At 32.3% G+C, this 144,179-nt stretch overlaps 7 protein-coding genes across 18 annotated transcripts in view; 3 read left to right on the forward strand and 4 right to left on the reverse strand.

The window, feature by feature from the left end:
* The window catches only part of P58IPK (dnaJ homolog subfamily C member P58IPK), a 2,877-nt gene extending 2,438 nt beyond the window's left edge, over positions 1 to 439 (forward strand). Inside the window, exon 6 of the mRNA XM_085658253.1 lies at positions 1 to 439. This exon is cut by the window's left edge and continues 790 nt beyond it. The gene's annotated coding sequence lies outside the window, so the exon portion shown is untranslated.
* On the reverse strand, positions 417 to 3,284 carry LOC118440499 (uncharacterized). Its single transcript, XM_085658254.1, has 5 exons — positions 3,190 to 3,284; positions 2,280 to 3,023; positions 1,626 to 1,909; positions 947 to 1,194; positions 417 to 875 (listed from the first exon to the last, which is right to left on the reverse strand). Exons 2-5 carry the CDS (start codon positions 2,567 to 2,569, stop codon positions 531 to 533), a joined length of 1,167 nt encoding a protein of 388 aa, XP_085514380.1. The 5' UTR covers positions 2,570 to 3,023; positions 3,190 to 3,284; the 3' UTR covers positions 417 to 530.
* A 1,563-nt stretch (positions 3,285 to 4,847) lies between these two features.
* On the reverse strand, positions 4,848 to 11,761 carry Nt5c (5' nucleotidase C). Of its 3 annotated transcripts, none has more exons than XM_085658250.1 (9): positions 11,636 to 11,761; positions 9,477 to 9,940; positions 7,205 to 7,380; positions 6,867 to 7,094; positions 6,295 to 6,435; positions 6,049 to 6,206; positions 5,742 to 5,928; positions 5,510 to 5,650; positions 4,848 to 5,309 (listed from the first exon to the last, which is right to left on the reverse strand). In XM_085658250.1, the coding sequence occupies exons 2-9, from the start codon at positions 9,688 to 9,690 to the stop codon at positions 4,953 to 4,955; spliced, it is 1,602 nt and encodes a 533-aa protein (XP_085514376.1). In that variant the 5' UTR covers positions 9,691 to 9,940; positions 11,636 to 11,761; the 3' UTR covers positions 4,848 to 4,952. The 3 variants fall into 3 exon arrangements, with proteins under 3 accessions (XP_085514376.1, XP_085514377.1, XP_085514378.1); XM_085658251.1 differs by lacking the exon at positions 11,636 to 11,761 and adding an exon at positions 10,936 to 11,141; XM_085658252.1 differs by lacking the exon at positions 11,636 to 11,761 and adding an exon at positions 8,583 to 8,911 and having other exon boundaries at positions 4,849 to 5,309; positions 9,477 to 9,616.
* dyl (transmembrane protein dusky-like) lies at positions 9,415 to 56,590 on the forward strand. 10 transcript variants are annotated; one of them, XM_085658244.1, is made up of 7 exons: positions 40,759 to 41,207; positions 41,619 to 41,798; positions 42,117 to 42,203; positions 51,785 to 52,566; positions 52,668 to 52,985; positions 53,159 to 53,474; positions 53,715 to 56,590. In XM_085658244.1, the coding sequence occupies exons 3-7, from the start codon at positions 42,135 to 42,137 to the stop codon at positions 54,120 to 54,122; spliced, it is 1,893 nt and encodes a 630-aa protein (XP_085514370.1). In that variant the 5' UTR covers positions 40,759 to 41,207; positions 41,619 to 41,798; positions 42,117 to 42,134; the 3' UTR covers positions 54,123 to 56,590. The 10 variants fall into 10 exon arrangements, 6 of the variants coding, with proteins under 6 accessions (XP_085514374.1, XP_085514373.1, XP_085514370.1 ...); XM_085658248.1 differs by lacking the exons at positions 40,759 to 41,207; positions 41,619 to 41,798 and adding an exon at positions 32,683 to 32,803; XM_085658247.1 differs by lacking the exons at positions 40,759 to 41,207; positions 41,619 to 41,798 and adding an exon at positions 40,683 to 40,743.
* A 975-nt stretch (positions 56,591 to 57,565) lies between these two features.
* Positions 57,566 to 61,487, reverse strand: LOC146872889 (uncharacterized). Its single transcript, XM_085658345.1, has 9 exons — positions 61,475 to 61,487; positions 61,295 to 61,321; positions 59,381 to 59,507; positions 59,017 to 59,128; positions 58,537 to 58,595; positions 58,299 to 58,445; positions 58,062 to 58,217; positions 57,897 to 57,986; positions 57,566 to 57,719 (listed from the first exon to the last, which is right to left on the reverse strand). Exons 1-9 carry the CDS (start codon positions 61,485 to 61,487, stop codon positions 57,566 to 57,568), a joined length of 885 nt encoding a protein of 294 aa, XP_085514471.1.
* Positions 61,488 to 61,644: 157 nt separating this feature from the next.
* Positions 61,645 to 63,682, reverse strand: LOC146872890 (uncharacterized). The gene is made up of 3 exons (XM_085658346.1): positions 63,665 to 63,682; positions 62,708 to 63,365; positions 61,645 to 61,874 (listed from the first exon to the last, which is right to left on the reverse strand). The coding sequence occupies exons 1-3, from the start codon at positions 63,680 to 63,682 to the stop codon at positions 61,645 to 61,647; spliced, it is 906 nt and encodes a 301-aa protein (XP_085514472.1).
* A 23,112-nt stretch (positions 63,683 to 86,794) lies between these two features.
* Positions 86,795 to 144,179, forward strand: part of LOC118440599 (inactive tyrosine-protein kinase Dnt) — a 77,928-nt gene continuing 20,543 nt past the window's right edge. Inside the window, exons 1-3 of the mRNA XM_085658370.1 lie at positions 86,795 to 87,190; positions 119,312 to 119,439; positions 143,203 to 143,470. Of these exons, the coding sequence (XP_085514496.1) occupies positions 87,064 to 87,190; positions 119,312 to 119,439; positions 143,203 to 143,470 (523 nt within the window). The 5' untranslated portion in view covers positions 86,795 to 87,063. The remainder of the gene's footprint in view (positions 87,191 to 119,311; positions 119,440 to 143,202; positions 143,471 to 144,179) is intronic.

Genomic DNA, 144,179 nt, shown 5'->3' on the forward strand with positions numbered 1-144,179 from the left:
ACATCACGATTGTAAACGTGTGTTATAGATATGTTCATTCTCTTGAGTTATGTGTCGATATAACCAACGAAGTCTGTGATTGTATTTCGATTGAATTAAGATCACTTTTGACATTCATAGAAAGAACGACCGTCGGTATTTCACGATATAAGTCCATGATATATATCCAAGTGTCATTTTTCGATGATCCTCTATTGTCGATTGTAGATACTTTTTATCGGATAATCTATGGTTCTTTTTTTTTTTATTTTTTTTTTTTTCAATGGATATTTCTATTCGATGCCATTGATTACCGCCGATACTTAAGGCGGCAACGATACTGTGCGCGTGTGTGTTCGCATGAGTGTGAGTCAGAATATTATGTAAATATTGTATCTCTAATCATTGTTTAAAAGTATATTTGAATAATTTATACAGATAAATACGGACAAACATCGAATTACCTAGTGGTATATATATATATTTTTTTTTTTGTAATCCTTCGAAGCGCCAACATTGAACCTTCGGTTCTTCTTCTTCTTTTTCTATTCTCACTTAATCTTGCCTGTTTTTAATCTAGTATTTTTCAATTTCTTCATTTCTTCCTCTTCCAATTTCTTTCGTTGTGCTTCCAATTTCCTCCTTTTCGCGGCAGCCAATTTTTTCCTTTTACGTAATTGTGCTCGAAGATTTTTATACTCGCCCAATTCGTGTCTCACAAAATATCCCCTTATTGCTGCTTGAATTATTGTAGCGGCACGATGGAGAATCGCTTGATATTTAGCTTCTTCTTCCAATCTCCTTATCTCAGCTAGATTCTCGTCTATAAATGCCTGTCTCTCGTCTTTCATAACACGTAAATCTTGAATTTCAAGTTTTTGTTCTTCAACTTTTTCCTTTACGACGAACGAAAATAAACGATTAGAAAGGAAAAAAATTTTTTATTGAATAAAAGACAAAAAAATACCTTCAAATCGTTTATATCTCGTTGTCTTTGTTCGATTTCGTCGTCATATCGATTGGACCATGCCAACATCTCATTCTCCATATCTTTGATACTCTCTTGATAGTAAGCACATATTTTTTCTGTAACAATTTTCTCTACGATTTGCTTTTTTTTATATTCGTCAATTTCATTCAAAAGATTTTGCTCTTCCGTTGTCAATTGAAACAAATGCTGAGTAAATCTTGCATTTTCCCACTTGTCTACGTAACCTAAGATCACGAACAATTAATTTGAAATATTACAATATTTTTTGGTACAATTCGATCTTTTATAATAACATCCTATATTATTTTATATCAAAATTTGTTATTCTTTGATAAAAAAGAAAAGAAAAAAAAACGAATGATTTGTTTTATAATAATATATTTGTGTCATGTGATTATATCATGAAATTATATTTTATAAATAAAGAATTTCTGTAGCTGTAAAAAGATACTTTTTTAAAAATATTTCTTTAATAAAATAAAATAACAAATAGTATATATAAATTAAAAAGCGTGTTAACAAATATATTATTTTCTTCTTATTGTTTATGATAAAAAGTCGAATTATGCCAATATTCTTCGATCAATATACACTGTATTTAAAATAAAATGAAGGCGAGAGCGGCGCGTGCGCGCGTGGAAAAAATGTCACATACCCATTTTCAATGCCATCTCGTATACAACATCATCGACTTTAGCTTTTGTCATTTGAGCCAATTTCAGCAATTGCCTTTTCTCACGTTCCTGTTTGCTCGTTTCGTCTTTGATCAATTGTCGTAATTGATTAACTTGATTCTCCCAGAACGTACAAGTTTCTTTAAGATTGTACTCGTCCTCCAACATCTTCATAATATCATTTACCTCTTCTTTGAGGATGTCGAATTTTTGGTAACGTTTGATCTCATCGAGAGTCATCTTTAGAATCTTGTACATATAAGTTCTGAAATGTTACAACTAACGAGATAATATATTTAACAAAGAAAATTTAAAAGCATTATCTTGAAAAAGTTTTGATCTCGAATATTATTGATATAATCAATGGAAAATTATTAAAATGATAATATAAAATTTCAATTAAAATAAATATCAATGTGAGAGATAATTAAAATAATAATTTAAAATCTAAATTATATATAAAATAAATATCGATGATTAATAATCAGAATGAAATAATTAAAAAATTTCAATGTTGCACATGTAATAGATGTGATACAATTTTTTGAGTAATTTTTTGGATATTGGATATTGAATAAAAGTACGTTCCTTTTTTAAAAGTTAATAATAAGAAGAGAAACAATTCGGACACGTACCTATCTCTCTGAAGTTTTGCTGGATTCGACAATATCAATGGTGGCAAATTAGTTTCCTCTCTGATTATTATATGGGGTTCTTCCAAGGCACCATATTTCTCCTTAATAGGTTTCACGATATCGTCCCAACGATCATCGATCTCTGCTGGTATGGCATGCCGTAAGACAGCCAGTTGATCTACGCATTCCTCAAGGACAGAGGCTATCACTGTTGCTTCGTACCGTGTTAGGTTTGTTGAAAGATCTTCGTCTACACTCCTTTCTATCATTGATTCTTCCGAGATCAACATTTTTTTATCATCGACGAGCTATATTTATAAATATATCATTCGTCGATCAACTTCAATAGCTTTCAATCGCTTTAACTTTAACAGATTTCTTATAATTTTCTTGATTTTTTTATAGATTTATTTTTTTTCTATCTCACCCGTATAAATAAATGTACGGCATATTACGTATCATCATTTTGAAAGATGATCTGCATACTTTGTATACAGATATATTTATGTGAATGAATACCTTATCACTGGTATCGATCGTTTTCATTTCCATTATGGATACCGGCGATGGGAATATACTAGGCCTAGGATTGAAAAAGCTACCACGCTGTTTGTATATTATTAATTCTTCTCCTTGTAAGTACTTTTTAGATTTCATATCCAAAATAGTAGCCATTTCTTCTATTTTTTCTTCTTCTTTTTCTTCTTCTGTTTTTATCTTCTCCTCCTCTATACCTTTTTGCACCTAAACATTGATCTTTTATTGGATTCTTATAAGAATTCTTTTTACATTTTTCTAATTTTTTATATATACAACATATTATAATATATACATATATATGTATATATGTATATAAGATATACTCGTTTAGTATTGATCTAAGAGTTAACATTTTTTATGTTGTTCTTACCATCATTTTCTTATCGAATTTTGAAATTTTTTTTAAATTCGTAGCCAAAGATAGGGCTCTTTTTTTCATTTCAATATCCATAGCAGTTTTCTCCGTAGATCTCGTATGAACGTCGATCACATGTCTTCGGCTTTGATCTAACACAATCGATGAGATCGTAGCCAGTGTATTCTCTTGCTCGAATTTTTGTATGTTTTTTTTTCTCCTCGTTGTTACTTTCTCTGCCATGTTTCTTATATATATATATATGTGTATGTATATATATATTTTTTTTTTTTTGGAATACTAATTTTAATGCTACACAATATTTAGAAATTAAAGGAGGTTATTTAATGCTATGAAAAATATCGATCCTCTACTGTTTTTGCTTTGCAATGATGGAAGTTGAAAATGAGTGGAAATTGAAAGATTTACACATAGATTCGTTTGAAAGATGCACTTTATTTTAATTTTATTATCATTCGTTTTCGTTCGTCTATTAAATAATGTTCAAGGAACATTTTGATTTTTTTGTCCTTTCGTTTCTTATTCTTTTTTTTTTCTTTCTTTCATTTTTACACAAGATCAATCGTTACGAAGGAAAATACATTTCAAAAAATTTAAAAAGAATACTATATTATTTATAAAATCTTCTAATTAACTTTTAGATATGTTTTCGAACGGTTTTTTTCTCTGATTTGATCTTTACATAAAATGAACAATAAATCTAATTTAAATTATCGTCGTAAACTTGTAAAATTATTATAAATTTTTTTGTACGATATAACGATAATTTAAATATTTATATATATATATATATATATATATATATAGATATATGAATGTATATACATACTATATCTCTTTTTTCTTCAACAATTACTATCAATTAAAATTTTATCTTTAACTACGATATATTTGTACTTGAACAAATTCTACTATTTTTTTTCTATTTCTTTTTTTCTGACTTCTCTCAAAAATCTGAACAACCTTAGTTGCAAGAAGACATTTTGGCATTGTTAGATAAATGCACACATTTATATATATTTCGTTTCATTAATTATAGCGTTACGAATGAGGATTATTCAAGTGCATATAACAGTTTGCTAAAATCCTATTAAGTTTATATATATATATATATATATATATATATATATATATATATAAACATAATGGTAATATAGATAATATCTTTTTAATACTATTACATACATTGACATATGTCACAGGCTCATCTATACTTACACTTATATATATATATATATATATATATATATATATATATATATATATATATAAATTTGATGTAGATGATCTTTTAATCAAGAGAATTTAATTAATGTTATTCCTCGGCTCGATCGACAAGTGATTTAATTAAAAAACCATCTATCGATCTTTTTCTCGAATCAAACTTTAACTAGATAAACTTTAACTAGATTAATTAGATACTTATTTAAATGTATCGAGTTAAACTCGAGAGTTTTTCTTTTCTTTTGATTGTTTAACTGTGACTTATAGGAGGAAGAATTTACATGAAGTAGAAACCATTCCCATGGAAAAAGAAAAGAATAAAAAAATATATGTGTATATATATTTCCCTATTTATCTCTCTCTCTCTCTCTCTCTCTCTCTCTCTCTCTCTCTCTCTCTTTATATATATATGTGTAAAGAGAAAGAGAAAGAGAAAGAAAAAGAGAAAGAGAGAGAGAGAAAGAGAGAGAGAGAGAGAGAGAGAGAGAGAGAGAGAGAGAGAGAGAAACGGGACATTTAGAAATTCGAGCTATTTACACGAAGTAACTCGTGTATTCGTGAGGCATGACACCTCTCCTTGGATAAAACGTGTGACTGGTCGAGTATTCTAAAAGATTCGTAATCGAACTCATGTAAACATCCGCGAACCTAAAAAGTCTTCTTGAGAAGTAGGTCGGATTGTGATACGTTCTGAAGACCGAGCCGAACTGTTTATTGAATACACACTTTATTTCATTTCTCAGTCGATCGCGTTCCTCTATCCATTCGTTAAGTTCGTCTTGAACTTCTGAACCTTCGTAATCTTGATGTTCTTCTATCAAACCGGTCAACATTTGAAGCCAGTTTGCGTTCTCTTTGAATTTTGGATGATTTAGTGTTTCAATTTCATGCTATAAATTAAAACAAATTAATGAATATATATATATATATATATATATATTTCTTTTCTGAAAATCGTTATGTGTCTTATATACAATTTCGAAGAAAAAATAAATGTAATAAAAATATATATCCATCGCATAAAGATATAAAATTCAGAAACGCATACTAAACGTTCATTTCTTCGTTATAAAGTATATATCATATTTACAGTTAATTCCTTAATTATTGCACCGGTTCTCCAACCATGTTCCAGAGTTACGTCCGCCAGGTCGCTGTACGGGTGATCACCAAAATACAACACTTGATGTCCTCGCCATCCTGTCATATCTTGCAGCTGTTTAACCGTACCCTATTATATTCAAAAATTTTATCAATCATTATATTCTCGTACGAAATAAAATTCTATTTCAATGTATTACACAATATATGAAATTACGTACTTCTAGGTATATGACACCTTTTTGTAATTTGGTTACACGATCCCAGAGTTGAGTCTTATTCATCTCATCGTAAATTCGTAATGGCCGTGATTCCTCCGTGAAGAATCTTGGCTTTCTCGCTTGGACGATCACCACCTCGAAATAATCCTTCCAATTATCGCCGACCAAAAATTTCATACCTATGTCTCTGAAGAAAAAAAAGAAAAAAAAAAGAAGTATGATTTAATTTTTTACGACGAGAACCATAACGAAATATAATATTTAATTTTATAATTAATATTTATTAAAGAATATAATAGTCATTTACACGAAATGAAATGGACTGTTTGTCACCAGGAACATATTTTTTTTAGCACTTTTGAGCCTCTCAAAGAACCTCCTCAAATCTTTGTTCTGTTCCAGATATTCGGCTACGTTTTCCGTTACCATACCGTGCATTATGGGATGACAATTTTTCACGGAATTCTGTATGTAGGATAATGATCCTTTAGTTTCACAAGGCACCATTACGTTCGAAATAATTTCATTCCCTCGTTTTACGAGTTTACTTTACCTTGACATCTCGGAAAAGTATTTCCGGATGATAATCGATATGATTCCTTAAAAAGTATTCCGTGACGTTACATAATAGACTCATTTCCGGTACAGAAAATAGATCTGCCAGTTGGACCATTTTTGTTCGATGCAAACCATCCTTTGGATTAAAATGAAATTTTCTTTTTTACTTAAACGAATAAATTTCAGTTAATATTCGATTACAAATTTATTTACCTTATGCTATCCCCAATCCCATAAGGAACCATTGAAAAAGCATACAAATATAAAATTTGCCTTTAATTATACCATTATACCACCAATGAAATTAATTTCATTAAAATGGTTCTTGTAAAAGCAATGATTAATAAATGAGAGTTAATATGATCGATGAGATTTGAAAGTATACAGAGAGGGAGAGGGGGAGAGAGCGAGAGAGGGAGAGAGATACTTATATACCAGTGAAATGAAAATTACGAGAAAATGTGAGGTAGTATGAATGATTTTATAGAAAAAAAAAAAAAAATATATATATATATATGTATATACATATAAAAAGCGATAAACTTTAGTGAGGTTTTAATAAATAACCTGTGAGTGTTTGTTTGGTGCTTCTACGTAAGCTATTGGAATAATCCTGTTTTTGTAGATCCTGAGAACATCTTCGTTTGGCAGCGGGTGTAAACCTCGATAAACAGTACCAAATTGAATTTGTAAGAAACTGTCGAGTTTCAACAATAGACCCTTTTCAATATCATAATGAAGTCCACGAACAGCAAAATCCTCTTTGTATTCGAGTTCACTGATACCTTCTGGATACTTGACATATTATAACATTTTTGTTAACTCACTATATTAACTTGAAATTTAATTATATTTTTTTTTTTTTTTTTTTTTTTTTTTTTTTTTTTTTTTTAATATAAATATACCTTGTATTTTTGTATTAACATGTCTCGTCCTAAGTTATAAAGTAGGTAATCCATCGAGGGTTTGTAACAAGCAAGAGTGTAGTCATAATCGAATCCATAAACTTGAACTTCCTCTAGGTCGAGCTCGTTGCAAGCGAAGACACCTTTATGATTGACATCTGGTGGGAGTTTCTTTGCTGTATAATTAAAGTTATGTCTAGATAATAATAGATAATTTTTTTTTTTTTTTTTAAAGGCATACATCAAAAGTTTGAAACATTCTACCGTTTCATATTTTATAGAGATTCAGAATTTTCATGCAAGCAACAAGCAAGGGATGTATCGAAAATATCTCGTTTTAAAAAATTTTCACTCTATTAAATTTATATGCGCGTTTACAATTTACAGACATAATATGCAAGTTATATCATAGCAAACAAAAATCTCGTTTGTTTAATATCATATATGTCATTATATATATATATGAAATATTATATATGCATAATATATCTCTATCGTAAGAATAATATTATATTCAGGTCATTATTCATGTGTCTAGAGAATAATAATATAATTTATAAATATAATATCTAAATTATATATACGTATGTGTATGTATGTCTGTATATATTTATATATATACAAACATAGACTCATTTGTTTAATATTATTTATGTATCTACGCATAAAACTTGCATATTATATCTGTCGTAGGAATAATATTGTGTACAGGAAAACTTGGAAATAATTCTCTTTGCTCGACGTGGCACGTTGCTTACGGTGGGCCAGAATCACGATCCAGGCCACCGGGTCCATAATGTAATTTGACATTATTACGGAACGCGCACTGACTAAATAAAGAAAGCGCGTCCATCTCGCCTTCGTATTTCTCCTTTACCTGTTATTTCATTTTTTTCTTCTTTACGTTCACTCACGGCTCAAGTGTAAAAGAAGAAGAAGAAGAAGAAGAAGAAGAATAAGAAGAAGAATAAGAAGAAGAGAAAGAAAGAAAAAAAAAGAAAAACAAAAAGAAAAGAAAAAGTAAAAGAGATGAAAAAAAAGAAAAGGAAAAAAAAAAGAAACGTTGCTCGATATCGAGCCGGATCATTAAGGTGTTTATCTCGTAACATAAACCATACAATTCTGCGATGAAGGCCATACGGATGTTGATGTAAAAAATTTAATCATCTTTCTTCTATGCATTTCTAAATCCTATTATGATGCATTTTCATGATGATCGACGAGAAATATAACGAGATTAATTTTCTTATTATATCAAAATGTAGACTTAATTGGTTAGTGAGATTTTACAAATCTGATATGAATATAAAGTAACTTTAGATGAAACTCTGAGACCCAGATAATATTAGTGTAAGTCTTTTTAATTAAGTAATTGCACCTGAACGAATCTTGTCAACAATATACCCCAACGTGTAATTCGTATACGTATATAGGTATAATACATATCCCCGGCATATCCGTTAAATTACGAGGGGTCTGCTGCTTCGATGGTGTAGTATTATATACCACTAACGAGTATATACAATCCCTTTGCAAACGAGAATATAATTTATGAGAATCACCAACAATTGTTTCTCTCTGCTAGATTAATAACCAGTTATATATTATAATTTTCATTTCGAAATAAGATCTTAAAGCTTTCCTTCAAATACGCTTGATATCGTAATTTTCTCTGTTCCATTTAACCCTTTTAATTCGTATGTCAACCTGAGGATGACAATACAAATTTGTTATAAAATTGATATATTACCTCTGTGAATTAACAGTAATAATCATTAATTGTTGTGGCATATTTTTCAGTCGATTATTTTTATTTATCAATTTAGCATCGTTACATCGAAACAGACAACATATAATAATTATCTTTTCGTTTCTCTTTTATAAGATAAATCCAAATGTGATGACGTTGAAAGAAAAAAAAATCTATTTCGAAAGGTTAAATTGTATCTCTAAATAACTGTTTATTGGAGTAATACAAATATTCAATGTACGATTTTGTAAAATTTAAGAAACGAAACGAAGAGATTAAAAACAACAACAAAAAGAAAAAATATCTTTCAAGTTCGCCGCGTAAAGTTTAATACAATCTGATTGGCTACGTTAATGACGTTAAGAGATCATCCGCGCATGCGCAATAGAGCATACGTACGAAAAGGAAAAGTGGCGCCTTAGTGAGCGCGCGATTGGCGCCATAGTCGCGTGGCAACTAAGCAAGGGGGAGGTTAGGTTAAGCAAGATGGCGGGCGAAATGGTTATACGAAGATGTACTTACATTTGCATTTCTCCAACACTTTCAGGTAATTACTGTGCATGTCATGTCGAGTAATTTGGCCACGATTGACCGCACGATCACCGATCGATCGGATTTTCTTTTCGACATCTGTGCGACAACGTAAAAGAATACGTGACAAATTATTCGATGTGGTAAAACACATAAAACGGGACGACGTCGCGACACCGCCAACGACGATCCTCGCGTGCAGCATCACGGATAACTACTATTGGAGGATGAGTCGCGAACTCGAACGCGGCGTCGCAAGTCTATTGGCGCCTAGCGCCGCGCTAGCTTCGAATTTCTTTTTCTTCTTAATCTTTTTCCTTCTCTTTTTATTCTTTCTCTTTCTCTTCTTCTTCTTCTTCTACTTCTACTTCTTCTACTTCTACTTCTACTCCTACTTCTGCTTCTACTATCTACTTCCTCTATCTCTTCGTCTTCGTTGTTCGAAATCTCGAAACCTGAAAAAACATTCCCATTTATAATCTCTATACAGGAATTAAATATATAATTAACAATTAAAATCGATTCAATTTATTTCATTCTAAATCAATTATCTAATTATATATCGTTATATTTAACATAGTAGATCTAAGAAATAAAAGAATTCTTTTCTATTCTATTTTTCACTTTTATATAAGTTTATATAATTGTAAATATTATGTACGCACACACACACACAGAGTGAGAGAGAGAGAGAGAGAGAGAGAGAGAGAGTGAGAGTAAGAGTAAGAGTGAGAGAGAAAGATTGTAGATAACGATATATCGTAATAGGCTTTAAACAGATGTATTTAATTTCGATTAAGAACGTTGATAAATATTTAAATGAATCCGTGATACGATCGTAATTTTTTTTTAAGAGGATCTTAATTGTCTCTCTCTCTCTTTCTCTCTTTCTCTCTTTCTCTCTCTCTATTTATTATCTATCATCGTTAGATAATAAATAAAAATCAAAAGATCGAACGAAAATCAAAACGATTAATTATTAAAACGTATTAGCTAATAAAACAATTTTTATTTGGCCATCTCGAGTTACGTGGAAAGTTCGCATGCGTTTATTAAATGAATCTATTAGGTTTTTTTTTTTTTTTCAATAGATTAACAATCAACTTTATTTAATTAATCAACATTACTTCGTAAGGTTGACTAACTCAAACAATCGAGTTCTACAGCTAGTTCTAACAATTTATTTAATAGCATATAAATCTTCACGTACGTTACGAGTTAAAATTTTGTTGATCGATCACTAGATTAAAATATATATATATATATATATATATATATATATATATATATATATATATATATCGAAGGTGAATGCGATGATAGAAGAAGGTCAATGAGTTGTTTATAGGAAGAAGGATGTTTATACAGGATGTACATATGTAGAGGAGGGATGATAGGAGGGAGAAGATGTTGAAGTAAAAGCGCGTTACGTGACCTTGCTGTGACATACTTGATCTAATTCGTCTAGGCTCATTATGCTATACGCGTGTTACGCAATTCTCTGGGCGTCATAGATCATGTTATAATACGTAGACATCGTGCTGGTAACCGCAGTATCGCATACGTCTCGGTAGCGATCACGTGTGCACGCGAAGTTTCCAATACAGTTTTGATTTGACCAAAATGCTTTTTTTTTCTCTCCTTTTCCTTCCTCTCTCTCTCTCTCTCTCTCTCTCTCTCTCATTCTCTCTTCGTTTTTTCTTTTTTCTTTTTTTTCCCTAACTCCCACGTGCGTAATATTCTTTATCTAGAGGTTTATTTCCGACGAATGCTATCTTTATGTTTTTGGCATTGAATATCTATTTTTATCGGTTCCTTTTTTTCTTTACTTTTTTTCCCTTCTTTTTTTACTTTTTTTCTTTTTTTTTTTTTTTTTTTTTGTACGAAAGAAACAATCGTAAAGAGAGTAAGGTAGTCGCGTGCACGTTCACTTTCGTTCGCGCGACTATCGAACTCCCTGCACATTGATATCTCATGGAAGAGATGTTGTGAATTGAAATCTTTACTTTTCGGTTCCTTCTTTATTTCTTTTATTTTTTTTTCTTATTTTTGTTCTCTCTCTCTCTCTCTCTCTCTCTCTTTTTTTCTTGTTTTCTTCTTCTCTCGCGGACACGAGACGCGCGGCTCCGTTTATAAACGCAGGGACTCACGTAATCGTTGAACAAACGCCAGTTGAGAGCCCTCCTGCGCTCGTCGATTCACCAACTGCCGTTGAAGAGTTCGTTTCTGGCTCTGCCTCCTTCCGAACATCCCTCTCTTTCTCTCTCCCTCCCATACTCTAACGTACGACCTTTCTCTCTCGATGGGTTACAATCGCTTCTCTTTCTCTCTCTCTCTCTCTCTCTCTCTCTTTCTCTTTATCTCTCTTAACTTGTTTCCTCGAAGGAGACACAGGTTATTTATATCTCTCAAATTCCGAGATACCTGGCCCTGACTTTGAAGCGCGATAAATGCTCGTCAAGACTATCGTAAAAATCGATCGTCTTCTTTGACTTTATTACTATGATTTCTTCGACACCTTTTCTTCACATACAGTCTCGTACGAGGATCGAAAAGATAATTTCGAATATCGCGCAAAATTTTCAAAAAATATTATACAATGTGTCCTCCTTGGTGATAATGTGAAGGAAGAATAATATTAGTACGAATTTTTCAATTTGTACAATGACATTATTATATATAATTGTTTATTGTTTAATCGTTTTTTTTTCTCCATACTTAGCAACGAAAACTAATTGATATATTTCAATGTAATATTAACCGGATACGAGGTTGTCATCGAGGTTCATGAAATTTTAAAGATAGTAACGCGTTTTAGGGTCAAACAAATACATTACCAATGTTATTTTGATCACGTACGCGCGAGAGAAAAGAAGTGCGTCGTTTGAAATATATTTACGATGGATATATTTTGTTGCGACTCTCTACATTCGATTCCATGGCAAACTAGTGATTGTTATTTTCACACCGATCGTGTTCAATAAGTAGTGTGTACTACCTGTTACCAACAATCTCGGTCATTCCTTTCAACTTTCGGTAAATGTTACCTGGATGATCATTAGGAAGCCAAGTTCTATGTATACATGTACCATACGTGTATCATATTAATTTTTCGTTCGCATCAAAGATTATGACAATGACAACATGGTAGCATTAATCTTAAAGCACCTAATTGCTCATTAATACGTAGAATCATTTGTCAGGAGCATGATACTCGAAAGGAATGATTTATGATCTGACGCATCAGTCGAATTATTCGCGTGAATGTTTTTCTTTTCTTCTCGCCCCCTTTTTTCTTTTGTTTTCTTTTTTTGCTTCGATATTAGATCGTAATATTTAGCTCATCGAAATAATTATTGAAAAAAGTTGAAAAAAGTTTCGAAGCGTTTTCTATGCCAATGATTTTCTAGCTTTTCTTTTTTTTTTTTTCTATTTGAACAACAAAAAGGAGGAAGTATAATAAGAAGAAATTGAGGAAATTGAAAAAGAAGAAGAATGGAAATGAGGAATGATCCTCGTCATCGTTCGATCGATCGATTCTCTGGTTCAGAACGCGACCGTACTTTACCATATGTAGTCATTCCGTTGCTACCAGTGGAACGCGACCCCATTACCTTAATCTTTTACCGGTTGTCGGTCGTCGTACTTCGCGTGAATTTGTTTTTGATTGGAGCGTATCTACGATCGAGTCGATTATACGATTTTCACTGTCGTCCGATTATATATCTCTCTTGTCGTATCCCAAACTCGTCGTACTCGTCGTACTTCGCGTGAATTTGTTTTTGATTGGAGCGTATCTACGATCGAGTCGATTATACGATTTTCACTGTCGTCCGATTGTATATCTCTCTTGTCGTATCACAAACTTTTCGTTTTTATTATTTTTCTTTTCTCGAGTAATATAAAATTCTTATACGTCGTATCAAATCTAATTGAACGAGAAAATTGAAATTTATGATTATTCATTGTAATTGATAATGGCCATTAATTTAATCGTCAATTGAATTAATATTTAATGAGTATGAAAATTTCCTAAAATTCATTCTCATTAAATGAGAATGAATTTTAGGAAAAAAGTAAATTTTAAAGAGAACAAAAATATCATATAATTAAACTATAATATAAAGAATCAAGATCAAGATCGAATTTCTTATGGATCTTACTAATAATATTATATAATTAGAATTATTTTTACAATTCATATAAATTGATTTATCGTTCGAAGAATCGATTAGTATAATGTAAAATACGTTGTTTTCATATTGAGCAAGAAAAGAAAATGAAATAACAAAAAAAGAAAAAAAAGAAAAAAAAAAGGAAAGAAAAAGAAAAATAAAAGAAATAACAAAAAAAGTACAAATCTTGTAGAAAGCAAAGATCCCTCATCCTTCCGGTGATTTCGATAATTAATCGCTCGCTTTTACTTCGACAATCCAATAAGATATTCTTCGTTTTGTTTTCCATTGGACGAGCAATTAATTGTCTTGAGTGTGCAGGTGCGATTCGTTCCTCTTCTATATTAAGAGAAGCCGTCACTCACGGATCTAGAACGCAATGATCGTAAGAAAAATGGACCTAGATGTTTCGCCACCGATCCTGACCGGTTTCTTCGACGTCAAAAGCAGTGCGCACGTACGATTGAATCTTCTTAATCGTGAACGAAACTCGCACATTGTATTCTATCTATGTCTGCTACATATACAAGATTTCATATGATGATATCGCGTTATCATCTTGTATGATAATATAAACCAACATGGAAGAATCTTATGTGCCACTTCAAAATAAGAATCTTAAAATGGTACGGACAGATGGATGCGGTAACTATGGAGAATTGCTAATTAACGTTTATCTCACACCTCTCTCTTTCTCTTTGAAACTCATATATAAGTAATGTATGTATACATATACGAATGTATGTATACATATATGAATGTATATATATACGAAAATATATATATTTATATATATATTTATATTTATATATATATATACATATATAGACACGTTGATTTCATGATGCTCGATAAAGCAACTCTAACGGTATACGAGAATTTTTATCGCTTTTTTTATGATTCAAAATATTATCGAAACTCTCGTCTACCTGTTTGACGTCACGTTCGATGGATTTATTTATTACCATTATTGATATTAAATTTGTATATAACTTGAGTGGATAGAGTTTAAAATGATCATACGATACAACGAGTCCATCAAATGCGGATAGTGAATTGTTAATGTTAAATATTCATTATTTTTTGTATTATACTCTGATAGTATCTAATGTTAATATCATTATTGTCGAAGTATATAAAGATCGATTCACATATTTCAGTTTGGTTATCCGTAACGATTGGTGTACCGAGGTATTATAATATAAATTTAATATCGCATATATATATATATATATATATATATATATATATATAATTTGAATATATGCATAGATAGATTTCTGTTTCGATCTTAGTTCGATTCATCGATCCGTCATACGCACAAATCTTTTAATATCGTAAACTACGGAGATGGAAGATTTAAGTGAAATGCGTTAATTCAATCTTAACGTATGCTGATATAGCTGATATATGAGATAGATAAATTTGGATTTATTCATAGATCGACATACATATATATATATATATATATATATATATATATATATATTCTTGTTTATTAATATTTCTGATGTATTATAAAGAGAATGTGAAAATTTGGAAGGAGTGTGATTTTACGACGAGCACATGTCGACATCGTCGATCGTAAGGCTCGTGAATGTCAGGGAGACAGAAGAACGCAGATTGCTAGAGGCACTGTTCCGCTGACCTACTCCACGATTATCACTCACTACAGTCGATCGCATCGTTGTACAGCGTCGTACAGCAGGTGCGTGTGCGTTAACTAGCCTTGTGCCAACTATACGTGTATATATTTATGTATATACACACGTATATATATACGTATGTATATGTTACCATGCTCAGAGAAAAGGAGGACGCGCTCCGCGGGGACGTAATCAAATAAACGGAGCCATTTTATTCAACCATAGTTGTTGAATTCTCTCCTTTCTCATTCTCCTTCTTCATTCTCATATTTCGACGTGATTCAGGAATACGTATATTTCGTACGTAATAACAAGTATTTACTTTAGCGCGATTAACACGATAAAATTCAATAAACATCGTCATGTAATAATCACACTTTTTCTTTTGATTTTTAGTCGATCGAAAAAAATTTCTCTGGATTATTCAAGTATAGTTGAAATTTTCCAAATGTAATCGTTATATTTAGAACTTGATAAAAATATTTTAATTATATTATTATGCGATATAAGATAATTTTTTACTTACGTGAAAGATTCTAGAAAAAAAAAATATATATATATATATATATTGTTTGATAATGTAAATACAAGATGAAAAAGAATTGAATGAGTCTATTCTGTAAATAATAACAAGTCTATGAATAGGAGAACGAAGGTCGATGTTTTTGTTAAAGATACTGCCAATATTATTTTGGTAACTACGTTCGAGGATACATTCTTTGATTAGATCCCAAAGGAGAAGGTCGTAGCTGTTTTTAATCGATTTCAAACGATGCGTAGTATTCTTAGTGTCCGTTTCACGGAGAAAGTATGGCGGATTGGTTTACGTCGATTCATCAACAAGCTTGATAGAATAAAAAACATATAGTAAGTATATTATTAATTATTATTAATTGCCATTCATCTCTTTCTCTCTCTCTCTCTCTCTCTCTCTCTCTATCTCTCTCTCTCTCTTTCTTTATTTTTCATTTTTTTTTAATTTCTTTACTTCTCGTCATGTCGGATACTCTCCTTTTTTTCTTTTCTTTCCGACCGAGCATCAAGTCGTGTAAAACGTCGCAAGTTCGTCGTGCGGTCTCGTAACCTTGTTGGGATAACAGCGTCCGATTCCAAGATCTTTTCTCGACGACTTTCTATAAGACAAAAACTAGTCCCATTCGGTTATACAGAAAATTTGGCGATCACTTTTTGCGATATCTTTCCATATGATATGACGAGTAGGTACATCCTCTCTGACTTTGTCTACTTTCTATTCTATCTTATCTCTCTCTCTCTCTTTCTCTCTCTCTCTCTCTCTTTCTCTCTCTCTTTCTCTTTCTCTTTCTCTTCATTTTTCTCTTTATCCATGCTATTAGATTTATTTCGTTTTCTTCTTATTTTTGTATTCAATAATCATAGTCAATTATGTCTCGTACTCAGTTATTTCTTCTTCAGTTTAAATCAGTTATTCTATCTACGTATTTATTATTCTGAATTAATTTGAACGTTCATTTCTATTCTATTTCTTATGATTTCTCATAATTAATTTTATCTCTCAGTGGTTAAAGAAAATCGTTAAAGTTTGTTCATAGAAATGATTATATTAAATTATATATGTATATATATATATATATATATAATTATAAAATCGTCAAAGGAAATTTCAAAAGAATTCGTTTGATTTTTATACGGATGTAATAAGATCGATAAATATTATAAAATGAAATCGGAATGAGGGTTAAGGTGATTAAATCGTATTTATATTCTTCATCGTTAGTTTGGAATTCGTTTGAAAGCTTTAACGTAGCCCGTAGAAGATGATCTTACTACTATAAAAAATCTAAGAGAGACCTTGACCCAGAGAGAGAAAGAGAGAGAGAGAGAGAGAGAGAGAGAGAGAAAAATATTTACGTGTGATAGTAGTGGGGCGCACCTTCGTGACGATGTTCTTTGAAGAAATGAATTTTTATTAGTAACTTTAATCGGCCCATCGAATCTTTTTTTCTTTATTTTTACGTTAAGAAACACAATGATTTATGAAATGTTAGCTACTGATCGACACTGTTTTATCGTCTAACATAAAGAATTCGAATGACGTAAGACTATTCCATTTAAGTGCCATTACTTCGCTCTCTAATCCTTTTTTGTATCGTAATATGTAAGTATCCATATCCGAAGATTTACAGAGGGTAAAGTGAATTTACCTGCTCGAAGAAAGTTTTCTGACGATTTTTTGCCGATGCAATTTTACGACGATGTTCCATTAAATTTTATGTGATATCTCTATATAAAAATATTTTGTGAGTGTGTGTGTGTGTGTATAGATCAATGTGTTGATAATATTCGGATAATTGAAGAATAAATCATATGACAGTTTGATGATGATAAGCTGAACGAAAAGTGAAGTTAAGTGAAATAAAAAAAAAAAAAAAAAGAAAAATATATCTAATCGATGTTAATACAATGGAATAAAATTCAATAAAAAAATTAATATAAATATTAGATGTGAAATTTCATTAGAATAAAATTAATAGGTCCAAAATGAAATAAATCGTTTCATCGAGTAATGTGAATAAAAAAATATAATGTTTAAAATATTAGTTAGAAGATATCGATATTTCAAATATTTAATATGATAAATCGATCTTAATTAATCTTCTAAATCGCCATTCAGTATGTTATTATACCTATATTTTTAATTAGACATTTTCTAACAGTCCCGTATATTTAAATGCTATTTAAATAACTCTTTTACTTAGAAATGAAATATACATTCACGATGGTAGTATAATTTTGTGTTCATAAAAGATTATAATAATTGTGAGGAAAATTCTATGGGAAATGAAAACGAGACTTTAGGTGTATTATTATGAAATGCAAAAACTAATTGTAAGTAATCGCGGTTTAAAAGTAAAAGAAAGGTAATAAGAAAGGTATTAAGAGAAAGACAGAGAGAGAGAGAGAGAGAGAGAGAGAGAGAGAGAGAGAGAGAAAGAGAGAGAGAGAGAGAGAGAAAGAGAAGTAGAAGAAGAAGAAAAAAAGAAGAAGAAGGAGATAGAGGAGGTGAAGGAGAAGGAAAAGGAGAAGGAGGAGGAGGAGAAGGAGGAAGAGGAAGGTCGTAGAATCAAGCGATACTGATGATTCTCAGCACCTCTTCGACTCACGAACGGTGCTCACGAGGAGAAAGTTTCGAAGGCAGGAAGTGAAGTAGGCCACGACTTTGACCGCTCACAAGGTCCATACTCCCGTGGCATGGCGGCAAGGAAGGCACGCTACTTTGTGGGAGCCGCTCTTGTGTTCGCGCTCGCGCGCACGTGCGTGTCCACAGATCTGATCGTTTATGTTCTCTTATGGTATGTGTCCACCATGAATAAGATGCTCGCTTTGATGAACTTTACGATGTAGTATATATGTATACATAGACAAGTACATATATATTCTCTTCCTTTCTCGTCCTTTTCTTTTTTAGCCCTTTTTTCGACTCTTTCATGTATATATATATATATATATATATATATATATATATAGTTTCTTTTTCTGCTCTTTTTTCTTGTTGTCGTTGTTCTTTTCCCTTCGTTTATCTTATATTTATTGAAACGTTCGAAGAGAACGAGAGGAAGATATTTTTTTCTTTCATAAGTTTCATTTGATTACTTTATTGTTACATTATTTGATACGTGCTATATGATTAGATTATTATTATTATTATTATTTTTTTGATTATGTATAGCTAGAATCTAATATGTTATGCGTATTGTTTACTGAGTTACACGTTTATAGAAAATATAATAATATAATAATATTATGATATATATGTATAAATATATAGGTGTATATATATATATATATATATATATATAAATATTTCAATATACGTAGATTCTATTGTTACAATAGTATTAGATAAAATAACTCTTAATATATACTTCGTTCGATTTTCTTCTACTTCTCTCGTTTGAAAGCAAAGCGAGTCGTGAAGTTACTGTACTCGTTTCGAAAACGACGTTAATGCGATTCGCGTGTGTGTGCCTGAAGGCATGGTGTGTTATGGAAATCCTCGCGTGTCACTCCTCCTTCGGATCGTAGAAAAGAGGAAAAATGCTACTTTCCTCTTCCTTCGTCCATTAACGGTCATCGTGCATGCATGCGTGCGTGCTCTCTCGTTCGCTCATTTAGTTGCTACATGTATACTTACGTGATGTCGTCCCGTTAAAACGATCGAAAAAAAGAGATGATCGATCGATTTTCGACGATTTAGTTCTAACGAAAAATAAAAAAAAAAAAGAAAAAAGAAAAAAGAAAATTTAATTGCACTAATAATGATTTTATTATGACAAATGTGGCTCTTTTAATTGAATGGAAGAAAAAAAGAACATACGAATTAATTATCTTTGAATATTATAATAATCTAAGTCAAAAATATTAATCCTTGTATAGGAATGTATTGACACAATAATATGTTTAATATATTTTTATTCATAGATATTTTTTTTTTTTTTTTTTTTTTTTTAATAACACGAATTAGAAAATATCTTAGAAAGGAATTACGAAATAAAAATGAAAATTTATATTTGATGATCCAATAATTGTAATTTGCTTGCGCGAACGAATCGCGCAAACAAATAATGACTGAAGAATGTGGAGAAATTAAAAATATTATTTAAGTTATATATATTTAGATATATCACATTGAATTTTCTAACTATATAGGAATCCTATTAAGAACGTTCCATTGACCGACTATTTGCTGTATTCGAGTAGAAGGTACGACCCATAAATCGCGTTTGTTAGACGTGAGACAGTCACGAGCATCTACAAAGATGTTCCAAGTAAATAGTTAAGTACTTGGATACTCGTTAGATACTTATAGATACAATATAAACGTATTAGATCGAACATGAGCATATAAAGATTATCTGTTTGTGTTCTTACAAGGCCTTTGCCCATATCTACTAGTTACTTTGTTATTTATTAATAATTAGTAGCTTAATTATTAATAATTAGTAACTTAAAATTTGATCCTTAGAAATTCAATATATTTTAATGAATCGATAAAAATTTTAATTTCACGTTAGGATTTAGGATTGATAATAATTTATTAGAAATTAATTTTTTTTTTTATCATCGATCAAGAGAATAATAAATCGTGCATTTATTTGTTCTTATTTATCGTACGATCAAACTTTTCATGAATCTCTTTCATTTATTTTATACATTTCAAATAATTACCTTAATTGTAGTAATTAAATTAAATTTTATTTAACGTTATATGAGAAAGTGTTAAAATAATTTATGATTGATAGATATATCCTTTTTTTCGAGCCTCTTTCATTTCGAAACTTCAGAATTTTTTTATTCCCGAAGAAAACGTGCGCAAGGTCAGAAACGACATGTTCTAATTAACTGAGGAATCAGAGCGTCCATTTAATCACGTTGTATTAAATTTTTCGATTCAGTTGGGCTAACCACAAAAATTTATTTAGGTTCATTTTTTATCTATCAAAAAATCTTTTTATTCGGCAGTCTTTCGTATGTCGTTTAATAATAAAATTTATTTACATCTAAAGATATTCAATTAAGATTAATCAATCTAGATTAACTGATTAGATAAATCTTAGAATTTTTTCATATCACAAATAAAGTGATACATGAATTAAAAAAAAAAATATATATATATATATATATATATATAATATATATATATATATATATATATATATATATATATATATATATTAAGGTTTGGAAATTTATAAAATGTTTCTCTTTATAAAATATAATATTGAATGGAATTAAATCAAAAGCCATCCTATTTATAAAACATAATAATAATTATATCATATTTTCATATTACTTTTAACAACGCAATAGTTTTAACGCAATAATGACATTGAACAAGTTAATTATTATCAACAAATAAAATGAAAAACTATTTTCCTAATGATATTTCTATTACGTATCGTTGTATCATGTCCTTCGTTCGATATAATTTGTTCTGTTTTGTTTTGCAAGTTCGCCTAAACATCTATGATATAGATTTCAATGAAACGGAGGATCGAAGTGAGAGAAGATATCTGTTTGGTGAAAAGCGTGGAAATTCGTTATAAAACAAGTCTGACTGGCGAGTAAGAAGAGCGAGTATAACTCTAATCGAGTTGGTGAGTCGGACAAGTATCCTGTTTACGAAGCTGAAACGCCGATCGATTCCGGATGCGTATCGTGAAAGCAGCCTTCGAGAGGAGGCAGAACTCCGCACGCACTCTTAGTGGATTTGCTGTGGCGCGGCGTGGTTCGCATACCACATGGTGAAATGTCTATTATCGTCTATTGTTCCGTAAATATGGCGACCTTCGAGTCTCTTGGTGAAATCATTCGATCGTGAGTCGCTTACAAATCGATATATAATCCTAACGTTTTCTTTCAAACGGTATATCAATCCGTTTACAAACATAATTTTTTTTCTTCTTTAGATTTGATTTTAAAAGGGCATGAAAAATAATAATAAGGAAGATACATTTAAGAAAATTAAAGAGGGGTGTCTTTTGCATTTATAGGATCAATCTTCGAACGCAATATACTTTACGTATCCAATGGATTGAATTTAAATAGAAATTGAAGTGACCAGAAGGAGGATCGTCAAATTACATCGTTCGATCTATATACAAGGTATATCGATTTAATCGATTTCAATCCTATCATTTCATCGTCATCAAAATCGAATCGATATTTGACAGTGGCATATACGTACATTTCAAAATCATACAAATTTATTAATATTTCGTAAACAATTTAACAATGTATCGTAACGTATGAATCGTTGAAATAAATTAATAATGTCGATGAGAAAAATTTATTGAATTAAAAAAAAATCGATTGATTTCTATTAATACTTTTCCATATATATTATATATTTCTATTTATATTTTTCTATTGAAAATATTGCCGGGAGCATAATAATAGTTTGAAAGGTTACGTAGAATGTGTAATTAACGGCGTAAGTTTCATTAAGCCGTAAAAGCACCGACACAGTAAGCGACTACTACTCTCGAATCTTTCGACTTGAGCTCGAATAGAGAATGCGGTCTTCCTGAACTGACTGACTATTAGTCCGTTGTTAATGTTCTCTGTCTGTCTGTCTGTCTGTCTGTCTGTTTGTCTGTATGTCTTTCTCTTTCTCTCTCTCTCTCTTTCCCCCCTCTCTCTTTCTCTTTCTCTTTCTCTTTCTCTTTACGTATCACGTTCATCGCACCGCATGAATAATTATTTTAGCGTTCGAAAAGAAAAAGAAAAAAATAGAAAAGATCCTTTGGTTTTGGCATCTCCGTTACTCGATGCCACCATCGTTTAGACTTTGGCTTTGATTGATTTCAAAAATGAGGACAAACGTAAATAGATAGATGCTGAGATTAATTTATTCATTACTATTCGTTATAAAGAAAATGGACAAGCAAATTAGACGAATCGAAAGTTTATCACTTGTTGTTATTTTATTTATCGACAAATAAATTATTATATACGTACAATTTCAAAACGAAGTTAATCTTTCGATATGCAATTTGATTGGATTTGTAAAATATAATATTAATATGTCCTAAGTAGGTATACGATTCATAGATAAATATTATATTCCATTCAGTTTCTTTAATTTTTCTCATATTCTTAATATAATTTCTTTTCTATGATACGAGAAAAATCGTTTGAAAAAGAAATTATTTCTCTTTTAAAAAATATTACGTAGGTATGCAATAATTTTCTTTCCTCCTTACGACTTCTTTTTTTTCTTTTTTTTCTCTCTCTCTCTCTCTCTCTCTCTCTCACTTAACAAAATATATGCGTCTTATGATATACGTGTCCTTCCTTGTAATTAATTAAACGAGATAAATACATTATTGATGATTCAAATTAAGTGGAACACATAGTTTCATATTCTTAACGATAAATATATTTTCGAATTTATCTACTTTTTATTAATGTCAAAATTTTCGATAATTCACGAAACGAATTAATCTTCGATGAAATATCAAAAGTCGATTGAATTTTGTTGTAATCTTTCTCTGTTGGGGAAAACCAAGAGTTTGTTAGCACAATGTCCTCCTTTTGTCGAAGATCAAAAAAGAAAATAAAGAAAAAAGAAATAGAAAAAGAAAAAAAGATTGCGTCAGTAAGAGAAACCCAAAAAGCGGGCGAAAATGATAACGTGACTCATTGTTCGCGACATGTTCAACATACGGGGATATATATGTGAACATATATGTACACCTATGTATCATAACAATGAGAAAGCCGAAGAGAATAGAAAATTTGTGCGTGGGCGGTGAAAGTGAGCGCGACGGGAGTGACTTAACGACCTCGTCATCGCATCGATATTATTAGAAAGTTGAAAATAGAGCGACTTTTGTCACGAACGATTTTTTATGATATACTTTTTCGAAAGTAAACATTCTTTCGATTCTTGATCCACACTTTCGATTTTTTCTGTTTCTGTTTTTTTTTCTTTTTTTCTTTTATGAATCATACAATATCACTGTATAATATTCTTTTCTTTCTTTTATCTTTTTTCTTCTTCATAAACACGATAAAAAGTTCATTTGTGAAGGTTCAAACTTAAACGTATCGATTTACATTGTCCAATTTGAATTTTATCGAAATAATTTGCATTACTTTTATTTTTAAAGATCTTTGTTACACGAGTAATATCAAAGAAAAAAAAAAAAGAAAAAAAAAAGTATCAGTGACATCTTTCTTTTTTTTTTCCTTTTCTTTTTTTCAGAAAATACAAGATCTATCCTTCGTCATCAGTCATCATTGAAGTCAATCATATCTCTTTCGTGATCCCATGTACGATATCCTTTTAGTTAGATCCTTTTCTCTTTTCTTTTTAATATTATTTTTACTTTACATCGATCGATTGATCGATCGATCGTCAAAGAAATTGATTAGACGCGCATAGAGAATCACTAAAGGACTCTTCGTTATATCGAAAAAGATATTCCCTATATTTCAACTGGATCGATCCAATTTTGCTTTTATAATAAAGGAAATCAATTTTCAACACTAAAGCATATACTTACGTAGTACAGACCCTCTGTATGAAAAGAACGGAAGTAACGCTTATCAAGGACTCGATCCTCGAGGATCAATTTTTTACTTTGTCATCGTGATTCGATTATTCGCGATAATTTTGTACGCTTTTCTACTTCGATGAGCTATTTTAAATGGACGACTTATAGCTCTCTCTCTCTCTCTCTCTCTCTCTCTTCTTCTTGACAATGAAATTTATCGTTAGATTGAAAGGCGAGTGAATTGAATTAACTTTGATTTTATATATATATATATAGTATGTATATAGATCCTTTGTTTCGAAAGGAATCATAAAATTTTTTTTTAAAAGAATACCCGATAAAAAGTACTTGTTCGATAAAATAAATGATCGAAAAGTGATTCGATAATAATCATTTCATAATACGAGTGCAAACGATCAATCAATTTTTCGATTTGTAAATGAGAAAGCTATCATGTAAATGAGAATATAATATCATCGAATACGTGAAAAATGTATACGCGTGTATAATCTTTGGTGCAATTTTATCGCGTATTTACGTTATGGAACGTTGAAATATTCGTATTCGTTGCGAGTATAACGGTGAATGTAAACATTGTTAATTAGGTATTCATTTTTCGAGTACCTTTCGAGTATTTAAATTAAGTATACATTTTGAGTATCTTACCACAGTATTTTTCTTTACATGAAAAGTAACGAAATACTTTTTCCTTTTCTTTTTTTCCTTTTATCTCGTTAAGATAGTGTAATTTTTGGAATTGATCGTTGCAATTGAATTTTTCATCACATTCCTTTTTGTTAATTAATTTGAAATGTATCAAAGAAGATTTGTTATTTATTTTTTCTTTGTTCTTTTCTTTTTTTTCTTTTTTTTTTTCTAATCGTAAAACGTAACGTTTAAAGAATTCAGATGAATTTAGATATTTTCTCGTGTGATTTATTTTGAAAATAAACTCAAGAATGGATCGATTGATCGATCTAATAGATCGTCAAGGTCGTCAGTCGTTTTCCATTATGGGAAGTTGAAATGTCAAATGAGAAGTCAAAGAAGGAAATTGGCGGACTACTCAAAATATCAAACTACTTTCTAGCGTTCACGAGTCCCGCATGAGATGTACCGTTAAACGGGAGAGCGTTGAGAACAACTCGAGAGCATTAACGTAAAAGACAGACACACACCTTCGCATTTCACTTACCATTTACTGATTGCTATTTAAGTAACTATTATTCCAAATGATATATCCTTCTTTTTTTTTCTTTTTTTTTGAACGAGAATAATAAGTGGAATATAAAGTTTAGAAATAATGATTCAATATAATAATATTAATATACAAAGGGATTGGATTTCTTCAAAATAATTTTATTTAAACGTATCGCAATTTAATTAATTATTTTTAATGCAGATCTATATTATCTGTAATATACACGTGTATATGTATATATATATATATATATATATATATATATATATATATATATATATATATATAAAAGAAAGAAGAAAAAAAAAAAGAAAAAGAATTTATTTCAAAGAAATTTTTTCTTTCCTCAGTAAAAATTATTATATTATGTTAAATGTTGTTTATTAAGAATGAAAGTCGTATCGAAAAAAATTTGTTTTCGTTCGAGTAATTTTTTTCTTTTTTCTTTTTCTTTTTTTTTTTTTTTATTTAAATAATTTAAAAAATTCATACACTTTTATTTATTAATATATTAGTGTTAAGTCTACGAAAAGGATCGTTTTATCTTCTTTTTTTTTTGCATCATTCTTTGGAATCCTTTTTGAAGGAGCGTTTACTTCTATCGATTCGATTCATGGTCGAGGTTAAAACCGCTCATCGAGCCAAGCTATTAGCATATAGGCACACTGACATACTAAGATCGTCTATCTATTCCCTTTTTTTTGTGCTTCCTTGTTTATTTGTCACTTATATTTCGTTGAATTTTTAATCGATCCAGATATTGAATTATTTTTTACGGAATTCGAACGATCTTTCAGTTTTTTTTTCTCTCTTTTTTTTTCTTTTTTTTTTTTTTTCGTGAATCAAAAACATCTTTCAATTCATATTGGATTAAATTATCTTAAAAATTTCATAAACATAAACGTTATATGTTAATTATGATTCAATGATTTATATAATTAATATATATATATATTTTTGTTTGTAAAACATTGATTTACAGAGAAGAAAGATCTACAATTATTGTGTATTAATAAGACAATAATCGTTAGATTTCATATATATTATTATATATTATTATAAAATTCATGATCAAATTTATTTGTAGCAGAGAAAGAGAGAGAGATACAGAGAGAGAGAGAGAGAGAGAGAGAGAGAGAGAAAAAGGGAATGATACGACTCTTAGTAGTTCTATCAAATTAAACGAATTGAAAAGATATTTTTAAGACGATAGTGATTTGTAAAAGGGTCGGACGTCGACTTTTAGTATTCTCGTTAGTCGTTGAAATCTCGTTTCCGTAATGGAGTTTCTGACGTGCCGTAGATTCTTCGTTGTCGTCTTTCGTGCGAATCTTTCTTCGTAGACGAGAAAATCACAGAGAATTCGTCGTTGACGTTGAGTTTTCGAAGAGCTTTACAACTCGTAGATGGTGGCAGTACGAATGGTTCTTGAGAAAGTGTTGTTAACGTTTTGAACGAAACGCGGGTGTTGCGTTGCGTTGCCTCGCGTCGATGAAATTTCAAGAGATTGGAACGTTAGCGATCGCAATAGGAAAGCAAAACTTTCACTCCGTTTCAGAGTTGACGGTCTCACGAAGCGTGCTCGATTTTATTTTCGTTGGTCTTACTCCGCGAATTCGTCTTCTTTCGTTCCTCGTTTCTGAAAAAAAAAAGAAAAGAAAAGAAAAGAAAAGAAAAGAAAAGAAAAGAAAAGAAAAGAAAAAAAAAGAAGAAAATCTTATATACGTAAAGTATAGAACAAAAAGATAACATCTTATCGTGTGTTACTAATTAATCTAAAAAAAAAAAAAGAAAATAATAATAATCGTACATGTATCTATCTCGTAATTTTCAATTTTGAAAGAATTCAAATAAAATCAAATAATCCTAAAATTATTGTATTAAGAATAGATAGATAGACGATTCGGTTAAGTTACAGTTTCATTCATATCATTTTATAATATAAATTTAGCATAAATCGATAACGAGAAGGATTTAGAATAATTAAATATTATTTAGTTTATATTACGTTAATATTTTTAATATTATTAATATTAAAGTTTACTTGAGACGAATTGATTTCAATGTCAAGTGTAATATGCGACGAAGATTTAAATAGGCATTCGCAATAATTACATTTTGTGGTTTATTGAACAGGTTAAAGAGAAAGAAGAAAGAGAAATAAAAGAAGATGTAAAAGAGAAAGAGAAAGAGGAGGAAGAGTAGGAGAAGAAGAATAAGAAGAAGAAGAAGAAAGGGCGTTCGATCACACGGCACGTTCGACACAAGCAATCGAGAAAGGGAGAAAGAAGAAAGCTTGCTATTCAGTGACCCAAAATTATCGCACGTATATGCATACTTCCTTGCAATTAAACACCCACTTTGTTCGATTGTCTGCGAAGGCCTCTTTTCATGTTACTTTATGAACATACGCATACATGGATATACCTATGTCTTATATATTCTAACTACGTATTTTGAACGATAGATTGTAATCGTAATTATTCGAGAAAGTTATCTTGATGATCTTTAAAATCATGACATATTTATGACAAATATATATATTCGTTTATATTCGTTTTATAATAAAATTTAATCATTGTTTATTTTATAATAACGTTTGAAAGTTATTATATCATTAATAACTTTGTTAATTTTAATTAAATAATGCCATTAATGATATTACAGTGAATGCAGAATTACAATTTTTTTAATCAAATTCTAATTAACAATTATTATCAACAATAGTTATTAATTTTAATTATTAATTAAAATATTATTAATAATTATTATTAACTATAAATAATTATATTATTATAATTATTATTATTATTTATTTATGTTTCAATTACAAGTCAATATCGTTTTACTTTTTCGTAATCTCGGATAGATTGAAAATTCGTTTAATATTCGATTGTTATAAATTAAATTTAGACGGGTGTTACGTTAGATCGAGAATTGAAATATTTGCAAGGCATCGTTCGCAATTTGTAATGTTAATTTCTTGGGTGAGGTACACGTAGCAGTAAGACGTCTCGAATCGGCTTTGACGTTCTCGTCGTTGTCGTGAAAAGTGTGCCAAAACTAAATCTTACGTTCGACTTAAACGTCGTCTTTGACATAGGCTCTCCGACACGTAAGTACGTCAACTTTGTGAGACATCGAATTACTATGATTCGGTATTTCGATAGAGAAATCGGTCGGCCGATCGATCCGTTGATCGATCGATCGTTTAATTGATCGAATTCTTAAACGTAGATACTTAGCTCGGTGTCATGAAAGTTTTATATCAGACATCTTGTCAGAAATTCGGATATATCGTAGAAAAAAAAACATAGAATTTATATTTTCTATGCTTTTCGTTAATAACAATTGATTTTTCTCTTTTTCAATTTTTACGATCGAAAATCGAGTTAAATTTTATCGCATGAACGCACAGTCACATTTTAGAATTTTTTTTTATTTCATTTTCAATATCTCCGTAGAATGAAAAGTTATTAATATATTCAAGAAAAAAAAAAAAAATTTCTCTTGCCTACTTCATTTGTAATATTTTGTAAAATGCGCGCGTATCAATTTTATGAGAAATTTATTTTATTTTTCAAAAATTAATGACGATTTAATTGTGAAAGATAGAGATTCTGTCTTCTTGTATATTCAAAATAATAATCAAAGATTAGAATATTTTTAAATAAATACGTAAACATTTTGATTGATAAAATTGGACCGATCAGAGGAGAATCGAATGTTTGAAAGATAATCATTTCATCGTGATGATTTCATTTTCTCTTTCTCTCTTCTTCATTCTTCCGTTTCGCGATTACTTCTGTAAGAAGTATTCGGAACTGGTCCAGTACCAAGAATACCGGATCTTCGTGAGCGAAGTAAGAAACGCGATCACATCGCAGGTGAAAGTCACGAGGAATCTCAGAAAATCGGTTTCTCGAGATTATATCTAATAGATGATTCCGGTTATCGGGAATGGAGGATAACGAGGCGTTGTACAAGCTAAGAACGACTCAGTGCTCGCGTTGTCTTTCCAAGAGGAACGAAAGAGAGACCAATGGGAGAAAATTTGTTCAAAATCGATCGCATCTTTGCTTTCCTTTTATCTCATTGGAATGGAATAACTCGTAAACCAGAATTTTCATACGCATGTACATATATGTACATATATATATATATATATATATATATATATATATATATATAACTATACTATATTATTAATGGTTAATATGTCAAATATTATTGCAAAAAATATTTAATATATATATATATATAATACTACTTATTAATAATATTTATATTTATGATCAATTTTAATAAATGTATATATATCAAGTATATAAGAAAAAATTTCGTTTATTTTTTTAAATAAAAGAAAATAATAAATAAATAAATAAATATATATATCATTAATCAATATTCAATTAACGATTTAGTTTTATTAAGATATAAATTTAAAAATTTCTTTTCGATAAAATAACTCTTCCTTGAATCGATTCGGTAAATAAAACTTTTCGAGATAGGCTTGATATATATATATATATATATATATATATATACATATGTACATTGGGGGAATACTCCTTGTTCGTATGTAGGTATCTAGATAACAAAGCGAGATCCGTGTGAAAGCTGCTGGTGCATGGGGCTCTCGTGAATGGCCGCTGACGTCAAAGCTCGTGGAAAAATTGCGCAATTTCACCATTCCGATGGACGCCGCGGAATTTGTTCGGGCAGCTTTCTTCCTGCATCGCATCCGCGTTAGGAAAGATCGAGGTGATCGACCGTTTCGATGAGAAAATAGAACAATGATAATGATATATGACTAAACGCATATATGCGTGCATATATATCCACATATGTATATGTATATATGTAGATTTTATTTCATTAAATTTTTAAGTTAGATACTTTCTATCAATTTCTAATATATTTCAATGACTAATAAAGATCTAACAGTCACTTAGAAAATAATTGTTAATAATATTTAATATTATTGATATTTATTAATATAAAATAATTAAAACGTATGATTGATTATAATTATTCTTTGGAATAATAGTTTAATACTATATACTCTTTAACGATAATTTTGTAATATTATTTAAGTATTATTAATAATATTGATAAGTATAGATAATAATGATTAATTTTAATTGATCTTTTTATCTTGATATCTTTTCAATTTTATTTTACTGATCAGTTAAAATTAATAATTATTAATTAATATATATCGATAGGAATATTAACCATGATCGATACTATAATTTCGCATAATGGAAATAGCGAGCCGTTAATCTATGTGCGAGCTGGTTCACTCTATTAAAATTGATAACAACGGATTCTTGATATGCTTCGATAATCTTGATATTACATATGAAATTCTCAAAGGCAGAGGACGGTCAAGCGTATGACATTCTCAAAACTTATTAAGTCGAAGTTCTAGTTTGAGAAGGATCGAACGTAGACGGTGGAACGCAAGTTATTTCGTTGAAAATCTACTTACATATGCAGGTATATTGAATGAACGTGATCATAGTATGCGTACTTATTATATCTATGCACATATTCAATAGATATATACATACATAAATATAGAATGTAGGAAAGGGTAGAATGATTATCGTCGTCTATTATTTATTCATTTATTTATTTATTTTTTTTTTTTTTCATAACTAAATGTTAAGAATTTTTATTCATTATTTTGTACGTATGACAAAGTACACTTGATCTTTTCTTATTTTTCTTTTTTTTTTTTTTTTTTTCGTTACAGTCCTCATTATAGTTAAAATATTTTTCACGGATGACGATTACTTTACATTGAACCGATATTGAAAAAAAATAATTATAAAATGAAGTAATTTATTAATCGATCCTAATTATTTTAATTTACTATGTATTAAATATTATTTGTCCTTTTTTTTTTGTTCTTTCTTTTTCCTCTTTTTTGAACGTGTCATTTATTTCATTTTAGTATGATTTTAATTATTTCCATGGTTAGAAACTTATGCACGAGCTTATGCATGATTTCGTCGGCGCTCGACAAACGAGATACTTTTTCTGTAGGGAGCGAAAGGCCCCAAACTTTCTTTTTTCTTAATCATCCTCGAGAGAGCTACGATATGGGACGTAAACGGAGCGAGGTTGAATCACGACGAGTCCACTTGCGCCCCCGTGTATGTTTCCCTCTCTCTCTCTCTCTCTCTCTCTCTCTCGTTTTCTTTCTCTCCCCCTCTCCTCTTTTTCTCTCTCTCTCTTTCTTTCATGAATGCCGGAAGTCGAGCGTGCTCCGGATACAAGCGAAAGTCCTCGATACGCGTTATAAATCGAGATACAGATGCACTCGAATTTTCAAGTTTCTTCTTTATAACTTATCTCGCAATATTATATATGTATATTCAATATATTATTTCTTTGGAATTTATTTATTATCCTAATATATGTATATATTAGGATAATAAATAAATATATATATATATACATTATATAATTGTTAACGAATTGTTAACGAATTAATAAATAATAATTTATATATCGATATCGAAGAAAAATATTATATATTAGATCAAGATTATCACGATTGTCATAATGTAGATCGGCAAGTTTTATCAGTTATTATAATTTGATCGATAACAAATTTCATACAGTCAATTAGCGCATTGTATGTTAAATACTATATTAAAGAGGAAAGGAGAAGGATATTTCTTATATGAATGACAATTGCGACAGATATATGGATGTAATTTTTGTTGTTTTTTTTTTCTTTTTTTTTTTTTTTTTCTTTCAAAAGAGGATTTGAAGAGACAAAAGGAGAGAATAAACGAATGAGAAGGAGGAGTAATATGGCGGAGGGATTTTGGTGAAAGCAGACGACCCCGAAGAGGGGAGAGTATATAGGTTGCGTTTCGTTTCCAACGTTCACATAAGATCACGAACGCACTCATCAAACTCGCCGGCGTGTTCTTTATCACGTGATTCTTTGACTGAAGTATCTACATAAAAACGCGTTTCACTCTTTCCGTAGATCTTTTTATATATATATATATATATATATATATATATATATATATCTATATATATGTATAAATACGTTTTTATATTGGAAAGAATATAGAAGACGCTAAAAGAAGATAATATTTATTAAGTGCCAAGTGTGTGTGTGTCTCGTCTAAAATAGGATTACAATAGAGGGACTTATTATCAATTGACACGATAAGGAGCTTCACGTCGAACGAACGAAACGAAACGAAACGAAACGAAACGAAAGGTTTGTGTCGAAATTTGTGCCGAATACGAAAGTGAATATATTCGTTGATCAGTGTGAACGAGTGCGCTTATTACACATTATCTCGTTTTTTTTTTTTTCTTTTCTTTTTATTTCATCTATTTCCTTTCTTATCTCTTTCCTTTTATCAATCAATCACAATCATCCATCATCATTATTATCATTATTATTTTTCGACGATATGAGGTGTTATTTATTTTTTCAAATATCGATTAAATATATTATCGGATAAATGATAGAAAGTAGAAAAGATTTGGGTATTATTGAAAAATATCGAAGATTTTTATGTTCGTTCGTTTTTATTTCTTTTCCTTTTTTTTTTATTTCATCCGTTGATCCCTCCCCTCTCTCTTTCTCTCGTGAGTACCCATTGAAAAGGCCAGCAGAGTATGTGGGGTAGCGAGTCAGTGTGTCAGCGTTCTCACGTCTTCTCTTCTTTCGTGACGTCCTTCTCCGGTTCTTCGTGTCTCGAGAATAAGGCCGCGTGTAAGCAGAAAGAGAAGGAAAGAGAGAAAGAGATAGAAAGAAAGAGAGAGAGAGAGAGAGAGAGGGAGAGGAAGAGAGAGAGAGAGAGAGAGAGAGAGAGATCGTCCTTTATCGTGGAGGAGGAAAGGAGCTGACGAGCAAGAGAGAAAGCGAGAGTACCTATGTTTGTATACATACAAACGTTCATTTAACGTATGTAGAAGAGAGAGGGAAGCGAGAGAGAGAGAGAGAGAGAGAGAGAGAGAAATACGATTCATTTATCAACAAACAACGAACTCCATTAGAACGTTTTATAGGTTGTATAAAATCATACATAGGCATTTGGTTATCATCGTTCGTACCGGTAACGTCGTGCCTCTATTTCCATCTCTTTTGCTCGTGTTACTGTGAGTGTAAACTTTACACCCGTACTACGTTATACATCGGCCATTGAAATGTAATAAAAACATGAAAGAATGAGAGAGTTTGGAATTCAGAACGAAAGCCGACAGCATTGATGGTGAACTTTTAAACGAGTAATGAATCCGTTTCGATTCGCTCTCTATTTGTTCGTATATGTTGTTTAAAAATGGGCTCGTGATATCTGTGTATACATATATATACGTAAAATTTCAATAATAATTAGAGAAAAAGTGATGAGCATTTTTAATTGGTGTATAGATAAGTAACCTTACGTACATATTCATACACGCATACATACATACATACATACATATATGTATATATATATATGTATATGTATATATGTATATATACATGCGTCATTTTTATTATCTATTTACACACACACATATATATGTATATATATATATATATATATATATATATATATGTATATATGTATATACGTATATACGTGTCAAATGATTTCATGAAAGGAGTAGACAAAAAAAGAAATAAAGATGGGGAGAAATTTGTAAAAAAGGCCGGTCGTATCGTTTTAACGAGCGAGAGGAACGTTCCCGTGAAAGTTTCGTAAACAACGACGTTGACGAGCCATGAGTCCAATTTTCTACGGTTTTCGAACGACGCCTTAATTTAGCGCTTTCTGCTTCGGTATTTTGCACGAATACCAACCATATACCATATATATATATATATATATATATATATATATATGTATATATGTACATATGAGTCGTATATTAGTGTCTGAATAAAAAGTAGGAAACGTAGTTGGACGTTTTATCAAGATAAATAATGGATCGACTAACGAACTAAATGACTTTTCATCTGGTATATCATCGAAGTTTCTTCTTTTTTTCTTCTTCCTCCTTTTTTGTTTTTTTTCTTTTTTTTTTTTTTTTTATCTCTGAGAAATACGAATACGCACGCACGTACCCATGTTTATTTCATTAAATTCTCGATATAATTGTGTTTCTATTAATGAATTCATCATAAAATTAGTTCGTTTAATATATTAATTAGTTTCCAGTGTTGTTATACGTGTCTATTATGATATATATATATATATATATATATATATATATATATATATATATACATCTAAATTTGAATTTAATTAGTTATTTCGTAGGAATATACAGATGTTATATAGAATAGTGGAACAATTTCGTTGTTGCCGGATATATTCTATTATCGATCTATGAGTATACGACTATTAAGGAAATTTCGTGGGTTTATTATTAAGATAAAATATTCAAAAGGTTCTCAATTAACTGATTAATTTTTTATGTCATATTAAAATGATATAATTGCCTGAGATAGGATAGTTATTAATTATGACAATTTTTTCGTAAGTAAAAATTATCTATTATGATCGTCATTTTAGAATAGATAAAAAATTATATTAAGTTTGCGCGAAGAAAATAATTTCTCTCACGAGTCAACGAGGATCAATATAATCAATGATCTCTTCTTCGTCATATGATCCAGCTATATAATATTTTTTTTCTTTTTTTTTTCTTTTCTCTTCCCCTTTCTCTCTCTCTCTCTCTCTTTCTCATTTCGCCATCCTCTTCTTCCTTCACGTTTCGTCTTATCTTGTCTCGTCTCGTCCCTGTCACTTTCACGTAGGAGCAGAATTTCGCATTTGTACGCATACAGCCGTTGTAGCCTCATGGTGTTCCATTTCGCATTGCATTCTTATGGGGTTTCACCTGGCTTGGTGGACATATTATACTTATACGTATGTACTTGCATGTATTTTATATGTGTATCATCACGTGTTCACTCATAACGGTACTTGATTACGTCACTTGAGTTCCCCCGCACACCTGTCACCTTGCTCGCGGACAAAGGGTGGCAGGCTCTTTTCTCAGCCGGTAAAAATAATAATAACTCGTGAGGGTGCTGAAGAGGAAGAGGAAAGCCCCGAAGGGATGTCGGGGAGAGTGAGGGGGGGGTGGGGAGAGGGAAGTAAATAAGTAAGTAAGTAAGTAAGTAAGTACTTACATACAACGAGAACCTCTTGAACTACCTGTGCCTGCTGCTACTCGATATCTGATTTCCGTGACGATGAAACCGGGTCTTACAGCCTTCTCGTTTTCTTCGGAACGGTGTCATTACAACGACATAGAATTGAAAATTATTTTCTAAGGTGATGGATCATCGACATTATTGCCGGATCATTCATTAACATAGAAAGGTTTTTTTTTTTTTTTATGTTTTTCGTTCGTTACGCAGAATCGTGTTTCTATCACACTTGAATCGTACAGTAAGATTTTCTTAAGAGAATCTAATGGAAGTGTCGTAAATGTGAATAGATTATGGTTTTTTTGATTTATCGTCGTGGTGTTATACAAATTGGACAATATATATGGACAAAGAAATTAATTGCTTCTTAAATTTTGATATTTATGTCGATGAGAAATGTAAAATTTTTGAATGTGCTAAAAATTATATATATATATATAGAAAAAGAGAGAGAGAGAGAGAGAGAGAGAGAGAGAGAGAAAGAGAGAACTTTAGATATGTAACTAATTATAGATATATAGAATTTTATTTGTAAATGTACGTGTTAAATAGAACGTTCGATTGGTTTATTCACCGTTAGTAAGATAATTGCATGATTCTTCGGCCTTTAACGATAGAAGAGTAATCTACGTGTCTAGTTGCACATATACATACTGTAATTTTGTCGAGAAGGATGATTGTCGCGTCGTTTTGATATCAACAGAGAAACGATCGTTTAATGTTACAGCGGAAAACACCTCCTTCGTTTTCTTTTTCTGTTTTTATTTTCTCTCATTTCTTTTTTCTTTTTTTCTTTTTCGTCGCTGTTTATTTAGGACGTGAGATATTGTTGTTACAGCTACTGATTATATACGTGTTTTCCCATACTGTTTCTTACAACGGAGTCGTATGTGAAGCACGTGAAACATATTCGACCAAAAAAAGAGACACTTGTTTATACGAACGAATGAAAAGTTTTAATTGGATTTTCATGGGGAATATATGAATCCACGATTCGTAAAAACCGTACCGTGTTACCGAGGATCTAATTTCAGAGTTTTTCAAATCTCTCGGGTTTTTTTTTCTTTTTCTTTTTGTTTTTTTTGTTTTTTTTTTTTTTAACGCGAAACTTTGAATACGAAATTCAAATTTTTAGTATTTTTCTATGAAATTCGTATTATAATTTTATGATTAGATTAACATTCCTACAGATGGATATATATATATATATATGTATGAAATTATATATTATTTTAATGTCAAGTATTTATGTTTTAGATATTTTTAATAAACTTTCTTTTCCGTTGCACCGTTGTTTCGTATCGATTGATAAAAAAATTCTTTAAAGTATCGAAATTAGAAACTTAAGAAAAGTATTCTTAAATTTTCTCATACTTTTATTCTCTCTTTCGATTGACGTGCCTCCATTCTAAATCGCGTTCCTTTCCATATTTGGGTCTTGAGAATAAAATTCTAGAATGAAGGCTAACAGGCCGTTTATGTTATCTATTTTCAGTGCGTTGCCAAGCTACAGAGATTTTATTTTTGGGGCCGCTTTCTCCCAACAGCCCGCTTTTCTACCGTGTCTTTTTCAGATCACATCGCGTTAGCTCTCAGCCACTTGTTTCAAGTGAACACGAATAACCCTTTCTCTTCGATCTAAACGGCCCTCTAAACTCTGTTCCAATCGACACGTTATTTTACATCAAATATCGATTAGATCGTATATATATATATATATATATATATATATATATATATATATATATCATCTCCAATTTTAGATCACCATTTACCTATCGAATTATTTGAGTATAAACGTTTTCTATCTAATAGTAAAGCTATGATTGCTCCTTTTGAAGCCAAAGAGGTTTTAGTAGAAGATTATAATTGATACCATCTATTTAGTTGCCTTTATCAATGGATCAATATTACATGGATATATATATAAGGATGCTTCATATAATTGGAAACATTTCGATAATTCAATAATCGTTAACTTTTCAATGTAAAATTTATTCAAATAAGAATTGTATATTTCTATTGAAGGCCCATAATCATTTACTTATTCAATTTTTTTTTTTTTTCTTATCGATTGCAATGAGTTTGATTATAATATATTTCAAGTGGAACTCCAATTATTATATTGAAATAAATTTATTATTTATGTTAAATAATGCAATCCTCGAATGTAAATAAGATTGATTTAAAACATTGTTTTTTTCTTTTTCTTTTTGTTTATTAACTATTTCGAGTAGTTAGTAACTACTCGAATAGTCAAAAGTTTAGTCCCTTTTTTATCATTCTTTGTGAATGGACAATAACAACAGCAACAAGAAGAACGATAAAGACAAAGACGACGACAACGACGACGACGAAGACGAAGACTGTGTCGTTTTCGTGAAAAAGAAAATTGTTGTTTCACGGTGACTCGGTTGAAAATTATTTCCAAATGTTTTCTCTAGCTCTGATGTTGCTCCTTGACGATTCTCTGTAGATTTAATTTTGTGAGGATGTAGAAAAGGTTTTACTATTAGGGGCAGAGTTTTCGGCACATAAGATACTTTTGTATTAGAACTCTGAACGTTAACCAACTGACGCCGAGCAGGTGTAAAAGGTGAGAGGGAAAGGAAATCGAAAGAGAAAGAGAGAGAGAGAGAGAGAGAGAGAGAGAGAGAGAGAGAGAGAGAAAGAGAAATAATCTCGAATGAGAAAAGTCGAAGAACGAGAGAATGATTCAAACGTGTTACTGAAGTCCAGGTAGATTTGTTCCTTTTTTTTTTTGTCGAATCATTATTTTGAAAGGAATTTTTGGATGATTAATTAATCTAAGTTAGTTAATTAGAAAACTGTTTGAATGATTGATTACTATTATTATTATTATTATTATTATTATTATTATTATTATTATTATTATTATTATTATAATTATTATACGAGAAGGTAATTTTAACTTTATTTTCTCGATATAATCAAATATATTAGAGAGAGAATATCATTCGATAATTTAATAATTTATCAATGATCTTGTTATGTATCATTTTGTTATATTTTTTAAAACATTATGAAAAAGTACTTTGAGGAAATATACAGTAGGAGATCGGTGAAACTTACTTCACTCGCACTTTCACGTATTATCGAGCTATGGTTGTTATCCTTGTAGGTATACAGACTACTATAAGACACTTCCGGATGGACGAGTTAACATCATGCGGGTGAGAAATCTAGGTCAGTGCGTTGCCCGTTGACTCGTTCGTATCTCATTCTTATCGGTCTTGTGTGATTATGCAAGTTCCATTTACAATATGCGAGATACATACGTATGTGTAGAATTTTACGAAAGAGAGAAAACGAAAAGATTAGATTGATTTTTTCGAAATTTTTTCTTGTTTTCTTATTTCTAATACGACAAAATAGACAACAAGTATTTCGTATATCGCTTATATATAGGATGAGCCGAAAGTTCCTATGTCATTTCAACGATTATTTCTTCACGACGTTTTTTTTTTTTTTTTCTTTTTTTTTTAAACCAATTTAAAATTTCTTTTTTCAAATTGTCAAACTACAGGCCTACGAACTTTTTTACAATCTGAAAAATACAGAAAAAGTATACAAAACTTAATTTATATATTTTTGAATTTATTGTATCTTGTTATTTTTTTTTTTTTTTCTTTTTTATTATTTTACAGCATAATTGATTTTTGTTGATTAAATTGATTAAAAATTAAAAAAGATAAAGAAAAGAAAAGACAGACAAAATGTGAAGCTACGTAAATCTGTATCTCTTATTGAAAATTTCGAAGTTCTGTGTTCTCTTTAAAAAGGTTTTAAAATTCGATCTAACGTCAGAGAGAACGTCTATTACTGGTACTAATAACAAGATAGAAAAGTAATTCGATTGAAAATGGAAGTATCGTCTAGCTATGTAATCTCCAGTGTTATACTTTAAGAAGCTCGTAGAATGTCTTCTGTTAATCCTCCTGGAAAGTCTTCGAGATGAAACTCGAATCGGTACAGAATAAAATGGAAGTTAGGTAGATATAGTTAGTAGTTCGTCACGGGAGCATGATCGTCACGGTAGCTCATGCCGGATTAATTGCTTACGACATTTATCCGCGTTCTTTTGCAAGGACACAAAAAGACCAAAAAAAAATAATATCGCTTCTACCCTTACTTCTAATTACAAAATAGACTTGATTGCGCGCGTGTTTGTTCGTGTGTATTTCTTTTCTTTTTTTTTTTTTTTCTGTTAAGTAATCCAACATTTCTTTTTTCGTTTGTCTTCTCAAATTTTAAAAATCTTATACCCGAATGATCTTCATAAATATCACAATTAACAAACGACGATAAATGATATCCAAACAATTTGATAACGATCAGGAATTCTTTAATGTCATTAATTGATTATTTAACGAAATGAAAATCTTCGCATTTTGGAATTATTATATATTGTCATAAATCGATTGTCGTCAATGATATTAAGAGGAAGGAAGTATTAAAAAGGATACATGAACAATTTATTATTCAACAATAAAGATTTTCTTTATTGTCGATCTTCCCCCCCCCCCATATCCCTCCTCCTCTCTCACTTTCCCCTTATTAGAGTTTTACGATGTTTCGGTGAAAGCAAATGCCTTTTAATGGGACAAAAAAAAAAAGAAAAAGAAGAAATAAGGATAAAAATTATTCATCGCAAATATGAGAGAAGTTCTTCGTTCTATAATACGAATTCCATTTCATTTATAACATATTTGTTGAGATAGAAAAAGAAAAAGAGAAAAAAAAAGGAAAGATAAGGAAGAAGAAGAAGAAGAAAAGGAAGAAGCAGCAGAAGAAGAAGATGATGATGATGATGATGAAGAAAGAAAGAGCTAAGTCCGCTATGGGGAAGTAGAAGGAGTGAGCGAGGAGGAGGAGAAGAGGGTGTGTGGGTGGGTGGGGTAGAAAGATAAGAAAAGTGGGGATAGAGACGACAACGACGATGGGCCTGTTTGTGCCTTGCTCTGACGCAGATACTCGAGGTAGCATGATCATGATGAGTCCTATAGTAGTAGTGGTAGTAACGTATTAGTAATGGTGGGAATGAAAGGTGGCACAGTAGGAACGATCGAGATCGTCAGTAGGTCACTGGGACGTGGCTCGTGGCCGAGACGAGCGTGGCTCGCACCTTCAGTCGGTCCCCGTCGGCCAGGACAGCCACCTCTGGGCCCGTCCATTCTTGTTCGCGCGCGCGCAACTTTTCTTCGTCGTTATTGTCGTTGAAAAGAGTGGCCTAATGAGGACCAACTGTTAACAACGCTTCGTTTCGTGCGGCAGGTGTGACTCGTCGTCGATTAAAAAGAGAGAGAGAGAGAGAGAGAGAGAGAGAGAGAGAAAGAGAGAGAGAGAGAGGGTCGTGAGGAGAGGGTCGTGAGGAGAGGAACAAAAGAATAAAAACGGATCAACGGAGAAAAACAAGAAGGATTATCGCAGGACTCGGAGTCAGGTGTGAATCTTCGAGCGTTTCGCGATTGACGAAATTTTTTTTTATTTCTTTTGTTTTGTTTTTTTTTTTTCTTTTTTGTACAGACAGAGTAGATAAGCTCTTTACGAAGAAGACGACGAAGATCGTCTGTACAATTTTTCTCTTTTCTTTTTACGTTTTTTCTTAATTTTTTTTTTTCCTTTCCGTAAAAAAGTATTGTATTTTTCTATCGATTTCTTCGTGATTTATTTATTTATTTATTTTTTTGTTTCTTAACTTTTCAACGATAATTCTCATTTCTCGAGATTAACGAGGAAATAGATAATGGAATCGGAGAGATCTATTTTTACTGAGAATGAGTTCGGAAAGATTTTTCTTTTTATTTTTGTTTTCTTCCTTTTCATTCACTATGTAATCGCCATTAATGTTTAGGAATATGAATTACATCGTTTGCGGAAGTATTTAACAGTCCTTCGTGTTACGAAAACGCAGACTGTGGAAAAGTTCTTGAACGTTTAAACGTTTTCTCATCCTTCTTAATTAAGAGCAACGATTTCGAAGGAAGTGGGTCAGATGCGCGTTGCGTAACATCCTTCGGAGAGGATCGGACAGGTAGACGTGCTACTTGTGCTTCCGGCTGGCGACGATTGTCAGCAAATGCATTCTTTTTCTTCCTTTTCTTCCTCCTCCTCTTCCTCCTCCTCCTCCTCGTCCTTCTCTACCTCCTGCCCCTTTTCTTTTTCTTCTTCTTCTTCTTCTTTTTTTCTTTTTCATATTTCATATGCATGTTTAATTCCTTTCCTTTCTTTTTATCAGCGATGACACTTATTGTGCGATTTAAAAGGAGAAAGGATAACGCGAACGACGTTACATATTATGGATCCTTTGAACTTGATTATTTTTTTTTCTTGTTTTCTTTTCTAATTACAGAAAAAAAACGTACACACGATGGAGAGGACGTGGCGGAGTATACGAAAGACGGCCTTTATCTTATTGCTGCCCTTACTATTGTTAACTGTGAGTAGATATAAAAAATCCTTTATCCTTTTTATTCTTTTCTTCTTCTTCTTCTTCTTCTTCTTCTTTCTTTCTTTTTTTTTCTGTATTTTTCTTTTTTTTTTGTTCTCCCTATTTCTTTTCTTTCCTCTTCATCGTTTATCGATCATCTTCGTTCATCGATAGATCGTTTGACAAAATATGATGTTCGTCACGATTTGTACTTTAGCGGGGAAGAAAAAGTTTGATATACATAAAAGTCGTCGAGATACTTGAAGATTTTTAAGAAATAATGATCGTGACATAATTATAATAAATTTATATTTATCTTTGTGAAAGTTTTGTTTTTTCCGAGAGATCTTTTCCTTGGGATTCTTTTAATCGCATATTAACAAGTCATAACTTACATATTATCGATACAATTTGTTCTTATATCAATTATAAATAATACTTTAGTACGTGTGAAAAGAGATTTTGAACAGATGATTTGTGATCGATCATGGCTAAAAGTATTTGAATAATAATAATAATAATAATAATAATAATAATAATAATAATAATAATAAAAAGAAAAAAATAAATAAAAAATAATGGAAAAAGAAGGCAGTTAGTTATGAGAAATGAAATTATAAAAGAAGTAGTTGTTTACCGTTAATTCGTTAATTCTAGATAAAACGGTTACGCTTAATGGTCTTGGTTGCACATGTTGCTCTTGATAACCAAAGATAAGCCAATCTTACCGCGTATCTCTTTTATTTTATTTTCTCACTAGGACGTTATCAATTTTTTCTTCTTCCTTCTTTCTTTCTTTCTTTCTTTTTTTTTTTTTTTTCCTTTAATACTTTACTTCTTTATTTCTATATTTGTATATTTCTTTCAACGAATGTCGCCTTCGTCATCGTTGTCATATACGTTTAGTAGCTGTTAGCAACGAGCTGTGTGCTCTTCTCCTTTCGAGTGACAGGACCGGTCGTTAACGCGACGACCGCTACGTTGGCTCCGCGTGAATCCGGTGAATCTATTTTATGAGCTTCTCCTATGACTACCGGATTATTTCACGCTCTCTCTCGCGATATTGTACGTGCGCGTTTATCGACCTCGTATCGCGTTTAATATCCAATGAAATTTCGCGAAAGCGAGACCGTATCGAGATAACAAGATGAGGCTATTGCGTTAAGGTCGCGTTGATAAAGATTTTTCTTTTCTTTTCTTGGTTTTTTTTTTTTTTTTCTATTTTATTTTGCTCCTTCTTTTTCATTTTATTTTTGCCTTCTATGTCAAAAATTTAACACATGTCTGCCGTTTGTCGAAAACATTTCTTCTTTTTCTTTCTTTTTTTTTTTTTTTGTTTTTTTTTTGTTTTTAACGAATCACTGCGCTCCGAATAATTACAAATAAGTAAAAGAATATGTTACAAATCTGTGTTGTTATATATATATATATATATATATATATTTTTTTTTTTTTTCTTTTTTTTTTTAATCATGCGTACTCAAAATAACATAACCATATGAATTTAATCGTAAGTAGAAATTGAATTGCAATGTTTGTCTCGGTTAATAATATCGGTTAATCGTACGTATTGTGTATAATTTTTTCTTGGAAAACCGGAAAATTTAATGTCACTCATTGATGGGAGAAAAAGTAAGAGAGAGAGAGAGAGAGAGAGAGAGAGAGAGACCCGCTATCTGTGACACGCCACGTGCTGTTGCTCTGGAATCGACGCGAGAAAGAGTCGAGAGCACTCGAGATGAATCCCTTATATCGCCGCGGGCCCTCTTATGTGCTACATATGTACCTATATACCTATTACCTATAGAGAAACAACATGCGTGTGTGCATTCGAATGAATTTACGAGCTTCGTTCTTTTGACGGCGAGCAATTCGTGATAAACGTCCGAATCAATCAAACCAATCCATTCGTACGTGTTTCGGTTCTTTTCAATTTCGACTCGATCCTTTTTGACCCATTTATTTTTTATATTGTATTCCTTATCTTCTTCTTTTTTTTCCTTTTTCTTCTTTTTTTTCTCTTTTTTTTTTTCGTTTTATATATCATATCATACTTACATTTAATATTCATGAATTATTGTACATTAATGAATAATCGATAATTCTTCGTTTATGTGAATGTTTGAAGATCGTTTAAAAAAATAAACTTTACGATCGTATCCATTTGAATTTAATATATACATTAATATAATAATTATTTCTAATTTATTAATATAATAAATAAATAAATAAATAAATATATATATATATATATATATATTTATTTATTTATGTACATAGACAATTTTTTTTTTTTAAATAAAATTATTTTAGAAATGAGATCGCGTGTATATGTTTATTTAGAAGTTATAACTTAAGGGTGGGCTATGTCGCACGAATCCGAATAAGGTATACAATGAGGAACTCTGATCGGATACGCGATCGGTGCATGAATGAGGAAAGGAAAGAAAATACTGTTGAAGGAAGAAGCGATGCGGCGCGCGGCGAAGCGGAGATAGTAGGTCAGCGCGTCGGACGCATTGCCCTCTTTCGACTATACTCTCTAGACAGTGTTCTCTCTCTCTCTCTCTCTCTCTCTTTCTTTCTCTCTTTATTTCTTTCTCTCACTGTATGAAGAGTGGTGGCTTGAGACGCGATGCGTAGCGGAGCAATACGTAGCGGAGCGTGGACGATTCTAGTCGACTTGCACCAGAGGATCAACTTCTTTCTTCCCATTGGTAGCAGCTTTCTTTCTCGGGAAACCTCTCTTGTCCTTTTCTAACTGGCCCTCCTTTTCCTCTTCTCCTCCTTCTATTTCCGTTCTTCTTTCTCTCCTTATTTTATGTATATATATATATATGTTTATGTATATGGACAGTTTTAAATGACGTTCCTTCTTTTTTCCTCTTCCCCCTTCTCTCTCTTTCTCTCTCTCTCTTTCTCTCTCTCTCTTTCTCTCTCTCTCTTTCTCTCTCTCTCTTTCTCTCTCTCTCTTTCTCTCTCTCTCTTTCTCTCTCTCTGTCACTCTCTTTTTTTTACTCAATCTTTTCTTTTTCCTTCATTTTCTTTTTAAATATGGCTTTGATCTTAGATAAAAAAGAAACAAAAAGAATTTCGAAATATATTCGTCATTATGTGATTGCACGCTTAAAGTGTTTGTGAGTCGAGAGCAGGCGAAAATAAGTATCGTTATACTTTCTTCTTCTTTTTTTTTTTTTTTTTCTTTAACGTTACGAAACAACGTTAATTGTTTTCTTCTTGTTACGAAAATAATGAGTAATTTGCATTATATTAACTCTCGCGAACGTTTCTTTGCAATCTGTCGTATATATCGAATTTTTTTGTCAACTTTTGTCCTATAAATTTAAAAAAAAAAAAAAAAAAGTCTATGCAGATGTAATGAATAATAATGTTGTAATCATGGTTACAATTACAATATCGTTCAGTTGATGAAAATCTCATCAATTTCGTAGTTTAATTATCTAAAAATTTCAAAAAGTCGAATTCCCATTTTCGATCGATAGATCCCTTTTTTGTTTTCTTTTGTTTTTTTTTTGTGATCTTTTTTTTTCTGAACTAAACAAAGGGAACGTTTTCATCAGGTAGAGAACCCTCTTCGTCCAGAGGCCAAGAGGAAAAATGAGAAAAATCTTAGAAGGCGTCGTCATTAGTAACTTCCGCGAAACGGCAATTTTCTTTTTGTTTCTTTATTTCTCTTTTTCTCTCTCCTTCTCCCTTTCTCTCTCTCTCTCTCTCTCTCTCTCTCTCTCTCATTCTCTCTTTATCGAAAGGATGGAAATGCTCACGGCACTAATTTATCGTGGGAATAGCTTACTTCCAGTTCCCAAATGTCAGCAGATTCATCTATTATTCTCTTGATCTCCCTGCACTTTCTAGGATATTTTCCACGAAGTACTTCTTTTTTTGTTTTTTTTTTTTCTTTTTTTTTCCTTTATTTCTATCTTTTTCATTCTAACGTAGTTATATTGCTTTATTTACATCACATACGTAAGCACAAACGGAGCTCGTCAAAATGATCGTCAAGGAGAGATATCGAAGTAATAGATATAAATAGATTAAAATCATGACGATTTCATTTTAAATACGATGTCATTCATATCGTAATGTAGAATTGTATAATGGCAATGGACGAAACCGCGATTGATAAATCATAATAGATAGGAAAAAGATATTTCTCGTGGTTATGCAAAACGTACAATCTTGCGGACGACCACAAAGAGATGCTTTCTCAATGGATAAATCGTTTAGGTGTAGAGCTACGTTCGTGATCATCTTGTAATTCGAGATTAATCGATAATACATTTAGATCGATAAATATTATCATTTTGTAAAATACGAAAGACGTTATTAATATTTTACACTTTTATAAATTTCTCGTAAAGAATTATTTAAATAAATTACAAATATGTATATATAGGTTAAACAAAAAATATCTCCTTAATTTTCGTCATTGAATTTATTTGTATTGATTCTCAATCTAGTAATTCGAAATTACTAGAAATATTAAGATCTCAAAATTGTTCAATTAATCGTATTATTAATTTTACATTCGTTTTTATTTTCTTCGAGATATTAGAGTTCGATTAGATTAATTGTTTTTCTTTTCCTTTTTTTTTTATCTTTCTTTTCTTTTCTTTTTTTTTTCTTCTTTCTTTTTTTCTTTTCATTCAAACAATTGTACTCGCATTTACGTGTTTCTCTTACGATTAGTTGCGATTATTTTTACGAAGATACGTTGCTAGAGAAAATTTCCTTTACGAACGATTTCTTTTCCCTATTTCTCGTTCCCGGAAAAACGTTTCACGCGTCCTTAATGCAAGCTCGTTTCGCGTAGCGCGTCTGGCCCGCTGGGGCATGGCAATGCTCTCTTTTAATTAAAATCCTAAGCGAAGAGTTCTATCCTCAAAAGAACGCTCGTATCCAACACCAGTTAACTCTCTCGGCCCGGTTCTCACGGTACGTTCTTTGTGCAGGATTCCTCTGATCGTTTCCTTTTAATTAGATCGCCTTTAGCTTCTCGCGTTCATGACATTAGAGCGGCGTCAAACTGTCCTGAGGAGTTTCGATTTAAAAGCCAACTTTCTCGTCAGCTTTTCGGTGGTACAAATCGTATTAAATGGTCACCCTTTTATAAGTTCTTAAATGATACGGTGAGCTTTAATATTTCAGGAATAGAATTATTTGATTAAATTTGCATGCACGTTTTATGCTGACAATCGATGAAATCTTTTTTGAATATTATTTTATACGAACAAACGATACTTATCGAATCCGAAGGATCATGAATTTTCATTGAGATCAATTTTCAAAAATATTTTCTTTCTTCTTTTTTTTTTTTTTTTCATTGAATTTTTCCGTAAACGACGAGATAACAGTGGTATACAATGGTCATACCATCGTCAAGACACGTGCGTGCGGCGATACGCATCTAGCTCAACTCGTAACAACTGACTTGGCCTACTTTTTCGATACCATAATCAAGGCGAGACAGTTCTTGTATGACAATTTGTTTTTTTTTTTTCTTTTCTCTAAGTATATAATATCATTTATTTTATTATTTCCTAAAGATAATGAGCCAACACGTTCGTTAATCGTTTTCTAAGATAAAGCAAAGAAGAAGAAGAAGAAGAAGAAGAAAAAAAAAGAAAGAAGAAAAAAGAAATGAAAGATCATTTTTATGATCGCTTGTCTCTTTCAACAGGTTTTTTCTTTTTCCTTTTTTTTTTTTTTTTGTTTTTTTTTTCTTGTTTCTTTTTTCTTTCACAAGAAGGAAATACTTGAACTAATATATTCCAGTCGTGCTATCTCTTAATGGGCTGTTTAAAAAGTAGAAGTAACTAGACGGTAGTAACTAAACTTGTGACGTTCGCGATAATTAGGAACGAGCCCGTTTCGTACGTGCGATTCAGTGAAAGTGTGTCCGGTGTAGGAATAATATGGCCGTTCAGGTCATCCTCGGATGACAATGGAAAAGTGAAATCGTCGTTGGGTTACCAGCGTGGGTACTTCCTTCGAAACTTTTACCGTTTATTTTTGCAATTTTTCTCTTTCATTATTTTATCCGATTGATCGTTCGATACGAATATTATCGATTTCGTTCGTTAAAATGTCTTCTATCTAATACGAAATACTCGAAGTAAATTAAATTGTTTCCATTTTTACGATTATAGTATTTTATAGTAATTATTAATCAATGCATAGTTATTCTTAATAACAATCAGATTAATGGTTTCGTAAAGTTTGCCACGTACATTCACGTGATTACTCTTGTAATCTTTTCTTTTCTTTTTTTTTTTTTTCCTTTTCTTTCTCCCTTATAAATATAGAAATATAAAAAGAATATCATTTAATATTTATTACAATTGTATAAAATGCAATGTGCAATTAAAATTTCAATGTAAAGTGCATTTAAGATAATTTTCATTTAAGATATTTTTCACGTTAATTTTCTACGAATATAAATTTACGGATGATTTACGAATTGTCATTTTTCTTTTTTGTTTTTTTTTGTTTGTTTTTTTTTTTTTCCTTTTTTTAAACGATTAAGATCATATGTCTGGTTATCTGGATACTTGGATTAAATTGATTGTAAACGTTATTAAACATTCTTACGATGATCGGAAAGATTTTAAATAAATTTGAAATTAATGTTAAGGTACTTTTTAATGACTTCCGATTTCAAAAAGTTCGATTGCAATTCGTTTGTAAATTTCTACTGAGAAAGTCTTTATAAGCGGATCGATTGCAGGTGCAAGTAGAACAAGACGATTCGCAGGTATGCGTACGGCCGACCTGCTGCCGATCAAGGCGCGAACCGCGTATTTCCTGTTCAACGTGAATCGGCCTCCTCTGTCGCCCGCCTGTGACGGCACATCTTGGCTGATCTCTTTTTTTTTATTCTTTCTTTCTCTCTTTCTCTCTCTCTCTTTCTCTCTCTTCCTCTCTTATTCTATACATGTCTATAATTCTTTCGAGTTTATGACTTTTCGCTCCAGTTTTTCTTCTGTTGATTAAGGTTCCCAAAAATTCTATTCAAAATATTAACATATTTTTTAATTATTTTTTATTTCGAGATTAGCGCAGATCATTTTTTTTTCTTTTCTTTATTTAACGATAAGATCATAAAATTTTGTATTTTAATATCTCTTAAAAGTATTATTTCACATTTTCCTTAGTTCGAATACATTTTATTGTAATTATATTCATTTTAATTAATTGCTTTGAAAATTTGAAAAAAGTTAGCTGGTTATTACGGTATACGTATATCAATGTGATATTATTATAATATGACGAGAAATTCATGATAATAGATATGGATTAATAATGTTTATTTTATACAATAAATTATTATTTAGATGGTATTATAGTTGAGGAATTCTAATTTCGATAGAAGCGTCTCCATTGACTTTCGTACACAACATTTTTCATTCTATTAAAAAAAAATATATATATATATTATATATAAAAATATTAATATATATATATATATATATATATATATATATATATATATAAATCATTGAGTCTGTTCGCGTAGGTGCAATCAATTTCAAAACCCTTATGTAAACTTGGCTTTATCCGTAAGACCAGTCAGTTCCGTATACAGTTATCCCCGAACGCGTTTTCTTCTCGTTCCTTTTATTTCTTACAATAAAAATATCGAGTTACGCTTGCATTCATTATATCATATTTACGATAAGATTTGAATCGACATTGTCGAGCTTTCGAATTTCTGATAAATTTGAACATTCAAATCGTTCGATAAAATATTTAATATATTTTCGCGCTAAATAATATCAGCCACTTTTTATATTTATTTTCAATTTTCCTTTCGAACATTATTACTTTCTTTGTAAAGTATTTAAAAATATTCCTATTCAAATAATCTCTGGATTTTAAATCAATGGATAACACATAATGTCTTATTAATAACGATATTTGTATTACAAATTTTATTCAAAATAAAAAGATTGATATGCATAACATAAGTCAGTATCATGTGTATGAGTACTAGTATTACAGTGGTAACATTCTAACCAGACCGGTTCAAATAATATAAACGAAAGAACTTGAATGATTTGATATTTCCAAAGAATCGCTTTCTTTTATTATTTCACGGTTAATGCAAATGGTTAATGACCTTAATCGATCATCGATTTGGACAAGTTCATGATTCTACCTCGCGCATATATCAATCGCGTTAACCTAGAATGCGAAGTCGCCTTCGGGGCGTTGGTCGTGGTTGGCTGCCGGCATTCTTCTTCGAGTTCGAGTCCTAAATCCACGTGAATTGAAACGTACTGACTTGTGTGTATATATACATATATATGTATGTATGTATGTATGTATGTATATATGTGTGTATATACCTATACGTCTATAGGTATTTTCTTTTCTGAAAGCGACGGGAACGAGTCGAACTCGTTTTTCTTTGGAAACTTTGTAAAGAGTCAGTCTAATCGTCGGGCGCGTGCGGACGAGCTACTACCTCGGCTGGAAAGTACGTGTCTAGAAAAGCGGCCTTTTCTATCTAAGGGTAAGAGCACTAGCAAACAGTTACAGTCGTGCTCCACATTAGAGTGACTCACTCCGCTAGATAGTGACTGACAAAACGTGCCTTTACCACTGCCAATGAAAGCTACGGTATCGCGTTTAATGAACTCGAGGTAAATCTCGTCGATCTCGTTACTTTACAAGGAGATCGTCTTTCTTTTTATTCGGAATTATGAGAAATGCATCAACAAAACAAAGATTAAACTCTAATGATTCAAATGCTATAGTTTTAGATTTATTTTGAGTTTTCTTTTTTTTTTTTTTTTTTTTTATGATATTTATTTGCTATTTATCTGATTTATCATTATTTTGAATGAGTATCGATTAAGGGAATTGATTGAAAAGAAATACGATTCAATTTATAAAAAAATGTTTAGATGGTATAAATTCGCGTGATATACGTCGTCAAGGTCGACAGAAGAGAATTCCAAAGAATCTCGAACACCGAGTGACACGCAACGTTCGATTGACATTCCGCGAAAGGTTGCAATGGCCGATGACGTTCGTTGAATTCTTAATGTCAATTCCTACTCCGTATTGTCCATTTCCACGCGATCATTCCTCTACAAAAGAGGAGTCCTTAACGCGTCTTACCTAAATTTTTATTGACTCGACCGGCTTACTTGCCGTTATAACATCCATGTATATTTCGAAATGCGTCAAGCGGATTTTTAGGACGTGCCGTGCAGGTTTAGGGCATTTGACAGAATGGCTATGCATGGAAGTTAGCGGTACTATGGAATCTTCTTTATCAAAATTTATATAGAATTATATGTAGGTTCTATAAAATTTCGAATAAATTTTATTATATTAGGATGTTATGTTTGTAACAGATATGAAAAAAACATATATCCAAATTAATTTCTTAACCATATTTCATTCAGTTTTTACAAACAATGTTTCATTTATTATGTATATATTTAGTTATATACATATATTCAGTTATAGAAGAAAGTAAATATATTTATTAAATATTAAAAATACATATGTATATGTAGGAAATATCGTAAATAAAAATGCACGTATTAAATTTCCAGGATGTAAAATGTGAGGCACCGCTCGTCGACAGTAGTGCGTTGCCATTGGAGCACAGATCGGTTTATGGTCCACCTGCACAATATGGACCACCCACATCGCATGGAGCCGAAGAGAATTGGCCTTTGGCTTCGCCTGATACACCGCAGATAAAACATCTACAGGTGCAGTGCGAGAAGACGCATATGCGTGTTAACATCGAATTTGATCGGCCCTTTTACGGGATGATATTCAGTAAGGGCTTTTATTCGGACCCCCATTGCGTTCATCTCAAACCAGGCACCGGCCATTTAAGCGCAACTTTTGAGATTTTTTTGAATTCATGCGGCATGACATCGTCAGCCAATCACAACGTAGCCGCTTATGGAGCACCTACGCCATCGGGTAGTTACGTTGAGAATACGATCATCGTGCAATACGATCGTTACGTTCAAGAAGTTTGGGATCAGGCCAGGAAACTTCGTTGCACGTGGTACGATTACTATGAGAAGCAAGTTAATTTTAGGCCGTTCCAAGTAGACATGTTGCACGCTGTAACAGCTAACTTCCTTGGAGATAATCTACAATGTTGGATGCAAATACAAGTTGGCAAAGGACCATGGGCTAGCGAGGTTTCCGGTATCGTTAAAATCGGACAGACCATGACCATGGTACTTGCTATCAAGGACGTAGAAAATAAATTCGATATGCTGGTCAGAAACTGTGTTGCCCATGACGGCAAGAGAGCACCGATTCAGTTGGTCGATCAGTACGGCTGCGTCGTCAGGCCAAAGATCATGTCCAGGTAGAATATTATTATTATTATTATAATATCGTCATCCCTTTTGTTTATTTTAATTTCTAATAAAAACGTCGATAACGTTATTGTTTTTATTTGATTTAAAGGTTCCATAAAGTGAAGAATTTCGGGCCAAGTGCTTCCGTCGTTAGTTTTGCTTATTTCCAAGCCTTCAAATTCCCTGACAGTATGAACGTACATTTCCAATGTGTGATTCAAGTTTGTCGTTATAATTGTCCCGAATTGAAGTGCGGTCATCCGGGTTTGGAATATGGAGCACCTGCTGCTCCGTTGTCTCAGGATTACGGCACTCCGGCTCACCAAAGCGTGTCCTCCGAATATGGACAACCCCCATTGCCAGAGTACAGTGTACCACCCGCCTATCCTGATCCCAGGCATCCTAGTGGACCAGCTGGTGCTTACAGGTAATAGAGAAGTTCTATTTACTTATCTATTTAATAATTTTTTTTTTAACGAAATATTCATCGCATTTTGTTAATATCTTTCTTTCTATTTATATTTGAAATTGATAAATTTTAATGTCGATAACAACGTTCTCTCTTTTTTTTTTTTTTTCTTTTTCTTTCGAATCGATCAGCGAGCCCAATGCAGACGTGGTCCCAGCACCTCAAGCACAAACGTCGTCATCGTCGCCAAGTTCGACGCCTGGCGATGCGACCGCGAGTAGTTCACCTCAGAGTCCTCATGATAACATTCATCTCCCTCCACCTCCTCTACCCGGTCATCCAGTTGGAGCTTATCAAACGGTTAAAAGAAAAGGTACGGCTGGCTCGGAGGAGCTCGAGGGTAACCTAGCCACCCTCGGAGGCCGACCGAGGTCGGTCGAAGGTTTTCCAGCTGAGCTTAGGGGAGCTCGAAGACGAAGGCATGATCGTTTAGAGGAAGACGATGACGTAAGTTATTCTTATCTATATCATCGAAATGTCAAAGATTTATTATTCAGATTTATTTCTTAACTTTATTTATTTATTTAAGATAATAAATAAAATAGCAATATTCATTCGATTAAATTGAATTAATTTAATTACATTGTACAATTTCGTTGATTCAAATCCATCCAATCGATTTATTTTATTACGATTTGAAATGATTACAATATTAACATTAGGACATTATATATTTTGACGTTTCAGAGTTTCTATCATACCGTCACTCTAGTCACGAATCACGTGTACAAGCGAGCTGCCCAAGAGATGACTGACGTGAACACGTCGAGGATTATCCAAGTGGTTGCACCCGGTGACGTGAACTTTGCACTGGGCACGACGAATTCGAACAATGATACGACAGTAGTAATACAAAATGCTAGCGCCTCGACTGATCCTGAAACGATTTGTATGAGTTTACCAGGCTTCGTTGGGGGTTTAGTGATGTTGCTACTTGTAGTAGTCGTAGCCTCTCTCGTGGCTGCTTTCCTATTCGTCAGGGTACGTTCGGTCGATCGGAAGAACGTCGGCATTGGAAGCACCTTCGTTCATCCGGCATACGCCACTGAAAATTGTACCGTACCGAATCCTGAGTTCATCAAGGTCGCCAATTGAGAAGAGGCGTTCTTGTGTCAGACCACTTAAGGACCTCGAATAAGGACCTTTACGTTGGAAGGAGGGAACGTCGACGATCCTAAAGGGAAGGACACCCTTGGGACCCGCTCGTCGAGACGTTATTTCGTTCACGACTCGAAATTCATCGAGGATTCCTTCTTCTTATTCCTTTTATCCTTTTTACTTCTTCTTCTTCTTCTGCTTTTTCTTTTTCTTCTCCCGTTTCTTCATATTCGTCCCTTATCGAATCGTTTCCCTTGAAATCAGAATTCCTATCTCCTTCTTTCTCTTTCTTTTTCTTTATTTTTCTCTTTCTCTTTTTCTCCTTCCATTCTCGTACGATCAAATTCTTCGCAGAGATATCGGGATAGTTCGAGTAGACATTCGGTCATATCGACTTTTCAAGTTGGAGGAAACTTTCTCGTTCGTATTCTGGACCAAATTTCTCGTGTTAATCGATGAGGAAAATGGAGAATGGGAATGTTCTTTGGTTAAAATTTCAATGAAAGACTAAAGTTAGATCAAATGTTTCACATTTATCGACGTACTCTTCAACGAAGATCGAAGATATGTACTTTTTCTTTTCTGTTTTTTTTTCTTTTTTTTTTTTTTTTTCTTTTTCTTTTCTCCTTTCTTTTTTCCTTTTGCATAGATGAGAAAATAGACCATTTTTTATGATCGGTCGAGAACGAAAGTAATCGAGATAGCGTTTATCGAGAGAGCGAGTCATCTTCCACGTTAAGTTGTTAATACACCTGCGATTTTGCCAATGAATATGTAAGATCGCAAGAGTATCGGCTACTTTAGTTTTCGAAGGACATTGTATATAAATTCGCAGGCCATCCGATTGTCTTCGAAACTTTCAATTGAAATTCGCACAAAATCCTGCGCTTCCGACCATCACCCCGTGCACTCTTTATTATTTATATATTCTCCCATTCACTTACCCAATCACACATACACATACACACTTATATACATGATGTTTCATTTTAAATCGAACGTTTAATTATTATTACCGTATAGAGTGGTATGGAAAAAATAAACAAAGAACAAAAGAAATGTGACTTGACTTGAATTTGCATCGTCGTTCGAAGAGGGAAAATGCCGTGATAAAAAGATTAGATGTATTTTTTCTAAGATCAATCTTTTTTTTTTTTTTTTTGAGATACCAACATCTTCGGTATTTCTTTTTGATGGAATATATTTTTGTTACGACGTCACGATCAGCTCTCATAATGAAATAAACTTGAGGATATCGCTAGTTTTTCTTTTTTGTTTTTTTTTTTGTTTTTTGTTTTATTCGTTTTACATCGAGACGAGGTAAAATGAAAAAAAAAGAAAATAATTCATTTTCGTGTTATCCCTTGCGTTTTCCCTTCGAATGAAATTTTGCCTTGGAACAAATTCCTTTTTTATTTATTTATTTATTTATTTATTTATTTATTTATTTATTTTTTCCTAATATCAACTCGATCCAAAGGAAAATATTTAAAGTATTTGATTTTAAAATGAAACAACCTGTGTATACGTATCATACACGTGTATCGAATCGTATGGCTCTTGTTTCACTTGAAATAATTTCGTATCATCCTCTCATCGTAGCTCAGGACGTATCGCAAGCTTCACGATTTATCGCCATCGCGAAAAGCTCGTCGAAGTTCGCCTCATTAGGCGACCTCTTATTATTTAAGAATTTTCTATTTATTTTGTCTTCGTTATTTTTAGTTTATTTTTAATAAAAATACACGTACATACATATATACATACATACATACATACATATATACATACATACATACATACATACATACATACATGCATTCTCTTTTTCCACTTTTCTCTTTTTCTCATTTCATTCTCATCCCATCGATCGATCTAACTCTAACTTATTTTATTTTATTTTTTTTTTCTCGAAATCTTGATCTTTTTCTTCTCCTACGTGTCTCTTCCCCTCGCCCTTTCCCCCGGCCCTCCTTTATTATATATTTCGTTTAACGTTTAAGTTATAACGAGAAGAAAATAAGAAAAATATTCCCGCGTCGAGGGAATATTGTATTACGTATGTGTTTTAAGCACACCACCCCTAACACACGAGACAGACAGTTTTTATTAATTATTTTTTTTGTTTCTATTCTTTTAATTTTTTTTTTTTTTCGTTTATTTTTTTTTCTCTCTCTCTAAGTTGAAAAACAAAGGACCGAAAAAAGGCACACGAATACACACCACCATCATATCACGAACGAATATATTGTACGATGAAGAAACATGGATTTCTTTTTTTTTTGTCTTTTTTTTTCCTTTCTGTTTGTTTTTTTTTTTTTGCGCGCGCGCGATCGATACTCGCGAACGAGCTGACATCACATTTATTGTACGTACGTATGTGTTGTATTACACGCTTCACGAAACGAAACAGAGGATGAGCGTGTACGAGACATTATATTCTCGAATTATTTGATAATTATTTTAATAACATTGATCATTTTTATCTATACGTCTATCTAGGCGTTAATGTTTTTTCTTTTCTACTTTCCCGTCGACCTTTGTACTACACCTCATAATTGATAATTAAATTTGTTCTAATTAATGATTAACGATAAAGGATTGAATGTTTCATTAAAAAAAAAAAAAAAAAAAAAAAAAAGAAGAAGAAAAAGAAAAAAAGAAAAGAAGTAATTGTATCTGTAATCATTAATATGGACATCAAATTGAAATTTTCATTTGTTTGACGAAAGAAAAAAATAGTCACATGTAAATACTATTCCGAGTAAGGGTTTGTATATATATTTATATATACATATTTTTATATATATATATATATATATATATATATATTTTTTTTTTTTTTTCGAATGGACAATTTTCAAATATTTTATGAAAAGAGAGGATAAACGATTGATTAGAAATAGAATCGTTAAATTACAAAAGATAAGTATTATCATTTCTAATCATCTACGAGTTATTAGTTTTATCGATTAATTAATTTTTTAATTGTAACATTTTGACTGGTTAAACAGCGTAAAACTTTTAATCGATGGATATAGGAAAATTCACATGAAATTAGATAGTATAGTAAATTTAACATGCAACAACAGAGTTTGTTGAGAGAACATTATATACACTGAGGTACGTTGGAAATGCTGTTGCTTTACGAGCAAGAATAGACAATGTGGAAGGTCTTACGGTAACGACCTTCTCATGGTAATTTCCTTTACCTTGTAAGAGTCGATAGAGAGATGTTATAGCTCGTTGGATAATATCGTGTTATGGCAAAGCTTGAAAATCCATCTTGAGTACTCATTAAGGTATGTATATTGTGTTAAAAATATTTTGGTGTATTAAGAAAATCAATTATCAGGTATTAAGAAGTCATTTAAAAGTGAAATTTACGAAATTCGTATTGTTTTTATTTCATTAATATTACAAATTAGAATAGTGAATAATTATTTTTCTGTACTTTTAAATGAGGTCTTGTATTTTTCCAACATAATCTTACGTTGTCTCGCGCATCTTTTAACGTATTGAATTTCTCGTGACAAATTGTGAAGACTACTATCGGTTCCTACATTTTTTTCCCAAGAATCATGGAATCTACATCTGGAAGGAAAAGAAGAAGAAGAAGAAAAAAAGAAATAAATAAATAAATAAAAGAAGAAAGAACGTTTAATCTCTTCGAAAAAAATATTACTTTAGAAATACTATAAATGTATTAACGATAACGTTGATTTATGAAGTTTATGTAATTAATAGAATACTAGTATAGAATTGGTTTACCTTTGCATAGCAGCTTTTTTCCAATTTGTAATATCCTCATGATATGATTTCAATTTCTTTTCATAATTTAATATTGTTCCTAGTTCTATCCTATGACGTGTAAAATATTATTATTACGATTAATTTTGAATTTAATCTTTATCATCGATGTCATCATTTACGTACCTTATGCTTCTAGTACCGGCGAAAAATTTCAGATTGATATTTTTACGATCGAGAATACGAAAACTCAAATATTTGTTTAATTTCATACAGATTATTTTTATGGTCTTGTTGTCTTTTTCCATTGAGTGAAAGATTCTTCTCTTGTCGTTAAAGAACCTGACCGACAGAGAGACAGCGACCGTAAGCAATAACCCTTACTTGAACTCAAGTCGATCTACTTTTTTATTCCGTACGTACTCTGATTCGAGATACTTCTCGCGTTCCTCGACAAGAGCATTAACAACAACAACGGGTTTCTGCTCGTCACTTGTGACTTCCGCTTTTTCTCTGTTTCTCGGGGTCATCGTAGAGGGCAACGAAGTTTTCGTGATTTCGTTACTAATGTGTATCAATCGAAAAAATTTCAACCCATGAATAATATAGAAAATATATTAAATGAATACTCGTTAGAGATTTTAAAAATAATATTACGTACCTTTTAAGATTTTTTTTTAACGACGGAAATAATTCTTCCAAGTCACTCGTCGATCTTATCTACGAATATTTTCACGTAATTTTTAACATTCGATTGATGATCATCATAAATTTTTCTTCTTATTCGCAATAATAATGAATAGAGAGGAAAAAAAAAACAAACAAAACGTTATACATATATTTGACAATTCCAAGACAAAAAATCTTACGAGTATTGTACAATTTTTTACAATCATTCTTTTTATTCGATCCAAATTATAATTTTTAGTCTTTTCTCCTTCTAATCCTTTCTTTTGAATTTGGAATTTTTTTTTATTTATAAAAAAAATTGTACGATAGATCAAGACATTTATTATAGTTTATTCGATAAGTATGATATTCTCTATTATCGGATTCAATATTACGTTCAATTATTATCGACATTTATTACGTAAGATATTTCAATCGATATAATATATTATATATGTAAGTATATACTAACCGAATATACGTTTTCAATGATCGGTTCCTCGACATTGCTACTCCAAGTCCATAGAAAGGGCAATCCTCCAGGATTATCCCTCCAAATACCCCCGATCTGATTATAAGAAAGTCTGAGGAAATAATCAAGAAAGAGGGATATAGAATGTAATTAAAAAAAGTCATTGGTTCAAAATTAAAAAATTTGCTCGTCTTTCTTCTTCTTTTCATTTTTTCTTCGTTCTTTTTTTTTGTTTTATCTTTTTATTTTTTAATTTTTTAATTTTTTTATCACTTTTATTTTCCATCTTTTCTGTTTTTCCATCTTTGTTTCTTTTTCTTTCTTTCGTGTTTTATTTTTTACACATTCTTCTCGAAACACAAACCTAGTGGTGCCATTTTCGTCGAGGATAACACCGTTCCCGAGACTATCGAAAACGGCGATTATTTGCGGCTTCCTCACGACACCCACAATGTCCTTGCCTCCTGGCGTGAATACAGTATACATGTCATCTTGAAATTCATTAAATTACGAAATTCATTTTTAAAGATCGTTTTCTGTCCAATACGAAATTTCATATATATATATATATATATGGGAAATATTTTTGAAGGATAAAAAAATATCGAAGGAATTATTTTTCTATCGAAATGAAGGATAAGAAATATTTTCCTTTTTATAAGAATATAAAGGCTATTCCGAATAAAACATACAGACGTATTAAATATATAGGTAAATTATCGTCTTAAGATCATTTTAAAAATATCCCACGTTCATGCGAACCCGTGTAATTAAAAAAAGAAAGAAAGAAAAAAAAAAGAACCGAACAAAACAAAATAAAACAGGAAAACTATTACAAAGAAAAATAAAAAAAAAATATATATATATATATATATGTAGCATAGATATAGAAGGCATAAAATGTACGAATTGTATCGGAAGTCAACGATCAATTACATTCTCGATTTTCCGGCTTGTGAAGTTTTACGGCTGTCCGGCCATTCGGATAGAAAACCTTGCCCGTTTCGTCGGGATGGAAGCTCAAGAAGGGCGTGACGCCATCTTCGTAATATCTTCTATCTTCGTATCGGTATTTCTTGAACCTGAAGAGGCCGAAGAGTAGACACGAGGAGAAGAGTATTACGATTAATTGCGACAAATTGCAGAAGTTCGTTCATCGTAGTAAATTAAAACGCTATGTTCCTCGCTAATATCGTCTTATTAAGCCTCACTATCCTCCTTCTTCTCCATCCTCCTTCCCCTCAGATCTATTCCCTGCCTCATCATCCCCACCAAATTTACCACCACCATCACCACCACCAACACCACCACCACCATCACCATCACCATTACCATCACCAATCCACCACCCTACCATATCCCATCCCATCCCTCTATCTCGCGCTAATTGTTAACTCGTTAGTAAGTAATAGAGAAGTTATTCTCAAGGAACAATGTAATAACGAGAGTTAACGAGATTCCGTCACGTTCTCCGCGTTCAACCTTCTTTCGATCTTTTATAATATAGCACGTCGTTTATGAAAATTGCCTCTCTCTTTTTCTATCGTTTTCTCTTTTTCTCTATCGTCATCTCTCTCCCTCCCTCTCTCTCTCTCTCTCTCTCTCTCTCTCTCTCTCTCTCTCTCTCTCTCTCTCTCTCACTCTCTAGCTTTATCTCTGTAAATTAGAACTCTTCGGCGAAAGAGTTAAATGTAAATCCATGAATATTACACGAGTACTTTAATTCGAATACTATTTGTTCATCCCACCCCTTATATAACATATAATTACTCATTATTTTGTATCACATTTTATCTATTTTCATGTGTCTTGTTTTTTCCGTTTTTCTTTGTTGCTTCCTTTTTACTGATTTTTTTTTCTTTTTTTTATTTTTCTTTTTTTTTTTTTCATCTAATCGGTGCTAGTTTTTATTTAATAAGATCCCCTTCATTCTTCGCTCATGTAAACTCATTCATTTTTTACGTTTCAATTCGATCCAGGTCAGGCTTGTTCGTTGTTATTTTGTTTGCGCCATTTTTCTTTTCGAGGGGAATTATGAAACGTAAAAAAAAAAAAAAAAGAAAAAAAAAAAGAAAAAAAGAAAACATATGAAAAGAAAAAAAAAAGCTGCACACGCGCTGAAACTTCTCGATATGTAGACCGTGACTAACGAGGATACGAGGATGTGAAATAATTTACATATGATTTATCATCGAAATGCAAAATTAAAAATAGAAACGAAGGATGTAGATGAAATAGAGAATAATTATCGAAATACGATACGTAAATTTCTACGTACCAATCCAAATGAGGTTTCGCCATCTTGCTTTCGTAGAGATATATTTTCCTCATAAATTTCCTAATAGGCAACACGGTCCAGCCAAGCTTCACGAAGTGCTCATTCGATAATTGGTATTCGATCGTGTTTGGAGAGCCTACAAAGTAGGAATCTCTCTAGGATGCGAAACAGGATATATACACACGGATGCCATTACAAATCACATTATTCGACTATGCAGTGAGTTAATTACGAAATACGATTGGCCAACCACTCGAAGGAATCTCGATTGACTGACGACAATCGATATCGAATATTGTACATGCGTAGATTCGTTCGAAATATCGTTCTATTGCAGTTAACGTCCTTTGTTAAATTTTTTTCCTTTCTTTCTTTCTTTCTCTTTCTTTTTTTTTTTCTTTTTTTTTTTTTTGGTTATCTTTACCAATTCCATTTTGAAAGGGTAGCGAAGCGATTTTTCGATAACGAGACTCGTTCTTCCTTGTAAAATCTTCTTCAGTGGTTAAACTTGATTCCATGAACTTTGAACCTTTTGATTTTGTGCGCTTCGTATCTTTATCTTCGATATTATTTCCAAGTTCTGAATCAAACGTCGACTTTTCCGTACCTAAAGTTAAATATCATTTCTTTCATTTCATTTTCTCTCTCTCTCTCTCTCTCTCTCGCTCTCTTTTTAATATATCTTTATTTCTTTTTCTATATCTCTTAATGTCTATTTCTTTTTTGATCGATTGTAAACTCTTATTTAATTCTCAGATTCAAAATGAAACGAAGAAGAAACGAAGAGATATTATACTTTTAGGAAACAGCAGATCAGTTATAAATCTGACTAGGTCAAATTTTAGATTTATGTCGACTAAGCACTTTTATTCGATTTAACGAGTAACTATAATATTCTATATAACGAGAGAACATTCCCAGAGCGAAAATTTTGTTTTCCTTTCAAATCTATAAAAATGTTTGGGTAGAATTAAAAATTGTCGAATATATATTTATATATTTTTGCTAATGAACAAATTAAAATATGTTTATGCAATAATGCCGGCAAAATTGTTTACGGAATAAAATACAAAAGATAAACTATGTTAACGTTAATTTCTATGGAAGATTTGGACGTGATATTGTTAATTAATTACAAAAAAAAAAAAAATTTAACGATGTTTAAATATGAAATGAAAAATTATTAGTCTGATCAATCGATCGTTCGATCAAATTTAACATTTTCGTAGATACTCAAATTTAATCGAATTAATGTTTTTTTTATTATTTTCTGTTTACGTTGCCAGACCTGACTGATCATTATTAAAAAAAAAAAAAGGAAAAAGAAATGGATGCTTTAAGAAAGAAAATAAAAAGAAAAGATAAGTAACACATTTCCTTGGCGTTTCTCACTAAACTACGAAAAATGCTTACCCATTTTATATTTCTTTCCCGAATGAAGATTTCGCGTATCGTCGTTACCCTCGTTTCTCTCACGAACGTTCTTTCGTTTTTCACGATTTCGAAGAAAATTTTTTTCCTCATCACCGTCACGATACGCCCATTCGCTTTCCCTGTCAAGCACATCTCCCTTTTTCGGCGCAACTACCGAGGACGTCTTATTCCCTTTTCCTTCTGATTGACGATAAGTCTCCTTAGTCTTTCTACGAGGAGTCATTTCTTCGTCCTTTTCGATCTCCTTCCACCCTTCTCGAGGTCGACGTGTAAGAGGAATTTTTTCATTCGTACGATCATGGATCATTTTGCCAGGACGCTCTTGACCTCTGCTCCTATTCAATCTCCCTCGAGAATCTTCTTCTTTTCCTCGAATATTCTTTCTATCCGTTTTTATCTCTTTCTCTTTGAAGTTACTCACTTTAAACGTATAACCAAGACGATTTCGATTTTTAATCAAATATTTTGCATCGTATTTATTGCCATTTATAATACGTTTATTGTCATTGTCACCGTTACCATAATTATCGTAATATTTATAATCGTATTTATCGTGATATTTGTAATTTTTTTTATCGTGATATTTGTAATCATACGTTTTCTCTCGATTAACGTCGGATTTGATTCCTTGTACGTTCTGATAAAAGAAATCTTTTCAAGCATGATTTATAATTAATTGAAGATATTGAAAAGTCGAGAACATTGAGAGTATATTTTTTATCTTTCTTTTTTTATTTTTTTTATTTTTTTATTTTTTTATTTTTTTTTCTTGAAACACCAATTATAAATAAATGTCATATAATCGATAGAAATATATTCTTCTTTCTCGACTAGTCGATTTATTTAAAATCAAATTTTTTACCAATGATCGATCGTCATTAATGATGTTGCCATTAATAGAGTTGCTTTTAGATCGTTCCCATTTTTTCCACAAACCATGGAGATGTTCGGCATCTTTGCAAAATGATTCGTAGCATACGGGTGGTAAAAACTTTTGGATTATACGAAAGACAATAATTAAAGACGATCGATTTATCAATTGATTTTGTCAGTTTAGATAAACGATTATTATATGGCTTACCAATTTACGAACTACGTCATTGATAGCGTCATCACAAAATCCACATAGAATCGTACGTTTCAAACATTTTTCCTCGGATTTCAAACAGTTAGTGTCGTGCGAATGAACTTTCTTGCAACGCCTTACGCATTTTTTAGGAACACGTGATCTTGAAAATATATGTGTCGATTAAAAAAAATGTTAACCTAGATTAAAATTTATATTAGAAGAAAGATCTTACTCGGAAAGTATGGTATCGTTGATTGACATTCGATAGACAATAAATAAAGTTAACCAAGATCGGTCGGATATGAAGAATTAAATTATTTATGGGAGAAAATTTGCGGTATTACCGCATATATTCTTTTTATATGCCATGATTGAGTAACTGATTGTTTACAAATTTGTACAAAAACGGAATGTATTTTTGATCGATGAATCGACATGTCGATAATTTTATGGGCATCTGTTTTTTTTTTTTTTAAATATATATATATATATATATCGATGTTAAATCGATTAATATCGATAGAATTTTATGTCAGCGAATATCCATTGCTACTTAGTTCGAGCTCTTTGAAAATCCTAATAAACTGAATAGTGCTTCTTTATTTTCAGTTGGAAAAAAAAAATGTATTCACCGATGTTGAATATAAAAGACGAAAGCAATTTTCTAACAGTCAGTTTTACCAAGACATAGAAAAGAGGAAAAGGCTGCCTTTCTAATATTTATAGAAGCCTTTACGGCGCCTTGTGTAATTTATTTCCTGGCAAACAAGGTTCCACACTTTTATAAAGCCTTCTTTCCTTCTCTATATCCCTCTCTTTCTCGCTTTATAATGAAACAGCGATATTGGTTTGAATATGACAAGAAACTTGGGGGAGAGAAACGGGAAGCATTAAAAAAGAAGAAAGAAAAAAGGAAGAAAGAAAGAAAGAGAAAGAGAAAGAAAGAGAGAGAGAGAGAGAGAGAGAGAGAGAGAGAGAGAGAGAAACAACGAATTAAATGTATCCCTCTTTTGAAAATTAATGTACGAGCAGAGTTGAAGCAAAATAAGAGTGTCGTATCTAAAATCGATTATATCACTCAATGTAAAGTACCATGAAAATTTTAAATAGAATTAAAAGTTAACATTATGCAAAATGATGATTGTAACAATAATAATGAAAGTTTTTTTTTTAAAGACATTAATGAATATTATAATAATGTGAAATAAAAGGAAAAAGAAAAAGATCAGCTTACTTTTATAATTATCAGCTCATATATACATATATATATATATATTTTCAATTTGACGTTTATTCTCATAGACATAAAATGAGCATAATACTAATCATATAATAATATACATAATCATAGATATCATAGAATTATATTAGTATAATCATAAGATATATCGCATAATAATAATACAAAATTATATATAACATAATTAAGATATTATAATCATATACGTATATCATATAATCATAGTATATAATTGTAAAAATTGTATTAAATTTTTCTTTATGAATTATCGGGATCGTTCGATGATACATGTAATTACATTTCAGCTTTAAGTATTGGATGTTCTCGATCGATCGTATTTTTCTTTTATTACGAACTTTTTAGAGTAAAGATCGTATTCGTTTAGAAAGTTTTTGGAAAATCTCTTTCTCTCTCTCTCTCTCTCTCTCTCTCTCTCTCTCTCTCTTTCCAACTTTTATTCCGTAGCTGCGGTATTGATAAAATGAAGTTTAATAATCTAAGTTTCTAGTTGGTATCACATATGTGAGAAATTGGCGACTTCGTGAGTACTTCGTGGACCCTTCTCTGTCTCTCTCTCTCTCTCTCTCTCTTTCTTCTCGTTGCATCTGGATTTTCTTTACGATAATCGATCGATCATAGATCTATTTTTCACATATCATCTATATATCTTTCGAAACGTAATAATGAAATTTCCATTAAATAGCAATTTACTTTTTCCATTCGTTTTCAATATAAAACGTTTTTAAAATTGAATTTTCCCTTAGAAATCTTTCGACGATATCATAAAACCTTTTTAAGAAATTTTATTCGTCTTGCACATTTAATTGTAAATAAATTGCAAATTTCTTTTTGTTAGACAATTATCAATTAAAAATATTTTTAATATGTTCTTTTCCCTAATGAATCTTTAATGATATCAGAAAACTTTGTAAATAAAATTTATTCCCATTAATATTCTCTGATTTTCCCATATAAATATTACGGATATATATATATATATATATATATATATATCTAATAAAAAAATATAAAATTTTTAGTATATGAGATAACTATCGAAGGGCAAGGTGACAAAAGAAAAAAATATTTAACGGGATGAAATTTAATTCTAGTATAGAAGGGAATCCACTTTTGGAAATTTTATCACTTTTACGCAAAGAGAGAGAAAAAGAGAAGGAGAGAGAGAGAAAGAGAGAGAGAGAGGGTGAGGGTGAGGGTGAAGGTGAGGAAGAGAGAGCGGAAAAGAAGGAAACGATCTAGAAAGGACTATTCGCATCTTCTTCCCCATACATACGTTGCCTCTCGACGTAATATCGCAAGAGACGCGACGATATTAATATCCCCGTAGACGGAGTGCCACGATACGCGATGTGTGTGCTATGGTATGCGCCATACGAACAGCAACGCGTGCAATAATCGTCAGAGGTAACGAAGCGACTGTACGTTTTAGCATGCGAGAAGCGAAATTATTTTCTAGGAAGAGAATTTAAATACTCTTCGCTTCGGTGACTCGAGCGATATGTATGCGCATATGTACCTATGTATGTTACGTGTGTGTATGTGTATGTGTTTGTGTGTGTGTGTGTGTGTGTATGTGTGTGTTCGTATGAATATAAAATAGAAATTCTGACAGAAAGGAAATAGAAAAATTTGAAGGATATTATTAAGTCGACGAAGAAATACGAGAAAGATTCAAATCTTTGTAGAAAACAAATTCAATCTCGTTTTCAACATTATATCAATTTACGATAGTTAAAAGTTTTCCGACTAATTAATACTCACTTAAGAAAATATATCTTCGATTATTTTATACGGATCATAAATTCATACGAGATTGGACAGTTTTATTATTACTATTATTATATTTTTTTTTTGTTTTTCTTTTTTCTTTTTTTTTTTTTTTTTTTTTTTTGGTATATTCACTTGATATGAAAGTTAAAAGATTTATGATTTAATTTGAAATCTTGCAAATAATAATGCAAATACGTATTTTTTAGAACAAACGTTATTTGATAATCAAGAGAGCTTGAGGAATTTTTTTTTGAGACATCGAATCGATTTTTATTTACTATTAATAAAAAAGAAAAAAAAAGAAAAAAAAGAAAAAAAGAAAAAGAAATTAAAAAATATGCGAAAACATGTAAGTATCAATTAGAAAAAATATGGATTGTATTTAGATGAATGAAAAAAGAAAAAAAAAGAAAAGAAATACAGTGATTTTCGTTTAATTTTTAATGAACATTTGAGATTCCTGGTTATCATTTATAATATAAGAAAAATTGAGAGAACGAACGTTAATGAGTGAAAATTAAAAGGAAAGACATTTTTTATAAATGCGATGAGATTTTTTTTACGACAGGATTAATCTCGTCTATTTTCTCCCCTTCTTGTTTCCGAATTCCCAACAAATTGGGACGGTGACTTTAACTAAGGAATCGTGAAAACTTCCAAAGGACACGTTCGCTGCCCTCTCAGTACTTCACTGTGCTACCGAAAGCGTAGAAATTCAAAGTGAGTCCTTTGATCTCGATTTGCTCTTTCATAACACATCTGAACGTTTGATGGTATGTTAAATCAGCCGATCAAAATGCCTCACACTCTGTAATACGTGTGAAATGTTAGTTCGATTTAAAAAAAGCAAAAAAAAAAAAAAAAAGAAAAAGAAAGAAAAGAAAAAAAAACATCTAATGTATCAAACTTCTATAATAACATAATGATTATTTGTGAAGTATGAATTACTTCGAAGTTTCTTTTTCTTTTTTTTTTTTTTTTTTTTGAGATCGATTTTCTATATTTGACAAAATTGAATTACCATCGTATTTTAATATATTTGAGAAGTATAACATTATTATTAAAGAGAGAGAGGGAGAGAGAGAGGGAGAGAGAGAGAATTTTTAATAGCATCCCATTTCCAAACATCTACTATTACAATCCATATTTTCTAACGTTATTATTAATGGAGACAAATAAAGAATGTAACGTCGGAGATATTTTACGAAGAAATAATATAAAATATTAACTGTTCTTTTTTTCTTCTTTTTTTTTTTTTTTTTTTTTTTTGTAATAGTAAACATATAAAGAGGGAAGAATATAGGATTGTATATATAACGTATGGACAATGATCCATTTGGATTCTTATTTTTCACGATCGAGATGACGACTATGGCGTAGGAAAAATGTCCTCGTAAAATTTTATTTTTACTGCTCATGTATTATCTCTCTCTCTCTCTCTCTCTCTCTCTCTCTCTCTCTTTCTCTCTCTCTCTTTCTTTCTTTTTCGCTCTTTCTCTCTCTCTCTCTTTCTTTCTTTTTCGCTCTTTCTCTCTTTCTCTCACAAACTCTATCTCTCGACTCTTCAATTATTATTGGATTTATTTCTCTTCTTTCGTTTTTCATCCTGATGTTTGAGAAGTCGAACTTTCGACAATGTTTTTTCTTTTTAACATTATGGTTCAATTTGACTACCGTTAATTAGCGTCGCTCGCGGTCGAATTATTCGTTCGAAAGGTTGGAAAGCTCATGTATTTTAAAATGGCGAATACTCTTCATTAATAACATTTTTGGTATTGATTTCGATCGCGATTGTAATCTCTGACAGGGAAAAGATTTCTTTTCTTTCTTTTCACATTGAAATTAAATTTTAATAATTATATATATATATATATATATATATATATATATATACATATTATTAGAATTTTAAATATCTGGAATATAAAAATGGGAATAAAATTTTAATTAATAAAATGTTAATTATCATCATTATATATTAGTTTAAAAGCATATAAAATATTTTTAAATAGAAAATATATATTTCTATCGTAAAGATAAAAGAACATGGAAATTTTTATCAAAATTTTATATTCCCTATAAAAAATGTACTTTCTTTCAAAGATAACAAACATACGCATACACATAGACATGGATAAATGTCTGACTTTATCGAGTATCGATATTCGATCAATCGAAGTATATTCTTACAATTACAAATTCAGGACGAAAACTGCATTGTTGGATTTAGTTCGAAAACTCGATAACCAGAGATAGGACAGCATCGAATAATTCCCTAGGGGCTACCGTAAAGGATAACCGTAAAATCTAACTGTGGAAGGTTCTCTCTCTCTCTCTCTCTCTCTCTATCTCTGTCTCTCTCTCTCTCTCTCTTTTTCTCATTTACACCTTTTCGAGCATAGTCCGTGGTCGCTATTGTTGCCAGTTCAATGGTCGTATTCGTGCGATCGTTCTAAGGCGTAAGAGCACTTCCGTGAGATGAGCTCGTCGTCTAGGAGAAAAGTGAGGAAGAAAATTCTCAAGCTTTTCCTCTCTCTCTCTCACTCTCTTTCCCTCTCTCTCTCTCTCTCTCTCTCTCTCTCTCTCTGTCTCTCTCTTTCACTCCCTCTCTTTATTTCTCTCCATAGTTTATATCTCGCATTCTTACAACCAGTTTACGTGGTGCGACCGAGCTTTAGACACCTTGGTATTCAAATATTCAATTACGAAATTGAATCATTAAACAGATGGTATCATTACTACGTCGAACGGAAAACTTATTTATTAAGCTAGTGCTTTTCTAAGTGTTGTTATTTTTTATGTATTAATTTCTTACCTATATACGACGTTAAATATTTTATTTATTTTGATCGTAAAGATGCGTATTATGTTATCTTCAAAATAATATATTGTAATATAATAAAATACTATGACATAGATGTATCTCATTGAAATCTTATAAACGAAACATTCGTTGATAATTGAAAATATTAAGATAAAAGAAAAGAAAAAAAAAGAAAGAAAAAATAAAAGAAGGAAACAACAAAGAACTCGAAATTACATTCTTACTCGCGCGTACAAATCAGAGAGATAAAAAAAAAAGTATAAAGTATTATCGAAGTATTTATTTACTTTGAATCGAGCCAATACAAAATGACATTATAATGTTTACGTAATGGTTATGTAAATACATATCTCTCTCCTCGTTAGTACAATTTCGGTGTTAATTCGTGGGATAAATAATCCATTGGGAGGAGGGAATGCACGATTCGTCATCAGTGTCTTTGATAAATCACCGAAGGAAGATTCTCCGTAGGTGGAAGAAGGAGGAAGGCCAGAAGGGAGAAAGGAAAGGAAGGATGGTAGAGAAGTAGGGAGAGACATGATTCACTCTTGGCATCTCTTCGAAGGAAAGGAAGTACTTACCAAGACGACAGCTAAGATCCCTTGATTCAGGATAAAACGGAGAGTTTGGGTATTGGTAAGGGGAAGAGGGAGAAGGGACGAGCGATGATTCGGATAAGCGACTGTTTTCTCTCTCTCTCTCTCTCTCTCTCTCTCTCTTTTACTCCTACTCTTTCTATTTATCGGGATCTATCTTTCTCTTTCTCTCATAGCACGAGGGTTAGGATATAGTGCGACGCAGGTTAATAAGGTGCACCGCCCGCTGAACGGTTTCAAACTTTGCATCGACTTTGATTAGACTATCCTGCTAATGACGGGGGATCGACCGACGTTTAATCTAATATTCAAAACTGTCTGGGCCAGCTCGTGAGGTTAGCTATATTAGTTGATCGATGTGGTAGGGCGTTTAAGGGCGACTATCATCCAATTGCATTTAAGATTCTTATTAGAATTTTTTTTTATCGTAATAATAAGAACATAGATTTATATATTTTGGTTGTGATTTTTCTTTTTTCCTTTTTTTTTTTCTCTTCTTTTTATTTTTCTTTTTTTCTTTTTTTTTTTTTGGACAATATTTATTTTAATCATTTGAAAGCTTTTTAAATTATTAATATTTATTTACACAAACATATTTGATATTAATTATTATAATGGTAATGTTAATTAATTCTTTCGTTATTTTAAATATTATTCGTGTGTTTTTTCTATGAATTAAAATTTTCTAATCAAAGGAAATGTGCTTGTATATGTGTGTGTATGTGTCTGCGTGTGTGTGAGAGAGAGAGAGAGAGAGTAAATATGATATAATAACAGAGATTAACTAAAATTAATTAAGATAATGGTAATAAACATATATATATATATATATAATAATAATTGATAAGGTTTAATTTTTCATAATTGGATTATAGAACAGAGTGAAAGACAGAGAAAGACAGAGAACGAGAGAGAAAGATAAAGATGCTTCTTCTACGGCTTACAACCAGAAAGGAGATTCTGTTATCGTTGTAGGAAGAGGCGCGTAATTACTCGTACTATGGAAACACCGGTAACGAGCAAAACGTCCCGAATCCGTCAAGACAGATGAGTCGTTTGTACACGTTTTCCTCTTTGTCTTAAAACATAATCGTAAAGCCGACGATTTACATGAATTAGACCCAAATAAGACATTTACTTTTTCCATAAGAACAAAACATTAAAAATAATGACAATATCTTTTATCCTTAATAATTAATCGATCTTTATCTCTTACATACATTCAAAATTATTTAATAATCATTTTACGACATGACGATTTGTGATGTGCGACGTGAATTATATATCCATTTGTAATCAAAATCATTTGTCATTAAAATTTAATTATATATAATAATCATGATTTGTCATTTTAAAGAGAGAACATATTTATAATTAAAAAAAAAAGAAAAAAAAAAATCACATATAATCATCATAATAATCATAATACCAATGGTTCTGTCATTTTATACATGGTACAAGTAAATACGTATATGTACATATACATGTGTAAAGTTTGTCTCAATGTTGGTTCTCGCAATTTTTCCATCGCCTTTATGCTGTCGTATAACAGAGAACACTAAAAAGATATGCAAGAGATAAAGAAAAAAATAAAACAAAACAAAAAAAAAAGAGAAGAAAAAAGAAGAAGAAGAAGAAGGAAAAGAAGAAGAAGAAGAGAAAGGAGGTAGCAGCTCAAGCAGCATCACGAGTCTTTTGTAAGAACGTTTCTCTGCCAGAGGGAATAGCGAATAAAGAAGGTGAAAGAGGTAAAAGAGGACAGAGAGAAGAGAGGGAGAGAGAGAGATAGAGAGAGAAAGAGAGAGAGAGGGAGAGAAGAGCCGATGATAAATCTCTTGGTGACAAAGACGTAATGACAAAACGTTTCCAGGTCAAAAGTTTATGAATTGTGTTACCTACTCTCTCACGCTAACTCTTTCTCTCTCTCTCTTTCTATTTCTAGCTCCTTTTTTCTCTCTTTCATACTCATTACGATAGAGAAAGGGTGAGGAAATCTCATGAAATTTCACACGAGGTCCTCCCAATTCGGTTTAATCCGCTCACGTAGCTACTTGACATATCGTTGGAAACTGCAATTACCCGAGGCAAATGCATCGCGATGAAAAATTATAGTAACCCTTCGCGCAAAATTACACACGTAATTGCGGAGAGATTAGTAGTCGCGTTGTTTCATCGGTTTTAATTATATGCATTCCCCTCCCACACCCCCACCCCCATCCCCGTACGTGGAATTCTCGTATAATCGTCAAATTCGTCGACGATATTTCTTTGGTCTGTAAAATGGATAACGCTCGTTAATGATAATTTGAAGAAAAAACAAGAGAGAAGGAGAGAGACAGACAGAGAGAGAGAGAGAGAGAGAGAGAGAGAGAGAGAGAGAGAGAGAGAGAGAAATAAAATTTGTTCGGAATGATGACTTATGTTATTTATTTAATTTGAAAGTAAAAAGACTGCAATAAAATTATCTATTAAATTTTGATGAATATAAAAACATTAAAAAAAGAAAAGATATTATCAGGTCAAACATTTGTTTGTATAATAATAATCATCTAATAAGTATTTATATTTTACATTATTAATTATACTTCGAGGGACAAATAAATTACATAATGATTATATAATAGATATAGTGATTTTTTTATAGAAACATATTGACAAATTCCATTTACATTATTGTACTTATTTATTCTTATTTATTTTTACATAGATATTTTAATTCATATACTTGTATTAAATTATATACTATACTAATTATATAATCTTGTGTACGATTTTTTTTCTCACTTTTCTTAGATATACTGTTATTTTAATTATATACAGAAATTATTGTCACTCATTAAATCCGATCGTAGTGATTTACGCATGAAAAGGGATATAAATCATGCAATCTCATGCACCAATGAGATAGACGTCATATAATTGAAACTTGAAGTTACACATGTTTCAAATTCGACGGGACAACTTTATCTATACCAGTTCGTAACGTAAAAAAAGAAAAGAGAAAAAGAAAAAAAGAAAAACACAAAATACAAAAAAAGAAAAATAAGAAATAAAGAAAAAGAAAAGAAACAAGGAAGATAGACACACGTTATTTAGATTTTTTTTTTTGAATTCGCTTAGTTTCTATATATTACATACGTACTTACGTGAAACGTTTAGAATCTTTCGGATGGACATGTATGCCACTGGAAAATGAATCGTGGAATCGGTATCATCCTATAGCCGACTTGAATGAATGAAACCGCACTGTACGAAAGAGAGAAAAAAAGAGAGAGAGAGAGAGAGAAAGAGAGTGATAAAATAAGAGAAAAAGAGGAGACAGAGGGAGGGCGAAGACAGACGAGGGTGGCTCGACTCTCTTTTACTACTTCCTGTCTACCGGTTGGACCCTTGCTCCTAACGCGGCCAAGGAAAACCGACATTTCGAGATACTCGGATGGCATCCAGACAAATTTCGAGCGAGCCAAGAGCTCGTAAAAGCACCCTCACGAGCTACCACCTCTTCCCTCTCTCTCTCTCTCTCTCTCTCTCTCTCTATCTCTATCTGTCTCTCTCTCTTTCTTGCTTTCTCGCTCCTGCAGGACTGAATTTCGACGACGCGGCAAAGAGGGCTTACCTTCTCCTTCCATCGAATGACCCTCCTCGGCCAATCCTCTGGTTCCTTTGAAAGAACGAGCTTTGCCTTCGTAGCGGAGCCAGTAGTCGTAAAGAGCTGCAAATTGGCGTTCAACAAAACGACGGAATCGACGGAATACATAATTTTTGGCCAATCGCCATTCAATCGTTCTTCGCTTTCTTTTTTTTTTCGGTTCTTTCTTTTCTCTTCTGTTTCTTTCTTTTCTTGTTTTCGTTTTTACTCTCGTGCGTTCATTCAATATATATTTTAAAAACGAGACCTCATTCTCGTTTCATTTATTCGTTCGAGAATATTTTTGTAATAATTAGGATACATTTTTTCCTTTTTTTTTTCTTTTTTCTTTTTTTTCTTTTTTTTTTTTTTTTAAATCCGTCAGACGTGGAAAGTTTTATTATTACATAATTTTATATCGCCCGACTAGTTTTTCTTTTTGTTCTTTTTTTTTTTTTTTTATTTCCTAATGAAAATTACTTTTATTAATTAAAAATTAATGAAACACGACGGAATATTGATATAATTCGTAATGAATTAAAATTAATAAAAAAAAAATATATATATATATAATATATTTTAACGTTCGTAAAGTTAATCCGACGCGTAAATGCGTATCCTGAAAATTTATAATCGATAATAAAAAACCGTAGAATATCAAATTCCCTTAGATCTTTTAGTGAGATCTCTCGTAGTTACGTATTGCACGTGCGTTCGTATTTAAGTTGCACTCGGGGAATCGGATCGAATGCTCGCACCAGTTGAGTACAGAGATCTGGGAAATCTTGTTACGGTGGCCGATGTAACATCGCGAATAAAGTCGTTCGAACGATCGAAGTATTCCCTAAACTCGTGTAGTATTTGCCATTCCAGGGATAGGAACATGGGACGGACAAGAAACAAAGAAAAAAGAATGGATAAGAATAAAATAGAAAAGAAAAGAAAAGAAAAGAAAAGAGAAGAAAAGAGAAGAAAAGAAAAGGAAAGGAAAGGAAAGGAAAGGAAAGGAAAGGAAAGGAAAGGAAAGAGGATAGAAATAAAAAGAAGATGCTGGAAAAAAACAGGAAAACGTAGGTAAGGTATATAAAAGCTAGTAGTGTCACACTTCAATGTCGAAAAGAGTATCCTTCTCCTACGAGGTATACACCTCCGAGTATATATTCCTAGCGATCCTCCATACACACTCACCCTTCTTACATCATGTAGAAGCTTCCTTCCTTCATTCCAATCCCCTGCCGTTTACTCTCTCTTTCTCTCTTACTTTTCTTTTTTTATTTTTTCCTCTCGTTTTCTCTCTCTTTCTCTCTCTCTCTCTCTCTCTCTCTCTCTCTCTTTCTTTTTTTCTTTCTATTTCACTTTCTTTCTCCTTCTCTCCTCTTTTTTATTATCCTATTCCAAGAGCCATGGAAGTTTCAATGGACTTTATCCAATAGCCCGTGCTTCCTAGTTGGCTCAGAGCTAATAAACTATAAATTTTCTTTCTCTTTCTCTCATACCAACCCCCCCCGCACCCCCTCCTCACCCACCACCTCCCTCTCTCTTTTTCTCTCTTTTTCTCTATCTCTCTATTTTTCTCTTTCTTTGTTTAGATTTATCTTCTTTTTCTCTCTTCGTGCAGTGATTGTTAACCCGTACAGGACCCTTGTTGCTAACTTCTCTGTTAGAAAATGGTCGGCATCTCTTGGGACAAAAACATGGATAAACAAGTATTTATATATCGCATGGAACGATATATTTGAAGAGGATGAGTCAATAAAAAGTGTCGGATACGTCGATCCTCTCGGACTCGTAAAAGAATTCGAATTTAGGGGTTCTTTGATTTAACAAGCTCGTAACGATGAACGACGATGACGTGGAATTATTTTTAACGATACGATATGAAAATTTGTTGACGTTCTTTTCTCTCTGATTTTATATATCTCTACTTTTAGTAGTTACTTAGGTATTCAGGTATGTACGTATGTATACGTATATAAGTATATAGATATCTATCGAGCTTCGATATTCTTTTCTTTTTTCTTTTTTTCTTTCTTTTTCTTTTTTTTTTCTTTTTTTCTTTTTTGTTTCCTTCTTTCGTTCGCGAAATAATACGCGAGAGCAAATGACGAGGGAAAATAAGCCGATCGTTTGAAAGGAAGTCACGTAAGGAAGCTTAAGGTTTAAACAAGCAAATCCAGGGCAAGAACCTATTACTTTAATGCCGTCATATCCTTTAGTTTTTACACTTACAATTAGAAAAATGTGACGGTTTTTCTTTTCTCGCGTTAAGTTAACGCTATGTAGATTTATCAATTGTTCGGAATGTCTGGGTTTAAATAGAAAAAAAAACATTACTATTTTTAATTTTATCAAATGACTTTATCAAGGCATTATAATTCTATTTTTTTTTTTTTATTATATAATTAATAATATAAGTCTTTAGAATAAATACATAGATTAGATCGTGGAGATCGATTAGAGAGTGAGTTCATTAATAAAAATACACTAGAAGAAGAATAATGGAAATTATAAAAGTAAAATATAAATAATTATTAACATAACTAATCATTTCAAAAACTAATAATATTATATTTAGATCGATGATATATAAGATAAACGATAAATTCAATCTTTCTACATTTTTTTTTTTTTTTATAAGATCATATAACTTGTCAATTTAATAATGTATCACATAAAATGTTGTAACATTAAAGGAGTAATGAGTAAGAGAATAATATTTCCCGATTATTATTTTTTTTTTTTCTTTTTTTCTCTGCGAAAGAGAAATATCGAGATATATCGAATGATTTGATATAGAATTCGGATCATTTACTGATAAAGTAAGAAGGAATAATTTATCAAATATCTGAATACTTATAGAAGAACATTGCATTATACTATTTATAATTAGTATTCCCTTCGGACGAAACGATCTCGGGCAGGCAAAGACTCGTTTAGATAACAAGGCGAAGCAGATGAAAGAAGAAGAAGAAGAAGAGGAAGAAGAAAAAAAATGTGAAAGAGAGAGAGAGAGAGAGAGAGAGAGAGAGAGAGAGAGACAGACAGAGGCAGAGATAGAAAGAGAGAAAAATATCGTTCTCGTTTCCTTAATTGCGCAAGAACGTTTAATATCGCAGCAACCTCGGACGTCTCGCTGTTTAAGCGACGAAGGAAGCAATTAGGAGGTTCTATATCGATCTTCGAATTTCGACGTAGGAATAAAAGAAAAGGAAGAAGTAGAATTAAAAAAAAAAAGAAAAAAAAGGAGAGAGAAAATGAAAAAAAAAACAGGAATGAAGAGGAAGAATAAGAAAGAGAAGAGAAGAGATAGAGGTTATCCTCGATGTCCTTGTCGATCTCATTCTCTCATTGCCTCATAGCCCTTCCCTCTAAATCCCTCCTTTTCTATCTTTTCACCCCTCGAAGAAGGCATCCTGGTTGTAATCTAAGCGGCGTAATTTCATCCGCTTTTCGTGCAATTATTGTAGCCTCGCATGGAAACAAAGTAGGGAATCGTATTTCGGCGTTTAGTCAATGTGGCGCGAGGTGATAAGGACACCCTCCTACTGTGCAAAGTACACATACGTACGTTGTATGTACTATATATATATATGTAGTCACGTTTACAGGACTTCGTATATACCTGTATATACTGGGTGTTTCATTGATTCCCGAATGTTTCATTTCAAACTGATATTTCTATGAAGATCGAAGATAAAACTTGTGTTATATTTAATTCAATGGGAAAATGTATTTCTTTTTCTTTTCGTTCTTTTTTCTTCTTCTTCTTCTTCTTCTTCGTATTCTTTTTCTTTTTCTTCTTTTTTTACACGCAAGAATACACACAAGGACAATTGAAGATATTTCAAAAGTATTCGCACTATAATAATTATTTTTTCATTAGGATCTTTAGCAGAATATATTATTCATTTTGTATACATTAAAGATTGTCCGACATCGTTATATTCTCATTTGAGATAATAAATATTTTATTTAATGTGTAATCTCAAAATGAAACTTTTTGATAATGCATAATTAAGATAACATACCATTCCGAAATCGGAACACCCTGTATGTATATATGTAGATATATATCTCTATGTAAGTGTATATGTACGTGCATATTAGTATACGCGCGAATGATTGGCACCCTTCGATCGTGTACATATTAGCCCAAGGCTTCGTACATACAATCACGCATACTCAAACATTATTGCATTTCTATCGATGTACGTAACTTCAATAAATTTTTTTCTTTTCTTTTATTTTTTTTTTTTTTTTTTTTGTAATAAATTCTATCACTTCGACATAGATCCATGCACATGGACATTTAAAAGCGTTGGATAGATTGCAGGATTTAATTCAAAAATTGAATTAAATCGGATTTCGAAGTTTTTTTTTTCTTTTTCTTATTTTTTTTTTTTTTCGAATTTAATGAAACATCGTCGTAGCTTGTAAGGCAAATCCGAGTTGGAGTTCCATTCGAGCGAGCATAAGTCCGTTAAATTCGTTTCGACGCGTTGAGTCCTATTTCGAGTCCTCCGTTGGAATAGTTTGTAGTTAAGCAGTTGATCTAACAAGGGATGATCAGGAGCAACGGATAAGGGATTGGTTAAGTTTCGTATACAAGATACACGTTGTGGTATAAATTTCTTTTGTAATCTCGTAAAGTTTCATTCTAATCTATTATTTCGAATTTGTAAAAAAAAAAAAAAAGGACTTTAAAATTGATTTATTCCTCGAGAAGCTAGAATTTTCAAAAGTATAGAAAGGGAAATAATATTTTCCGAAAGAAACAGAACTTTCTTAATTAATTTATATCAAATATATACTTTTACGCGTAAAATAAAATTACACAATTTATGTACTAAAGAGAAAATTAAAAAATCTGAATTAATTTTGTAATCTAAAATTAACAAATGATGATGTTCTGTTTTTTTTTCTTTTTTTTTTATTTTTAAATCTTTTCGAAACACCCTATAGATATAGAGTATATTGCATAACAAAAGTAAGTCCATCAAGGATCTTCCAGTTGAAGAAATTTATCGTATAATCGAATTCAAATCGTCCTTTGGTAGATCGGCTTTTGTAGAAGCGTGCACACCCGGTACGTGACAGTGCGGTGTCTAGCATATTGTACGATCCTTCCTGACGAGGGGTCGCGACCCTTATCTTTAACAGGCAGCATTCCAATCGAAGAGTACCCCGTCGCGACCCTCGCCGCCTATAGTAAACAGCTTTCTACGAGCCATACGTTCGGTTAATGGGGTTAATGAATGCGTTTCTTTCATTTTCTATGAGATGGCGATGGTGATGGTGATGGTGATGATGGTGGTGGTGGTAGTGGTGGTGGTGGTGGTGGTGGTAGAGGGTGAAACGCGAGGCGAACATCGTTTAATCGAATAACGTCCGACGAGCATGCACTTTGAAAAGAGCCGCGACGTCGACGACTTTAATTCTCGAAAGTGCTGTTGCGTTGATCGAATAGTCTCCGAGTGTAAAGGACGCCTTGAAATCGCAAGAGCCTTCATCTTTCTTTGCCTTTACCCCGGAAGAACGAACGAATTACGAACGATGAGAGGTCTCTTTAGTTTTCGAAGGAAATTATCGATAACTGCAAATGTGATATCTTTTCGTTCGAAAAATCATCGTATATAAATATATATACATATTTATCCAATATATATATATATATATATATATATATATATATTTATCCAATCACGATACTGTTTATTACGTATCTTATTAATTCTTTTTAAACTATATTTTTTTTTTTCTTTCGTCATTTTGTTTTTTCAATCCATCGACCATGCATGTCTCTATATTTTTTCGACAGTATGCATTGAATACAGAGTATATACCTCAGTTATGCGATATATATATATATATATATATATATATATATATATATATATATGTATCAATACTGATATCATTCAACTTTTGATTTATGGATATTTGATGTTCAATCGATAATTATGGACATATCGATATTTTTCCCTAGTTTTATCTAGTTTATGAGAAAACGAACGATAGCACCGGAGAGAAAATCTTTTTTAAAATAGAGATGATATCGGTATAGTAAGGGACGGAACGTCTCCAGAGATACGTTGTCGAGGGTCAAACGAAGTACTCAATTCTTTCTCTTTTTTTTCTTCTTTTTTCCTCTCTCTTTCTCTCTCTTTCATTCTTTCGCTCTTTGGGACCATCGATAATGGACTTTTAATGTGTTCGATTTACGAATCTCTACGTCGTATCTTCTCTTTGTCTTTCTCTTTCTCTCCCTCTCTCTTTCTCTCTCTCTCTCTCTCTCTCTCTCTTTCTCTCTCATTCATTCGTTTCATCCTTCCAAGCGATAGCAATTTCCATAATATTTCCGGCTTGCCTCGCGACTCGAAATTGAAGGGACGAACAGAAGGTCGCGTACGATGGTGGTTCTATAACAACCAACCCCATAGGTGTTTCATCGCGATTACGTTACGAACGATTTTGCAAGTAGCCAATGAAATGCGATTGTAATCGAGATAACGAGCTACGAAATTATGCTCGCTTGGCCGATGATCGACAAACGCGTTTGCCCGACAAAACGATCGTACCTCAACGCTTTGGACGGTTGTCCTTTCATTGAAAATGAATCGAATCATTTTTAAATCATAGAAAATATTTCATTTTCTATATGGATTGAAAACTTGTTCGATTTCCAATTCAATTTACACTTTTTATTCATCATTTCTTTCCTTTTATATTTTCTTAATGGAATAACAATCAAACGGGAATGGTTATTCATTATTCATACATTTTGTGAGATATATAACTTAAAGATTTTGTTTGTTTGTTTTTGTCTTCTCTTTTTTTTTTTTTTATCATAAGAGTAAAGTGCTTTTTAATAAACTTCAGACAAATTAAAATGTATTCGGTGGCTTAAATATATATATATATATATATATATATATAATACGAAGAAAGATGAAAGAAATCTTGTAATTCCGTAAAGTCGAGTAAGATGATAAAAAATACTCTATTTACTAATTAGTACAACGTAGAAATTTCAATAACATTTCTTTTTTATTTCTTAATACAGAATAGAACGGGAAAAGGATGCAACGAAGAATATATATTTATTTTATTTAAGAGAAAATCAAGTAATATTATATTTTATATAAAATATTGTATATTGAATATAGAGTTTATTTAGCGTGTAATAACAATATACAACTGGACTTGAAGTTAATAGAGAATTCAATTCGATTGTACGAAGTGATACGCATATCGATCGAACCGGTGACACCGGTGACACCGTGCTTCCGTTCTCCCCTCGGACTCGTTTGAAATTTTCGGCATGTTCTCTCTCTCTCTCTCTTCTTCTCTTTTTCTGTATATATATATATATATATATATATATATATATATATATGTATTTCCTTTATCTCTTTTACTCTCTCATCGAAAAGCACCGGTGTCCTAGCGATTTGGCTCGTACCAGGGAAAAACTCGAAAACTTTGGATGAGAGCGTTCGTTCGCACTGTCGACCATCTGTGCCGAAATTTTCTGCGATTTACCCGACTCTCGTTTCGTCGACGCGACAATCGTCTATTGTCATTTGAAAAGTTATACCAGAGAAGGAAGATAGTAGTAGTTCCATTTTCTTTATTTTTCAACGAGTAAATAATGACGGTAAACGGCTAACGGAGTTTCTGATCGATGAGAATTTAACGATGAAACGTTATTAATATCGTATGAGTTATTAATATAACGTTCGCATTTCTGCCTACCTTGTAATTATTTATAAATAATATATATATATATATATATATATACATACATATATAATGAGATGATAGATTTTCTATAAGTCACATCAGCTGAAAGATAGGGATCGAGATTTATGAAAATACAAGCATTATTTTTAAATATAAAAGTGACAAATATTTGTTTAAATGTATTTTAATGTATAATTATTTACGATTCTCATTACGAGATTTCGTATGTGATCTCTTTTCTTTTTTTCTTTTTTTTTTTCTTCTTTTTATTTCCATTCCGAGGTTACAGATAATAGTGCGAAGAGAGAGTTAGAGAGAATTACCGTAGAGAATCTTAAATGATTTAGACGTTCGGTTTGCGTGACACAGCAACGATGGCTGATTGCTACGTTCGTATCGAGCGGTGCTATTGATACGTCTAGGGTTATTTAATTATTTACTCAAACGTGATTATACCGTTCGAAGCATCCACGTATATAGTAGATGCTTTATTAAGTTATACGTATACATCTTAGGGAATATCTTAATGACGACGTAGATTTTTATTGTATCGATGGAAATAATGATGATATTGAAAGAAGTAACATCGAGAAAATGGAACGAATTCAAATGTGAAACTTCATAAAAATTGTATAATTGTTAGAAGAGAAATAAAAGTGAATGTATTTATTAACAAAAAAAAAAAAAAAAAAAAAGACAAAAAATCATTAAAAATTGAAAAACGAAAATGAGAAGAAAATAGTAGTAGTAGAAGAAAAAGAAGAAGAAAAAGAAGAAGAAGAAGTAGAAGTAGAAGAAGAAGAAGAAGCAACCATAGACGACTAACCGACGATTACAACGATCGATTTCCAATGATTATTAATTATCAGAGTTAATGATCTGGCTGATTGGAGCGTAGCTGTCTCGAGGAGCTCGTTAGTTTCACGCCGTCTGCTTTTCTCGCCTGGTCGGTCCTGGTTTCTGTTCGTTGTCCTGTCGTTGGTGCGTCGATTTCAACGTCTCGCGTTGCTCCTGATCGTTAATTAAATAAATTCACTGTTAATTGTCTTGGAGCTTTTCATTGCAGACGTGGCCGCGGTTGCGGTGCCAACGACGAGCTAGCTGGTTGGGTGGTTGGTTGGTTGGCTGGTTGGCTGGCTTGGCAGTGCCGTAGATTCCCTTGAGGGGAATCGAGATCGCGCCTCGATGAGCGCCTTGTCTCTAAAGCTCACTTTTAAAAATACCACTACCATCATTCTTCATTGCCATTTGGCGGTTCTTGTTTTTTTGTTCTTTTTATTTTTCTTTTTTTTTTTTTCTTTTTTCACTTTTTTTTCCATTCTTTCCTTTTCCCCTATTCCGGATAAAATAAAAATCGAAGGTATGATTCGATTGGATTTTTTTTTTTTCTATTTTGCAACGACTCGAAGGATCGTAATTAAAGTCCAATTAGCATAAATCGAATCATCAATACCTATTTATGCATAATGCTCGAATATGTTATTATCGTAATTATTATACATTTTAAAGATTCATTTATCTATCGTTGATCGCGTTTTATTTTATTCGTTAATTTATCACTTGATTACGAGTATGAGTACGAGTATATTATATCGATTATAAAAGCACCGACTGATTTGTTAAGGTAATGGCAAATTTTACGAAATGTTATTTCCAAGTATCATCGTAACAATGTGAACTAATTAAATAGATAATGACTTTTTTCTTTTTTTCTTTTTTTTCTTCTTTTTCATACGTAACACATAACAATACAGAAAGTTATATTGAAACTAGGAACTATAATAGTCTATCACAATGAGAACGGTGTAGAATATGTCTGGCTTATTCTATTCTATACTGAGAACTGTTCGAAACAAGAATAGTATAAGTCTGACTTATGATATGAGAATGACGTATTTTGATTCAGTAGACTTCTACAATTATACAACATCGATAACACGTTCAATAATATTTATAATTTTACATTATTCAAATTTTCTTTCTGATTGATCGTTTTATTAAAATGTGTAATATTGATTGCAATTTGCGATATGTATGAAATTATTATGAAAGAAAAAAAAAGGAAAAAAAAAAAAGAGAGAAAATATAAAATCGCACGTGTATTAGTTATGTAACATTATATGGTGGATATTTAAATATAATGGCAGAGCGATCATTCGAGGAGAAACGGCTAGAAAGATTTATAACGTAGAAAGGGTCCTTCGCCAATAGCTGCGATCTATGGAGAAGAAAGAAAGAAAAAAGAAAGAGTAGAATAAAGAAATATAAATGTAAATATTAATAGAGATCTCTCTCTCTCTCTCTCTCTCTCTCTATTTATCTATCTATCTCTATCCACTTTTCTCTTTCTTTCTTAATATATGGGACCAAAGTAGCGAGGGTAAACTTTCTCCAGGGCTTTCTTTTTCCCGTATCTTTCTTTCCTCTTTCATTCCCTTCTTTTTTTTTTCCCTGCTCTCCATCGTACAAATATTTAATGGATCTGAATGTATCTGTTCATAAGGTATATAATATTTTATGCACGCACATTTCTTTGAACTTATCCTAAAGATTTTTCTGTTTATAAAAGTTAACGAAGAAGTTAAGGGTGATTAGAAGAAAGGAAAAAAAAAGAAAAGAAAAAAAAGAAAAAAGAAAAGGAAAAATAAAAAACTTAAAAATTACCACTTAAAAATTAAGTGAACTTAAGGATAAACGATCTTTCAGACGTAGTTTCAACGAAGAATGACAAAAAAATTGAGAACAAATTTTTGACGACGATAATACAAATTTGACGATATCGATATGTGAAGTCATGAATTAGATCGATGAAGCTTTTTATATTTTTAACGTTGAATGATCGAATAAAATAAAATGAAGTTATGGAACTATCGGTAGCATATGACTGTAGTCGTTAAAAAGCTTTCAATGTGCGCGTGATCCCAAAGATGCGAAATGAAATCAGGCAGAGAGAACCATCATCCCCTTTGGATAACTGAAAAAGAGACAGAAAATGGAAAGGAAGAGAAAAAAGCTCTTTAATTATTTGGCGATCCCTCCGATGACGGCGCGCTCGTCCATCGGCAGGTCTCTAGAGAGAGAGAGAGAGAGAGAGAAAGAGAGAGATACAGTTAGAGAAAGAGGGATAGGGAGACAGAGAGAAAGAGAGAGAGAGAGAGAGAGAGAAAGAGAGAAGGAGAGAGAGGTAGAGAAAACGAAGAAGAGGAGGATGTACGTTCCGCTGGATTTAACGGAGTTAATTAATCCCACAGTATAATTAAAGTCCCGTTTCGATGTGCCGAAAGGCGTGCATGGATCGACCTTCTCCCCACCTCTTTCTCCCACCCAACCTCCTCGGCTCGAGCTCGCGAGTATAAAATCGTGAAAAACGATGACTTTTTTTTTTACCAAGCGTCCAACTTGTTCGGGGGTTGGTATCAACGTTCTGAACCGAAAGAGAAAAAGTTCATTATCTTTTGTACTACTATTTCAGATAATGAAGGCTATAATAAGTAGAGACAGAATGTCGACATTTTTAAATAGAAAAGAATTGTTATGAGATGAAGTAAAAAATGGTAACAAAGTAGTAAAGGATAAATAGGTAGATAGATAGAGATAGAAATAGAGAAAGAGACAGAAAGACAGAGAGAGAGAGAGAGAGAGAGAGAGAAATAGAAGAAAATGAAGAAAGAGAGAGAGAGAGAGAGAGAAATAGAAGAAAATGAAGAAAGAGAGAGAGCGAGGATTAAAATAAAATAAAATGTGAAAAAAGAAAGTAAATTTTTGTAAAATGATTTGGAATAATGATAAAAGGAAACGATATAATTTATAAATTTTAATAATGATAATAATAAATAGCAAAATAGATGATAATAGAGAAGAGAGAGAGAAAGAGAGAGAGAGAGAGAGAGAGAGAGAGAGAGAGAGAGAGATATTGTGTAAGTAGAAAGGTAAGAGAAAGAGCGAGAAGTTGGTGACGACGGAATGCTGTCGGTTTAATTAAATTCTACCGTTTTGAAGCGAGACGCGTTGGGTCATGGTTTCACGACGACTACTCGCATACAATTGGAAATCGAAGGAAAAGTAGAATGACTCCAAATAGAAGGTTCCTTCTTCAGGCCGATACCTACCTATGCGTTTCTTCCACTTTCGTAGATTATTCCTCCACCTTCTCCCCCTCCCCCCCTTCCACCCTCCTGCCCCGCCTTCTCCTCCTTTTCCTCCTTCCTCTTCTTCTTGTTCGAGCTCGCACCCCAATTTCCCGTTAAGCGAGATCAGCTTACGTCGACGTCTCTGATATTGCGCCGTTCTGACGAGGATGAGAGGGGGGCCGAAGGGTAGGCTAATCGGCCGAATTTTTTCGCGCGATGAGGGTGGGGGTGGGGGTGGGTCACGTCAGAGCGTGGAATTTCGCGCTTGAAAGAGAAGATTTGAAAAGCTTCAAATGGTTTATTTGAGACGACGTCAAGTCGCCATTTTTTACTTTCTTCCCTCTTCATCCATGAACGAGGATAACGTACGAACGATTGGATATTGTGAAAAGGAATGAATAAAAAGGAAAAGAAAAAATAAAGAAAAAAAAAAAAGAAAAGAAAAAAAGATAGACCGAGTAGGCGGCAACTCGTAGGAAGAAAAAACTTTAATTGTCCGCAAAAATAATTAATCCTTTTCGATCGAGGATACAAATCATCGTAAAGTGGAATCTTCGTTCGAGTTGTTTCTCCGCTTTTTCTTTTTTTTCTTTTCTTCTTCTTCTTTTTCTCCGAAGTACCAATCCATCCTCTGTTTCTTCTTCGATTCCTTTCTTCGTCGGTGCTTTCCTGTCTACTCCTGCTTGCGCGAGGCGCAAGCGCGAATCCTGTCGCGCCCCCGAAAAACCGTGCGCGCCGTTCGCCAGTTGCGTTCAGACGTTCACAACGTCACGTTCGTCTCTTTTCTCTCTCGTCGATGCAATCGCCGTGTTACTTCGTCGCGATCTTCGATGCCACGTGACTATCGTTTTCGTTACGCGCACTTTTAAATCGCAAAAATTCATACCATCAGGACTGTCTTATTTTTTTGTTATTATTGTACTTATCGTTATTGTTATTGTTGCTGCTTATCGTTCTATTTACTTTTCTTTATATATCGTTCTTCTTATTTTGCAGAAACATTTGCGAAGGACATTTATAAGATAAAAGTATTTATGAAGTAAAGCAAAAAAAAAAAAAGAAGAAAATCGAGTAAGAATTAAAAACAATAGAGGGAAGAAAAAGAGAATTTTTCACTTTTCTTTTCTAAATCATAATTGACTTTTCGGAAATCCATAATTATGAGGTATCACGTTGAAAGACACTCGAACGTTTTCAATATCCAAAAGAAAATTATGATTATTAGTTTACTTTAAAGACACGTCCGGTGTGATATACCGGTGTGATAAATCGTGGCCCTGGCGAATAGTGTGGCATGTGACCGTATGTGAGACAATGTGGTGGGTGGGTGGATCCTGCGATCTCCAGAGATGCAAGTTCCTTGTTCTCCTGATTCTGATAGGCTGCAGCGAGGCATATCTCAATATTTTCATCAGCCAATCGCAAGTTATGAAACTTTTGGGTAAGTTCATTAAACTCTGATAATTTCATCGTTTATAATATCGTATGATTTGTTTTCTTTCTTTTCCCCCTGTCACCCCTCACCCTCCCTTCCCTTCCCGCCTTTGCCTCCGAGTTTTATCAATCTTCTATCTTTAGTATTTCTCACAACAAAGCTCGTCATTTAAAGGATTCCGTTATCTTTTTCCTCATTTTTCTTTCGTTTCTTATCTCAACGTTACCTCGATAAAAGAAGGAAGGGGGGAGAAAAAAAGAAGAAAGTAGATATAATGATTCCTTTATAGGAGAACTCGTTAACAGATCCGATTACAATAGCGAGGTTGAAAACTACCGACGCTTGAAAAGACGGGAAGAAAAGAGCGAGAGAAAAATAGAGAGAAAGAGAGAGAGAGAGAGAGAGAGAGAGAGAGAACTAGAAAAAAAAGGATACGGAAAATAAGTGTAGATAAAGGAAATAGGACCTTGAAGGGAAGCGTTTTTGAAACCGGATCTATTTCGAAGCAGCAATCTAGACCCAACGCCATTGGTACCACGAAAATGGTGTCAAGAAATGCGATAAGATAGAAATTAAAGACACGAAAAGTAGTCTAGGTTGAGTAAGGGAGAATTAAAGAGAGAGTGAATGAGGGAGAGAGAGAAAGAGACAGAGAGAGAGAGAGAGAGAGAGAGAGAGAGAGAGAGAGAGATACAGATAGAGAAAGAGACAGAGAGAGAGAGAGAAAGAGAGAGAGAGAGAGAGAGAGATACAGATAGAGAAAGACAAAATTGGCACTCGTCGTTATGGAGTGTCGTGGAGAGCATTGAATCAGCAATTTGCGGCACGAGGCGTTCGTTTTAATGGTCGTGTCACCTATATACACTATATAGATATATGTATATATATATATATATATATATATATATATATACATGTATTTACATACATACACAATATATATATATATATGTATGTATATATATATATATATATATATATATATATATATATACATGTATTTACATACATACACAATATATATATATATATATATATACACTCACATAGTGAAGTTTCTAGCGCGCGTGAACATTCTGTATACCATTCGATATCACTTTACAAACCCCCATGATTCATATAGCCGCACCCGTTCGTGTATATATATACATATATAGAGCCAGTAGCGAGCGGGACATTTCAGTTTTTTCCTTCTCCGTTGATAAAAAGGGGTAAGGGTTGAAAAGGGGATGAAAGAATGAGAGCGAGAGAGAGAGAGAGAGAGAGAGAGAGAGAGAGAGAGAGAGAGACGTTGATGTATTTACGAGCGACTGGACGCTCGTGATTTCTCGAAAATCGAGCCAATCTCAAGCATTCCGAGCGTTTTATGTATTATATATGTCCGTCTTTCCTCATTTTTTCGCATACTTTAATCTACATAGCGAACGTGTTTAAATTTACGATTAGATCGCGAACGCGTTAATGTCACCTGCTTTCTTATTACGTTGCTCGAACGTCTCATTTATTTTCATATTAAATATCGAATATTGTTTCGTTTAATTAAAGTACAAAAAAAAAAGAAAGAAAAACAAAAAAAAAGAAAAAAGAAACAAAGAAATGATACTATGATATTAATTTTTGGTAAAATTTATTTCTTTTTCTCTTTTTTTTTTTTTTCTTTTTATTACATCAAAACTCTTTTTTTTCAATTCATACAAATTCGAAACAGTTTTTAGATATGGAGAATCAACGTTCTTTATACGTACATATATAATATCCCACTTGTCCCCATGGCCATTTGTCAGTAGTCGATAAATCATTTACGTCTATCTATTTGTTTATCTATTTTCGAAAGATTTTCGAAGAAGAAAAACGAAAACGAAAGCAAAAACAAAAAAGAGGAACAAAAAAAAAGAAATAAACGAGCAAGCAAACAAAAAAATAGGAGAAAAAAATAGGAAAAAAAATAGGAAAAAAAAATAGGAAAAAAAAATAGGAAAAAATTGGAAAAAAGAAAAGGGTAGGGAGGGTGAGGGGCGGATAAAATTGTAGGTACGATAGAGAAACGTTAGAGACGTTTAATCTTTAAAGTGGTACGAGAGGACAGGTGGTGGTACATCGAGATAGAAAGAATAATTCGAAAGCCTCGGTTTTCTTCTATGCGAGAAAACTCGAAGGCGCCTAATGGATCGCGTAATACTCTTGCATTTTGGATTTTATCGTTGAAAATAGAGAATGGTGTACAGAAAGATAAAGGGTTACCGGCATTAGGACGACAACGACAAGGACGACGAGAAAGAGTACGACGAGCGGAGGACCGAAGCGGAGCCGAGTTTCGTCGCCGAGCCACTCGAAAGTCACTTAACTTAGATTGCCAGAGCGAAATGACTTTACTTCCCTGGAAAACTTCGTTCCGTAGGGAGAGAAAGAGAGATAGATAGATAGATAGAGAGAAAGAGAGAGAGAGAGAGAGAAAGAAAGCATTACTGCTAGCGAAAAAAAAGAAATGAGAGAGAGAGAGAGAGAGAGAGAGAGAGAGAAAGCATTACTGCTAGCGAAAAAAAAGAAATGAGAGAGAGAGAGAGAGAGAGACAGGGTAAGTTCGAAGTTTAAACCGAAAGGAAAAGAAAAAAGCAACAAAGAGAGAGAGAAAGAGAGAGAGAGAGAAAGAGAGAGAGAGAGAGAGCGAGATAAAGCGTTTCTCCATCCCATCTTCCTTCTTCCTTTTTTTTTTTTTAAAGACGAAAATACTAGAGAATTCTCTCTATCTACGTCTCTCTGTCTCTTTTCCTCTCTTTCTCTCCCTTTTCAGCAAATTCAGCGTTTACCTCCGGTAGTAGGACTTCGGGAACGTTTACGCGACCCTGTTGGTTGGTTCCAATTGGATAGCAGACTTTGTGGATCTCTTCCATGACATCGTTACCGCAGTCTTTTTACAAGCTGGCTTGTCGACTCACTTTTTTAGAAATTAATCGAGATCGTCGAACTATTCGATAAATTCAATTTAACGTACTAATCAATATCTAATAACGTTGGATTGATCGCGATTTGGATTTTCTTTTTTCTTTCTGTTATCCTTCTTTTTTATTTCTCTTTCCTTTTCGTTCTTTCTTTTCTTATTTTTTTTTCTTTTTCCTTATCCCAGAAGTGAAAAAAAAAATGAACGGTTCGAGGGATTTACTTCTCGTTAATCTTTTCTTTTCTTTTCTTTTCTTTTCTTTTCTTTTCTTTTCTTTTTTTGTTTCTCTTTTCTTTTCGTTTCATTTTTTTTTCTTCGTTTGCTTTGTTTACATATAGAGTACTCTACTAGCGTACACGAAATTATTGTGCGAGATTACGTTGAAAAGGTTTAATTTTAACGAACACACACCATTCTTTATACTAAAAATATATCGTTGATTATTGTGCGAAATTGTGCGAGTTTACGTTCACAAGGTTTAATTTTAACGAACACGTGCCATTCTTTATCCCAGGTATATCGTTGATTATTCAGGAGGTAGTTTATTGTTCGGATATTCATACTCGGGACGCGAGCAAAGTTTAATATGATTTACATTTAATGGATTGCCAGGTGCGAAAGTGCAATATATCGAGAGAATAAGTGAGAGAGAGAGAGAGAGAGAGAGAGATAGAGAGGGAGAGAGAGTGAAAGGGGAAGATAGACGAAGGGATGGGGAGAAAAAAGAATAGAGGAAGAGAGAACGTTTCGTTTACATAATAACGTTTAAAAAAGTAAAGCTTATCCGTAGGATTACATTTTATTCGATCGATCGGTGATACTTGTAATTGGATTGTAGACGCGCGAGGTAGACGAGATTTGTCGTTTTATCGTTGGATAAAAGGAAAAAAATTGTGTCGGTCAAACGAAATGACCGATTAAAACGAAAAACGATTGTCTCGTATTTTGTTGCAAGTATTGAAAATCAAATCGAAAGATTTTTTTTTTCTCAATTTATTTCTCATTAGGTAAGCACAGGAAATAAGATCGGACAGTATCGTTCGTTCGTTCGTTCGTTCGTTCGTTCGTTCGTTCGTTCGTTCGTTCGTTCGTTCGTTCTAATTCATTTTATTTTCCCTCGTTTCTATTTCTTTTTTTCCTTCTTTATTATTTCATTCATTTGTTGTTATTATCATTATTACTTTTTTTTTCTTTCTTCTTTTTTTTTTTTTTTTTTTATTATTATTATTTTTTTTTCTCTTTTTTTTTTTTTCGTGAACGTAATCACGTTATAGACGTTTCGTCAGATCTGCCCCATTTCATACGATATTTGTCATGACGACGACGTTCGTGTCGTCGCGAAATTAGTAAATACGACGTTCTCGAATGAGACCGCTATGGCGGCGGCCCCTTGTACGATTAATCGCGCATTCGAAGATTAACGACATTGTTATGCTGTAATTAACGACTGGTTACATGTGAAACGATGTTCCAGTAGACATCTTGGATTACTAGAACATTTGCCTAGGAATATATGTATGTATTTATGTATATATGTATATATGTACATACATACATAAGTATATGTACGTATGTAAACCAAAACGAAATTTTCCGTTTTAATATAAATTAAAATCAAATTGTAAACATAAATAATCGTTATAGGATATAGATTTTGATTTATCATTTGATTGAACTGTCATAAATTTTTTTCTTTCCGGACTATGTTAACGCTTGTTCGTTTTATATTAATAATAATAATAATAATAATAATAATAAAAGAAAAAGAAAAAAGAAAAAGGAAAAAGAAAAGAAGAAAAAAAAAGAAGAAAAGAAAAGAGTATGAAAGAAAAATGTAATGACCTTCCGTTCTCTTTCTTTATCGATAGCTTTTCATTTCTACGTAGAAACTTTCTTTGTAGAAACTCCAAAAGAATGAAATCGAACAAATTTATTTTCTTTAAGAAACGTGTAGTACAAAGTGCCGGCTTTTACTCTTACATAAATAAAATTAATTTATTAATTTAATTTAACTAGAATAAGAGGACTTTAATAATTCTCTATTCATTCAGAATAATATATATTGATGTTATTTTTCTTTACTTTTCTTTTCTTTTTTTTTTTTTTTTTCTTTATTAATAAGCGATTTTTAATAAAACTAATATTTAAATTAAAAAAATACATACGAACAATCGAATTTAAGTTTTGACAGAGTCGCATTGTCATCGGTTATTTTGTTGGTACGATGCTCGTTCGGGTCCTTGCAAAAAGTGGAGTTTCAGTCGTCGTTCGTAGACGAATCTCGTTGACGCACCTCGACACTTTGGGATTGCCGCTGGAATTGATTTTTAATTTGCTTTCGGGACACGACGTGCGCGCACGCTTCAATCGCTTGCCGTTACGTTCCCCTTACTCCTCTACATCTCTCACCCTTTCACCCTTCACCTCTGTGTTTGTACTGTCTGGACCACGAACGGCCGACAAACAAGCAACGTTTTCGTTCCCTTCCAAATGTCTCGTTACGAAGACTGAATTTTCCGGCATTTTTCTTTTTTTTTTTACTCCACTCTAGAATTTTCACTCTTTTGCTATCTTGATAAAGGAAATGAGAGAAAGAGAGAGAGAGAGAGAGAGAGAGAGAGAGAGAGAGAGAAGTAACGAAAAAAATTTTTATATCTAAAATGGAAAGAGAATTATTTAAATTAATAAATTCTTTTCTTTTTTTTTTTTACCTAACTTAACAATGCCAAATAAATTATAATTTGTAAATATCAATTAAATATTTATAAAACGTGCAATAAGATATTTTCGAAATAAATACCTCTTAGGAATTATGTTAATATAACGGAAAGCTAAGTTCTAGCGAATAATAAAATTTCTTGGTTATTATGATAATAATAGAAAGTTAAAGTTTTGCCGGCGGGGGGAGGGGAGATGGGGAGGGTAGGAAAAAAATTTTCTTAGAAATTATATTAATAATAAAGAGGTAAGTTTTATCGTAACAAATAGAAAATTGAATATTGGATCGAACACAGCTGCGATTACAGAAATGTTTAGGAAAAAATCGAACAGGGTGGCCATTTCGTAAGCCGATCAGAAAGGATCATATCAATTTCCTTGGTAGCATGCTGGTTTTCAAGATGGAAGAGCGTTAACTAAATTGCAGCAGTTTGCCAAGGGATGGAGATCCGTAGAGACGATAACGTTAACCGCCATAGTTTATGGCCGAGCGAGTCCGCACGCTCTTTCGCATATACGCGGTTAGAATAACGACGTTACAACATGTTTCTTTAGCACCATGCTAATCCCTGACACTGGATTAATTAATATGTTTGTTGCGTTATGGTTTTATAGCTGTTGACCCTGGCTATGAGTCATTCTTCTCGTTCGTTATTTTTTCTTTTTTGTTTTTGTTTTTTTTTCTAACGTGAGAAGTATATATATATATATATATATATATATATATATATATAACATAAATGCAATGTTAATCAAGCTATACCTAAATTCTAGCCATTGTTCAAACTGTAAGGATATAATTTTTAAACTCACGATCTATGCTTCTATTAAAAAAAACGATCTATTGACAGAGATTAAACGTTACTTTCTTTGTTGAATAATTGATTTGTGGAAAAAATAATTATTGAAAGTGTTAACATTTTATTTATATCTTTTTTGTTTTTTTTTGTTTCTTTTCTTATTTTCATTAATAATATTTATCATATTTACTTTATATTTGTAATTGAAAATGTCATGTCTCTTTATAATCGAACATTGTGAACGTCGTAAAAATTAATTATTCGAAAATAAAATTATTTATTAAAAAAAAAAAAAAAAAAAGAAAAAAAAAAAAGAAAATGAAAAAAAGGAAAAAAACAGTATTTATGTAAGTTGTATACTAATTGTAAGTATATTAAATAATGAATGAAAATTGTAACTAAAATGAACGAATATGCAGAGAAATACCGGCTCTTAAACGCAAGATTTCTCAGCATAGCTCCGAATATCGTTATCTCTGTAACGAGTGGTTAGAGTGCCTCTTTGTAGGAGCATATCTCGTTAAATTCTCTTCTCCGTGTTCTCTGTGGTAAAATGTAAAACGGAGAAAACAGAAGGCCCGCTTGGATATTTGGAGAAATTAAGATCGTTTCGACGTAACGTCGTTTAAAAAATATCGTCAGAAAATAAGTAGCGCATTTCTTAGTCGAGAGAATTCATTTCTTTTCGATATCATCCTTGTCTGATAAATTTTCTGCTTGAACTACTGAATTTCAAAGGAAGAATAGAAAACAATCATAAAATATTTTATTTTCTACTTTTCTCTTTCTTTCTTTTTTTTTTTTTTCTTTTGGAATCAACGTTTTCAAATCGTCATGATGACTATCCTAATTAACATTATCGATTGATATAATTATTTTTAATGTCAACATAACCATTTCAAATAATTCAGTGTTCAGCTTTAACTTTACATTCTTTTTTCTTTTTTTTTTTGAAATATATTCTTCAATTTTTGTCTCCTACAGCAAAATATCCAAGATATTCGATGGAAACTTTTAATCGTTGGAATAACAAATTTGTAATAATAATAATAATAATTATTATTGTTATTATAATTATAATATAGTTCACAATGTTTCCATTCAAATGAATTATATATGTATTAAATTGTGACGATTTGACGAATTAATCGCGATAAATTTGATAATTTTTTATGATCGAATGATTAATTTTATATATTGAATGATTTTGTTATTATCAAATTTATATCTATAAAAATACGTATGTAAATATCGTAGGTAGAATGCAGTCGAATTTTTGTCAATATTTTCGCACATTTTCGGATAACGAATGATTCTTGTTCAGTGTGCCGACATTGCCAGTCTGTTTTTTTAGTGTCATGCTAGAGAAAGGATGACCCGTCGAGGAAGAATAATCGAAATTTGTGTTGAACCATATTAAAGAAGTAAAACAAAAGGAAAATGTGAAAAACATCAAAATAAACAAAACTATAATAATGTTTCGGGTCGATTCTTTGTTTTTCTTCCTTTCTCGATTTTCGTTTATTTATCGAATAGCTAATCGAAATCATCTAACCGTATTCATAAATGCGTGATGTACATACGTGCATACATACATACATACATACATATGTACATACGTATTTACATATATACACACAAATAAACAATTAATCTTGCGATCAACGAGATTGTTGCGTTTGAATGAATTCTAATTGCGACGTTAATGAAATGCCTCGAAATAACCAGAATTGATCTATCGATCATTTTACATATATACATATATAAACCGTATATACGTTATGACGAATGCGCCGATAAGAGGAGAGTCAATTTTCGTGTTAACATGTTCATGTGGATATTTCGTTAAATATGTTTGATTCGTAATTTAATTTTTTTTTTTTTTGTTCAATAGCGAGGCGATAATAAAGAGATTGACCGATATCTATCAATTATTACTATTATTTTGTAATCTGACATTTCTCTATGATCGAATAATATTTCTATATCTCTTTTACATTTAAAATTGATAACAAATTTATAGCTATATATACATATTTTTTTTTAACAAAAATATTAAAAGACAAAAATAAATAAATCAAAAAAAAAAAAAAAAAAAAGGCAAATTGTAATTCGAGAATATACACCAAATTGAAAAAAATTTAGTTATATCGAACGATGCTAATCTAACTTATTTATTTATTCCCCATGAAAATCCGATCGTGATTGAAGAGAGAGAGAGAGAGAGAGAGAAAAGAGAGTTCGCTTTTCATTGAATAGATATGTCCGTACTCACGCTCAATGGTCAGCATAAATGCAATATATTGCTATTAATGCATCGATTGAGAAGTATGCGTATGATTTGCAATCGAATATGCGAGGCTCCAAGCACCTGGTGCACAAGGCTAAAACCGATACTGTGAATCCTCGAGCATAGACCGGCTTTATTTCTACGGTTCATGGCAGCTTTCCATATCGTTGATTTCGTATATCTCCCTCGTTTTCTACCTATCTAGTTACAAACTCGAGTTCGCTCGCATATCGTATGAAAATATTATTTCCTCGGTATAACGCGTTTAGATTCTACAAAATTGCAAGATTTCTCTTGCATAGCATTTTATTTTTTGTTTTCTTTCTGGTTTTTTTTCTTTTTTTGTTTTTCGTTTTTTGTTTTTTTCTTTTTTTTTTTTCGACGATTTTATACTCCCTCCTTTTATTCCTACGATCGCGTTTAAGGAAAACAAAAAAAGTGAGATATTATAATCGTTCTTCAAAATTATTTCATATTACGATTAATTTGTATAATATATCTATGGATTAATTACAAAACATTGAATTTTTTTATTCAAATTACAATATCAGAAATTCGTTTTCATAATCTTATTCAAGAGAATTATTTAAACGAATTATTTTATTCTATCTAATAGTTATTATCAAAGTATATATATATATATATATATATTTTTTTTTTTTATACTTCATAAATTATTAAGATTTTATCAATCAACAGAAAGTCATTCCTTTCGAATATTCTACGTCGTTCAATACTTTTTGTCTAACCCTTGATACTTTATCGAGTAACGAAAGACATAGGTGGATGAAACGCATAAGAGATATGGCGACTACTTTGCAAAGCAATATAGTTTTGAAAGACGTCGCGAATTCTATTTTCCCGGCATCTATGCTCTGAATATCTAAAAGTAATCTGGATACTTTTGTGGAATGGTCGATCGATATGCGGCCCCGTGGGTTCACGCGTGACATATGGTACATGTCGAACGCATGACGGCACCGACCAACAACCAAAATGCTCTCAGCATATTCGACGGGCGAACGGAGACAAACAGAGAGAAAGAGAAAGATAAAGAGAAAACGAGAGACCAAGAGAAAGAGAGAGAGAGAGAGAGAGAGAGAGAGAGAATATAGAATATAGAATATAAAACATAGAGATAGAGAATACAGAAACTTGTGTATATGCTTTAAACGAACCTGTTTGTGTATACGAATGTTTTCTATAGCTCAGTATGTGAATAAACACTTGTTATTTGTATACAGTTAAAGTATTTTTCTTTCTCGTTTTCTCTCTCTCTCTCTCTCTCTCTTTCTCTCTCTCTCTTTTTTTCTCTTTTTCTTCCTCTTTTTATTTCTTTCCTTATCGTTTTTCCTTACGTAGTACACTTAAAGTCAAGTACAAATTCAAGAACGTAACTTCCGCAGAATCGTTCTTCCGAGTAGATAATTGTTAACTCGTTAAATCATTAAAAACACGTGACCTTTAACTTAGCCAGAAAATTGATCGTAATGATAATTAGAAAGATCAGACAAATTATTATATTTACATGTAATTTATTTCAATCGAATTAAATGACGTGAATGAGTCAGAATATTTTAAGTATTTCGATAATTTTGTTCGATTATCATTTAAGTAGATAATGAGTAATTTATCTCGAAGCTCATAAATTATTATTCCATTTAGATATACTTTATTGATATTTCAATTGCAAAATGAAGAGAAAATTTGTTCAATCTGTAAATCAATTTTACATTTAATCTCGTTTCGAAATAAAACCATCAAAAAGTGGATAAAATTTTAATGGGAAAAATTATTTTTACAACGAAATTGTTCTTTTTTTTTTCTCTTTTTCCTTTTTCTTTTTTGCGAATTTCATCTTTTATTTAATTATTTATTTTTTTTTTTTTTTTTTTTTTTTTTTTTACATCAAGTCGATGCAGTCATTTTCAACTTGATTTCGTTCGATACGTAAATCGTCATCGTTGCAAAAGGTATTCGATTTTTGAAAAAAAAAAGTTTCTACGATTATTGGGAACAAATGGAATGGGATGAGATAAAGAGGGCCAGTAAAAGAATCGATTTGGAAGGGCGAACGGTTCTCATCGTTTTATACTCATCGTAGTTACTGACATCGCGTGCACGTCACGAGCGTGCTCTTTATTCTGATTAATTACGTTAATCGACCATTTGTCGTTACGCATTAGGATCTCGTTAAAAGTGAGTTGCCAACATTAAATCAATGGACGCTTACTATCTCGCATTTGAGAGACATTATGATAGATTCGGTGATAATAATGATGCTATTTGTCCCTTGTAAGAGAAAACGTGTAGGGGGATTTTATAAGCTTTTGTTTGAAATATATCAACATTTCATTATGCATATGTAATCGATTAAATAGTTATACATTATTAAGCTAATGCATACGTATATGTATATCGTGCCAAAATGTGTTTATAAATTTCCATTATATCTTGTACATTATTTTTTCTCTAATCGAATGACGTAACAGTTTTGACGAAAGAAAGTCTTGCTATTATCATATCATGATCAGAATCCATTATGATCACCATCGTAATGTTGTATGAGAAGAAATATTGAATACCATGGAATTTAATTGGAATATAATTTAATTTGTCATTTATTTTATTTATAGAAAAGATAAAAAAAAAAAGGAAGGATTTCTCCAAACAATAATATAATTAAATAATCAATAGGAAAATAATTACTTTTCTTTTTTATCATTGTCCACGAATACATTTTGTATGATAATTATTGAATTATCATAGGAAAAGAATAAAAAAGATCTTTTTATTCGAACGAAACTCTAAACTAGTAGTCCAATTTGGAAGTTACGTTAATCGATATGAAGTCCTCAGGGCTGTGAAACGATTTTCATGGTTCGACAAAGTTTTTGATATACTTGTCAGTTCGCATTAGACAAGTAGGAGAACGGGAAAGAGGTGGTGAGGATATGGGGGGGATAGGAAGAAAGGGATAGGAGGAGGAAATGGCGAAGATGGAGAGTAGAAGAGCTTGGAGAACACGCGCGTCAAAGTGGAACTCGCTCGGAGCTTTGGAACCCGTTCGATGACAACGTTGCTAGACGTTCGCGAGTTTCAACGTTGGATCTCCAAACAATTCTTGACAAGAACGTCGAGAAACAGTCTCAGAAGCAGCAACCTCAGACGCAACCCAGACCGCCGTTGTGGATTTATCCTCTTGGAGACGAAGCAACGCTTCGGGAGAAGAAGGAGACGTGGTCCTGTGCTCTCTTCGAGGTTCCTAGTCTCTTACATACATACATACATACATATATACGTATATATGTACATATGTAGCGCTATCTATGTTACCTATCTCAGTACCTACGAATTCTGAAAGCCGATTTGCCTCGAGAGGATTTCCTTGCGTTTAGACGTTAAGAAGGTCGTCGTTTCTATCGTACTATCTTGCCAGTTTCATGCATAACTAGTAACTAGTAACCTTTGTAGTTATATCATTTCAATTGATTCTTGATACATATTGAGTACAATCCAAAGACATTTCGGTAAATTTAGTACATATGATATTTTATCTATTATGTCATATCTAATCTCAGTTCATAACTATCTATGTATATCCATAAGATATATGAGCAGTGAACTAACTCTCTATTATTAGAATAGTAATATATGTACGTATAGTATCGGGTAAGATAAAGATATGATAGTACGTAAGAGAAGGAAGAAAATTGTGTGATTTATTATTATGATCATAATTAATATTAAGATATGAATAAAGGAAATATTAATATTGAAGAGATTATATTAGCAGTCGAATCGATTGTACATTTTTGTATATTTAATATTATCGTTTTCATCGTAATATCATCTGTTTTTTTCTTTCTTTTTTTTTTTTTTTTTTTTTTTTTTAATGCAAACGAATTAGTTCAGATCCTTTTAAATCTGTTATTTCAAAAGAAATTTAGAAATTCAAATTATTTCGTAAGCTATGATATTTGTATTATAAAGAATTGAAAAGTTAACGATTTGTACTATGAATAAGCTAATAAGTAACGAGCATTTGAACACGAATCAAACGTTTAGTTCACGCTACAGTTTTGCCTCGAGTGATTCGAACTTTCGTTAATCGTTGCGGTTTCGTCTCGTCTCGTAGCGTGCATCGCATCGAATTCCATTCTTCTTTAGTTTGTTTCGATCCAAGGAAAAGCATGCGATAGAGAACGAGAGAGTCGAGTTTCAAAGTTTCACCAATGGAATCGAGATATTCAGAGGAATCAAGGAAGGAACTCTTTCGTCGTAGCTCCGTGCAACTTTGCCACGCCTTGCTCGCCGATTTAATTAGCTTTCAAACGCTTACAACTTCTGATTCTTCTCTTCCCCCCCCCCCCCTCCCCCCTCTCTCTCTATCTCTCTATCTCTATCTCTCTCTTTTTCTTTTTCTCTTTATGTACCAAAAGTGAGAAAGAGAGAGAGAGAGAAAGTATAGAACAAAAAGGAATTCCTTCTCGGCGAGTATTCGCCAATTAAAAATTCCGCTTGGTTGAGCTCGCCTAATTATCGTTCGCTGTGTTGATGAGAATAAAATGGTCGGGAGTGGGATTGATGGTGAAGAGAAAGACAGAGAAGAGAAAAGTGATGGTAGGAAAAGGAAAGCAAAAAGAAGAAAATGAAAGTGGTCCTCGATCAATGATGCTTGATTAAGAAAACCATAGTAATGATCGACGATATTTTCAACTACGAACGATCATTCAAGAAGTTAAAGGATAATTGTTATTTCTTTTTTCTTATCCATTTAAGTGAATAATTCTTTCGTTTTCATGAATTAAAAATTAAACGATCGAAGTTATCTGGAAATATTAAAATGTTTCTCGATACGCCATGGGAAATCTTATCGTCGTGGTTTTGTTGTTGGTCAGCGAAGGAAGAAAAAGGAGTAGAAATAAAAAAAAAAGAAAAAAAGAAAGAAAGAAAAAGAAAAAAAAAAAAGGACAAAATAAATACGTTTACTTCGGCACATTACTTTTCCCATTTAAGATTTTATTCTCGAAGAGTTTCGACCGAGCTATTCGTTCGACAAGATGGCGAAACGAGAAAATGTTTAGTGGTCGGGGTGTTGGGAAGGGAGGATAGGAGATATACAAGAAGTTGTTTGATCGAGAAGAAAGTAATCGAGTTTTGATCGATAAATCTGCGAGGAATTTGTCCATTCGATTTTTCTTATTGTTATGGATATTGATTTATAAAATTAATTTTAATTCTCTACAAAAGATACCGTATGAAATCAAATCTAATGGGGAATGATATCGATCTAGAATATAGTTCGTAATTATAAATTAACATTTTTAAACGTTTCATCCTATTTGTCATATTTTAAGATGATATTCTTTTATTGTAACGGACATATTATAACTTAATACCATACAGATATTTTCATACATGACTATTCGCTATCATAGATATTTAACATTTCATAATTAAATTCTGTACATTACCACGAGAGGACTGGCAACGTTTCCTATTGTTGTTGATTAAACAATCTACGTATTTCAAAATATCAATAATTATTCTCGATATACATGTGTGTTATGCATTTCAATATAAAAGCCATATGTTTAATAATAAATAGAACACGTTTAGTATTTGTTTAGTATTAATTGAACACGTTTAGTATTTCATTTGCGTATATGTTATAAAGAGAAAGAAAAAAAGAGAAAAAGAAATAAAAAAAAATCCCAAAAGATAATTTTATATCGTTAAAGTCAATCAATTCTTGTTTCTAAATATTTCATAATCTCTACGATGGAAAATTTGTTATTGGAAAATAGAGAAATAAAAAAGAAAAAAAGGATAAAAGAAAATATAAGAATGATAGCTTTTCCAATCTCGTATATCATCCTTTTCATGTGGAACGAAGTCGATGAGAAACAGGTTGAACGACAATCCAGTCGAGTCAGGTCGAGTCAGTGAATGAGAAGGGGTGGGTGGTAACGAGGGAAGGATGGCGAATTGACACTCGAAGAGCCGCCATAGCGAGTAAATGGACACTTCACTGCCACTCGAGGGCGATTAACGATCGTAGATAAAACGTCGTCGGGGAGGATGACGACAACGACAAGGAGGAGTATGATGATGATGATGATGATGATGACGATGATGATGATGATGATGATGGTGATGATGATGATGATAAGCGAGGGCGATCGAGCAGCCCTCGAGTGGTTGGTAGCCAACCAGTCAAGGTTAGTACCGTTCCACTGGCAATCTCGTTTATTAATTTGGTTATTACGCCATTGAAATTTGCGTCCTGACCAATGCGAAATTTCTACGTTTACGTTCACGTCCCAGTCCTCTTCCATTTTCTTCATCCTCTTCGTTGTTTCTTGTGGTTTACTTTACGAGCACCGAGACAGTGCAAAACGCCAATTAACAAATCCCATTCATTTCTGAAAGGACTTTTATCGTTTCATTTCACCTCCCCCTATTTTCTCGCCTTTCTCTTTCCTCTACATAGTTTATACGATGCCATTGTAAAGGGTGATTCCACTTAATCCATAGCAATTCGATATCTTTACTTTTCACGAGTTCAATGAATTTTTATCAATGTCTTATTTTTTTTTTTTTCTTTTCCTGTGTTATTTCATTTTTAACATTTGAAATGCTTTCAATTAATCATTCGTAAGTTTATCGTTCGAGAGATAACTTTTTTCTTTCGCAATTATTGTTTTTAATAATTTGTAGAGAAAAATGTACGTGAATAATTTTTGTAGATATTTTTAATGTTTATTTTTAATTTATAAACTCTCTCTCTCTCTCTCTCTCTCTCTCTCTCTTTCTCTCTCTCTCTCTCTCTCTTTCTTTTTCTCTAAATTTTTTATTTTATTTTATAAATAGACAAAAACAAATTTTCCAACTAATTAAACTTTAAATGTTTCAATATCGCGATAAAATAAATGATAAGCTAAAGTTATATTTCGTTTGATATTAATGATTAAAAGTTTGTTCGAAATATTTCGAAATAATTTTTTTCTAGCTTTTTTTTTGTTTTTTTTTTTAAATTGTCTTGTTGTCATTGAACGAGGTCGTCGTTTCAATAAATAGATAACGAACGTTCTTCGTCCAATCGCTAAACAGACGATAGATTCGATCTTGTACCGGTATTCATTAATAACCAAACGTTCAGTTCAGTTCGACGGGTTGCAACAGTTATTGGGACATGGCGTATTCATAGCGTTACTATAATTGTCGTTAATTACACTTCGTACGCCGTTTTGCGGTTTCATAGAAAAAAAAAAAAAAAAAAAAAAAAAAAAAAAAAAAAAAAAAAAAAAATACGGTTATTTCATTTTTTCTGATGACTACTCTTCGAGTAGATTCACTTCGTTAACGAGAATCCTCCGTAACGACTATTCCCAGGTCGTTCTCTTATTCATCGACTCGATAGAATCAAACTTTAATCTGTAATAACTTTTCGAGCTTTCAATTCATTAAAGGATTTACAAAGAGCTCGTAGAAATCATATTTGTAAATCATTTCAAATAGATTATATTATTTCCATTAAATATTTACGATAAATTACGTTGAATCCTATAATATTTATTATTTACATGATATAGATATAAATTTTATCTTTATTATTAATGACATAATAATTGCTTTTATATCGAGTTAGAAAATATTTCAATAATTGATCATTTAAGTAACAAACAAATTGTTCGATATAATTAAATTAATCCTAATGGAAAAACATATGTATCTCTTTTAATAATAATTTTTCATATGTCGAACTCACATCAATTGTTTCGTACGTATAGATGAGTTGTTTATCTTTGTTCTTTTTTATTTTTTTTTTTGTTCTCCATATCGAGAAAAAAGAAAAGGTCTACGTGAGAGTGCTTTCGCTCGAATCAAAAGCCATATTAATTACGAAGCATTCACGATCCTTTCGGTTCGTTCATCGACGAGCTCCGACAGTGTCGTCGCAGTCATAATTCCTATTAAACCTCGACGAGTCTCGCATCGACTCGAGTGCTCGCAAACCACCCTACCACCCTCACCTTTCTTCTTTTCTCGAATAAACGCTCAACTTCTCTCTCCTTCTCTCTCTCTCACTCTATTTACTCTCTCAACTCACCGTCTATTTTCTCTTTATTTTCTCTCTCTCTCTCTCTCTCTCTCTTTCTTTCTTTCTCTATTCTCCGTTAAAACGTTCACCCTCCTCGTCTTTTCGTTCCAACCGCCGAGTAGCAGTAGAAAGAGGATTTATAGAGTCCAGAACTCGGGAGATAGCTCTTCGTAATGTTAGTAGTCTCGATATTATAAAACGTTGCATCTGAACCCCCAATACCTACCACCAACCTTCTCCTTTCTTGTTCCTTCGCCAACTATAAATCTCTTGCTGTTATACAATCACACCCCCTTTGCTCAGCGATTTCTTACAATGACAACGAGATAACACAGTTCTTCTTTCAGGAATTTCGTAAAATTTGTTCGCCATGAGAACGGTTTCGTTGTCGGCATTGTTATCGTGTCCTCGGAGAGTCAATTAGACTCTCGGTATGGTAGTTCCTATACTGGCCCGAGGACACACCTTAACTAGATTATAAAGTTTATAAACGAATGTCTTCTTGGGTTGAGTTTCTCTTAAAGAACTTTGGAATTCGATCTCAGTTGGGACTTTTGTCATACGAATTTTCTAAATTCTTATTTGTTATTTTTTCTGCTAATTATTAACAACTATTCATTGTTTCATTTATATGATATTTATACACGTTCGTATCGATATTTCATATCGTATTAAAAAATTATTTTCAATTTCGCAAATGGATTTCACTATGATAATGATTTGTAAGATCTTGAGAAGATAAAAAATTGAATTAATTAAATTAAGATTAAAACTGTAACATATCCTCCGTTCGTATATCGTATGGGATAGAATACAAATGATTTAACTTGGGACAAATTTATAAGTATCAGATAAAATCGATAATGCAAAGCAACGATGATAACACCAGACTCATTCTCCGGAGGAATGATCGAGTGTTGACAACAGGAATTATCGTCGTCATTTCAACGACAGATCGGATTCGGCGAAGGGTTGGATGCTCGGTTAATTAAAAGCATGCAGGGATAATTGAATATTAAGAACTCTATACTCGGTGAAGTGTCAAGAGAGAGAAAGCGAGAGAGAGAGAGAGAGAGAGAGGGGAGATAGAAAGATATAGAGAAGGACGGAGAAAATGGTGGTGAAGCGGAATCAGTGAGGCACGTAAAACGGGTTGCGACTGATTTTAATTAAAGACAAACATCCCTCTAACTCGACGACGCTCTTTCTCGGCCCACTCGGGGGAAACAACGATTCTCCACCCTTCGGCACGAGAGCTTGTTCTTTTTCTCGTTCTCTACTTTTCTCCTTCTACCAATAATTTCTCTTTTTTTATCTCTCACCTTTACTTTCTCTCTCTCTCTCTCTCTCTCTCTTTCTCTCTCTCTTTCTTTCTTTCTCTTTCACTCATGCCGATCGTGTTTTTCCGTAGCTTTTTCTTTTTTAATCTTTTCGCAAACGATCCAATGAACTCTCGCAATTCGCACGATTTTCTGAATACGAGGCTAACCGGATGTCGAGAGAGACAAGGTCTGAAGAAAGAGAGATAAAAGACTGAAGGATGAGAAAATAAGAGTGAGAAAATGAAAGAGAAAGAAAGAGAGAGAGAGAGAGAGAACAATAGGGAAAAGAGAAGTATTATAGAAGTGAATTTTCACAGAAGAAACTGACACTGGACGAGTGCAGATAATTTTCAGTCGAAGTACGAGAGGGTGTCTCCTTCTCTCTTTCTCTCTCTCTCTCTCTCTCTCTCTCTAGCTATCTTTATTCTTCTCTCTCTCTTTCTCATATTCTCTTTCTCAGTCGAGAGAATTTGCGAGAAGTAACGCCAGCTTGCTCGAACGACCCTCGCTATCCGGTTTTCTCTCCCTCTTTCTCTCTCTCTCTTTCTCTTTCTCTTTCCTTTTCTCCACTCACCCTTCTCTTCTGTTCATCGCGCCAAGTGCAAGCACGAACACTAAATGGACCACTTTCGGAGTACACTCACCCTCAATATTTAACGCACATCTCTCTTAGGTTAACGTTACAAATTGATTAGATTATATATTTTCCTTAGTTTAACATAAATGATCACGTTCGTTTAATATCATGATGTTTAATCTTTTATAGATTTATTTTTATTCTTAATGTACAATACCTTAAATATATATTTACGTATTTGTAAATATTTTTCAAATATAAAATTTTCAATTTGATTGTATTAATTAACTTACATTCATTAGGATAGAATATTTTCTTTCCTATTTTCTTTCTTTTCTTTTTTTTTTTCCCCTTTACATTCTTGGCCATTTTAAATATACAAAGAAAAAGTTTTTCTTTCTCTTTTAATCATCGACAAATAAATGGTACATGATTTATTTTTCAAATTTAATTTTATATTTTTATATGTGCGTTCTATAGAACGCTTCTGTTCGTTTTCTTTAGTTTAAAAATAAAAGAATAGAGAGAGAGAGAGAGAGAGAGAGAGAGAGAGAAAGAGAAAGAGAAAAGTGAGAGACAAAGAAGAAGTAAGGAAGCCTGGACAGAAAGTTGTTCTTTCAGAATTTTTCAGTAGTGCTCGTCGTATACTTTGCCGCCTCGTCGACGAAAGGAGATAGACCTTAATGAATTACGAATGAGGGTGCAGCACGTTAGGTAGGAGCAACGGAAGAGTAAAAGATTAGCTTCTGGCGATATTCCGTCGAGCGCATCTATCTTCTTTATTGTAAATTCGACGAGTCAACGTGACATTGCGTACTTTCTCTTTTTCTCTGTCCTTCTTTCTCTCTTTCTATATTCCTCTCTCTCTCTCTCTCTCTCTCTCTTTCTCTCTCTCTCTCTCTCTCTCTCTCTCTCTCTCTCTCTCTCTTACTTTCTCTTTTCCTCTCTTATTTTCTGTACCACGATAAATGACTTTTCTCTGGAATTCTATTCGACTTAACCACACACATACGCTCATATATGTATACGTCTCTATGTAATAGGTACCTTCATACATATATACGTATATGTATGTGGACGATCTAGCGATAAATGATCCAGATAAAACGCGTACGTGGGGAAATCAAAATTCAAGGTCGGTTCCCGTTTTATCGCTAAGATACTTTACATTGATGCGATGGTAGAATTACAAAGAGAGAAAGAATATAGGTTAATGAAATTGTGTATTTTTTAAAGGAAAAATCGTTAGAGTATTAGACGAGATCAAATAATTAAATCTTTTTATCAAAAAAGTCAGATAAATCTGATTAAATTTTGCTAAGAGATAAGACATTTCAATTTGTTGATCGTAGATAACGTTTTAATGAGAATGAAAGATGGTAAATTCGTTTGAAAGAAAATTTTATCACGATAAGTAAATACTATAATTTTTTTTTTTTCCTTCCTTTCTTATATTGATAACGGCAAAAGATACAACACAAAAATTTTCGTTACAACGTTGAAGTATTAATGAAAAAGGGGGAAAAAAAAGAAGAAGAAGAAGGAAAAAAAGGGAAGTACAATAATTAATTAATCCTTATAATCCGACCTTTTTCTATTGATTTTCTACTTTTTAACGAGAATAAGAGCATCGTATTTATTTTATAAATTATATCAAATAATAGAGGAAATTATACGTCGATCTAGTTGTCGTATGGAAATAATCATATTTCTGAAGGGTTCCCTTTGAAACAGTACTCTTCGTAATGCAAAAGCGTTAGACAAGTACAGATACAAAAGATGATATGCGAAATGTTCTGGTTACGTTTATACAGATACATACGTACATACATACGGAAATGGAAAGCTAAGCGAGGGAAATGGTGAAAACGTTGTAGCCGCGATAGCGTCGCGTTCTACAGTTAATTCGACTAAAAGCTCGAATGCGAAGCTGGCTAAATCGAGTTAATCCAAACAAAAGTTATAGGTAGATAGCCTATACGAATAGAAGAAGATATTTACATATAGGGTGACCCATTTTAATATACTAACGAAAAAGTTTGCGGATATTTTGAAATTGTATGTGTCGAACGAAAGTAAGATAAAAATGATTAAAAATATTATATTAGAAAAATGAAAATAAACAAAATGCTAATGAAAATAAATCTCAATATTTTTGTTGTTGTTGTTGTTTTTTTTTTTCTTTTTTTTTTTTTTTTTCAATTGCATTTACTTCCCTATACATATCTATTTATGAATCAATATAAGCCACTCTGTATATACGGTCCTCATGGACGGGAATGGCAACTTGCAAAGTACATAGATCCCTGCGAAATAGCAAAAGTTTCGACGTAACGAAAATAAAGTATCAAGGTAATGGTGTGGTTACGAACGAACGAACGCACACGGATGAATAGATATTCTCCCATCATATATATATATATATATATATATATATATATATATACACGCACACATATACACATACAGGTACATTGGAATATCAGGATTTCCGATAGCCAGGGGATTCGAAGTAACTACTTTAAGCGTTTCGGGAATCTTCGATAGCTACTCGAGATACGGTTAAACGGGGAAACTTATCCCGACTCATCGAGAGCAAAAGGCAGGGATGCCAATATTGGTTTGTCGAATGGAGAAGCATATCTTGGAAACGTTAACGTTACGGAGGATAGGCGTGCTCGTACGAGCGAAAATGGTCCATTTACGAATGGATAAACAAAGGGTGAAGTAAAATACAAGGGAAATCGTTGGAAAAGACTACCAGAGACACGAGAGATTAAAGTCGTGTAGTATAAACGTTGCGAATCATGTGGGCATCGAACACTATGTTTCACCTTTTTCATCTTACTTCATTCTCGCTTCAGAAAGTAATTGTTCAAACTGGAAAATTAATTGTGAAGATGTAACGAATAAGACAACATTAAAATAACGACGAATGATTATAAATATTTATTAATCAAATTTACATTCATAATTGTTCAATCGTATAATTAATCGATTCACACATACACACACATACACACACAATATATATATATATATATATATATATATATATATATATATATTGAATGATAGTCCAAGCAAGACACTAAAGGATGTGCCTATTCAGTAACATAACTCGAAAAGGAGTATAGGCTTTGACATTAAATGTCTCATTTCATCTGCTTCACCAAACTTTTTCCTCTACCATCGATGAACGTCGTCGATTCTCGAGACGTTCAAATTTCCGGTTCAGTCGATCGTACCCCCGAGGCGCTCACTCCTACTACCAGGATGTGTTTCCTACAGGATGTTGTATCCTTAATGTGTTTACCTTAGCTCCTGACCCCGATCGAAATCTCTGGGAACTTCCATAGCTTACGTTCCTTCTTTTTCCTTTCCCCTACCTCTTTTTTTTCCTTTCTTCTTCTTCTTCTTCTTCTACTTTCTCTTCTTCTTCTTCTTCTTCTTCTTCTTCTTCTTCTTCTTCTTTTACTAGAATCTATCTCTTGCTTGAGAACGTCGAACTCACGCTGGGTTCCCTGTAATCTCGCTTAAGAAAATATACTGTGCCTGCGATTTGGTTGATATACTATAGTCGAAACATTTCATTATAAATAAGAATTATTAAAAGGTTTATACGTTATACGTGGATGAAAAATATTGAAAATTATAAGAATCGTTTATATCAGAAGTGAAAAGTGAATTTTACTTCGTAAAAATGTTGTTCTTTTGAAAAATCATTTAAATCTGTATCGTATGTATGTAATTTTAATTAGAGTTACAATTAATTGCAATGCAATTGATTTTGCCTGAAAATATATATTATGTCATTCTTACGAATAAAAATCTCCGTTTCATTTAATTTATTAATTGCACGTATTTATACAAATTATATGACATTTTTTTTCTTTTTTTTTTCTTTTTCTTTTTTTCTCTCTTTTTCTTTTTTTTTTTTTTCCTATGAGGAATAATTTTGCGCATCGGTACAAAATCACGTATAATATTTCATCGATATTAACGGGAAATGCGTTAACACGTATTTTACATTTGGAAAAATTGTTCCCTGTGCGATAGGAGATCGTACAAAATTTCAGAATTTACAATGAGACAAATTTAACGTGAGTCATGCAATTAATGGGAAATTCGATTAGCAAAGTAGCGTATGTAGAGAAAGCGCTTTGTTAGAACAATGTGGGCGTACGCATTACTATACTTCAACTTGCGAACGATACGTTCTGTACACATCACGGTTACTCGAACGTGCTCGCGCGCGTACATTACAAATTCAATTTGACGTCGCATCAGACTACGATACAACGTCGATCCCTATGCTAATTCGATCTCGCAATGAGAGTTGAACTCAACGGGGATGAGATTTTCGCTTCTGCTTCTCTCTCTCTCTCTCTCTCTCTCTCTTTCTCTTCCTTTGTCTTTCTTTTTCTATCTCTCAGTCATTCCTGTGCTCTTTAAATAATTTCACGTGTTAAATATTAGTTACATCGAAGAGATGATATTCGCTTTATTGCATGCACGTATATATGTATGATATGTATAATCGAAAGATAAAATCAAAATGATCGTTGACTCTGAGATAAAGAATCATTAATAAATTAAATACAATAGTAAAAGAAAAAAGATCTGTTTAAGTTTAAATGGTATAAAATGGTATATGGGCGCCATACTTGTTTCCTTTTCTTTTTTTCGTTTTTACAAAGCACATTAAATGATGCAACGAAAGCGCGAATGCAACGCGTTGATGCAAAGTAAACGAACGAACGCGCGATAATTCTTTCGGTCGAACGATAAGGGATGACGAGGGTAAAAAAAAACAAAAAAAAAGCGAGAGAGAGAGAGAGAGAGAGAGAGAGAAAGAGAGCTCCATTTATAATCCCTCGGATAAAAGCTCGGTAGAGACGTTCATAGCGGGGTTTTCAGAATTAACGTAAACAAAAGCGAACCGAGTATGGGTGAGGGCAAGGGATGGGAGTAGTGAGATCAAACGTTCCGTTCGCCTACACAACGACGACGCATCATGCGCGCGCGCGTTCGCTCAGATTCTCGTTAACGTGAGAGTACTTTTCTCTCTCTCTTTCTCTCTCTCTCTCTCTATCACTATCACTCTATCACTCTATGTATTTGTATTAGTTTATTTATTCGCCGTTATTTTTTCTTGTTCTTTTTTTTCTTTCTTTTTCTTTTTTCTTTTTATTTCGTTTTGCTGTCGGTCGCAAAAAGTACATTCATCGTACGCAACCAATTTCAAGACCATTTGAAGTTTTTGCCTCTAAAATACATATTATAACTTATTAGAAATTTTCGAACAGTATGTTCTTTCTTTAGTTTGTACTTTGAAAAAGATATTGCACATGTATAGAATGTCATCTTCGATATTTAAAATTTCGTATGAACGTGAAAAAAATTGAAATAATCGTAATCGTAAATCTTTCATAATCGTACGTATTTTTATTCGTATTGATGTTTAACGATACAACTGGCACCTAATCATTTTATTTACATTTAATTTTCTCTTATTCTTCTTGATTTTATTTTTAATCATTAATATTCACTCTAAACATATTCGTTTAATTTACTGTAATACGATAAGAGGTATATTCTAAAACGTAAGCATTTAATATCTTAATTAATGATTTAAACGGGAATAGGAAAGTCATGTTACTGAATAATATCATTTATTCTATTATATAAAATTATAGCTAAAGTCAATGAACGATATATAATATGATGTATTTAGATGAAAAATTCGGAAACCCTTCCTTCGAATAGGACTTAGTCATCGATGTCGCAATTGGACAAGGTCTTTCGATGAAACACGAGAGGAGTAATGCGTTTATGGGTGTGCACTGGCACACCCAGAGCAACATTAACTGTCTTCTGCAACGACCAAACAACGACGGCCGCCTGTTCATATGCCAGACACGATTTTCTACTTAGCACGAGAGAAACCTAACCACTGAACTCTCAGAATCGAGAGGTACACATAACCCATCTTCTGTGCCCTCGATACCCATTCCAGATTTCTCTCCACTTGTCCCATGGGAAGAGCTTGGAAAACGGGACACCCTTTTCTCTTCATCTTCTTCTTTCTCGTTTCTTCCTTTGCCACTCTCTGCAAGTAAATTGATAGATTGGTCCGCGACCTATGAAGCCGAGTGTTTTTCAGAGATATGCTCTCCGGCATGATGGATTCGATCGTGATTCCTTGCGAAATGGTATTTGGAAAATTTCGTAAAGAGAATCTCCCTCTTTTTCTACTCTCGAGAATAGAATATAAGATTTATTAGACTATGTAGATACGAATATATTAATCTTTTTAAAAATTTTTCACATTTACAATATCCATACATCGTATGACTTTATTATCTTTTTGATATTATATTACAATTTCATTTTCAAATAAATTTTGAAAAAAAGAATCTTGGAAAAGGTATTACAATAAATTGAACGGTTAAAAGACATTGAACACGTTGAAGATATATCTGATAAAATTTAAGGATCTTTTTTGAACATAAAGGGTAGAAAAAAAAAAGGGAAGAAGCAGTGGATTAGTACGGTTTAGTCGAGAACGACGAAACCTTACGAGGTTTTATATCGCCCTGTAACAGGATTACGTTCATTTGTTGCACCAGTGAAACCATCTTAGCATTACTGAACTTAATCCCAGCCGAAGTTAGCCGGTCCACAGACTTCTTCCTCTCTTGGGATCATCCAAGATTTATCTCAGATATATATATATATATATATATATATATATATATATATTCTTTTTCTTTTTTTTTTTTAAGAGAAAGAAAAAGAATCCGATGGAAGCAAGCTCTATCGTTTTTCTTCTTTTTTTCTTTTCTACGTGATCGAGTAATATCAGAAGATTCAATCCTCTTTTATATTTTCGATCCTTTCCTATGATTCCTCGGAGATACTCGAAGTTATTAAATAAAACAGTTATGTAAATTTTACTTGCAATATATTATTTCTTCTTATATTCTTTATTAACAATAACGATAATAATTTTTCCTTATCAAAGAATGTCATAAAAAAAAATATATATATATATATATTTGTTATTCAGAAGAACGGACGAAGTTGGAAGCGATTGTTTTAGTATTTGAAGCATGAGGATTATTTTGAAATATATTATACTCTGGATAATAGCTTTGAAACTTTGTGAAATCTTTTGTAGCAATAAATTTATTTTCATAGAGCGCTACTTCTTTAAAGATTTTATATTAACTGTCTAACTTTAATTCATATCATTGTGCATTACTTATTTATTTATTTAATAACAAATATCATTGTGATGTGCCATTATTATATATATATATAAAAAAAAAAAAAAAAATGAAATTATTGTTGATTGAATATTTTTAATATTAATGATCGAATATTTCATTTTATAGAAATAATAAATAATGAAACATTTTTGTATTAGTAATTTGTTTTAATTTTCTTCGTCGAAAGTAATTTGTGTTTAATGTTATGAAATGAGAGTACAATCAATATCGAAATTTGAACTATGTTACAGTCGATAGCTAGTAGTGAAATTGTGCAATAGACAAGACTCGTAATTAACAACGTCGAAAGTGTCTCGAGGTAAGCGGAAATTAATTTGTTTCTCGCGATGCCTTCGCTTAAACCTCCAACCGAATAAAGAGGGTAGGATCTTATCGTTTTCTTTGCTCCTTCGTGTTTGTCTTTCTTCCACGAGACTACGAACTACAGAGTAGAAAGTTGCTTAATCTTCTTAGTTCGCTTAACGCTCAACTTCCCTTTCGCCATCGTCTTAACTATCGACATGGGTATTCGAAACGCGCGCGCGCGCACGTGTGTGTGTGTTTATATATGTATTTTTAGATAGTAAATATATAAAAAATATTTCATATACTTTATTGTTTCTTTAAACAATTTTGCAATTAATGTTAGATAAAGATTATTATTAAGTCGTGGTCTCTCAATTTATATATTATATAGTTGAATTATTTAAAAATGAACTATTTTGGAAGTAAAGTTACTTTTAAATATTTTATATATATATATACACATATAAAATAAATATTTATTTACTATTATGCAATTTTCCAAGAGAAATTTTGTTGAATTTTATAAAAAAAAAAAAACAAAAAAAAATTGAGATTTACGAATTCTTGCGAACGATGTCGAATAGAACTCACGACAAGAATGAATTTCGCAATTATACTCGCGATTGATCATTCAATAATAAAAATAATAATAATGATGATAATAATAATATTAATAATAATAATATTCAATCGTTTACGTACGAGGGATCAAACGTAGGAACATGGAGACTGCTAGAGGAAAATTAATAGCGATCCGTTGTTTCTACGGCGAAGCGTGAAATAGAAATTGCAGTCACGGAGAGATCATGCGAAATGGCGGAAGCAGAAGGAAACTTTAGATTGCTCCTCGAAAGTTTCGTCACGCGAGAAAGCCGTAGCGACATCGACGAGGCTTAGGCAGTTTGAGTTTCGAATGACGAACGCCATTCGCGTGAGGACATTTTCGACTTTATAAATGGATGTCTTCTCTTCATGAACAACTTGTTACTCGTTTAAGAGCAAATCATTGCTTTTAGTAAGTATCCGTAGTTTATTCCATAGAAATATGAAGACTTTCCTTTTTTTTTTTTTTTTTCTTCTAATTGAATAATTTTTTTGACGAGGAGAATTTAAAAATTCGTCGCATTAATTAAATGAGATGAATTTTATAAATAAAAACTGATACCTATACATTTTAACAATGACATAAAATACGAAGTGATCTTTTTACACGTGTTTCTTTTTTTCTGTTTTTTTTTTTTTTTTTTGCCTTTTCCCTTTTTTTTTCCAAATGCTTTTATAAAATTTAAATATTCAACTTGTATGATGAATATTAAAATAAATTTACATCCATCTTGACGTCTCGTTGAACTTTGCTACTTTAACAAAATAATATATAGATTATATTTTATTATTCGCGATTATTATTAAAACGAAGGATCAGGATATCCCATGCTTCTTTTTTTTGTTTTTCATATAGTAAAAGATACTATTAAATCGAGAATAAATGGATAAATATTATTATATTAGAGATGGATCGAAGACAAAATGATATTATTTTTTTTTTTTTCTTTTTTTTAAGAAAAATTATATATTTTTCTACATCCATTTTGATCACCTTGTATATTTTGGCACTGGTCCATGTAGCTCGACATTTTCAATAAAAAAGTATCAATCCATGTATTGCCAAAAAATTGTTAGTTTAGGAGATATTTTAATGTAAATGTTAGAAAGAAATTATATATAGAGATAGCAGTAAAATGTAGTAAGAGTAGTAATATTTTAAGAAAAAGAAATTTTTCGATTTTTCGATCTTTCAATTTCGAATATTATTGATTATTAATAAATCTTACATCTTTTATTTTATATAATCATAATAAAATTTATATAATTACAATAAAAAATTCAAATGATTTCATTATAGTTATGTCTTTATTACAAAAGAAAAGAAAGAATTCAATTTAAAAAATTAATAATAAAATCGATTATATTATATCGATATTATTACAATATTTAAATAAATAAAGCATAATTTACACTTGAAAATGGTACTTGTTTCAAGTCTCTACGACATTCCGTTCCGAAGATATCGCCTTCGAAAGATTTTCATTCATGATTCGTATACAACACCTGTTCGTAGTAATAGTATAGTAATAGTAATTTGATCAGCTGAGCGTCGTAAATTCTTGGAATTTATATAGGTCAGTACGTCATTGATCCAATTGATGAAATTATATAGGTTAGTGGGTCAACGTAAACGTTTTTCATTTATAGAAATATCTTCGGAACAAAAAATCGTAGAGACTTAATTCTAATATCATTTTAAAGGGCAAATTTTTCTCTATTTTTTAAGCGTATTGTTAATAATTAATTAACAAATTGTTATAAACAATTTTAATAAACAAATTCTTACAGAATAAATTTATATTATTTTACCAACTAAAAATTCAGATGGCGACTAATTTATAAAAATCACATAAATCAATGAACAATTAATAAACAAATTATTTTTTTAACAATAACAAAATTTTTTTTCTATATTATAAATAGCCATTTTTTTTTTCATTTACATGAGAATATCTTCGGAACAAAAAATCGTAGAGACTTTATTCTAATATCATTTTAAAGGGCAAATTTTTCTCTATTTTTTAAGCGTATTGTTAATAATTAATTAACAAATTGTTATAAACAATTTTTATAAACAAATTCTTACAGAATAAATTTATATTATTTTACCAACTAAAAATTCAGATGGCGACTAATTTATAAAAATCACATAAATCAATGAACAATTAATAAACAAATTATTTTTTTAACAATAACAAAATTTTTTTTCTATATTATAAATAGCCATTTTTTTTTTCATTTACATGAGAATATCTTCGGAACAAAAAATCGTAGAGACTTTATTCTAATATCATTTTAAAGGGCAAATTTTTCTCTATTTTTTAAGCGTATTGTTAATAATTAATTAACAAATTGTTATAAACAATTTTTATAAACAAATTCTTACAGAATAAATTTATATTATTTTACCAACTAAAAATTCAGATGGCGACTAATTTATAAAAATCACATAAATCAATGAACAATTAATAAACAAATTATTTTTTTAACAATAACAAAATTTTTTTTCTATATTATAAATAGCCATTTTTTTTTTTCATTTACATGAGAATATCTACAGAACTAAAAGTCGTAGAGACTTGATTCTAATATCATTTTAAAGGGTAGATTTTTTTTTTTATTTTTTAAGCGTATTGTTAATAATTAATTAACAAATTGTTATAAACAATTTTTATAAACAAATTCTTACAGAATAAATTCATATTATTTTACCAACTAAAAATTCAGATGGCGACTAATTTATAAAAATCACATAAATCAATGAACAATTAATAAACAAATTATTTTTTTAACAATTACAAAATTTTTTTTCTATATTATAAATAGCCATTTTTTTTTCATTTACATTGGTATATCTCCGGAATTAAAAATCGTAAAGATTTGAACCAAAAGCTCAAAGTAAGACCAGAATAAATGTAGAATAAACGCAGGGTAAACGTTTATAAATTGATAACCTTCCGACATACATAGATTAATATTTTTTTTATAGAGAATGTTAAGGTGCATCAGACTAATGCTATTAGAAATATATGATTTCATTCGAAAATAAAAAATAAAAACAAAGCGTCCATCTGCAAGAAAAATTATTACTGCCATAGTATTGCCTCCCTCATACCTATATAACTTTTGTAAAATACAGAGAAACAACTTTTGTTTCTTCTGTATCTTCAAAAAGAACGAAAATATTCAAAGTAAAATCAAAATTATAGCTATACCTTATATATACACGATATATAAGATATATCAAAAGCCTACTCTCAGATACGTTCGTGCAAAAGGACATTATACAAGAGATTTGTTTGAACGTGGTATAGTCGACCAAGGAAACTAGAAGTATTTGTTCATTTCTCTTTCTCTCTCTTTACCTTTTTCTTTCTCTTTCTCTTTTAGTCTTTTTCGGTCTCAAGGGATATATGCACATATACATACATATACATATGTATATTTCAAATCGGAATATTTCACATCGTCAAAAACGTCTTATCGTGATATCATGAAGAGAAAGCGTTTCCATGGTTACGTTGTAGCGTATATTTCTTACATATGTATATACGTATGTATGTATACACGTATAAATATAAATACAAGTAACCCTATACATACTAGATATATGTATGTGTATTTGTATGTAAATATATTTACTAGAGGAACATCTCTGGATATCGTTCACCAGCGAGATATCGAATTGCGTAGTCATACGTGAATGTAGACACGAATGATGCTGAGATCGGGCTGAGAAAATTCTGACCTTCCCGTCTTACCTATCCACGGAATTTTCGAGGATTGAGGAAAATGTAGGGAATGTCTATGGTAGTGTGTAGAAACGTGCAATGTATTCACGTACGAGTAACGCTCAAATCCACGAAAGGGATTTTCAGACGATGATCCACACACGAAAGATCGTACTATGAAAAAGGAGGAAAAGAAAATGAAAGAGATAGAGATACGGTAGCTTTTCTTTTCTTCTTCATTGCTCTCTCTCTCTCTCTCTCTCTCTCTCTCTCTCTCTCTCTCTCTCTCTCTCTCTCTCTCCTCTTTTCTCTTGATTTCTTCCTATTTTCTATTTCTTCATCTTCCTTTATCCCTTATCTCTTTATCTTTCTACGTATATATAATCTTTTCTCTTTTTTTGCTTTCCTTTTATTAATTATTCATAGTAAATTTAAAAAATTACATAACATCTCAAATGAAGAATTTAAAAAAGAAAATTTTGTCTCTTTTGTAATATAATGTTACACAAAACAATAAAGTTCCAAATATAATGATATACTAGATTAAAAATTATAAAAGAAATTGATTTACTATTTTATAAAATATTTAACTAAGATTTACATTGCAATAACCATTGCAATATTAATTCAAATTGTATATAAGATGTAATTAATCAGATCAGTTATCTCTCAGTGAGTATAATAAAGATTGTTACGTCTCTTTCAATGCATGTCTCTTTTTTTATTTTTATTCTATGTTTCTCGTGATATTCACATCTTAAAATCCATACGTTGAATACTCAAGATATTTACTACGGCAGATAACTTCACAATATATACGATTTCACGATCCGGTGAGCACAGTGGTAATAACCATCAAGAGCTTCTTACGATACGTTCAAAACGTTTTACGTGGTTAGAACGATGTGATTTTCGATATTTCAAATTTTTTACGATCATCCTTATATTATTATATAGACATGGGTTTGTTACGAAAAAAAAAAAAAAAAAAAAAAGAAAAAAATAAAAGAAGAAAGAAAAATGTCGGCATATTTTTTAAATTATATTAAAACTTATGAGAATTTACGAGAACAACGATTAGAAATAACGTAAAATTATAAACCCTGGTGGTCATCGTACTCGTAAATTTATGTACCTTTCCTAAGGGCTGCACGTGGCATAGTTCGTGATAGGTCGTTTCTTTCTAACAAAAGAAGTAAGATTAAATGTAGTGGTAGCAGTAGTAATAGTAGTAGTAGTAGTAGTAGTAGTAATAATAATAGTAGTTGTTATACTAGTGATAGTAATAAGAGGATGAGAAGAAGGGAAAAGTTAGTCGATAGAAAGAAGAAGAAGAACTTTGCCCTCGCATCGGCCAACGCCGTCGCCGCCGCCAACGCCGTCGCCGCCGTCGGCCCATGCCTTTTTCATAATTGATCGTCCGATCGATATCCGTTCTCTGGCATATTCTGCTTTCAGGACTCGAGGCGGAATTGTACTACGTCAGAGAGGGGGTGGTCAACGCGTACGCCATGAATTTTGTCGTTCCGGTGCCAGCGAATATAGCAGATCTTGAATTTTCCTGGCAGAGTCTAGCCGGTCACCCGGTATGTACGCACGTCTTTTTTCCTTCTTTTTATTCTTTCCCATTGGATATATCGTCGTCAAACTTTATATCGCCAAAGACTAAATGTCGAAGAATATTTTTTTCCCGTTAAAGCTGAAACGAAATAATAAACGAAGAGAAAGTGAAGGTCGATGACCGGAGTATATGTAAAATTAATTGTGATAATATGAATATTATTTTATTTTATTTTTTTATTTTTTATTTTTTATCCTTTAAATACAACCACCACTTTAGATTTTATATTCGAAATATTTTTATTCAATCGTTTTATTTTGTTTCAAAACAAATACCAATATTTTAGTTTTAAACTGGATCAATCGGTGGTTTTGAAATCATATAACTTTTCTATCGAACATATTTTGAAACAGATATGGTTTAATAGTTATCGTTTTATCTTCCATGATCACAGATGTTATATCTTATTGCAGATGTTAATAGATACACGAGATAAATATAGATCTTATTTGCATAAAACATGTTAAATATTCGCTTGGTCAGTTGAATCAAATGGCGAGAGATAGTAGTGGTCCTTTAAGTGTTAAGTCATGGTATGCTCGTTTAAATGAACGCGACTATATATATATATATATATATATATATATATATATATATATATATCGATACATATGTACATAAGTAGATACATACACGTGTATACATACAGAAACGCGTAGAGAGGGCTCTAGAGCATCGTCACGGTAGTTTAGCAAGAGGGTGTTCGATGAGAGAAGGTGGAGGACTTGGTCGAGGACTATATCAATACTCTATCAATATGAAATACAAACAAGCGATGGGAGAGTGGCAGTCCGTGCCTCGATTTTACTTTCCCCCTTTAGTTACCAAGGAAACCGAACTCACCCTGTAAAACACCCCTCTACCACCACCTCCCACCCTCGTCTTTCTTCCTTCTTCTATCCAATCGGACAAGAGAAAACGCGAAAAGTCGTGACTTCGTTCGGACATTAAACGACAAGGAAATCGTGACTACGTGACTATCGTTTCTCCTTTCACTTATCTCTCTCATTTCAAATTCTTGAAATGTATACCCCCATTTTAATCGTAAAGCATTAAATGAATTCACACGAACATGATCATATAGAAATATAATAGTTATATAATGATTATCCATATAAAATAATAGAAAACTTTGTCTTTATATTGTATATGATTCGTGTTAAATGTTAACTACAAATAAATACGATATAATCCACGGTGAAAACGTTATTTTACAAATATCCATATGCAATAGCAAATCCGATAAAATTAAAAAAAAAAAAAAAAAAAGAAAAATATCGATCTTTGAATTAAAACATCAATATTTCAAAATATTTCAATATTTTGAAATTGCGATATGTGATGGTCAAAAAATAATGACCTAATACGAATATTTGGGATATGATGTTAATCCGAAGAAATTAATTAATTATCGTTTAATTTCAAATTATATCGAATTAAATCAAATTATAATCACACTTAACAATGTAGAATATTAAATAATTAATTAAGTTTCACGAAAAAGTTTGAATGACATAAATCAGTAACGGTACATACTTTTTATCAATATGGATAACGTCACGATCATCTTATAAATGTCGCAAGTGTACCGACGTAAAACGCAGAAGGTAGAAACGCGAGGTAGGATTCAATCATCAGGGAAATGCAACGACGCGTACCCGTATGCGAGGGAGTCTCCTCGTATACGGTCGAATGCTTCGACGCTTCCATAATTTCATTCGCCTTTGAACGGAACAATTTGCATCCCATTACGAATCGATTGCTTTCTACCGTGTCGAGCTAATAAAAAATGTTTCGATTCGTCGAACCGATTCGACGAAAATCGATCGTACGATTTCATTTTAATGAATGCTCAATGCCAAAATTTTACGATTTCATTATTATTATAAATGAAAATTTAAATATGAAATGTTACATTAAAACATTATAAATCATAATAATAATCAGTCATGATTATAAAATAAACCATTGAACGCGTAACAATGTATATTACCATTTACAAAGATCTCATTTATTTTATTTGAATTAACATGAAACGAGGACAAATATTAAACATTTATATTCCATAGTATAGTCGCAATTAATAATTGCACTGAATTTAATGTGAACGAATTTCAACGCGAAACGTAGCGTATATAATTATCATAAATAGTAAGTTATTACATATATCTCTCGTGGTCTATTATAAAAATCATGAATATCTAATACGTAATAGATTTTATTTTATTTATTTAGTTATAAAATTAACGAAACAAGATTTATCATCGAGAAAATATAGAAATCGATATTTAAATAGACAAATCAAATTGGAGTAGATATCCAAGAGATTTGCAAGTTTATATTGTATGTATACATATCTAGTAGTTGAACGTGTCTATTCGCGTAACAGGGTCGCAACCCCAATTACACGTGCTGTATCGTTCGTCTATCCGTTCATCTGTGTTCACGAAAACTTCTAGTCGTGCGAGGGAATTTACGTTCTCGTCCCTTCGCAATGTCTGACTCACCATCGCTGTTTCTACTCGTGGATATCGATAAAGACAATCTCGGATGATCTTGGTGTATCGATAATCTGGTTATCTATACAAATCGTTTGATGTGATTCGTTCGTGACTCATAACAATTTATTACTTTTCCTTGATTATCAAAGAACTCGAACCAATCGATATATAGTAAAATACAAATTATATATTCTATAAATCGTCGAGTATATTTTGAAATAAAGTAAAAGTACGAATCTATGTTGATTTTAAAAGATATTAAAACTATAAGAAATTTTTTTTATATTTTTAATCTTTTAAAAGATTCTTATATATATATATATATATTGTTTATAAAATTTATACATTGTTTCTTTATAATTAATAACATTTCTTTCACTTATACTCGACGCAAGTCTAATAACAAACATTTTGTTCAATATTTTTTACTTGGTTATTTCTTGATTTTGTTAAACTATATTATTTATATCAAACCATTCGAATCTTAAAATATATATATATATACATACACGTTTTTTAATTTCACATGGAATACAATCGGCTGATATTATAAGTATTAGTGTTACTTAAGATTAGTCGTTCGAGATCGTCTCATTTCACAAACTTCCCTTGGTATGTTCGAATCGAGACTGTCCATCCGATTGTCCCAATTATCCTGACGTTCGATCTAACCGAAATCGAAGGGTATAAGATTTGCTCGGGCGATCGAGTAACGTCGAATTCACGATAAGATGAGGGTGCAAGGCTCGCGCCCCTTCCTTTTTTTTGGTGTACGACTGTAGATAGGGGCGCTTGTGTATGCTCTATTGCTTTAGATGGCAATAATATCCTTTTTTTTTTCTCTCTTTCGGAACGAAAGTACGCCCCATCGAGTTTCCATCGGCCTCGAGAGACCGACGGTATTACAAGTAATTGTCGCCCTAGGGTGGTCGTGCATCTACCCCTGTCATATCCACCCCATTTTACACAACATCCAACTCTCTCCTCTTCTGGTTTTGCTATTCGCGGAGAACGGTGCTAACAATAAGGGGGAAGAAGAAGTGATAAGGAGCTTTCGCTTAACAAGTGGATGATTCACAAATCATCCTGAATTCAAGTTTATTCCCAAAACGTTTGAAATTTGATGGACATGAAATTGAAAGGAAAAAAGAAAAAAAAAAGAATAAACAAAAAATAAAATAAAAAAAGTTGTTTCTTTTCTTTTTTTTTTTTCTTATTACAGATATGAAACATTCATTTTCTTAATCTTCAATCATTTCTATTGATAAGGTCGTCGAATTTTTAAATATAAAATTAGTTTGGATTTAAGGTATAATTTGGTGGGCCTAATGTTTTTAAGTAATATTTACCATCAATTAGATACTCTTTCATGAAACTTTCTTAGAATAATATTTTTCAGATTGTAAAAAAGATTCCCGATTTGTAGTTTTATAATCTGACAAAAAAATTAGTTTTGAAAGTCTCGTTTAAGAACTTTTTGTCTATATATATATATATATTTATGGAGAAAGAGAGATTGAGGTCATTCATTTTAAAAAATAAATGATCTCAATCTCTCTTCATTTCAAAAAATAAATGACCCAATTTAGATCAGCAACCATTATTTTCTAGCTACAAATACATCAATCTTAATGACCTACTTCGTTTTCTTTTTACTTTCTTATTACAAGTCAAATTGAAAATCGACAGCCAGTAAAAGAAGCTGGAAATGAAAATCCTTTATATCTTCGAATCATCGATTTCTTTAATCTTTCCAACATCGAGAGGTCAAAGGGCCAAAGGGATGCCATCGAAACGATTGTCGACAAAGACGAATTGTAATTATAAAGGAACCGTGTTATATAAATCGGGAAGATTGTCCTAGAAAAGCTTTAGAGGATAAAACGAAAGAAGATAATCAGTAGAAATTGTTTCAATATATTGATCGCATCAAAATATAATTATTTAAATAATCCTTTTCTTTTACAATAAATATTCAATACGTGTATAAATGTATAAAAGTGTGTATATGGAGTAAATATTTTTCCTTCTGACATATATATATATATATTTTTTTTTAATTATTTATTTATTTATTTTTTTTTCTTTTTTTTCATCACCAAGGAAATGAATTTGGTGCGTTCAAAGTGGCGTTCTCGTTGAAAGAAAAAAGAAATAGGGAGGGGAAAAGAAAAATAGAATGAACACACAAATCCTTTCGATTGTTAGCTCATTCATTACGAATTTATGACCTGCCGTCGTTCCCGATGCATATGAGAGCGCCGAAATACGTGATCTACGATATTTCATTTTGATAGTTGCGCGCGTGTAACCGTCGATTACCGCGGCTGCCGTTAATTAATTAAATTGCGGCCGTAAATAATCGATCGTATTTTCGTGCACGTTGGCAAACAGTGGTATAGACATTGTCGAAATCGTAACGATGGTCATTGACGTTTACAAACGAATACGAGATTATAACTCTCCTCTTTGATATCTTTATAGTATTACTTTTATTACTATCGATTATAAAACATGTATAATATATTCAATCGACGATTTCAAATTAAATGTCGTCCTTTCTAAGAGAATTCTTTTGAAAAGAAAGAAAGAAAAAAAAGAAAGAAAAAAAAGAAAAAAAAAAAAAGAAGAAGAATCGTTCGATGATCGTTAACCTAATTTAAATCAATAAATAAAAATTCAAAAGCTTTCTCTTCTTTAAACGTTTTCTCCTTTTTTATCTCTCTTCATGAAACACAGATCAAAATATGTACCACGATTATCAATATTTTTTCTTTTTTTTTTTTTTTTGTTTCTTTTCTTTTGTAAATACCTTAAACAGAAAATAACAAAGGAGAAAGAGAATTTACTAATGGTATTAATATCGTATGGTGAATAGGGTGGTGGACAGTGTGGAATTAATTGGAAATTCAACGAGATCACGATCGTTGATGCGAACCGATTAATGCTCGGTACGTTCTCGATAATCCTACAGGAGAGTAGGCGGAGGGCAGGTGATGTGTACGCGCATAGGGCACTACGGAGCCCTTCGTGGCTTCCGTATGGTAAGTCCTGTGAGATAACAGCCTCGTGTTTCGGATAACAGGGAATATCAGCCGCAGGGACATCCGACACCCCAAGTCTACCCGTCGCACCCCACGGACCACCGATGAACGCGCCTGCCACGGATTATGCGACATAATCGCCCGTAACCCGAGACCGGACTCGCGTAATTTCTCCGAAAATATATTTTCCATGAGGAATGAGACTGGGGCACGCCTCCTCTCGGTGATATATCCTTCCTCCGTTTCTTCTTATCATTATCTCTATTTAAGATACTATACGCTGTATTTATAAATTATTCGAATCAATTGAATTATTCTAATCAATATATAATTTAATATAAAATTTTATTAAAAGGAAGAAAAAAAAAACTCAAAAATATTACGTTATATATAAAAATATTACGTATAATATTAAACAAGTTTATAATTACGATATTGTTTAATGATTAGATGATAATAAATTCTTCAACGTTACTTCAATGTCTTTTCGTAGACGTCCCAATGGAAGTTCCATTTTAAAAATGAATCAAGCAGAGTGTAACAATACTTTTGCAAAAGGAGAAATAAAGAGAGACGGAAAGAAAGAATTTTTGCAGTAGAGTTGAATTTCGTAATATTTCAAAATGAAATACGATCGGCATTATCTCCGATAAAGCTGGCGGGACTCGCCACTGGCAGCGTCACGTAAGGTGCGCTTTTCGTAGCTTAACTTTCTCGTAGAAAAGCGACCGTTCGTGAGAGTACGAGGCCTTAAGGTACGAACGTGGTTCGCGTTTAAACTGGAAATTTTGTATATGCTGCATAATACAGCCTTATTATGTTAAGGTATACGAGAGACTACACGACGAAAGATAGAGACAAAGAGAGAGAGAGAGAGAGAGAGAGAGAGAGAGAGAGAGAGAGAGAGAGAGAGAAAGCAGGTCCTTCCTAGAGGGTGAATGCATAATAGAGCACTGCAACTTCTCTCTCTCTCTCTTCGTCTCTCTCTCTCTTTCTCTTTTGTCCTCTCCTTCTGTCCTATCTTTCCGTCTCGATTAGACTTCAACTTAGATCAACTTAAGCTTTTGCTTTTAGTCTCGATCGTTTATTGTTTAACTCAAAATCAATTTTTTCATTTTTTTCATTCATTTGTTATATTTAGTAAACAAATACATATACATATATATATATATATGTATATAGATTTTATATTGTAGTTAAAGTAATTTTTTTCAATAATAGTATTGATATTTGTTAGAAATAATTTTAACAAATTTCTAAAGAGATAATGAAAGAGAAAATGCATTGCATTTGATATTTATGACGTATATTAATTAATGAATAGATACGAAGATTAAAATGAATCTTTAATCGGTACTAATTATAACATTTGAAAGATGTAATCGAAGTTGATTTTTTAAATCGATAAGTTTACCAATTTCGAGTTGATTTATAAAGAAATGAAATTACGTTTTTATAGATACGCTTGCATACTCTTTCTCTCTCTCTCTCTTTCTCTCTCTCTCTCTCTCTCTCTCTCTCTCTCTCTCTTTATTTCTTTCACTTTCGTCATGGCCTTCATCGTCGAGGTACGTGGCGTTGACGTTTTAATAATTTCATTTGCCACGTCAAGGGCCTCGGCATTTCCACGCGAAACTTTGCGAGCTATTTTCCATGGAAGAGAGCGAAACAACCCAGTCTACTTACCACTACAACCACCACCACTCGTGGCCTGCTTAAGCTCGTGGAGATTCAATTTCAACTCGTTGAATTGCATGCTCTCGCCACGAAACAGCTCGGAACGGGATAACCACGGCGACTAATTTCTTTGCTTACCGAGGAATATAAAACTTTTCAACGTTCGAGCTTGCACAAGAAATGAGAGAGAGAGAGAGAGAGAGAGAGAGAGAAAGAAAGAGAGAAGAAAATGAAGAGAAAGAACGAAAGAAGGAATGAAAATGATGGTTCTACAGCCTGAAAAAGACGAGAAAGACATTCACGAGAAGGAGTTACGCGCGTTGTAGCGTGTAAATTAAGCGTAAGAGCGTAAGATGTCGAGACGGTTCACCCCTTTTAATGTAGGGTGAGAAGGGCTTGAATGATCGTTAACGTCCTCCTCTTGAAAAACGATCATTAAAACTAACCTAACCGGGTAATTGTAACGCGAAAGAAAAACACGCCTACCTGTCCGTGAAATGGTTCTATTATTTTTTCCTTTCTTCCTCCTACCAATTTTCTAACCTTTCTGTATTTCCTTTGGTCTCACGTGAAAGGAATTACGAGAATGGGGCCTGTGGTTGTGTCACGTTTCCTAGTTTTGTCTTTCTCTTTCTCCTTGAGATTACAATTTTATATCATCTACTTATATTACGTTATACCGTCTACGTTTTTAAAAGACATGTTTATTAAATAATAAAAATATTTCGTTAACGTAATGCACCCAAATATGTTCTTAAGTTTCGTAAATTTTTTAATCCTTTCAAAGATACGAAACACGTTTAATGTTAATCTCCAAGGGAATAAAAATTTAATTATCACAGAACGTAACTAATATTTAAAAGAAAATTATTTTTAAACGATAAACGTTCGTTAATATTAATGTGTTCGATTATATGGACCGTCGATAATTTTCTATGGAAAATTGTTACGATATCGTTATTGATATAATTAGCGAGAGAACGTTAAAAGTACAAAATTGGATTGATGAAAATTAAAACGTTCGAAATCAGGCGACAAATATAACATTTAAAAGAGAAAAGATCGATCGCGAAACATTGCCGTTGTTGTTAAAAATAAAGAAAAAAAAAAAAAAAAAAAAAAAAAAACAAAAGAATAAAAGAGGGTAAACGAAAAACAAAACAAAACAAAAAAAATCGTCTCATTTGCTAGAATCCAGGACACTTTAAAGGCGATCGAATCCTGGATCGAGAAGAAAGATGTTGGTAGAAAGTTAGAAGACGCGTGTGTACTCGTCTAACGTAGCTTACCTATAAATTCCTTTCGTCTCGGCAGCTCGGAAGAGACGCCGGCAAAGTTCTCTATAGAAAACTCTTAGATTACGTCATTAATTTTACGAAAGTCCGTGTGCTAGGTCCCTCATGGAAAGTGAGAAAGAGAGAAAGGAGAAGAGAGGCCATGGAGATTATATCGAGAATGGAAGCGTTAGTACTGGCTGGCATTGAGCGATCGCCTCATCTTCCTTGCGAAAAGTTAGATGAGGAAATTTGTCCTTGCGATAGGTTCCCTCATAGTTACTGAACTTGTGCACGTTTCTCTATATTACCAACGTAGAAAGAGGAAGAGAGAAAGAGAGAGAGAGAGAGAGAGAGAGAGAAAAGAATATCGAGAGAGTAGAGGACAAAGAGAGAGAACTAGTTGTTCACATTTTTTTAAATTGTTATTTCAGAGACACCCGTTACATCGAAAACAGAGAGACAAAGAAAGAAAGAGAGACAGAGAGAGAGAGAGAGAGAGAGAGAGAGAGAGAGAGAAAGTTTGTAGAAATATTTGAGAGTAGGAGAAACCTTCGAGTAGGAGGAACCGGCTAAGCCCTTTGGGAATTAATATCTTGAGTGGGTAGGAACGACCAGAGAACCACTTCGATGATCGTCGAAGCGGTTAAACGACGGAAGATGAAATCGTCGTGGATGTTATCGACTATATACGTTTTTATTCAATACATTTCACGCATTAAGAATGTTTTATTTTATTATTACTGATAATTCTAATCTGTTAAATATATTTTATTATCTATGGAACGAAATTAAACGGCTCAGAATAAATCTCTTTAAAAGTCATTCTGTTTTCTTTAGAGACAATAATTTAAAAAAAAAAAAAAAAAAGAAAAGAAAAAGGAAAGAAAAAGAAAAGAACCTATTCGGACTTTTTTTACATTAAGAATTTTCTTTTTTTTAAAAATCACTTTAAAAAGAACAATGATTAATAGCTCCTTGATAAAATTGAATTCGTCCTTTGTGTTCTCTTTTTTCTCTCTCTCTTTTTCTCTCCTCTTCCTTGCATTATCATGGCATTGCAAAAACCTGGAAAAAAATTCTTTCGCTAACAAGTGTAAACTATGTTCACAAGGTTAAAAGGAGAAACGATAGAGAGGGAGAGAGAGAAAGAGAGAGAGAGAGAGAGAGAGAGAGAGAGAGTTTCGGCTTTGATAAAATCGAGAAGGAAAGAGAACGAATAAAGTTTTGTTCGCCGTTCTCTATCACAGTAAACTTCTTAGTGGATCTTAGAAGAAAATTCTCTTCTTGTTACTTCCTGAAAAGTCAGAGATCGGCTTACAATTTCTGTCGGGGTGATCGTTGCGTTGTCGAGTTCCCGTAAGTCTTGGTGTCGACTCACCAGAAAAGCATAATTACAGACTTGGTCGAAGGACGAAGAAACGTAGTCACATTCTCACGACTATAGAAGATGATGATGAGATCTTTGGTGTCTGGTTAAACTCCTATCTACGTTTGAACGGCTCGTCGAAGAAACGAGCATGGAACGCTCGTAGGAAAGTCGGGATCAGACGGTCGTTTATCAAACGTAGAATTAGGGACATCTGTCCGATCTGGAAGCCCGCCAAATTGAGTACCCGCCCTTTGCAACCGACGCGTCCTTCGAAATCAACGGAATATTATCTCTTTCCTATTATCTGCTATCTCTCTTTTCTAAGATTTATTTTTTTGATACTTTGATTTTTCCACTTTTATCTTCGTCGAATAAAATTCACGATTTCTGTTATTTACAAATTGAATAGAATAAAAAAAATTGATAATATTATTAAACTGGTATATAACGATCAGGTATATTCCTTCTATATTGTTAAAAACTGATGATATAGTATATTTAAAAAAAATCAGATTTAAGTCACAACTAAAACAATGATACGACATATTTCAATCTACGTTACAATGTACGATAATTGTTCGATCGATTTTTTTTTCGTATTTTTTTTTTTTTGCCTTTTTTTCTTTTCTTTTTTTTTCTCTCTCTTTTTTTTTTCTTTTTTCTTAAATCCACCAAAAACGTCTCATTAACGCAGAAACTCAATTTCTGAATTAACGAGAAGAAGGGAATCAAATGATGGTACTCGAAAGGAATAAACTCTTGGAATGATTTTAAGGGGCTGACTTAAAAGCGATTATCTACTTCGAACGAGTCGAGTATCATCGAATTGAACGAGTTAGGATAGCCTGCTAATGATTCATCGCTGTAATGGACAAATGATACGAGCGAGGTGTCGTGCTAATGCTAACACACGTAGACGCGTAACAACCGTCTGATAGATGCGTGCTAAGTGAGGCAAAACAGTCTGTGTAACGTCGAGTTAATCGATGAAATTCACGCATCGTTATCGCGAACTTCCAACGTGACTTGAAATTCGATTGCTTGTAGAAAATTCATGTACTTTATGTAACAGTCACTTAATAGTTCTATTTAAAGTAACGAAAATTATACGAATTAAAAATTTTCTTTCCCTTTCATCTTTCTTATATTCAAGCGTTTAGTAATATTGGAAATTATTTTTAACGAAAGGAAATGAAAAAATAAAATAAATTACTTTTTAATTTGTACCTTTAGTTTACATATTCCACATTCTCTTGTTTATGAAAATGCTTTCGACAATGGAACGATTCTTTTATTCAATTCCAATACCATATTGAATTATTTTATCAATGTAATGCAATGAAATAAAAAAGAATTTTATATAATTTATCGAAAAAAGAAAAGGTCACATTCATTCTCGACAAAATCGAATTGAAAATTCCTTCCTTTTATAATACGCAAAGTTAAGAAGAACAATTTATTATTTATTGTAATTTATAATAATTTTATTCATTGTCTCGTTATAAAACATTTCATATTTCTTACCTCATAACAACGATGAAAATCTATCGATAAGCCAAAGGCGAAGGATAAACGGTTGGTCGTAAACACGATTGCAATTAGCTGTCTTTGGTAACGCAAATGCAGCACCAGATTCGACCATACGTTTCACGCTTGGAAGAGAATCGATCGACGCAAAGGATTCAGTGAGGCGAGAATATATTGCCTTAGATGTATTGATAAAGAAAGTGTGTGTATGTGAGAGAGAGAGAGAGAGAGAGAGAGAGAATAACAATAACGACTTGTACATGACTGTACTCTATATTAATATCATTCGATTGCACAATTTGTTTGTTTGTACACTTACATTTTGCACAAACATGTTTATTTTCTTTATTCGTTTCAAACGCGGTTCCGTTTTTTAAAGATATTATATAAAATGAAGAATGTATCGATTGCACAAAATTTTTTTTTTTTTTTTTTTTTAATTATCCATTGATATTTTGCCTTGGAATAAATGTTGAAAGTAAGATAGTTTATAAAATCGAAATAATAATAATTGATTGGTGTCGATAAGAAAGGATATCCGAGAAGATTGAGTTTCGTGTTAACAGAGTTAAAAAGAAACGGTGCTAGTGTCTTGCGACTTTAAGCGTAGGTGTCGCGAATACTATGCGAGCGTATAAGGTAGAAGGTCGGGATCAGAGGCTCGTTTATCAAGTCCCTGGATTCCGGACGTCTGTCCCATGTCCCGCAGGATGAATTTATCGGTTTTATAATTAAGCGTGGCTGGCAATACCCGCCGAGTAACGCGCAGGTAATTTATATATATATAAATACATATATATCTTTCTCTCTCTTTTCCTTTCTTTCTTTCTCTCTCTCTCTTTCTTTCTTTCTTTCTCTTTTTCTCTCTCTCTCTCTCTCTCTCTCCTTCTTTTTCTTTTTCCTCTTTCTCTTAGTGACATTTTCTATATTTCTCTTAGACGTAACCTTCTTCGTAAGACAAGACACCTTCTCATCCCAATTTTCCTACTTCAAACGTAAGCAAAGTTTTCTCTTTCTCTCTCTCTCTCTTTCTCTCGTTCTACATATATATGTATATATAACAACTTGAATAACGGACGGTAGTTTGCTTTGTTCTCGATACTAAACTAAGATTCCACAGTGTAGACGGATAGAACAGTATTCAGATGGTTTTGTATCGTTGTATTCGAGTCGTGGCGACCGAAAGTTGTTAGGTATACGTACACAAGAGGCAACGTCCTAACGAGCATGTAATTACAATGAAACGATTGAGCCCTGTACCAAGCTCTGGGAAATCCAGGTAATTATTACGAATTATAGCGGAAACCGAGAGTGCAGTAGCTCGTAGGCTCGAGTTAGGACAGCTTCGTGAGAGGAGAGAGAGGAGATGAGAAGGTTTGCCTGGGAGAGAAGAGAGAAGTCGAGAGAATGAGAAAGAGAGAGAGAGAGAGAGAGAGAGAGAGAGAGAGAGAGAGAGAGATAGAGAAGAGAAGAGACGAGATGAAGGGAGTGAAGGGTGGAAACAGTGGTAGTAGGAGAAGCCACGAGAGAGAGAGAGAGAGAGAGACAGAGAGGAGTGAACGGATACGGCACGGTATGGAGTTTGAGGCTTGTTTGAACAGGCTGCAGCTTCCAAAGAGGGTGGTCGGGGTAGTAGGGGTTGCTATGACGATCACGCCCCATCGAATTACGCGAAAATTGCCCTACGTACCCCACACCCAATCGTCCACCCTTCATCAGGACTTCAGTCTTTCCAAACTCACTCATTCTCTCTCTCTCTCTCTCTCTCTCTCTTTCATTTTCTCTTTCGTTCTCTGTATCTCTCTCTCTCTATCTCTCTTTTTCTCTCTCTATCTCTCTTACTCTATCATTCGTTCTCTCCTCGTGTTACGAATGCGAGCGACGATAAACGGTTTTGCCAAATCGCATGCCTTTCGATCGACCTTTTCACTCAGCTCTCTCTTCCATCTTCCCTAACTCTCAAAGTACGTAGTAGTCAAAGTCAATGATTAAGTTCGACCAAATATTAAAGTATCATGGACATCGTTGTATACAAGTTGTTATTATCAAAATATTTAGAAACTCTATATTAAAGAAATACGATTGAATTTAAATATATATATATATATATATATATATATATATATATATGTGAACAACTGGGACGTATAATTACATAACCAAGCTATTCCCATTAAATTCGTTTGAAAACATGGGCTTGAATCGAGATCGAAATGGCCATTACATAAATACACGTATCCTACGTTATTGTTTCTTATAAGTTTCGATACGAGGTCCGGGTTACGTGCCGTGGACACAAGTTTTCTCTTTTTTCTTTCTCGCCTGTTGTTAGGTAATAAGCCGGAGGCAGGATTAAAAGACTACAAAAGTCCAATATCGGTGAGACCGTCAGGTTGCGAGTAAAAGAGCTAGACGTTACAAGAGATTCCTGTGGGAATTCCTGCAATCCTTTACGTGATTTCTCTCTATCTCTCTCTTTCTTTCTCTCTCTCTCTCTCTCTCTTCTCTTTATCTCTATCTCTTTCTTTCTCGTGTATTACGGGTGCTACACGGGGGACGCAATGTTTTCGCATTAAGGGTCAAACTGTCCCCTCCGCAACTGAACACACATAGACATACACGGGTGTGCGCGCGGTTACTCGTTCACTCACACTCACACACACACACACACACATACATATATATATCTATATATACACAACAAGAACAGTGCCAACGAGTCGCCGCAATTTATACGCTCCTGGCGCCAATTAACCGGACTTTCTCGTAATAAAATTAGCCTCGCACGATTTCATCCTGTTCCTGTTATACTATTCGTCGCGTTTCATGTCTCATGGACGTTCGAGAACGTAAACCAACGATAGGACTACTACCTCGACTTTTCCATTCTCCTCTTGCCAACGTTCGTATTCGTTTTTAATTAAAAATGGGATTAAAATATATATCGACGTGGCACGGCACCGACGGGAGTAAAAGAACCATGCTGATTAACTCTGGGGACTTTGTTCGTTTCTGAATTTTCATTATTTGACTTTACAAATGAGTTGTTTATCTGCTATGTGTATAATAAGAGAAAGAGAAAGGGAGACTAAGAGAGAAAGAAAGAGACAGAGAGAGAGAGAGAAAGTTCAAAATTCGTCCATTAATCATGTGATTTTATGAGATACGAAATTGTGAAATATAATGAAAGATAAAAATTTTAAAAAAATATATATATATATGTATTTAAGTAATTCCATTTAATATCTATGAACGTGAAAGAAAAAAACTATGATACTTGAAACTATTTCGAATTTAATTGAACAACATGGACATGTTATAAAATAATATCAAATGATAAAATATGAAGCAACAATAAAGCATTCTAGATATTATATATATATATATATATATATATATATATATATATATATAAAATGAAAGTACGAAAAATAAAAAGATTATTATTACTTTTCGATACGCATGGTCATGGTTTATAAAAAATCATCGACGAATGGTTCTCAATCGAGATAAATTTTTTGACTGTCCATCGCGTAAGAAATTAATTTCCTTTTGCGGTTTGCTTTTCTATTAAAACGTTCGAGGAGAACAGTCCATTTTATTTCGATTTTTCCGCGGCTCGTATCGCCACCAGAAACCGCCGCTTATAACAATGGTACCGGTCGACCTAGAGAGGTGAATGAATTGACAAGGAAATGCCACACAAAGAAAGAGAGAGAGAGAGAGAGAGAGAGAGAGAGAAAGGGAGGCTGGTGGTAGGAAATATTTTTCACTCGCCGAAGTAACGTCAATTTTTCACGGGATCGTGGACAACAAAGTTAGCCCAGGTGAACTGCTTTATTTGCGGAACGCCATTGTCCGCCCATGGCTTGTAATTTCTTATAAACTCGTTTCTTCATGCATTGTTTTCTCTCAGCACCTCTCGTGAGTGCTTTTAAAAGCTTTATCACGAAAAAGTGGGAGAGAGAGAGAGAGAGAGAGGAAAAGAAAGAAACAAAGGGAGAGATGAGGGGAGGAAACGAGATAGACGATTATAACGGTCGTTACTTACTGCCGAAGAACTATGAAAAGACTAAAGTGGAAAGTACCGTTCGTGGTAGGTCACGTCAAAAAAAAAAAAAAAAAAAAAGGAAAGAAAAAGAACAAAAAAGAAAAAAGAAAAGAACAAAAAAAAAAGAGTGAAAGAGAGAGAGAGAGAGAGAGAGAAAAGAAAAAAAAGGATGAAAGAAAGAAAGAAAAGAACGATCAAAAAGAATGATCAAAAAAGGAAAAAGAGAAAAATAAAATTTTCTAAAGGCTTTGGTCGGGAACGATACTATATACACGTAACAAAGTCATTTTTTATCGGTCTTGATAAAGCATCTATAGGAATAGGTATAATTACAACTTTAGATTTGTACTGTAATACTATATTATCTTGATAAAGATCTACCATTTATAACGTGCAACTGTGTAATTAAATATATAAAGGAACAAGTGTAAAGATAAAAATCTTTACACTTGTAAAATGCCGGTTCTTAAAGTCAATTTGACATATGTCCGGTGAATAGGGTTAACGGAGTAAATCAATGAAAAGGGCAGAAGGTAGAGATCATTTCCGTTTATCATTTTCCTCTTCAGTTGAATGACGTTTACGTTGGGACGACTTAACGTTACTTCCGCGATGAAGATGAATTAATCGGGAACCATCTTTTTGTACTCACTCCTCACTCTCATACTCTCTCTCTCTCTCTCTCTCTCTCTCTCTCATACACCCTTTCTTGCTACCACCCTACCGCCTCCCTCTCCCTTTCCCTTCTTTCTTTTCTACTATAACGAATATCTTTCACCCCACTTCGTTTTCTAACCCCTTTCATCGCGTTCATCGCCGTCGTTACGTCGTCGTAAGCAAATAGATTCGAGAAAGAGGGAGATCCTCAATCCTTCTTCGGCCGAGAGAAAATTTCTGCGTTCAACCCTTTAATAATAATTTATTATCTTCTTGAATGTTAGACGGATCAAACGGCATTCCATTATCGTCGTTAATACAATATCGTTCGAGAAGTATGGCCACGTATAATTGAATAATTCAATAAAGCTTCCCGTCGTTCAGACGTTGAAATACGTGGAAAATATATGGAATGTACCATTTCGAACGATCTCGATAGAAAAGCATAACTTCAACATTATATTTAAACGTTATGTCGAGGGTTAAAAGGAGGTGTTGTAAAATTGGTCAAGAGTACGTATAGGTCATTCGTACGTATAATAGCGATGTCATATTTGAGGACAATGCCCGACGTTTAAAAGGAAAAAGGGAAAGAGAAAGACAGAGAGAGAGAGAAAGAGAGAGAGAGAGAGAGAGAGAGAGAGAGAATGAGACAAAGAGGTAGAGAGAGAGAGAGAGAGAGAGAGAGAGAAAAAGAGAAGGACATATACAGGAGGGAACGACAATTTAACGAGCGTGGTTCTAATTATTAGCTCGACTGTACTTCACGGACTGTGAGAGAACCGGAGAGGGTCGCGTAAGAGTTGTTTCTACCCTCGGTGTTAACGCGATATACCCTCTAGGCTTCAGGCAAAGCCTACATCGAGAGAGATAGAGATAGAAAGATAGAAGGAGAAAGAGAGAGTGAGAGTAAGAGAGAGAGAGAGAGAGAGAGTGAGAGTGAAAGCAAACGCGCATGTGTATGCTAAGTCTCAGCTCACCTAGCCTCATCTACGTTTCTGTTTAGACTTGTCTATCTCTCTCCCTCTTCATGTCTCACGCTTCCATACATATGCATCTAGATGATTTACTGTCCTTTGCACAACACATACTCTCTCTCTCTCTCTCTCTCTCTCTCTCTCTCTCTCTCTCTCTATCTAGTTCTATCCTCGTCTTTGCTTTTACTCTCAGAAACCTCTCTCAAAGCCCATCAGGCAAGTGTCGTAGATTCCAATGTTCAAGGACACTCTTCACATATTTGTTGAGGCTGAAGTAACCTTAGAATTAATTTACTATTCCAAATCTAGAAGTATACCCGTATTCTTTGTAGTTTTGTAATAGTTAAAGCAAAAAAAGAGAGAAAGAAAAAAAAAAGTAGGAACAAAACAGATAAAAAGGAAAGAGACTATAATTCTATCGCAATCTTTTTTTTTTCGAAATAGATATATCACATCCCAAGTATTCGATTTTATTTTATTTTATTATACTTTCTTCTTCTTTTCTTTTTTTTTTTTTCTTTTTTTCAATTTTTATATCACGTCTATATATATTTAGCGTATACTTTCTGACGAATAAAAGAATAAAAAAAAAAAAAAAAATAAAGAACTTTTGATTTATTTAAAAATGTTTATGTTATTTTAACGATAGATGATGTAATTTTAAGTTCAATATATTTCTTAATCTGAAACGTTTGTTCACGAAAATCTTTGAAACGAAAGTTTTAGATCCATTCTCGGAGAACGAATCGTAGTAACGTTATTGCAAAGCCACAGAGAACTAGCGATCCAATTCGCGATAACCAGCCTGTCGCTTTGGTCCAGCTCTCGGTTAGCTATCTGTCGGCGTTGCTCCGATTTCTCCTATTCGACGCTGACTGAGAACTTTCTCTCCCTTCCGGGTATTGTCCTATCGAGCTTCGAACGGGTCATACAGACAGGCGGAAACATGGTGGAAAAGCGTTAGGACCATGGTGACACTCTGTCGTCCATTCGACTGGAAAGCGATAACGTCTTCGATCGATCAGTTGAAATCTGACGAGAGCTAAGATCTTTGCATGATTCGAAAGAAGTATCAAAAAGAGGAAAAAAATAGATACATGAATCTATCGGATTATCGATATTTTTATTTTACCTTTAATATATAAGGATATGAAATGAGAAGAAAAAAAAAAATTTTTATTCTTAAAATTGAAATTAATTATTATTTGCATTTATATTTATACTTAGGTACAATTTTAATATCTACATTTATCAAATATAATTTATATTAATATTCTGCAGATATATATTGTACATATACATAAAATAGTCTATTTAAAGTGTCTATCAATAAATATTCAATTAAATTTCTTTATTTATTTCTTCTGTATTTAATAAAGTAATTGATTCTTTTATACTCATACAAAAAAGAAAGAAACAAAAAAAAAAAAAGAAGTGAAGTTACACATTACTTTCGAATGTAGAATAGGATTAATATTTATTTTCATATTCAAATAGGTCTTATCGAAATGAATATTAATTCGAAAGATTTATTTTTTCTGATTTTTCTTCTTTTTTTTTTCTTTTTTCTTTTTTCTTTTTTCTCAGTTAAATCGCGTAATAAAATCTAGTTTTCTTTTCTTCTTAGAAATAATTCTTCTTTTCTCGAAACAGTATGGGTTTCTTTCGTCAGCCTTATGAGCTACGATCACGCTCGCGTTAAGACGTTTTCGTGATAAGACGATCTCCTTGGGAAAACGCGATAGACACGAGTGCTCAGAAATGGTTTTACTAAGCCTTAGGTAGCGATGATTGATGACCCCACGAAGATTTTCATTTTACGATATTTATTTCTATTCGTTTTAAAGCATATAATCTTATCACTTGTATACTTGCATGAATGTAAAATGAAAAGAAGAGGAAGAGAGAGAGAGAGAGAGAGAGAGAAAATGAATGTATTTACGTATGTGAAAATATATTCAACCAGTGATTCTCAAACTTCTTTAAATCGCTCTTTTCTTAAAAAAAAAAAAAAAAAAAAAAGAAAAGAAAAAAAAAGAAAGGTCTTGATTTACAATAACTCGGTTATTTAATATATATATATATATATATATATATATATATATATATATATATGTATATATATATCTCGTTCGAGTACAAATTAACAACAGTGATAAAAAAAAAAGATAATCCATCGATTCTATCCATGTAACTGGTTCAATTTTTAAATATTTTTTTTTCATAAAGAAACAACAAAGTACTTATATATATTACAAGATTAGATACGAAGTGGAAGAAAGAAGAAAGGAAATTTCTTCTTCGACGAACTTGTTCTACATATATATACTATATATATATATATGTGTGTGTGTGTGTGTGTGTGTGTAAGTAAGGGAACAAAGACGATCGGCATGTTCATTGCACTGCTTTAGTAGGAAAGGGAAAAAGAGATAGAGAAAATTCCAGTTTCGACGTATCTTCTTTCAATCGACCGAGTTTCGCTTTTCCTATGGATCGGGAAAGAAAGGCAGGAATGTTAGGAACGATGAAAGTGTTTTTGCCCTTCTCGTTTTCGTCAAAGACTTTCCTTTAATTTCTAGTGCACCCGATATATATATATATATATATATATATATATATATATATATATATATATGAGAAGTCCAGCTGAACGGGATTGGATATGGTAGAAAGGGTGCCAGCAAACCTCCATAGCAATCGACAACGTCTCATCGTAAGCACGTAACTTTAAACTCCGATATGGTTGTACTAGTAGGAAAAAGGATCGGTGGTATTTCGTTATTGCGAGAAAGATAAAGGAAAATGGAGAAGGTCGAACTATAGATAAGAACACGCTAACCGTGATTCTCGTTTTCTAATTCATGTTCCTTTTTTTCTTTTTTCTTTCTTCATTTATTTAATTATTTATTTATTTTTGTTTTTTTTTGTTTTTGTCTTTTGTTTTTTTTTTTTTTTTTTTTTTTTTTTTAACGAGACAGGTACATAGAAACATTGACGATATATATCAACGTAATTGTTTTGTATTTTTTTTCTGCGTAAATTTAAAAATGAATTTGTAAAATTAAATAAAAATATTTCTATTTTTTTTTTTTTTTTTTTTTTTTTTTTTTTTTTTTTTTTTTTTTTTGAAAAATTTTCACAACCAACGTTAATTAATTGATTTATTAATAAATCGAGAATCGAAATTGCTTTTATAATAATAAAATGTTTATTTACATTTTTATTTTTAATCTTACATCTACGTGTAAAACGAGAAAGAGCAAAGCGTACCATTGAGATAATAATAACGCGAGAACGAAACTAAAGTCAAATCGAGAGTATGAAGTATAATTTTGAGATAAATCCTGTGCTACTCGTTTCCCTTAAAATTTCGACAACGCTTCGGTACGGTTGGCGCCAAGCAACGGTTCGAACGCGCAAGGATAATAACACGAAGTAGTCCGCATAATTTCGTGATAAATCGTCGTTCAGGGACTTCAAAAGCCACACTCGTTTCCTTCCTATCTTCCACGCTTCGACTAGACTGGAGCGTCACTATACGGCTTCCCTTTCATCGACTATAACAATGGCGTTACTGCGATTACTCTTTTACCCTGAATCATCTACCCCGATATTCACAGTCTCGCTTAATTTTTTCCCTCTTTTTTTTTTTTTCTATGCTCTTGAACGATTGATTGTTTTACACAACATACATAAAAAAGAAAAAGAAATGGTTTCTAGTTAATCTTTATAGTTAATAGATATTGTTTCGACGTGAAATAGTGCCAGAGGCTCGGGGAGAAATTTCAATTTAAAATGAAGAAAAATGAGACGGATGATAATGCTGAAAATTTAAGACTCGATAAATATATTACTTTTATATATAAATATATATATATATATATATATATATATATATATGACGAATAAATTATCATATTATATAAATTATCATTACGCAAAGTTAATGATCAAAACAATATTTCGTGTTCAAAAAAAAAAAAAATTAAGAAGAACAAATTTTCAAATTGTTTTTAATCCAAATAATATCATTAATTTATTACATTAAGACACGTTGAACGTACTGGACAAGACTGTTAGGAAGGTTCAACAAAGTTTCGAATGTAAGTAAATGAATTCGAGAGGGTCAGACGAAAGCAGACGCAGCTTAGGTAAACATTTTTACGTTATTATGAGGATCCGAGAGTGGATATTAAGTAAACGCCTAGCAGCGTTGAGAAATCGTTGTAGAGTAGCCGAATAGCGTCGTTCCTGCTTAAACCAGCCCTCTCTCTCATCCTTTCTTCGAACTAGTCGGATCGAAAATTCGACCCCCTAAACCTCTGACTTTTACCCTCCTCCACTTCCTCTTTCTCCTACTCCTCTTTCTCCCTTTCTTCCTCTTCTTCCATTCTCGATGTCGAGGTAATCGCGAGATTGAACGGACGTCTCGTTCGCCGCTCGAGTAGTTAATCGCGATTTTCAAGAGCACGAGGAGCCATTGGGGGTGGCGGATAAAACGTCGTACTTTGCATTTCGGTAAAGCCAACGAACTCAGTCGATTTTGCCATTCATCCTTCTTTTTACCGTTTCCTTTTATTTGCGAAAATGGATCGTTCATTACGATAACCGTATATCATCGGCTAAACCAAGAACAGTGCGTTTATGCATCGTAAAAATATAAAAGGAATGAGAGAGAGAGAGAGAGAGAGAGAGAGAGAGAGGGAGGGAGGGAGGAGAGGAGCGGAGTGAGAAAGGAATTTCTCATCGTTTACAAGCAGTCTGAATGTACTTCTTTCCTTTTTTAATTTTTTTTTTTTTTTATTTATTTTATTTTTCTTTTCATTTTTTTGTTTTTTTTTTTTTCTTATCATTAGGAGAACTACGGTCATGTAGACATATCCCATGAATCTATAGATACATTCTTCTTCGTTTATTTTATATTAGAGTGATTAACGGGATTGAGATCCATTGGAGTAGATTTAAATAATCTAATTCTTTTTATGATACGAAAGAATTTTTTCTGTAGGATAAAAGTTTCTTTTTTTTTTTCCTATTAATATCCACGGAATGGTTTTTCGTTTGTTTGTTTTTTTTTTGTTTTGTTTTCAATTATTAGATATGATAATAGCGAAAATAAATGTGAGATGTTTGTTTTGCAAAGAAAAATATCGATTTTTTTCATTTGCAAAATTTCTAAGAACATTCGCTATTCATTGACACGATTCATCTGATAAAGTACACGTACAGAGAAAGAGAAGGAGAGAGAGAGAGAGAGTGAGAGAGAGAGAGAGAGAGAGAGAGAGAGAAAAAGAGAGACATAGTATTATACGAGAAAAAAAGATATATTATCATCAGATGGACCCGGAGATTCTCGTACTAGACAAAGTAAAATTTTACCGAAGTAAAAATTGAAAGGGATATATGAAAAAAGAATTAAGAGGATTGTTGGGGATCTCCTGGGATGGCAAGTAAATGCGATAGGCAGGTGTCACGCCATCGAGTTACCCCCTGGTGCGACGATCACGCAGATTACGATGGTCTCGTGCACGAGTTTGTCTCGGGGGTGCTTACCCCTTTCCCGCCAACCACCCACACTTCTCCCCAGCAGCTCTCCTCACTCCCACAAGTAACGGACTTGGTTACGTTGACACTGCATCACGAAGCACTAACCACGTTATTTATGTTGCCTCGTAAAACTTGTGGCGTGCCTAAACACACTATTCCTTACGATCCTCTCGAGCTTCCCCCTTTTTCCTAAAGATCGGACACGTACACACGTTCTAGCAAATTGTAGTTACGAGTGGCCCGGGGAGGGGTGGGAGGGGGAAGGGAGGGGGAGGGACGTGGGATGAAACGAGGTGGTTTTCGGATGGGGAGGTGTTTAAGGAGGGAAATGGGTTGAGAGGTTATCGAAGGATAAAAGGATAAAACGTGTTGCTTTTCTATTTCGAAGATTTCACAAGGATCGTCCTCGACCGGGGGATTAGAATAGTCCACGTAATAGAAATTATAAATAAAATTACGTATTATAAATTACGAATTATAAATAAAAAATATAAATATGATAATAGTCAACGTACCAATCAGCGTGAATTTTTTCGTGAAACATTCGTGCCCGAATTAATGCGGGAATATACCCGTAGTAGAAAACAAAAAAAAAAAAAAGGAACGTATTATGTACGTACTTCGAGTGAATTTTCGATAAAATCATTGATTCGTAAAAAGTTTATTTTTCACGTATTATATGTTCATTAACCGAGTCTAGTAACTCGATATCGCTTATTCCAACATTTCCGATACGTACCATACATACGTATGTATGTAAATACATAGATTCATGAGCTCGATCCGCGATTACATTTCTATTCGCGCGTAATGTGTTCGCTAGTAACGTATTTACGTTGCATGCATATCCAACAAAATGAGTCTTAGATTAAGGAACTACTTGATTTTGTCAAGAATGATATATCGTGGTAAAGAATATACCCGTAATTCGCATGTAATAACGATCGATATTATTAATTTTTTGATTTTTTTGAGACGACACTTTTTCACTTTTTTCTTAACCTTTTTTTCTTTTTTTTTTCTTTTCCTTTAATCACTTTTCAAAGACTAAAACGTTCGCGTTACGTTATTTATTCACAAAAAGAAATTTGCTTTCAGTTACCATATTCTATGGAGTTGGATTACGATGTAGTGAGAGTGGCGGGTGCAGCTTCGGGCATGATGGCTTTACTGTCTCCGAGGGTGAACGTGTCGGCCAAAGGCGAGGTCCCCGTCGTCCTGCAAGTCTTCAGGATCAGACTGCCTTGTTCCGGTCTCGTTAGCGCCGAAATTCCTTTGGCCCTCAGGCTGAACGTCACCGCACCTCCTGGGACCAAGTATAACGACACCATACTGGTTTTCAAGAGGAACAAAATCTGCTTGAAGGGTGCGTCGGATCATTAAGAACCGTTTTCGAATATAATATAATATAGTATAATATATATACATATATATATACATATATATATATATATACATGCGCGCACGATACACATACGAAGCTAAAATTTCCACGGAGTCTATGGTATTTTGATAAAATTTACATGTCCTTTTAAAGGCATTATTTTACTTTAATTATTCTCATAAAATATTTGCGGTAATATATTTTGATAATGAAATTTAAATAATAACAGTATAGACGATTTTATTACGATTATATAAACTTTTCATCGGTAGTACCATATTATAAATATATTATACGATATATGTTATAATATATATTTATAATGTACGACACCGTATAAAATTATACTTAAAATTATTATAACTATAATACCAAAATCGTTCTCGAAACGTCGCGATATTTTTCCCAGTCGGGGAAATTGTCATTTTCGTTTTTGCCCTCGCATTGTTTTCGTTATTTTCCAAATGCAAACGAGTCGAGGTTCGTGCGTACAACGGACGAGCTTTCACGCGAAGTACCTTTGTCTCTAGCGTATACGTGTGCCACTCGATAATTACTTCGTTTATGTAATCGCGAATTTAATTAGCGTGTTGGACGAGTTCACGGAATGCCTTCGTTACGGAATTTCGAACGTGTCACGTTAAAAACACACGCCATCGTGCCTCGTCCCACGCGCGGATGCATGCACGCA

The sequence above is a fragment of the Vespa mandarinia genome, chromosome 7, assembly GCF_050613455.1.
Source record: "Vespa mandarinia isolate Hongniang chromosome 7, ASM5061345v1, whole genome shotgun sequence".
NCBI lineage: Eukaryota > Metazoa > Arthropoda > Insecta > Hymenoptera > Vespidae > Vespa > Vespa mandarinia.

Excerpts from the sequence above, each read along its gene's own strand:
- LOC118440499 (XM_085658254.1), bottom strand. The coding sequence starts at position 2,569 with ATGTTGATCTCGGAAGAATCAATGATAGAAAGGAGTGTAGACGAAGAT. Across the intron at positions 1,195-1,625 it reads CGAGATGGCATTGAAAATGG|GTTACGTAGACAAGTGGGAA; the intron begins GTATGTGACATT and ends TCGTGATCTTAG. Across the intron at positions 876-946 it reads GAGATATAAACGATTTGAAG|GAAAAAGTTGAAGAACAAAA; the intron begins GTATTTTTTTGT and ends TTCGTCGTAAAG.
- Nt5c (XM_085658250.1), bottom strand. The coding sequence starts at position 9,690 with ATGCTGCACGCGAGGATCGTCGTTGGCGGTGTCGCGACGTCGTCCCGT. Across the intron at positions 7,095-7,204 it reads TGTTAATACAAAAATACAAG|TATCCAGAAGGTATCAGTGA; the intron begins GTATATTTATAT and ends TAATATGTCAAG. Across the intron at positions 5,651-5,741 it reads AAGGTGTCATATACCTAGAA|GGTACGGTTAAACAGCTGCA; the intron begins GTACGTAATTTC and ends TGAATATAATAG.
- dyl (XM_085658248.1), top strand. The coding sequence starts at position 42,135 with ATGGAGAGGACGTGGCGGAGTATACGAAAGACGGCCTTTATCTTATTG. Across the intron at positions 42,204-51,784 it reads TGCCCTTACTATTGTTAACT|GATGTAAAATGTGAGGCACC; the intron begins GTGAGTAGATAT and ends TTAAATTTCCAG. Across the intron at positions 53,475-53,714 it reads GTTTAGAGGAAGACGATGAC|AGTTTCTATCATACCGTCAC; the intron begins GTAAGTTATTCT and ends TTGACGTTTCAG.
- LOC146872889 (XM_085658345.1), bottom strand. Across the intron at positions 58,596-59,016 it reads TCATTGAAAACGTATATTCG|ATAAGATCGACGAGTGACTT; the intron begins GTTAGTATATAC and ends AAATATTCGTAG. Across the intron at positions 57,987-58,061 it reads GCCGGTACTAGAAGCATAAG|GATAGAACTAGGAACAATAT; the intron begins GTACGTAAATGA and ends TACACGTCATAG.
- LOC146872890 (XM_085658346.1), bottom strand. Across the intron at positions 61,875-62,707 it reads GGGAAAGAAATATAAAATGG|AACTTGGAAATAATATCGAA; the intron begins GTAAGCATTTTT and ends CGTTTGATTCAG.